Raw genomic sequence first — 142,924 nt, 5'->3', positions numbered from 1 at the left:
CTTTTGAATATTTGTAACAATTTAGAACCTTATCTAAAATGGCTAGCTGGAATATATTATTTGGATTTTTTGATCCTGTATAAGTATCCAAAATCTATCCACGAATAATCAATATGAGACTAAATATACGCCCACATAGATCCTCACAATATTATAGTCCAAAAGTCAAGTGCGAAACTCAAGTTTACCAAGATCACACTTATATATAGATCATCCGAAGGTATGGGCATATCAAGCTCGAGAAACCAAATCCTTGAATTGAGTAAATTCATACCGGAACTCTTCAAACTTGGAAGGTCTCATTTAAAATCATCAACAAACATCATGGTTTGAAGTGGTTCAACTAAGACAGGCAAATTCGCTAGCTAGGGAACTATTTCAATAAACATAATTTGCAAAATGTCTCATCCAACCAAACCTATAACTCAATTATATTATTTTTTGTTATCTTATACTAACGTGTTATTATAATGGCAACTGTGCTATTCCAGGCTTTGGATATGGAAGGTTCACCATGCACACATTTTTGAATATTTACTACTATTTTCAGAGTCACATACATTGCGCGTGCATAATATTGGTTAAGTGTCAGGATCGCAACTTTCTCGTATTTATGAGATGACATGGATAGAGTTAGACTAGAGGATTGGATGGATCGAATTAGGTATAGCGACAAAAAAAATTTCATACAATTTTTTTTTTTTTTTGTTTTTTAAGGAGATTTGTGAACCGGAGCGAGTTTTACTATCATTTATATCTAGCACCCAAGATTATTAGGATAAAATCGGTTAGACTATTTTGGTTTTATTAGGACCGCAGGACTGATAAAATCGGTTTTATTAGGAACAGATTTGGTTAGACTAAATTGCCACCCAAGCTTAAATGTACAGGGAACTCTAAAAATTCAACAACGTCATATAAATCACAGCAAAGGCACAAGTAAACGTTGCGGCATTACCGAGGGTGATAGCGGCTAGAGCCCTTATGCAAGCGGCTGAGATCACTAGTATTATAGAGGTATCACCTGAGTTGGCTAGAGACATCTGAGGCCCCTATTCTGCTCATACATCATACAAGATATTACTTGTCTTCTGGGTGCTTTCATTCTCTAATTTTCTCAAGATGAACTTTGACGGCAGTGTGGATGATGAGGGAAGATGCAGTGGCGTGGGGTTTGCTATCCGAGATCACGACACCAGATTAGTTGCGGCAGGAGGCCGTGGACTTTTGACTTGTTAGTGGTGTATGCCGAACTTAGAGCAGCTTGAGAGGGCATCTTCTATGCGAGGCGGATACTGGGTGCGGACCGTATTATTTTTGAGGGCGACTCGACCACAATGGTTGAGTGGATCCGGGGATGCACTGTTGAGGAACAACCGCTGATTCTTGAGATTCGCAGGTTGATGGAGGAGTGCGACTCTCATTAGGTTTCACACATGTTCAGGGGGGCCAATGGGGCGGCCGACTAGGTGGCTTTCTATACGGTCCACCACTTCGGTGGTTTTGTTTGGGTTGGAAGTAGATTTTTTTCAGATTTTGCTGGCCCCATTTACCCCTAGAGCGCCCCCGTTGCCCGAAAAAAAAAGAAGAAAACTTTACGTGGTGCGGTTCCCTGTCTCTTGGGAGATCCGATAAAACCTGGGCTCATTCTTGGCTCGCGCTTCCGTCCGTGGCCATAGCAAAATGCCTCCCAAGAACAAGAAGCGGCAGCAGCAGAAGGCGAAAGCCAAATCGGACGCGAAATCGGCTCCGAAGCTCCAGATATCGGCGGATAACGAGCGCCGCCTCCGCCGCCTCCTCTTGAATACCGAGAGGCCGGCACCGCCGCCGGCGGCGGCGGCCGCCGCCAGTACGGACACCGCTTCGAGAGCTCAAAAAGCGAAGAGGCTCCGGACCATCTACGACAAGCTCTCGCTCGAAGGTTTCTCTGCCGATCAAATCGAACAGGCTCTCTCTGCTCTCAAGGTTATTTATTTTTTTCTTATGTACATTTTTTTCTCCTTGTATCACAAACATCCCTTTCTCAACTTGGGGTTCAAGAAACACAAATTGGTCGATTTTTCTGGATTATTTCTAGTTTCTAATGTTCAAACCAGACCTAGACTTGATCCATAACACAAATTAGATAAAACGTAAAGAGTACTAGAACTTACTTTTGATTCTTGTCCATCCGGCTTCAAGAAACATGGACTGGTTTTTTTCTTTCGGATTTCTTTTAAATGTTAACGCGATTAAATTTGTGTTAAAGATGAAAGACTTAGCTAGGGACGTTCTTTTGGTTCTTGCGAACTTTGGGTTTTAGAAACTCAACATGATCGAAGTTTCTTGGCATGTTTTGTTTTGACCCACTATATTTTGAAATTCTAATGCGATTGCTGTGCATGCTACGATTCTGTTTCACATGATCACAACCTTCTGGTTCATGAATTAGGGATTTTATCTGAATTTTATGTCCAAGAAAGATTCGGACTTAATTTATTCCATTTTTGTGACTCCTTTTGCTGGTTGATCCGTAGTATTTTTTGTGCAATTTCCCTGGTTGTTTGGATGATGAGAGGTTTCTTGATTAAGGATTTCAACCTGGACTTAATTTTTCAGAAAAACTTGGTGGTTGAGATTTCTTGAAATTCTTTAAAGTGATCGATTTTCTTTAAAGAGTAACAAATCGGGCAATGTACTTGGAATTTGTTATATATGTAAAACAATTGTTTCTGTAAATCATAGGAGGGTGCAACGTTTGAGACTGCTCTGGACTGGTTATGCTTTAATACTCCTGGAAATGAGCTTCCTCTGAAGTTTTCAAGCGGGGCTTCTTCATCTACTCATGAAGGTATTTATTCTTTATTCTATTCTGTGACTAGTCTATTTGTTTCCTTTTATTATTTTTTCTGGCTGATGTGAGTGAGTGCTATCTTTAGTTCTTATTTTATTCTTTTCGTGTTTTTGTTTTGGAACTACTGCACTAAGAAGAAATCAGCATGGACTGCATCTGTTTCCATTTAACTTAGTTTTTTCTGCAACACTTTGATGTGCATCTAGTGATTTCTTATACAGGGTCAGAACGATCAGTTAAAATCATATCTACGGCTCGGGATGATTGGGTTCCTCAGCAACATCTACCAGATGAAAGGAAAAAAGACATGCCTGGAGTTTCTATTGTAATTAAAGCACAACGTAGTGAGGAGTTTCTAGATCTGGGGAAATCATCACATAAGGACTGGATACGACAATATATGGAACAACAGGAAGACGAGGAACAACAGGAAGATGAGGAACAACAGAAACAGGTTTATGGATGACTTCAATATATTGTTGTATTGGGGTTTCTGAATAATATGCATATCCTTTATGAGTGACAACAGTATCGGCTTTGCATGATGCATAGTACGCCATATGTACCAAACTGGGCGGTACGAGGCGTATTGTACATTATTATTTCGGTTCCCGTACACGGTACGGAGGCCATACCGAGTGTCGGTATCCCGAACTGGCCCTTGTACTGGGTGTACCGACATAGTGATAGGGTGGCAATGGTACCGGATTCGGTACCGAGATGGCGTACCTTTCATGATGTTTATAAGATAGCATTATTTCATGCTGTATTATGAGTTCTGGGATTACCATAGTAGTAGTCTCACTTAGCTCAAGCTTTAGCAGATATATTATAAAGCCCACCAAGCAATTCATAAGGTTTTGGGTTAGTAATGTTCGATAAATGATAGTAGTATATTTATTTAAAATTAAATCAGAACAAAGAAAAATCTAGAGTGCTGGAAACCTTTTCTTCTTCAATCTATATCTACAGCAATTCACAAACCTTGTCACTCCATGTCTTGCAATCTTTTCTGCAGATCCAAATTTTGCTCCCTTTGCTTACAGCAATACATACCATATATGCTGAACTTGCTTTATTTCTTCCACTTTGCACATCTATTTTGCAAGGCTTACATGCTTAAGCTCTTCTCTTTTATAGAGTATGGAGTATCAGACTAGAAAAAAAGAAAATAAAGCAACTATGGAGGATCAGAATCCCCCATGTAGGTGATTGTGGCTTGTATTGGTGTCACTTAATACAGCAACAAATCATGCACAAATTCTTTGCAATTTTTCCTTTGTGCTTCATTTCTTAATCTTTTCCGAAACCCATTAGCTTCGTGTTCATTATCATTGTTTGATCATATCAAGTTAAACATGGTGCTTCACTTGTTTTTCATTGTTTGATCGTATCAATGTTTTTCGAAAAGCTTGTTTAATCTTTTCGAAAAGCCCTATTCCTCTATGTTTGATATCTAGACTCCTTTTGAGACTGAGAATGTCCCAGACAAATTTATGCTAACATTTGTTCTTGGACTTGTCAGATATTTAAGTTCTAATCCAGATTGGCCTGTACTCATTTAGTTTTTCTTCATTTCAATTTCAACTTGTGTCATTTGCAGCATTGTTGGCAGTATTTTTCCTTATCAGCATATTATGTATGTAAATTGATTTCATTTGGCAGCATTTTTCTTTATTAGCATATTATATATATATATATATTTGGAATATCAATTTTTTTTTTTTTTGCTGCTATATGACTTCACACTGCAGATGATGTTTCTGATGTCTGCACAATATTTTTTTTCTTAATGCAATATTTTTTTTTAAATGATTTCATTTGGCAGTATTTTTCCTTATTAGCATATTGTATTTTTTTTCCTTTTTTTTTTTGAAAAATCAATTTCATAGAAGTGAGAAGAGGAAAATAATTTGCAAGATCTGTCACTACACAAAAAATTGTAAATTGAAAATTTTCCTGCCATATCTGCTTATATCCTTCAAGACTTTCTGATAGTTTTAGTTTTGTGCTGCTCTATGACTTTACACTACAAATGATGTTTCTGATGTCTGCGCAATATCTTTTCTTATATTTTTCAATTTATTCTCTCAATTAGTATTTATAGATTTTATCAAAACTAGATGTACTTTAGTTTATCATTTTTTTGTATCATTTGTCCAAAGCAACTAATATGGGTGGTGATATACATCTTTTTTTCTTGGGTGCTTCATGGTCCTTGGTTTGCTATATTCTTTTCTTATATTTTTCAATTTATTCTCCCAATTAATATTTATAGATTTTATCAAAACTAGGTGTACTTTAGTTTATCATTTTTTTGTATCATTTATCCAAAGCAACTAATATGGGTGGTGATATAAATCTTTTTTTCTTGGGTTCTTCATGGTCCTTGGTTTGCTTGATCTATTATAGGATCAATCAAATTATCTAAATAAACACTGAAAACTTGGTCAAGATGAAGATAAGTTACAATCTTTACAGTTGTCAAGAATTCAGATGGTTAATTGTTGATACTGAAGCAGGCTCAGATTTCTACCCACAGAATGCATGTGCACAGTTTCATACATAACCTTACATTTGATGACAATATTTCTAGCTTTTCATTTGTTGACACCATTGCATATAACAGATTCATTTATTATCAGTTCAAAGATCAGATAATTATTTAATAGTTTTCACAGTTATTTTGTTCTAAGTTTGCTGTTCATCTTGTTTTGTAACAATGCCTGTACAGTATTTTTCATGCCAGATGTGTTAAAGGTAAAGCATCTTTTACCAACTTTCATGTTTACCTGCTGAAACTTTTATGTTATAGAAAAGAGATGTGACATGGCTTCCACCTTGAGTACTAAGATAGGCGACATCTCCATGAATTCATCATTTAGTATTTGGCTTCCACAACTTAGTGCATGTATGTTGTGTATGCCTGGTGCAAATTTGAATGGAATCTCTGAAACGACTATTGCATAGGTTTCTTGGAGGTTCATACAATTTGATTTTTGTTTCTATTTTTTAACTTTTTGTTGATACTGATACATATTACTAGGAGGATGATCCGGACTCTCGTGCTGCTTCTATTGCTAAGGAATACCATCATGCAGTGTTGGGAGCTGTAGAAGCTAAACAGAAAGGAGACAAGAAAAGTCAGGACCAGTTTGGAAAGATTATCAGCAAACTCAAGCGCGAATTATCTATGCTAGGTTTTACTTTGTAGTCTCTTATCTTAAGCTTATTGGATCCCAGTTCTGAAAGCTCCTCAACAAATTTTTTTTGTGCAGGACTGTCCAATGACATTTTGAAGTCAGGATTGCAGGATGAGTTTCTTTATAGATCTTCGGAGAACATATCGTGTGATTCCACAACCTGGGTATCCAACGATTCAAAAACACAAGATAGTGCAGGCGGTCGAGTAGACTTTGCCGTAGATGAAAGCAAACAAATAGTTAATACAAACATAAGTGAAAGCTTTAGTTTGAAGGAGATCGAGCATACCATTGGTCGTCAGGATAAAGCTGTTAGTGAGGATGGTGAAAATAATGAGGAACAGGAGTTAGAACTCGATAGTCTATTTTCCGAGGATTTGTCTTCTGGTGTAGCATTACCCACCGAATTCTTGACACAACAAAAGAAGGATAAATTGCTACAATTTGCATATGAGCATACTTTAGGGAGCATTGATGAAATATGGAAGAAGGTAGCTGTTTTTAATGTTTTCTGGTTTTAACATGTCTAAGTAGTCAGGGACAAATAATTATGAGTAATTTATCACATCTGTAAACTGGTCTCTGTGCGGTCAGTTAGTCCTTTAAAGAAAGGATGCTAGGCCTTTGTTGTATTTTTATAGTTATACAATATAAACGATTGCATTTAACTCTATGGGGTATTCCCTTGGCATGCATGTGCATCTTTCTCTCTCCTCCCCCTCTCTCCCTCCCTCCATCCCTCTCTCTCTCTCTCACTGGGAAAGGCTATTTCCCACACCTTACTCTATACCCACCCCATCCCTACCTAGGCTGGACCGGGCCCTCGGTCAGATCTGGCCACTGCTTGCAGAACTGGGATTTATATGTATGTGGGGATAGAAGCAAGGGCCAATGCCCTTCTGAATCGAACCCATGTCCCTTGCTTGGCAAGGTTTGTACCATCTGAACCAAGGGGTTGGTGTATGCATGTGCTAATGTAATGCAATATTTTCTTCAGGGAGACCCAGGAAGAATCCCTAAGGCTGTTCTGCAAAAGTTCTGCCAGAAACTAGGTTGGGAACCACCCAAATACAGTAAATTATCTGAAAAAGATGACAAGTTCCTATATTCTGTTAGCGTATTGCGTACAGCAACTGGCCGAGGTAAAAGCCGGAAGGCTGGAGGTTTGATTACCATCCAACTTCCCAATCTGGAGGAAGCCTTTGGTTTTGTTGAGGTATGGACGCTCATTCAAATGATAATTTCCAAATTCCATCAGTGCTTAATTTGTAAGCTACATCTGAAGAATGGTTATCTTGCAATACTGCTTCTTGCACATACATTAATGGAGACAATTTTTTATCTATCGTGCTTTCTAAGGGCAACATATTCCAAAAGAATCTTATCCTATATTTTTCTTAAAACAAAATGGTTATATGCTGATGATGCTCTATACCTGACCAAGGATGCAATTTAGTTCCCATTTGTCTACTTATCATGTTCACAATTGCTGCATCAACCATATGCTTTAACTACTATGAAGTATACAGAAAGAATTTTCTCTCCATTTTTAAGTAACTTTTTATAAACAGCCATACTTATTTCCAGGATGCTCAGAATAAAGTAGCAGCTTTTGCCCTTTGCCAACTTTTTCCGGATCTTCCACTTTCCCAAATGCTTAGAGAACCATACTCTTCATTTGTTTCGAAATGGCAGAAAGGTGAGAAACTGAGAATTATTTATTGGATTTCATATTTTTTTCCTCCAGATCTGTCGTGGCTTTTATTTCGGCACTCTTAATTTTCTATTTTAAATATATGAATGGTCAGATGAATGCTCAGCCAAACTGGAAGATAGCGAGGATATTCGTAGAGTAGGCTTCATCGATTCATTATTGAACATTGATACATCGCAGCCAATGATTTCCATGGATTCCAATATTCTTTTTGATGGTGAAAATATAGTAAAACCCAAAAATCTGGAAGGAGCTTGTGATGATCCCTCTGAAAAAGGTAAAATCATGTCATCAGTTTATACAGGTAACTATTATTGGTGGAGAAGTCATTTTTTATTTCATGGAGTTATTCTTAGAAATCAAGATAAAGAAACTTATGGTATTAGTTATGGAATGTTTTACGAGATGTAGGGTCTTTGGTATTTTTGTTGGTCTATTGTACCAGGAGTCTTTGGTTTCTTTCTAGATAATTCATTTATTTATTTTTTGTTTTTCCTCACTTCTTTAGAACTTTCATGGAACTTTTTTTTTGTTTTATGTTTGCTATTAAACCTCTTGAGGTTCCTTGCACTTATTCTTAGCAGAGGATATTTATATGCATTTTATAGGGTTGGCTTTGATCTATCAGAGTTGTATTTGGATGTCTTCCTAGTTCATAGCATATTTATTAGTCTGCATGATGATGATGTTCACCTCATCTCACTGACAAAAAGCATCAAAAAAGTGGAATTATAGAAATATATTTCAGTTATCTAGATGTCATCAACGAACATCACAAATTGATGCTCCTTCAATATGGTCTGTGTTGCTAGCTTGTAAGAATGCACAACTTCTTTGACTGACATTATTAAAATTAATGTCATTGTAGTAATTTAATTTTATTAATAAATATGTTATGCAGTAATTTTAATAATATCATATACTGTGTTAATATTATTCTAGTAATTCTCTTTTTATACTATATGAAACTGAAAGTATATATTTATTTTAGGTAAAAGACCTAGAATAATTTTGGCCCTTTCACTCAGATTAATATTATATCCTTGGTGGCTGGAATATTCTACCTAGGGTGACAATCTGCTTCAGAATCTTCTCGGAATTTCGACAGTTTGGCAGGTGCTTCCTTACTAAAAGTGTTTCCATACTATCCACTTCCTTGCACCCACATGGGTACCCGTTCCTGCACCCGCTTCACCACCCTGATTCTGATTTTGATACCTTTACTGCTATACTTCTCTCCCTCAAATCAAAAATTCCAGGTTTAACTGGGTTACAGTGGTGCTGATCAGAATAATTTAACCAGAATAATGGGGACTCATAGATGGCTGTTTGGCCAGATAATGGGCTGTACCATTGAGTGATGATTCCATCCTTATTTCTGAAATAAATATCAGATCTATTTCTATTTTAATGGATGATGTGAAGTTGTGAACTCTATCCCTGGTTCAGATCACATCAGTTTGGTATTGTGCTATTTAAACATGTGTCACGGAAAGTTTTTCGAACAAAAAGAAATATGGAGAGGTCACCATAGTTAATATAAAAGTGCACTTATGTGATTACTGCTTCAACAGTTTAGTTCTTTTTTTGGTTTTAAGAAACTCATAGTCAAGTTGCTCAAAGACGAAACTCACTGGAAAGTTTACAATATGCGTGCTATTTAAAATAGCACTAGTTGTTTACTACTTCCTTTGGAGTATGGCTTTTACAATGTATGTCCAATTTAAAATAGCACTAATTTTTTACTGCATCCTTTGTAGGTGTGGCTATCTCTTTAAACCTTTTTTTTTTTGTGTTGAGAGTAAGAGTGGGAGATCCACCTGAACAATAATTACCTAGGTCACAGTACTTGGGGATGCACCATCCAAGATTCGAACTAGGACCTCTGTATGACGACTGGGGTAAGACCTAGGTCATCAACTCTTATAGATCATTGTTGTTTTTTGACAAACAATTATTATAGATTTTTGAATACGTAGTTGTTTCCTTTCTAAAAATAAAATTGTGCTAGCTTTTCATGCACTTGACGCTAAAAGTATGAGGTTCCTTTCTCTCGAAAAAGAAGGGGTCCGAAATCTCTTTCATGAAAAAATTTCACACATGCAAACTCTGCCAGATTGGATCTGGATTTTCTTCACTTATGAGTTGCTCTATCTATCTTTTGCAATGGAATGATTCACAAATTCTCAAAGAGGTGGATTTTACACTTTTTCTTCTTTAGGAATTCGTTTTGTTTACATGAGTCCAAATATTTCTTTTATTGCTAAAACATTTATTCTTATTTAATTCCATTGTAGATTTACCTACTCAAGTTAGTAAACATGATTCAAAGTTTTCAAATTTTGAAAATATAGTATCTAAGACACTCATAATTGGTTATATATTTTGATGAATTAATAAGTTATGATTGGGTAGTATTAACATCTAATATATCAGAAATTAGGGATTTAGGACATGTTAATCAATTCTAAGCACTCTAATGCCTACTCCAATTGTTATTGCCTCGTTTAAGGCTTTTCATCACACCATCCCTTTCCAGGTGTATGTGGCAACTAGCCATAACCATCAAGCATTGTCCCAGCTATTTGCTATTGGTTTTATGGTTCTCATTTGGTAGGCATTCCTCATAACTCCCCCAGGTGCATGCAGTAAGCATGGGACATGGTGTACCCTACAAGTGTTGCTGGTTCCACGAATTATGGTACATGTGCCCCACAAGTTCATTTACAATTCCTCGTTACAGTTGTGGGTTATATTTACTGTAATAGGTGATGATCATAATGTCATCGAGCTTCCCCTTGACTATGGTTATAGCTGTACCCTCCAAGGGATCCATAAGTGACTGAAGCATACCTTGATGTGCACTCATTATGAGGGAAAAAAGACTTCCAGCCATATTATTGTTCATATTGAAAGTCCTATAAGAGTTTTTGGTTGATATTCACTGTCCCAGTTGTTGGTCATGGTATCAGCGTTCCACCTTTGACATACAATGAGGACCATGAGGTGTTAGACATGGAGGTGGAAATGTGGGTGATATCAGGACTTCAAAAAGGCCTTCTCTTGTATTTCATGATCTTGCTTTTATATATTCTTACATTCACATGAATATTCAGTACCTTTTATCTTGATATCTGTTGCTTGTTCCCTGTGGCAGCCAGTATGTGTTCCTTGTGTTGCTTTTGCTTATAGTTTATTAAGGTTATATGTGATTGTGATGTTTCTGCTTTAATTTGAGGACCATGAGGTGTTAGACATATGGAGGTGGAAATGTGGGTGATATCAGGATTCATGATCTTGCTTTTATATATTCTTATATTCACATGAATATTCAGTACCTTTTATCTTGATATCTGTTGCTTGTTCCCTGTGGCAGCCAGTATGTGTTCCTTGTGTTGCTTTTGCTTATAGTTTATTAAGGTTATATGTGATTGTGATGTTTCTGCTTTAATTTGAGGAGCATGTATGCATGTATTTATCTATATATGTATGCATGCATGCATGCATGTATGTGTATAATATGTACAGACCATTTCGTCTCATTGTACTTATCTTGTTAAATTGATAAGCTATAATAAGGTCAGTTTGTGAGCGATATGTGTATGTCTTTAGATTAATTGAACATAGTCATGCTGCAGCAATGTTGATAAGTTGGTGGGCATGTTCTTCAGAGGGTAAAGTTGTAAAATTTGTTTGTGGATGTCAGTACGGTATAGAGGCTGTTTACACTTCCATACCAACACATCATACAGATACTGTGCTGACTCCAAAAGTGTATCATGTGCCAGTATGGTGATGTACTGTACCATACTGTACTAGTAAAGGACCTGATAGAGAGACTTAAAAAAATGTTCTCAGCTCTGAACTTCTTGCCTTCTTTGTCTTCATAAGTTGATCAAATTATCATCAGCAGTTTCTCTCTTCATTTCATTGGTCTCAAATGTACTTGAATTTCCCTATCTTTCTTAGTTGTAATGAAGTTCCGTTATTGATTACTTTTTCTATTGCTGTCTTGTTTGTTTATCCTATTTATTTATTTTTTTTATTGGGTGCATGTAGGAATGAGTTCTACGGAAGCAGCAGCAAGCATTTATTTGAAAAAAGAACTAGAGAATAAAATGAAGCTGCCAAAATACATGGTATCTGCTTGACCTGACAAATATTTTGTCACTGTGCTATGAACAGTCAATTGCATTCAATGAGCAAAGTGCTTTTTAGTTCTTTCTTAGGGTGCATATTTTTGACATCCTATGCAACCTATAGTCCCTAATGTTGATCTACATCTTTTCTACCAATTATACACCAGTATATCGATATGTAATTGCACATCTGCAATGAGATTTGCTATATGTGGCCCATGATGCTTACTTTGATAAATGACTTAGATGCCTCTTAAAATTTCAAGTCACAAGTTTAATCCTGACCATTTGAAAGCTCTATTTCATTCACAATTCATCTTTTTATTGCAGAAAATGCTGGAAGCTAGGGCTGCTCTACCCATAGCTAGGCTGAAGGATAGTTTCCTACATTTACTGAAGGACAATGATGTGATTGTTGTTTGTGGAGAAACAGGTTGCGGTAAAACGACACAGGTATGTTATAATTATTTTTCATTTTGATGCTTAAGATGATAGTCATGATATTTTTTTAAAATTTCTCTGTATATTTTTTCTAAAAACATACAGAGAAATTTCTTGTCTACTTCAGAGAAATATGCAATTGAAATACAACAAGGAAAATTGTGAAGAACTTCCCTCTGGATAGTTGAAATCATTCCCCAGACAGGGAACATTCCATGAATAAATGAAAAACCTTAATCCTTGGGAACCAATGAGATAGCGAACTTTTCTTGCTATCATAATAGGAAATGTAAATATGCTAGCATCCACTGAAGTCTCTGAAGGATAAAAGGTCTCCCATTTTTCTGAAACATTATTGTCTTGTTGGCGGCATCAAGTAAAATTGAAGGGATTGCTGAAAGTCATCTACACTACAAAGTAGATGGCAGTGCTGAAAGGGATATCTATAATTGTTACCCTTTGTGTCTTATATGTATCTTTGATGATGTTTGGTTTATAGGAAAAACACATCCAAGAAATCAAGAGATTTCATAAGGTATGATGCTAGATAAGAAAGCGACATGTGGTTTTAATGTTAGGACTTAGGAGCATATTTTTACAATTATAAAAGAACCATATAAAGTGGTTTATCAGAATGATATGGGTCTTGGTAACATGCCTTCTCAGTATCTGCCAACAAGTTTGGGTATGTTTTTTTTTGCTGATGGATGCTGAGTGTGTTCATGGTATAGATAGTGCAGACTATTGATTCCTAAGAGCAAAATAGATGACAAATGAAACATTTGTTGGAAATTTAGTATGGTTCTAGTCGACAATTTAGTGTCAAGAATCCTTGTCTAACATGGAAATCACAGCTGATGTATTATCTCCTAGTGCAACTGGCTCCACAAAAGCTGTCAGGCTGAGGAACAATAAAAAAATTTGCAAGATTTCTGTGTTGCTTGGGTATTTCTCTTCCTTGTTTCAACTGCTAGTCTATACCTATTGTTGGTCTCCATTCAGTAGCTTGGATTAGGATCCTTGTGTAATATCACCTTGCCAAATTTTGATCCAGCAACGAAGAAGAGCCAATATTTAACCCAAGGTTTGCTATGCGAGTCGTATTGCCATGTACTGTGCATATCGTACCGTATTGGTACTGAACCGATACTCTGTATGGGGGTGTGTAGAGTGTCAATATGCCAAACTAATACCAGCATTACACCAACATTATACTTGTGCATGTTTCAAAACCGGTATTGCGAACCTTGATTTCACCCTACCAGGTGAAATGACAATGTTGTAATTGTATTGTTCAGAGAAATTCTTGTAGTTGTTTGGCCTATAATATCTAATTATGCTCCAAGAGTCCCTCCTCTAGTTAAATGGCATACCCTACAACCTACTAAATTTCCACTACTGCTTAAGCAAAGTATATGTGGAATTTTCTGAATAAGATGAGCTTCTTCACAACTATAAAATAATTATATTTTCCTTGCTTTATGATGCCCCTCTAGGGGAAAAAATCCTTTCACTCAAGGATTCATACCATGATTAATATCACCATCACAACTTTAAAAGTAGCATTATAAAGATTATGTTACCCCCTTCCCCTAGAACTAAAGCCTTCTGCCTGCTGTACTTAGTCTTTTCATTTATTGGTATATATATTTGTTTACTTCTTTTGCATAAGATTATAGTGATCATTTTCTAAATACTTAACACTTGCAGGTTCCACAATTTATTTTGGACGACATGATTAACTCAGGGCAAGGTGGATGTTGTAACATAGTGTGCACACAACCCAGGAGAATAGCAGTATGGTTAATCCCCATTATATTTCTTGTTTGACTCAAATGTATTTTTAGCATGTATATGTTGGATATTGGTTGATATGCTTTGGTGTGGTTTTTTTTTTTATCATGCAGTGTGGTTGAAGCGAACTTTGATTTATTGCCTTAAAATGATTTACTCTTGGAGATGTTAGTCTTGATGTTCACACACAGAACGATGCCATGTGCTCAGACAGGATCTTCATGATTATTCTTATTTCATTTATTTTCTATGTTATAAGCAAAGCCAGCCATCTGCTTCTTCTGGCAATAACAATTTGCAATACATTACTACATGGTATACTACCTTGTGTCTATTGGCATAATGACAATATTGTCCTAATTATTGGAAAATTCTTAAATTATTCCCCATTTCTTTTCTTTGGCTGAAATGAATCTCTGAATCATTCTGTGGTAATTGAATTAATCAAGAATCATACAGTTATTCACAATTTTAACAATTCAATGAACTATTGATGGCTGGTTTAAGAAACATTAGTGAATTACAGATGAGTAGCATTATAAATTGCTGGTGATGCTGGTTTTTTTGCTGTCTGTTCTCATTTTAAGATGAATAAAAATATAAATATGTCGAATATCTTACAAATACGCTGAGTATCTTACTTTATTTTTGTTAATGTCTCTATGTTTTAGCAATCGAAATTCTTGTGAACTTTTAGTGGATTCTTCATATTTTTTCAAACACTAGATCTTTACCTCTAGTCGAATTGTACTGGAGAGCTGAACTTGCAACCATCTTTATTAACATGCTTGTAATTGCTTTCAGGAATGGACCAGCAGTTAGAAAATGGATCATTAGCAAACTTCTATATTTATGATTTTCTTTAATTTCCCTCATGGAATACTCACATTCTTATTGTTGCTTAGTTCTGTTCCTATGTGCAAATTATCTATATGGTTATTTACAGACTAACAGATACTTAATGAAGCATCAACATTTTGAGGACACATGTAGATATGTTAATCACTTGCATGTCTGTTTTATGTTTTTTCTTTTTTCTGGTTATGTAAATAATGTTTTAGCATTTTATGGTTAATGCTAAATTTTGTGGGCTAGTTTTTGCACTCCAATAGTAATATAATTCTATTAGCTGCATTTAGAATATAGTTTTACACTTTTACTTCTATCAATAAAGGATTCTCCTAATGAATTCAAAATCTTCTTCGTGATATTATTATGCTTTTAGGATTGTGGCTTTCTTCTTCTTTTTTCCCCTGACAATTTGTTCTATGCATTCGATAATATATATATATATATATATATATATATATATATATATATATATTTCATTCTTTTTGGGACTTTAGGTGCTAAATGTTGGAGTCATAATGTGATGGAAGAGAGCATAATATATGCTTTTAATAGATTACGTAGTATGATACTGCAAACACTATACTTGAGAATATTATGTGTGTAAGAAGATTTTTTTTTTTTTTTGGAGCTATATGGTTGTAATGTGCCACCACCAGGGTTTGTCCCTTGACCTCCCTAAAAGACAAGCCATTCGGAGTGGGATGCCAACGAGCTAAGACTAACAGCTGTTGGCATGTAAGAAGAATAATCATATACAACATTATAACAGATGTCTAAAGCTATTTTTGCTCTCCAACTTGAGAAATAAAATAGTGACACGGGATAAAACCACAATTCACCTCATCTATATTAATATGTGAAGACAAATAACTCTTTCCAAAGGATTCTAAAGTTGATAGTATGCTAGATTTTGGAAAATCTAATAGTATCTAGGGTAACGGTGAAAATGTCTTGTGATGAAGTCCACTGATCAATCCATTAGTAGGTGGATGCTAACCTAGAGACCTACGAATACTATGCTCCTCTTTTTTTTTTTTCTTTTTTTTTGCTACGACAGGTAAATCATACAACACGTGCACGGATACATTCAATAAAGTCAGAAAACAAAATATTTCGGAGCTCCCAAGGCAGCTTCCCATCCCCTGTTCACACGGTACTGCCGACGTGGTTGGCACATAGGTGGCCATTTAGTCTGCAACCAACCCCATTGGCTTCTCTAAACACATGCTTAGCTTGGAGAAATTCTCCATCCCTCATCATCATCCAGATATCACGAAGCAATGGATGGTCACCGGTAGTGACCCTCGGACCTCCTGGATCCAATTGATGACCGTGGCCGAGTCACCCTCCAAAATGACTGAACTAGCTGATAGCACACACTGAGCATGTCGAAGACCTGCCCAAGTCGCCCTCAGCTCTGCACCGAGAATTGTGCAATCGAATAGCGGACAGCCTTCCGCTGCCTCAACCCTGGAGTTTGGGTCCCTGATGACGAAACCCGCTCCACCTATTGTGCCTCCATACAGTACCAACTCATCGAAATTGACCTTGAGGAAGCTAGGGGATGGGGGCTCCCAGGTGAAGAATACCGTACGGGATGCTGCCGAGGCAGAATGGGAACTCCAGATGTCTCGAGCTATCAAAGGCCGGTCTAAGAAGGAAGCATGACTAATCTTTGCCGCATCCACCCGGGCGCTCTCCGCTACGATCCTTGGCGACATGCTATGCTCACCAAATGTTCGAGTATTCCTTGCCAGCCATATCTGGTATGCTGTGTAAGTCGCTCTAACCGCTTCCGGGCGTGTCAGAGGGTGGTATCCTCTTAAGAGGACAACATGTGGTATCCTCTTTAGTATTGGAACTTCAAAAGAGTATTCCATGTGATGCATTGGAAAGCACTTATTGTCTTAAATGTTGAAACTCATAAGGTTAATATTGCCAAGACATTAGTATCCTTTATTGCTCTTATTTATGCAATTATGTTTTTGGTCATATTAATATTTTATCTGTTAATTGCAATGCAATTTCTCTATATGTGAGAACTGGATACCAGGTTTCTGCTACATGTTTTTGTAGGCCATCTCTGTTGCAGAAAGAGTGTCAGATGAACGATGCGAGTCCTCACCTGGTAGTAATGATTCATTGGTTGGTTATCAAGTTCGCCTTGATAGTGCCAGGTACTGCAATATGTAATTTTTGCAAATCAGCATCTATGCTATGCACACAGACACCTATGTAACATGTAGCCTCAATTACCTGTACTCCACAACTAAACCTAGAGATTGGCATGACACATGGACATGGTTCCATCAGAAGAAATTGTTAGATATTGAAAGGTTTGATGCCTAGAGGCACAGTGATACCTGACACAAGAACCTGTGTCCGTGTAATGCAGACAGATAAACAGACCTTTTATTTTGTGTTGTTAGTGTATATACCATATACACAAATTGTTGGAAGAAATTACATATCTCTGAAAATGTTTTTTTTATATTTACTATTCTAGGAATGAGAAGACAAAGCTTCTCTTTTGTACCACAGGCATCCTTCTTAGGAAGTTGGCAGTAAGTTTTGCTTGTTGCATTTATGATCTGTCTAACTGTTTACATCTATTACATGTAAATTTTTTACATTAGTCATGTATTCTGCCTGGCCTTCAGTATATTCCTTTACAGTACAGTTTCCAGTATTTGTACAAATAATTGCATTTGTTTTCTTGATGGATTTAATGTAGATCTGAACTGTCTTATTAGTCTGTCATCATCATCTTAGCATCTTTGAGAGAGACCTGGGTGCAAAACCATAATGTTCCCAGGTTTCTTTCTTGTGTGTGCATCTGTGTGTGTGCTTGCATGCGCGTCTGGGGTGTGCATGTGCAGGTGCCTTTGGGGTGGGTTGGGGGTGGGGAGTTGCTTGAGTGTGCATGTGTAGGGTGTCTGTATGTGTGTGCATGTGTAGGGTGTGTGTATGTTTGTGCATGTGCACATGTATATGCATGCTTGCATGTTTATGTGCATATGTTTGTGTGCCTGCATGTCTACATTTTTTTTTGGGGGGATAGGGGAGAGGGATAAATGCACCTTTTGAAACACTATTGATATAAGAAATATATGTGTTCATTTATTACGATGTAAGCTAAACATATTATTGTAAAATGCACTATGAAAATAAGCAAAATCTCATGTGGTCCTCTTATCACAAACATAAAGGCGAGTCTTTAGTTTGTGTCTACCGGAAACTTACCGCTACAACCTTTAACAAGGTTTACCATGCATTTTTTTAAATCATTACTATCGGTAGCTTTATTCTTTATGCAAATAATTTTAAATCTTAGATTGAAAATTAAGTCTAGCTTGATTTCTGTCAGATTTTCTTCTCATTCTTTCACATATTCTAGATATGGAAATTTGCATTTTGGAACCTGAAGAAACATTGTGTATTGCAAGTGGTCCCGATTGTACTATATGCTGGGTCTTTTAACAATGCCATGCACATCTGCCCTCCAGAAAATAGTTAGACCATGGTTTGCCGTACCGGTCCGTACCGGCCGGTACGTACCGGTCCGTACCGGGACCGGTACCGGATCAGCGTGAAATCCGGTACCGGTAATTTATTGTTGAAGAACCGGTACGGAACCGGTACGCCACCGGTACGGATCGGTACGGGACCGGTTCGGACCGGTACGCCACCGGTAGGGATCGGTACGGGACCGGTTCCGTACCGGTCCGGGACGCCACCGGTACGCCGACCGGTACCGGTACGGCGGACCTTGAGTTAGACCATAATGGTCATGGTTATGAAGGCCAAAGACATTGCTAGTTTGCTACTATTGTAATATGACAAAACTTATCATATCATTAAAGTGAAGAAAAAAGGTCTGATTTGGACAACTTATATAAGTTGCTGGACATCAACAAGGGTTGGTGCACATGTTTGATGAAAGGGAAAGTGGATAGCATTTTGGACTTGCAATAAAACTAGGAAATATGTTCTAAGAGTTTAAGTGATCACAAATCTGCTCTTTTAAATGTTTAAAGTTTAAACCCATTTAAGAGGGAAGACTTGTGATCCCATGATTCCAGAAGTCAAATATATGACATTACATTATTTGCAAGTGTTAGAATAACAGAGCTCTCTCTTTTTCTTTTTGGGTGCTTGCACAATTCTCATCCTGTACTGGAAAAAAAAGAAGAGAAAATATAGAAGGAACATTACTAATCTGGACAAGGGGCTGAAAGAGTAAAAGGGGTAGGCACACATATATAAAGAAAAAGGAAATTGGCTAAATTTGCAATGAGAGAGGAATACGTAATACTGGTTATAGCTGGCTGAGAGAACTTGAGGTGCCAAAATCCCATTGATGCTATAGGTACAAAGAGAAATTGATAAAGAAGCCAGTCATGGGGGAGGAGATTCAGGAAGGGAGGGAGCAGATCTTGCTTTTCTCCCATTTGGTGTCAAGGCTTATTTCTTGCATTCTCATTAAAGGGCCTTGATGAGGGTGCAAACATGTTGGATTTGGCTTTCAAGAGGAAAAGAAAAGGATCTGAGTAGGTGCTTGGTTTTGCATTTCTTTTGTTTCATTCGTTTCAATGGTATAGGAACTTTTTTAAGTACAGAAAGATCTGGAAGGTGGAATGGAAGCTGCTGCAGGTTTTTTTTGTCCATGTGATTGGATGGTTTGTTGGGGGCAGGAATGGTAAACAAGGATATTGAAATTCAGTAGGGGTTTCTTTCCCTGCCCATTGACCCAAGCGTGCCGATATGGATGAAAAATCACTTGTATACTTGTTTCACATCCTGAACTTTGTGCACCAACATATCCTTATTATTTTGGACATCACGATCCACTAATATTTTTTGTTGGCAGCCTCATGCTACTCTTTCCTGTACATATTATGATCAGTAAAGATGATTTAGCATTGTGGTTGCCTTCTTTTTAGCAACTGGTACTTATAACACTATTGAGGTGCTTCTTCACTTTGTCCATTATGCTCTAGCTTTATCTTTGCTGTTTTATAAATTGCTCTATTAATTTGGATGAATTAGGCATCAAAAACTGTCACTCGTCAAGATGAGTGTTTACATCTCATTATACATTTCTTTTATGTTATATTTGGGAACATGTACAACTTTTTATGTATGTGAAATTTAGATAATATAACATTTGCTATCATTCATGCAAGTTCTCGCAGGGAAACAAGGACTTGGCTGGCGTCTCACATGTCATAGTTGATGAAGTGCATGAACGGTCTCTTTTGGTAAAACTCTCTCAATCTCTTATGGTTTTACTGTGATCGTGGTGCTTTTTACATGTCTTTCTAATTGCATGTTTAAATATTTTATTTTGTACTCTTTTGGCTTACTTTGCTTATTATTACTAAACGAAACAAAGTAAGAAAGAACAATAGGATATTCAGTGTGGACAGGAGAACATCTGGAAATAGTTATGTGCAAATCTAGAAAGGAGTCCATAATGAGAATGTTAAAAGGAGCAAATCTAGATTTGGTTATGTGCAAAACTAGGGGGGGAATCCAAAATGAGTTCATTGTAGGGGCTTAGCATAGATAGAGTGTAAAATATTTGAGGCAGGCATGCGTTTGGATGGTAGGTATGCATTACAGGCAATGTTACTGGGACATGTGACAAGGGTGTTAAGTGTCCATGTGCCAAGAGGAATCTGACTTGACAACTTTTTTGAAAATTGGATGGGGACATGTGTATTTACGTGTGCATATATTGAATAATGAACAACACCTATATACCTTAAGTTAATTAAATTTGATAAATGGTTGCTACTTGTTACATCAAACTTGACAACCTTCATATAGAAGTGCCAAAGTTAGACATGTAATAACGATGACATCATGATGCAATGGTATGAAATCGTGTCAAGAGATGCCCCTAGTGTCGAGGTGCTCAGCACATCAAAAAACCCACAAAAATGGAGTGTCCAGGCAATAATGATGGCAGAGGCAATAAAAGTTTGGAAAAACTTTGTTTGAGTGGGAATTTGAATCGGTAAAAATGCAATGGCATGTTGCTGAGGAACTGGGCCCTAGAAGAGTGAGAAGGCATGCTGGCATTGTTTGTTCTTTTCTAGAGTGCCAACCTTATCTTCTGCAATAGGACAATGATATAATATGTGACAACCAAGTCTACATCTGACAGAAGGCTTCATTAATTTCCAAGCATGTCCAAAAACTGATAGATTTCAGTTGGTAGGAATTTTTCTCTTCATATTCCTTGAAGAAATAACTTTAGATATCTAAATTGGTTATTATAATAAGTTAATAACTTAGTTTATGGAAAGCTTTGTCCTTGCAAAGATGTACCTTTCAAGCTAACAAAATTTGGAATAGATTTTTTTAATAAAATTTTATCAGTATACCTTGTAGTATATGCTTAACTATTATCATGAATTCATAATTAAGGTTTGCGATCTCGGTACCGGTACCATCCTATTGCAGTGTTGATATACTTGGCATGGGGGCTGGTTTGGCGTATGGAGTGTCGGTATGCCTCCCATACCACATACTAGTTCGGTATTGATATGGTTGGGTATGCACCGGTACCGACCGGTATGACAAACCTTGATCATAATGGTTTCTTCAATTCTCAAAAGTCTATCACAGTTATACACCCATTTCTATTCAGGCACTACACCCATTTCTGAGTTGACTTGTGGGTTTCTTGTTATGCTTTCCAGTTTCCATAATATATACATTGATTTTGTTAATTTTGCATACATGGTGAATGATTGTACATCTTCATTTTTCTTGAAGCTTTCTGCTGTCTTCATGAATCGCTGCTCAGAAAATTGCATTCTAATGCCGAAAAGCTATCATTTATTTAAATTTGATGCTATATACAACATTGCTTGGTGCATCAAGAAGTTTAGAAAGCTTTTGTACAATGATATATTTGAGTGGATACCATCTTATTGGTCAAAACAATAGTAGCAGTTTAACATTCAAGCAGCTAGTTCCTTTTTTTCCCATTTGACAGGGGGACTTTTTGCTCATTGTTCTGAAAGACCTGATCGAGAGGCAATTTTCTCATAGAAGGCAAAAATTGAAAGTGGTTCTCATGTACTTACTTACAATTAAGCTTTTTCTTTCTTTATCTTCCTTTGTCTCCTTTTTCAACAAAATATATGTTGCACATCCCAATTTTCTGACAGATACGGGACAACCGTGCATAGATTCTAATGATTGTATTTATATGTTCACTGTATATCTAGGTCTGCAACAGTTGATTCGAGTTTGTTCTCGAGGTATTTTGGAAATTGCCCTGTAATCACCGCGGAAGGGAGGACACATCCAGTTTCAACTTACTTTCTCGAGGATGTTTATGAAAACCTTGAGTATAATCTTCCTTCAGATTCTCCTGCATCAGGAACATTTTTGATACCGAAGAAAGGAAAAGTTAGTTTCTTCCTTGCACTAGGAATGCGGATGTAGCTGCAACTTATTAGATCTTCAAATGCATATACTGCTCTGATCTTGAACTGTTTTTCTGCTAAGAATATGCTTATTATTTATTACTTTGCCTAAGAAATTCTTGATGGAACCAAATACGAAATTCTCCGGTTTAATTTTGATATATAAATCCATTCATGGTTTTGAGAGGTTAATTGCTGGCTGTGACATATTTTCAAAACTTTATCTCGTAGTAATTTATATCCCAGTGTTGAAGTTAACATTGTTCACCTGCCTTGTATTGCATGACATTGTGCTGATATTCAAATCTTTGCTCCAGATGCATTTTTAAAAAAAAAATCTAAATATAGCTTTATGGCTACTAATTTTTTTTATAACCATTTTTTTTTCTGATTTTGTTTTTGGGTGATTCTTTATTTTCTTAATATTTTTAGCTTGATCAGTCTCTCTGGTAGTATTAGGTACCATGTATCTCAGCAGTGACGGGTACATTTGCCTGATCCATGTATACACCAGTCATTTGCTGATGCCTTTGTTCTATTTTAGTGCTTTACCATGCTAGCTAACGTTTGGATTAATATTGTTAATCCCAGGCTGTTATCTGAACCAGAAAGGTGATGTTTTATGGATCACCGGTTCAACAGTCAGGTCAATCAGAAATGGACCATAATTTATCATGCCTTAAAAAATACCTGAGGTATTCTGATAAATTTCAGCAATAAGAACTCTTTGTTATACTAAAAATGGGCCCTCTTTTCATCAAATGGCATCACAGCGGCGCATGCCATTACATATAATTTTATATCAAAAGTGAAATGAGTGAGGAATGTGTAACACAATCCTTAGGATAAACCAAGGAATGCCGAACTAGGCCGAACCGCCCGTACCGAGCTGACCCGGTGGGAAACTAGGTCGGTTTGGCCTTTGGATTCGGTTTTGGCCTTGAATCGGCCAGAAAAAGTATGAACCGGACCTTACTGCTGCGAACCAGCATGGAATTGGCCAAAACCGTTCGGAACCGGCCGGTTCAGTTCGAACTCGATGCGAACCGGTCGGTGCGCTGGATCTGTCCCGCTGCTCGCATAATCGGAGCCCGACTCATAGTATGAGGGCTCAAATCAGGCTCTGTGTTTGGCCACCTCATCCTGTTACCCCGGATCATCGAAGCTCACTTGTATGGCAGCCTGGATCCATGCCTCGTCATCTGAAGCAGACGCCTCTTCCGACTTCTTAGAGTGATATGGAGGTGGCTTTGCCGCTCGATGCTTCACCACCTTTTTGTTGGAAACTCTTCTTCGCTGTTCTGAAATCAGCGAAGTACTTCTTCATCAGCTACCGAACCTTCTATGGACATTTCCGGCACGTAGATATGTTAGGGTAAACTACTAGTTAAGTGCCGCTTCAATTTAGTTACCCCTCATTTTTTGAACTCTAGGTTGCACCAGTTGCACTTCCAATGGTGCCGATCCAAGAGTATTTGCCCATGATCCCAACTAATGTCACACTTTGGCTTCTTTTTTCTTGATGGCTCCATTTCTGTAGGTTTATCAACTGCGACAGTTTACCGATTATTTAAAAATAGTAAAATTAACTTATGATGAAGATAAATTTTTTTCGTCAGAAAATACATTTGATATATCTAACACGTAATACTAATTTTTCATATTTATTTATTTATTTAAATATTTCTAATAATTTTTAAATTTCAAAATATATTTAAATATCATAATTTCAGAAAATATGTTTTTTTACTTCAAAAAGTACTTCTGAATTATATAATACGTATTACTATTTTTTTATAATTTTTGTTGTTATTTATATATTTTTAATTATATTTTGAATTAAAAAATAATTTTTAAATATTATTATTTTAAAAAATTAATTTCAATTCAAATCTATGTAGAATCCAATAATGGATGCTACATATATTTTTTTAGGCTGTTGGGCATGCATCAAAGGTTACTTATTTCTCAATTTTTTTTAAATTTAGGCCTAAACTACTACGCGTATGTTTGCACAAAACTTGAATGAATGGACACCAAATTTTGTTAAAAAGTAGCTAGCATGCTCCTAAATATGCTTCAAATTTTACAGTTTTTTTAAAATTTTTATTTTTTAAAAAATATTTTTTAATCCAAAAATATATTTTTAATTTTTACAAATTATAAAATTTAAAAATTAAATTTTTTTGTGTCATCGTGTAGATCGTCTATAGATCAACAACATATAATAAAATCAAACCCAAATCAAAAATTTTGGTATGATCTTTTCTTATTTTGTAATTTTCGAGTTATTTTTTTTAGCCCAAAAAAATGAGGGCATGAGATAGGAGAGAGAAAGCACACCTTATTTAGGCTTAAATCTTTCTTCTAAAGTGCTAAATCGGTGTGATTTTTGACCCGGTGGGAAGGAGGAAGGGAGAATGGCAGAATGGTGACCGCTGCTTACTAATGTTATTGGAAAAGTCTTCTCAGGCCTTTCCAACAATGGCCTTTCCAACAATATTATAACACCACACAAAGAAAAAGGGAGGGGCCCGGTTCAGAACCGGGTTGACTCGGTGCGAACCGGCTAGTTTGCACCTAGTTTGAACGGAACCGGCCGGTTCGCACCAGTAAGGTCCGATCATTTCGGGACTGGTTCCGGCCGATTCGGAGCCGGAACCAAATCCAAAGGCTGAATCGACCCAATTTTTCACTGGGGCCGGAACCGAATCCAAAGGCCAAATCGACCTAGTTTTTCACTGGGTCGGCTCGTTACAGGCCAAACTAGGCGGTTCGCGCTGGTTCGACATTCCTTGGTTATAAAAGTCAAAAGGAAGACATTAATGAAGGTATTATGAGCACACATCTGAATATCAACTCCATGTGTACCTTTTCTTACTGGAAGAAGTATGGGGCCATGCCTTATTGGCTAAGTGGCAATAACCCCTACATGTTTGGCCGATTACTTGTTACTTCTTGTTTTGAATATTAACACCAACTATGGTCCTAGGTTCGGACCAAACGTATCAAAACTTGTGTAATAATGATCTACTTGCACCACGTAACTCGACTTCCTCCCCCTAACTTGATGATTAACTTCAAAAAAGTGTAATTTGGAGCTAGGACGACCTAAGAGTCATATCTAGTCTTATGATCAAGGTTTTAAATACTATGGAATGGGGCTGTCCTCTTTTTTCATGGAACGGGACATCTCTTGTATCGATACTTGGGAGGTGGATGTCGTATCCCGTCCTAACATTTGGGATGGTGCCTTATCCCGTATCCCACCATCTCACTGGTATTTAAAACCAATGTTCTAAATTCTATGGGATGGACTATCCTAGTTTGCCCATCGAATGAGACACATTGCGATTCCACCCCACCCTGATGCTGGGGACTGGAGATGTCCCAAGATATGTCGTTCAAGAAGTTAAGACAATGGCGAGACGGTTTTGTTTTGACACTTAGGAAGGTACCTTGTCTTGGTGTCCCATCGGGATCTAAGACCATGTTTAAAACCTTCCTTAGGATTAAGGTTCGCGATTTTGGTATTGAGTACTTTGCCAATTTGGTATTGGTTTGGTATGGTATTGTATTATGATTGGTATGGAGAACCGTATCAGTACGATACCGATTCATTATTTTTGTTTTTATGTCTTTTCAATTTTTTTGGTTGTTATGGTTATTGTAAGATTTAAGGATCTTGGAATTGTGATTTTAATGCTATTTTGTTTCATATTGGTCTTGGGACACTATATGATTGCTTGATGGATGTCATTGTAATAAATAAAAATACGCAATGTATAGTTTTTTGCTTGAAAATACATATATCATATAGATTTGAATTATAAAATATATATCGACGTCTAGTTCCTTGTGGAGTGTCTATGTTGCTTATGGATGTCAGAACCTCAATCATGATCGGAGCCTTGGACTTTACTACAACCTAGATACTTTGCCCACCCCTATATTCGATAATACGGGAATTTTGGATAGTCACTTTGATACCAATCTTTTGTCTGATACTTTACTGACCATCTCACCCGAGGAAGGTCACGGCAGCAAAAATCCGATCCTACTCTGGCCGAGGCTATGACGGGTAGTAGTACTCAAATACAATACCTTAAATAAAGGATATGCATATGGGCTGTACACTAGCTGTGCTGAATATTTTCCGGTGTTCAATGAGGATCTAGAAACATCCAGGGACTCTTCTCCATGTGCTTCATCAGCATATGCAATAGTGCCGGATCCTGAACTACCACAAAGCGCCTACCTCCTACATGCTATCATATTCTCGTGAGCTTTACATCATGCATCGTGGTCCACATCTTGCATGGCATGAGTGAAATAAGAATCATTGCTGAATGGAATCAGACCATGTGGCTATGAGTCGCATTCACCCTCACGTCCACTGCTACTTCCCTGGGCACCAAGTGCATCATCACTCGGATTGCCATCAGCATCACCACTTGTATCACGAGATGATCTGGGGGCTTATGGTCTTGGAATATGAGTGAACGGGTATCTCATCATCACTCAGGTCCACACTTTACCATTGCTGTTCAACTAGTGAAACTTGCAGATGTCACCAACTTTCCTCTAGTATTCTGATCCAGGGCATCTGGATCTAATTTTCCATGTTTTATTTGGACAACATAAAATAATTAAATTGGCTGACTTCTTGGTTCATTGCTGTTTCCTAATGCAGTTCCTTGAGTCATTATAGAGTAAGAAATAAATGAAGTAGAATTTTTAACATAAGCAAGCATTGTATGCCAAGGAAAGAATTTTTATCTTGGTGAAATTTGTAAGCACTGTTTCCAGTTTGAGCCTGAAGGAAGGTTTTGTTTTGCTGGACAATAATCTAGCTAGCCTTTTCTCCTCTATTAGAAAGATTTTGAAGGGCAGATCTGATTCAGTCGACACTTGCCATGAGATTTATTTCAATTAATATTAAATTAGATTCTTTTTCTATATTGGTTTATTGAGGTTCAACTTTTTCATTCAAGATTTTATGTCGCTGGAATGAATCTTAGAGCACTGCTCTCATAATTCCGATATGATTTATCATTTTATTGGTGAACATTAATGAAAATTATGATTAGATATTTGACCTTTTAATTAAACTAAGCTGTGATCCTTTGCGTTTATGATAGCCTGGTAGCAGGTCTGTGGATAATCACAGGGGAAAGAAGAATCTTGTTTTATCTTCCTGGGGTGATGAATCTCTACTTTCTGAAGACTATGTTAATCCTTGTTATATTCCAGATTTTTTTGAGTCCTACAGTGAGCGAACACGTCAAAATCTAGTGAGTGCCAAGTATATGACCTTACATCTTGGTAATCTTTTGAATGTTATAGTTTGCCCAATATAACCTCCTTTTTTGTGTTTGATGCAGAAGCACTTAAACGAAGATGTGATTGATTTCGATCTTCTTGAAGATTTGATATCCTATATTGATGAAAATTACCCACTGGGTGCCATTCTTGTCTTTCTTCCTGTAAGCTATCAGGAATCTATACTTATCTGCTTAATCAATTTCTTTTGCAATATCAATTTATTCTCCGTACCTTTTTTCTCCCTTGGTTACTGACTTGTGATGTTTTCCTCAGGGTGTTGCAGAAATTGACTTGCTGGTTGATAAATTAACAGCTTCATTCCGGTTTGGTGGAGTGTCATCTGATTGGGTTCTTCCCTTGCATTCATCTCTTGCATCAACAGACCAAAGAAAGGTGTTTCTGTCCCCACCTCAAAATATACGCAAGGTACCTGTTACCGAGCTAAGTTGTTAAGATGAAATTGGTCGCTCTCCTCTAGTTTCTATTGTAATTTATTGTTTAGTTGCCAGTAATCATTATTCTATTAATTTCTTTACATGTGTTAACTTGACCACTTGGTGTCTGAGAGACAAATGGACATCTGCTATGACCACAATAAGTTGTATCGCTCTCCAAGTGCTGCTGTGCACCAATTTTATGTGTCATGTTCATTTTCAATCATTAGAAGTTCAGAAATAACCTACTAGCTTGCGAACATTGTTCACATTCATGTTATTTCTTTTATTAAATTTTAGAACAATTGCATAAGACATTAGTTAAAGTTTGTACTGTTACTTTTTATACCTTATCAGCCAAGTTGTGACCTAGATTGCAATTTTGTATTGTCCCAAGCTCTGGCATGGATTGTCAAAGTTCCACAAATGGACACAAAGATAGCCTTGATATACTACATTCATTGCTATAATTTATCTTTAAACAAATACTACAATAATTATACCAGTCGTACCTAACATATCTTTCGACATTATTGATTCAAGGATGATGAACTATATCAACAACTTGAAATCTCAAAATAACATCAAATGATTTGACACTGTTGTAGAAGAAATTTTTTTGTTGAAGCTTGCACTATCCTGAACCAGGGTTTGAAATCTTGTCCATATCAGCCTGCACTGGCTGGAGAGTGGGAGATGGCAACCCTTTGGAGGTTCCAGAGGTGAACTGGTCTGAGTGCATCCGTATTGCGCTGAATATGCCTGAAATGCCCCATATCGTTTGGTATCAAGCTTAAAATGTTTATACAGCCCCACTTTTTTTTTTTCTTGGAGGGTTGGGGGGGTGGGGGGAGGAGGGGGTGTACTCTGTGATTCCTAGTGTTAATACAAAATATACTGCAATACATATCATGCTGGCAAGTGATATGGAACCATAGTGCATTTTTTTTTCAAAACCTTGGTAACAATGCCATAATTTCTACATGTCATATTGGTATGATTTGATTCGGAGTAATAACTTCCTATACCAGGCGGTTAAAAAATAGATATTCAAGCCCCAAATAATAATGGGGTTCCATACTTTATCAGCAAACATGTATCATGGTATGTTCCCCATCCCACGATGCCTGCACCATGAAATAATAAGAGCGAACGGCATTTATTTCTGCCGAGTGCTGATGGTGTTCATGAGATATATTTTTTTCCTCAAATTGTCTCATGAACATAGTTCTTTTAATATAATAATTTTATAGGGTTGCAGGATGAAAATATCCTCATACTGCATCAGATTATGGTGGCCAAGTACAAAAACAAAAAATAATTCAACAAAGTAAACTCAACTGTACAGAACCTTTTTTTCTCTCTTGTTCTTCTCCTGTCCTATTCTATTCTTCTGTTTCTTTCGTGTTTTTTTCATCATTGCTTCTCAAATTAATTAGTCTTCTTTTATTTTCTTAGTCATATTCTAACATGGTACTGAAGTTAATTAGAAACTGTTTGTTGATGATCTAAAGTCACAATCTGATATACTCTCAAGTTTTACTTTCTGATCAGCCTATATGCCCATATATGGGTTTCCAAAGTCCGAACTCTTATTATTCTGTTTTCTTCAAGCTTATTTTGTCTTCATAGAGGAAGAGTAGCTGATATATTCTCTCAATTTATTAGCATGACATGAGATTTGCTTGTTTATGTTCATTCTTTTTTCTTGCACAATATGTTTACAAGCTAAAGAGTTACCATTTCTGCAAATAATCCACTCTCTTATCAGACAGCTCTTTATCCATGATGCTGCCTTAAAAGTGCTATATCTATTTGGCAGTGTCATAGGCATTTGTTGGTATCCTAAAAGCAGCCTGTGTGTTACAGAATTGTTGCATAATTTTACCTTAAGTGAGTAAACAATTGGTTCAGTACTTCAGTGTAAGTGTTTTCATTCTTAGAAAGATGTCTACATCTCGAACATTTGATGTCCAATGCAGTACAGTGTGGTGTGCTGTGTATGGTGTATCTTAGAAATAGTGATTATATGATTTAAGAAGAAAAATAATGCTTTTCCTGTAAAATAAACTTTCGATGGGTCAATCTAGCATTTGCACGGGATGTCTTGTGCCATGCTCTGCCAGCCAAGCTATTCAAGACCACGACACAAGCTCGTCATGGTTGAGGGTCAGTACTGCACATACCACAACACAGTTTTGTATGTACTTACAGTTCGGTTAGCATGGGATGACACCCTTAGGGATAGGTATGGGTTCAATATAGGCTGATATGTATATTCCATACTGGTCCTATACCATGTTTTTAAAATCCTAGATGCTGGGGCTTAACATGCACTCTCACGGAAAATGCCAAATATTTGCACGTAGCTAGTACCATGCAATTGCCCTCTGCTGGTAAGGATTTGGCACAAATAGGTAAGGTGACATGCCATGCCATGTCGACAGACATCTAATTCATGGGCAACACTTAATTAAAGCATATAATCAAGTCCAAATAGTCGATTGGATTGACTTTGGTTCCAAATGCTAAACCATATGCTCATATAAGATCTAATCTTAGCAGTCTAAAGTACATTTGGGCACAGTTGTACCTATATTTTCACCCATGTGATTCGTAAAGTACTTCCATAAACTGTGTAAACAAATTAAATAGAAATGTTTTTTTTTGTGCATGTTATTGGTAATGGTTTTCGGTGACAGTGCTTTCCCTAATAATTGTAATATCTTGAAAAAGGAACTTCCACTATCTAACTTTTATAGGTTTAAATTAAGGTATATTGTTGCTAGACTACTTAATTGATGTCGTTTTTGAGGTCATTTGATGGATACTAATACCTTATGTTTTTAGTTTTTTGGTGAACCTCCTTTCCTTATAGCTTTAGTTTTCTGATAAGTTAACTTTAATCTACACATCATATATCATCTTAAATTTAATAAGATGACCCTGCTATATAAATTGAACTTTGGAATTATATGGCAGCACGCATCTGTTCTATAATTCGTGTCTGTAATCATGGAATTGAAGATCTATGATAATACAAGTTATATACTTGGAGGCTACTGGCTTAATATATCCCATGTTGTTTTCCTTTCCTTTTCTTTTTTTCTTTTTGATGAAGGGAAGGGCTGCTGCAAATTATTGTCTAATATAGCGGTAGCCTATTACATCAACAGTGGAAAGATCCCCAACTTTCGAGGGAAATTAGAGGTCCACAACATCTTTTGGATGGGACATGCAATACCAGCTATGACATTGGCCACTTACCTGGCTTCATGATACACTTGAGAGGCCATAAAAGTAGATTGTGAGGTGCTACCTGTTTGCAATATTGTTAGTGAGAAAGGATGCCTACAAGTAGATTTGTGATTGATCCAAGAGATCAATCAAGGTGTCTCCCTCTTACCAAATGCCTGATGGTTGAGACATTCAGTGACACAAGACTTGCCTTCACAATTCACATGCTCTTGTTTGATCTGATCATAGAGAGAAGGGATCGTGATTCCTTCAATTTGCTAAACTTGGACCTTGCAAAGTAAATAATGATAAAATATAGAGTGGTGAAAGTAGGGCTCTAGAGTCTAGACCCTTTTTGCATTGAAGATAAAGACAAATGTTATATAGGTCCTTATTTATACTAGTGAGGTCCGCCATTTTGAATCCAGTTTGGCTTCCTCTTATAGCTAAAAATAAAAAGAGATTAGATTTTTCCTAAAATAATGACTAGCAGAAAAATGATATCAAAACTTTCATTGTTCTGGAGTTAGATGTCAACTCCTGCATCATTTTTATCTTCTGTTGCATGGCCTAATTCCTCCTAGATTTGAAGATACACTCAAAGTCTTACTTGAGAAAGGAAGCTTTTACTTTGACTGACCTGTTTCAAGACTGAAATGTTGTTGAAACCCCATGTCATCGGGATGTGATGAACCCAACAGGGTGGTTGCACACTTGTAGTACTTGTCGAGAGCTTCTTTTTGGTGTTTGGCATGCTTAAATAGGCACCATATGAGAAAATTGTGACTTCTGGAAATTGTGGTTTGCATCAAGTCTAGATGTTCCATATCGTACTTCAAAACTCGACTTACTCGATGTGGCCATAGTGGTCAGCAGCTGGTTCATGATCCTCCTTGATTATTGTTTAACTCAACCATAAGAATTGACTTGGCTTTTAGAGGAATTGCCCCAGCGGCCAACATCCTTTGGTATCTTTGACCACAAGCCTCTCTCCAGCACTACCATTCTGAGCTGTCCTGTTGGAGTTAACCTTCACCTAATCATGGTGTCGGGTTGCGCAATAAACTGGCTGAATCCAAGCCCTCATGATCCCATTATTGTAGGAAGGAGGAAGCACTGGATCAAAACCCAAAACCCAACATTATTGGAGGAGGTAGCGGGAGTGAAGGTGCCAGGGTTGAGGATGCCGACATAGATGTCAATAGAGGGTTTAGGGGCGAAGATGCTGACAGAGGGTTTTGGAATCTTAGGGGGTTGAGGATGGGTAAGAGAGTGGTGGTGGTTGATGACAGCAGTTGTGGGATATTGATGAGAGAGTGAGCGTGCAAGAGAGAGGCCACGAGAAATGAGAGAAATAGGGAAATTAGGCATTAGGAGTGAGGGGCTTAAATATGTAGGTCTTTTGCTATCTCATTTTGAAAGGCTGAGCCATCTTGGTTTTGGGCAGGTTCGGTTTAGCACGCCCCAAACTGCCTAGTTCAGAACGGTTCTGCAGACCTTGGGAATTGATTTTACATATAAACATTTTTTGTCCAGCTTTCATGTCTAAATCCTCGGCTCTTTTGCACTGCAGATTATACTATTGGTTTCTGCGACTAATAAACTTAATGTTGCTGTTGTGTGTTTTACCTTTTATGCATCATTTTAATTCTTCTTGGTAATAGCCAATGCATTGGTTTATAACTTAGCTTTCTAATTATTTTTTATTTAATAAAATACACCATATCTTAAAACTAGGTATAATATGTCATGCTCTATTTTCTGTATTCCATGCGATTGTGACAGAAGGCATTGCAGAATGCAGCTTGACACCAAAACTAACTTGTTTTTTAATTATGTATTTTACTGATTCTCCTTTTCCCCCCTGTTGCAGGTAATTGTTGCCACAGATATTGCAGAGACCAGCATAACAATAGATGATGTAGTTTATGTCGTTGACACTGGGAGGCACAAAGAGAACCGTTACAATCCTCATAAGGTTTATATTTTGCTCAATAATCTTTCATTTTGATACAAAAATTGATCTCATGATGTCAGGAATACTTAGGTGTGGTCCATTTGATGATTTACTTTGATCCATTTTTTTCTTGTTAGGATTGTTGATATTTTCTACTCTTTGTGCTTGGTTTCAGTTTTTAACTTCTTGATTTTGATGAATCAGTTCCAGGCATTGATGCAAGATAGATTCCTATATTTTAGTAAATATATTGCCACAATTTTTTTTTTGTTCTGTTAACATGTGGATTAAAGATTTTGGATATGTTTTATTGTGTGATGTTATGAAACAATGCACCAATCAACAATTTCTAATGATACTTTGCAAAATAGGAAGGATGTGAGTGAAAATCAATTTAGTATTGGTAGGTTGGCAATGGTCAGGTCAGTTCACCGTACGGATACTCGGTTGGTCGAACCGGTATGCAATCTTGTACCGTACGGATACTCGGTTGGCCTTGCGGTCTCGTATCGTACCGTGTACCGATACACTAATAGGATGGTACCGGTACAGGGTCTGGTAGCGAGATAGTAAACCTTGAGAGGAACAAAAGACGTAATTTAGTTTTATTATGGTATCAAGGGAGTATCATGATAAGAAAGAGAGAAAAGGAGAGAATAAAAGAGGAGAGAAAGGAGATGGAGATATGTGAGAAGGATGCTGTATGGTCTTCATGGTGCTGTTCATTATCTATTGTTATTATTAGAAGGGGCCCGGTCACAAATCAAGGCATGAAAGGATAAAAATTTCGCTGATAAGTAGCAGGTCATGTGGAACATAAGTTTGGGCTTGTACAACCTCCAATAAAGTCCCAAGAACAAGTAAACAAGACATAAAATAGCCAATAAACATAAAGACAGCAGATTAAATTCTATTTGAGCAGCAAGGATGATCATAATTCTTACAATAAATGGCATTCCTTTTATAAAAATTATAAAATAAGAAAAGAAAAGATGAATTAAAACCCTAGTTTTGTTTCATTTGCAAAGAGAGGGTTGAAGTTGTCATGATGTTGTCATCAATGGATAGATAGATAGTCTTTGGAAAGGCCACTCCTTAGTATTACATGCTAATTATTTAGGTTGCCATATTGCCTTGTCTTGCGAATCTTGAGAGTAGAAGATAGGCACATTATTAGAGATTATATTGAGAAAAAAATATCAAGATGGGTGCTCTGTCTCTGAAAATATTAATAACACTTGTGAGGTTGATCTTGATCGAATAATAGGGGCCCCAACACTGATGATCCAAGCCACAGAATGTGATCTACTATCTCTAAATTATTTACTAAAAATCATATGATTTGATGATTCCTAGCTTACGCATCTAGTGGTCAAATATGGATAATTTTAAAAAACACAACAATATATGTTTTTTGATCACTTAATGGATAGTCTAGGGATATCTAAATCATATAATTTTTTGACAATAAATAGCTTGTAGATAGTAGATCACATCCAATGCTCGGATCATTAGTGTTGGACCCCTTGTCATCCAATCAAGACCGACCTCACGAGTGCTGTTGTGTGGGCGCCCGCATAATAGCTTTACTTTATATGTGTGTGTGCATGTGTACCATATATGCGTATATAAAATATAAATTTATGTACTTATACATAAATTATATTGTATAAGTGTTGATCAAGGCAGTGGTTGCCTAGGCATCTTGAGGTCCATCATAGGCATATATATACACATACAAATAGGCGTACTATATTACGTATGTCATGTTTGTGTTGGGAAGGGTGGGGGTGGGGGGAGGGAGATTAGGACATGATTTATCGACTCAGCAACTTTCTATTTTCATAGGTCTGATCAAGGTTCGTTGAACTGGTATTAGGACCCGTATCAGTCGGCGGACGGGTCGTACGGTACCGGTTCGATATCGGAACTGGCACGCCTAATTTTTTTTGGAGTTTTTCAAGTTGATTTAATTGGTAATCAATATCTTTTTGAACTTTTTCAATGATTTTAAATCTAATTTGATTTTTTTTGATGTTTTTTGATATTTCTATGATTTCGGTTTAACCTAAATGATGCATCTTATTATTTTAAAATGATACAAAATATAAAATGATTAGTGAGATGTTGCATGCTATAAGAAGCAACATGAAAGATCCCCAAATCAAGTAGTGAGACGAAATAATATAAAATAATAGAATTAATTATATATTTAAAATGCAACATATATACCGAATCTAAAATCTCGTCGAGTGGAGATGCCTCTCGTAGATATCTGGATTAGAAGCATAGTCAGGAGGCACATCAGCCCACCTCTCTAACCAAGCGATGTTGTAGTCTTGTATGTTCATTCCATAAGAAACGTGCTCTAGGTTATAAACACTCTTGGATCTCTCGTGGAAGCTCTGGTCCTGAGAGATGTCCTCTGACTGATAAACTGGTTGATAAAACGGTTGTGAAGGGGCCCATTCAAATAAGCCGGTAACAAAATCTGACCCATAAGATGCTCCGGGCTGCGTAGGGTAGTAACCATCGAAAGATTTCTCAGGCGCACCTATTCATATCCGTATCCATATGGATCATATACTGCCTGTGGCTGCGGATAATAGGATCTAGTATATGACTTGTAATCTGATACGTGTATGGATTTTACTCTACGTGCGAGGTCATCTGCAGCTGCATCATGTCCTTCTGAATGACCTCGAGGAATCCGTCTTCTATATGCAATCGGATTGTTGCGGACTCCATTAGATCGTGCACCATGGTTCCTATCCTGCGTAGCATGTGTCAACTGGAACTCACCGGTGAATCGAAGACCATCCTGTGGTTGTCTCATAAAAGGTGGTCTCATATTCTCCACTCTCTTTCTGGCTAGCAGATCCATGTCCACTAGAACTACTACTTCTAGTCTCTGTATCTGAGTGAATTGCCTCCTCTGCATTCTTCATTGGGGCGACGTTTGGAGCAGTGATATCTAAGCCGGAATTCCTTTGGAATGAGCCACGTCATATGACCCTTTCTATATGACACTTCATTTCTTCTAGCCGGCGGGGCGGAGGTGGGATTTCCGGCATGGCAGCAGCTATGGGCCCTCACAGATGCGCAGGCTGGTAGATGCGCCCGATGCAAGTCACGTCATTGATCGATCGGCTGCAGCATGGCTCGCTGCTTCATCGACGACTGGATCAAGATCGGGATCGATAGCATAGCTGATGCCGCATTAAGGTCTAAGATGGCTTTTGAGAACGAAAAGCTGCTCGGCACCTTATTGTTGGATGTTCGGGCTGTAGGTGTCTTTTGTTATTTTGGTGCCGGGCAGCTGCCTTCTTGCCCTTCGTGCTACTTTTTGTCTGGCTATATTAGGAGGATGTATGTCGTCCTTCCGATCGAGTCAACCAGATAGTGTAGTGGCCTCGTCTAAGCATCTCTCGATCATATCTCTGAGAGGATGTCTCAGACAAGGAGTTATGTGGTGTCCGGCTTTTCTATGGTTGTCGTTGTGGCTGATCAGCTGGAAGAATGTGTGGAATATTACTCTCTTCTCATTGCCCTGCATCGACCCTAGTCTTGTTGGCTACGAAGCTGGCCGATCGTGGAGGCGATCCTCACTCATCAAGCTTCGGCTCCTACTGTTGGTCCACAAGCCATCCGATCATAGAATTATCCTCATCATCAATGAAAGAACTATTGATCCGATCTGTGTACTTTAGTTTTACTTCCTTCAAAATGCACTTCAACCTCAATCTTAGATTGTAGTGAATATTACAAGGTCGTTAAGGCGCTTCTGTGTCAAACGGTTTCTCTGCTTGCTGTGGATGAGAGCGAAGGTGGACCAATTGTGCTCACAGCCACTCAAGGAGACCGTTTGAGAGAGGATTCGGATAGCTAGCCACTTAAGATTTTTCGTGGACAATCCAAAATGAATCCATTCAGCTGCAAAAATATTGAAAAAAATTACGTAAGATAGTACCATATTAGTAACTATCTAACGCTATATAAATATTCTCCTGATGTATAACATACCTGGATTCATACTTTTCTTGCTTACAACAGCTGTCAAGACTTTCAAGGTGTCGGTGCCCTTTCTAAATATTTTGGTTTGTGAAAAAAACCGTGTTGTAATATGTTAATAATTGAAGATACCAGTTAACTTACACATGTTATTTAAGTTAGCTTACCTTTTCTAGACATAGGGCCGCGATTTCTGGATCAAATTCTATCTTGTAAATCACATTAGACAGAACGACTAGAAGTTTGCCATCTATATCGATTCTAGCTACGGTGTACTGAAACCAAGAGTTCAGATAGTATGCTGCAGATAGAGTTCGTTTTTGTCTTAGTAAAATTGTACAAGAACTGAAGCAGAGAGAGAGAGAGGGTCTTGTTTTGAACCGGGTCAACTCAGTGCAAACCGGAAGGTTCTGTCCAGTTTGGTCTGGTTTGGGCCTTTTTCGGCTGGCTTCGGTTGGTTCGGAACTTGTTTAGGCTGGTTCAGGGCTGAAACCGATTCCAATAGGCAAACTGACCTAGTTTTTCAGCAGGTCGGCCCGGTATGGGCCGAATTAGGCGGTTCGGTCCTGTTTGGCCTTCCTTGGTCTGATTTGTGTTTGCTTTGATTTTATTAGTCAGGCAAACTTGTGAACCATCGTATAATCAAGTCTGTTTGGGTTATGCAGGATAATCTACAATTTGCAAAGATGCACATTTAGGTAAAGGTTTAGGCTTCATTCCAATCCATCAATTTATTCTAGTTCGTTTGACTCAAATCTTGGTTTATTGGAACCATTTACACCCTTGGAGGAAATGAATAGTGGCTCCTCAGTAAGAATAAACTTATCATTTTTGACATATAAAGTTGATTTCAAATAGGCATATGCAATAATTTGTGTAAAGAATTGTATTGGTTAGTAGAGAGCATCAAGGTTTTAAATCCCGTGGGATGGGCATGTCCCCGTTTCTCCATGAAACGGGATGCCCCGCTATCCCGCCCTATACCGGTAGTAGTCCTAGTCATACATCCCGGTATATATCCTCTATCTTTCTCTCCTTCTTCTTTCCTTTCTTTTTATTCTACCTTCCTTTCTTTCCTTTCCTTTTTCTTTCTTTTCCTTATCCATTCCTTTATTTTTTTCCTTTTTCTTCTTGTTTCTCTTTCTTTTCTTCTTCATTCTTTCCTTTCTTTACTTTTCTTCTCCTTTGCTTTCTTTCTTTCCTTTTTTTCCTTTTTCTTTCCTTTCACTTTTCCTTTTTCTTTATCTTTCCTTCCTTTTCTTTCTTTCCTCTTTCTTCTTCTCTCCCTGCATGGATGTGTTTCAGAGTCCCGACACTGTCTTAGTCCCATTTTCTCACAGGAACAGGATGGGATGGCCGCGATGCCCCTGTCCTGCTGGGACTTACCCCATCCTGTTGGGACTTAAAAACCTTGGAGAGCATATCATACTGTCCTGAAAGGGTACAGATACCTATGTGGGAGCTTAGTATGCTCTTGTACCCACATGTGGTACTATTTGCTGTGCCAATCCAACAGTCTCACATGTGTCTGTATGGGGATGTACCCTACCATATTGTACTGTTTTTGTTAAGGTGCCTACATGGTACCCAGAGATTTTAATGTTGAGCACAATGCAAGCTAGATTTTTTAGCTTCTTCTATATGCCACATTGCAAACTTCTTTATATCTTCTACGACTTACCTTGTAATTCTTTAATGGAGGGACTTCTTTTATGGAATACCAAGAATATCTTGAATGCCATATTTTCATTCTACTTTCGTGCCCTTTGCTTTGATAACCGATTATAGTTCTGATATATGTGCATATCATGGGAAAACAAAAAAGTTCTGGGGTGTTCGCGGTATCATAGTCATTAGATTTAGCTTTGTTTGAGCTGTTTTCTACTCTGTCACCCTTGAGCATTGGTTTGTCATGAACTCTTTGGAGTTGACGTGTAACAAAAATTTTACATTTAGCAGATAGGTGTAAATTTCAGTAACTTCCCAATAGTATATATGTGTTTTATATCCATCAAGATATTCAATTTTGCAGAAAATGTCAAGCATCGTGGAGGACTGGATATCTCGGGCAAATGCAAAGCAACGCCGAGGAAGAGCTGGACGTGTGAAACCTGGAATTTGCTTTTGCTTGTATACTTGCTATAGATTCGAAAAACTCATGCGCCCCTTTCAGGTTATTCACATGCCCTTTTTTTTTAAATTACATTTTGAGTTGCTACCTTGGTTTGTGGAATGAGAGCTGTAGTGGAATGGGGTTCGTAGATTTGACCCATCCCGACATTTGGTTTGCACGAGTAATGAAATCACACTGCTTTGGAATGACCATTCTCATAAATAAAGGAATTTTGATTCCACTATTAAATTGAAGGAATGGTCATTCCTAGGGGAATGGAAATGAATTTGATGTAGAACAGGGATTCTTGAGCAACCATCTTTTCAGAAATTGCTGGACTTTGTGTCTATTTAGTTGTCTATTTTGCGTTCTTAATTTCAGTTGTCTCCTTATTCAAATAAGGATATCTTTTAAATATTTGCTAGGAAAGCAGTTTACATGTCAAACTAGCTAATTCCTTGTAAGAGGGGTAGGAACAAGTCTCTATAGTTAGGATTTGTACCGCACTGATTGATATAGAGATTTGATAATATTTACTCTGAAATTTTCTCTGATTTCTGGTGGATTCTAGAAATTCTCTCTTGCAAGAAATTTTGTTAATCTTGAATGATATCAGGCCTTTTGTGTTTTTGTTCTGCGTTAGAATTATATTTTTGTTATGAGCTAATTAGCACCATTTTGGCATAAAGTGGGAATGAATGATATATTTGCTTTATATCCCATCAAAAAAAATGAAATGAGTGATTTCATTGACATTTGAATCTAAAAAGTATTATTATGTTAGCAGGAATTATCCACATGTAAAATAACAGTCATGAGAACATTATAACAGTTGTTATTTACTTATTTCATGCCTATTATGTGTGTTTCTATTATTTTTGTGTTTGTATGTATGTATGTATATATAGTAAGGTTCACCAAACTAGTATCATGACCAGTACCGATCTGATTTCGGGTCCTTGATCTAGAGTTTTGCCATACATCTAAAGAAAGGAGGGAGGGAGGAATGAGGGTCTGGCATCCTATTAATGGCTGCCGGAAATGACTGCTGTGGTGGATGTGGTGGAGCTCATGCCCACTGTTGGTGTCAGATCTGAGTGGATACGAGCCACTAGATGGCGTCGAGGGTGTTGAGGTAAATCACCGGCAGGGTGGGAGTTGGATCTAATGGAGGCCGTGGAGAAAGTCTCGGAGGTGGAATAATTGTTGGCAAGATGTCTTGCATGACAGAGAGGTGAGGAGACAGCTGGGTTGAGATCGAGATCAATAGGGGATGGGTCAAGGTTTTTAAAGTAGTGATTGGTTTCACCTAGACAAATTGGGTTAATACTGCTGTATAACCAAATAGAACCAGGTAATTGCGCTTGTTTGGACTGGTGCTGACGAGTTTTGCTCCTATCCTGAACCGAACTTAGGAACTGCCTTAGTTCTAGTTCTATTTGGTTTGGTATGCCTTAAACTAGGTTGTTCGAGATGGTTCGGCGAACCTTACTAATATGATGAGAATCCTGCGAAACGATTAAATGCCGTTCTAAAATTTGGTTCTTTACTTAAGGGTGTATTCAAAAAAGTAATATAAATTGATTCTATTTAAAAATAATTAGCTAAGTTAAATAAAATCGAATTGCCATTGCTTTCTGTGCATACTTGATTTCGTGTCTGAGAAAAACGAGTAGAAATGGGCAGTTCTGATCCCCAATCTACCATTCCCTTTCAGTTCTCATATGATCCTGATTAATTTTCATTCCTATGAAAAAACATCGTGTTAAGGTTATTATAGGGCGGAAAACGGATCGGATACGGATTGGATATTGATATATCCTTATTTGTATCCATATTTTTCGACGAATATGGATACAAATATGGATATTAAATGGATATCAAAATTAATATCTATTATTTGTTCTAAACGTATACGGATACGAATCGGATATTAAACATATCTATATTTATTACAAATGGATACAGATATGAGTTGGATATTAAACATATCCATATTGTCTTATCCGAATACGGATATAAATCAGATACTTTTTCGGATATTAATCAAATTTGAGCAAAATTCAATGATCAAAACCGGCAATAAAGACATGATGATAAAGAAAATATTCAATTAACAAAATATAATTTTAACAAGCATTTATCAATAATAAAAACCAACAATTTCATAAAAGATATACCGCTCAAAGTTGCTTATCACCCAAGTGATGGAATTTATGGCGCCTCCAAGGCATCTTACGGCTGTAGTTGGTTGCAATCGCCGGGTGAAAACTAGAAAATCGACAGGATCTTTGAAATCCTAGTTACTTGAAGATAACGAAGAGGAAAGAATGACGAAATGGACGAACGAGAGGTTTGAGCCTTTCAGGCATGTTGGGTGATTTGAAGGATTTTATTTAAGTTGGATATTCCGTATTAAGTGACAGTTATCCGATATCTAGATTTTTTTAGTTTAGGCTTGGTTAATCACTTAATTGGTTCTCCGATTTAACTTAATTTAAACTTCTTTTCACTTACTCTTGTTATACGGATATCTGGATCCGGATCCGAATCCGAAAAAATTATATCCATATTTGGAAGATTTTTGAACTGACTATCTGAATCCGTATTCAGATCAGATCAGACCAAAAAAAATATCCGAATCCGATCCAAATCGGATACGGAAACAGATATGGTTGGATATAATCCGACCTACTTTCAGCCCTATGTTGTTATCACTACTATATGCAGGTGTTTTTGTGCACATAAAATTTCCACAATAAGTACACCCACTGGTGCATTAGAGCATGCATTTGTAGCAAGGTTTCAAATTTTGATTATACTCTTATGTATCAACCCTGTATCACTTGCTGTATTGATCCATATTGACTTATGGGTATTGTCCAGTTCAATGAACAGTTACTTTTTACCAAGAAAAAAAAAAGAAAAGAACTGTGAGTAGATATGCAGGGCAAACCATGTCTTGTACCATATTGGTAAATGATACAAGGGCATACAAGATCTGAGGCCTTCACGTGTATGAAGTTGTTGAATCATAGGGGACACAATCTACCTCTTTTTGTACGTTTTAACATATTAGATTATGATAAAATAACAATATGGCTACTTCACATCCACTATCCTGTGACTCTGCGACCCATCACCGGTTTCTGATCACATTCTTGGTGCTTTGAAAATCAAGCCCCTGCTTCTACACCATTATTTACATCTATTGATGATTGTGAGATACATTAATCATTATTTGTCATGTATTATGGCATGAATTTACTTTTTAATCATCGTTCCCCTGATGTATTTTTGTACTGTAGCATAAATCAGGCTCTCATATTATCTAATGTCTAAATAAAGGTACCTGAGATGTTGCGGATGCCATTGACCGAGTTGTGTCTCCAAATAAAATCACTTTCTTTAGGAGATATAAAATCCTTTTTACTAAAGGTATGTGTGTGCTCTACATTTATGTTATGCACATGAATGCAATTGCACTATTTGCCTTTAACTTGCTTAAAATGTCCGGTTCTATTGGTTATATTCAATTTTCTGAAACTTTATACTCTTTATGTTATTTCTAGTTCCAAGGTCAACCATTTTATTAGGAGTTATTTTGAAGTTAACTGCATAAACTCTGATTTTACCAGGCTATAGAAACCCCACGTGAAGATGTTATTTCCTCTGCAATTGACTTATTATATAAGGTAATACTTTTAATACTTTCTGCATATTTGTAAAATCTTAACAATTAGCATTTATTTTGATGGCTTTATAACTTGAAGTAGCTCACTCATTTTTTGATTATCTTTATTATCAGTAGTAGGTCTAACTGAAAATTTGTACTGAATATGATCTTTTTGATGATCATATTAACTAGTTCTTTGGTTGGTTCAGGTTGGAGCCTTTGAAGGAGATGAGGTATTGTCACCTCTTGGATATCATTTGGCAAAACTACCCGTGGATGTTTTGATTGGGAAGGTATCTTTACATGTACTTTTATTGTCTGTTGATTTTCCTTGGGATTGAATGTGCTTTCTTTTGGTACAGCAATTTTACTTACATTTGATTGATAGTGGTATTATATTCCTGTACATACACAAAATGTATGTAAATTTTCTGAATATATGTGCTGATGAGGCTCAATCTTTAGGCAAAGCTGAAGGGACCATGTACAGAGGTGCTTTTAGATTGCTGTCTGATCATAAGATACTATAGAATTGATATCAGAGATGGCTCCAAATTGGAATGTTTGGAGAATAAGGAGTCATAAAGCTGACCCCAGATAGCTGGGACAAGGCTTGATGGTTGTAGTTATGATTATATATGTGTGACCAAGCAAGTTGTACGAACCAGACTGTTTGACAGTAAAGAGAGTTTGTGCATGGAAGATGAACCTATGAAGAAAGTTATGCCATTTCAACTTGTGTTATCCTTTTTGATCCCTCCTTGCTATCATTGTCATTTAATAAGAAGCACGTATAACACTGTGCCGCACGTTGGAATTACTTCCTGCACCACTAAATTATCTCTCAGCACCGACTTTATCCCGAATTTAAGATTGAAGGTTGTCACAACCACTAAACTTCTAATGCTGGTTTTGGTATTAACACTGTATTCATCTAGTGGCCCTTATCTTTGCTTGCTGACGTATCAATTGGCCAATCAGAAGTTTAGATGATAAATTTAAATAATTAAAAATGATATAAATGTATGCAAAACTCAGCACTTACTAAAGTTATTTCTTTATACAGATGATGTTGTATGGTGCAGTATTTGGTTGCCTATCACCAATTCTTTCGATTGCAGCATTTTTGAGTTACAAGTTTCCGTTTGTCTATCCCAAAGATGAGGTATAATTAATAATTTGTATATAGTATACATTATTTTCTTGCTTCCGCAACCTTGTCAGAATCTGTTTAATTTTGGCACGTTTATTCTGCAGAAGCAAAATGTGGAGAGAGCAAAATCAGCATTGTTGAGTGAAAGCCTGGACAATATACTTGCTTCCAATGAGGGCAACAAAGAATCAGACCACCTGTTAATGGTTGTTGCCTACAATAAATGGGCCAGGATTCTACACGAGGTTATGAGTTTCCTTTTTGTAGTGGAATAGCCTTTCCATTTCGTTTGCCGACTTTTATTCTCCACCATTTGTGCTTTGGATATCATTAAAAGGAGCCATACTAAGTATTAGTCTCAACTACATGCATAGCATGTGCTGCTTAAAGTTGCTCTTATGTATTGTCTGACATTAATCACTTAAACTTACTAATGCAAGTGATTATATTCTTGCAGAATGGGGCAAAAGCTGCTCAACGTTTTTGCCGTTCATACTTCTTAAACAGCTCTGTTATGTATATGATAAGGTTAGTAACCTGTATGTTATTCATAGATGCTTTATCTTTTCTCCTATAACATTACTATCTCATGGCCACTTTGCATCTTTCTTTTAAGATGTAAGCATGTGAATTTAATTGCATCTAAAGCCTCTTTAGATGCTGTAATCATCCGGCCTTATCCCAACCATTGGGATTAGCTTCAAAGACTCTTCTGATCAATCCTCATAAACATCTCGTTAGGGTATATGGACTTGTATTGAAATACTTGAATGGAAAATTATAAATCTTGGATGCATTTTACCCCTCTATTTTCTTTTCTTCTTTTCTTTCTTTTTTGATGCTAATTACTTCGGGGAAGAGGACTAAAAATTTTCTTCAACCTACTACATCAACATGGCAGGGACATGCGTATACAATTTGGAAATTTATTAGCAGACATTGGACTCATCAATCTCCCGAAACTTACTATGGTAAAGTTTTTTTATTTTAGTTTGAATATAATGAAGCTAGCTATCTAGTCGTGAATGGTATGTATGCTGGTTCTTGGATTTTCTTTCATTCACTGTACCGTCTAATCGGTTTCTACTCTTTTGTATGTCAACTGTGCGGAAGGACGTGACATCCTAATGCTATTGTTAATGACATTTCATCTGTTGGGAGGTCTTTAAAAAAGCTGTAGAATGTATTTTTGAGAACAAAGGACCTCTGGAATAATACTGCTGGGCCATTAAGTCCTAAGGGTGTGAAAGCATTGACAGCTACCCATGCAGTGCTTATTTGATGCTTTGCCAGCATAATATGTAATTAATGAATAGCTTAATTCTTATATATATATATATGTATTGAAAAAATCCTATGAAAGCCAGAGGAATGTAAGAAAAAATTATCATGTTTATTAAAGCAAAGTATTTTTGGTCAATCGTTGGGAGCAAAATTGGAAGTGAGGTGGTTGGGAGTGGGTGAATCTTTAGCATTGCCCTGTAGGGTTGCGTATGGAAAGACTTGTGAAATTGGGTCAGATTTGTGTGAATGTTATGAATTGTTCGTGTAAATAGTGTTTGATGCAAGGTTCGCCAAACCAGTTTTGGGACCTATACCCGTCTGTGATCAATTTGTAACCGGTACCGTACTAACACACGGTACATAATGGTGTGCCGGTTCCGAACCAACACGCCATTTTTTTTTTCAATGTTTTTTATGTTTGAATTAATAGTAATCATTTTTTAAAATATTTTCAATGATTTTAAGTATAATTTGAAGTTTCTTAATGTTTTCTGATGTTTCTATCCTACATCTTTATCTCCCCCTCCTTCTCATCTTCCTCCTCCTCCTCTTCTTCTTCTTCTTCTTCTTCTTCTTCCTCTTCTTCGTTTTCCTCTTCTTATTCTTCTTCTTCTTCTCCTCCTCTTTCTCCTCCTTCTTCTCCTTCTCCTTCTTCTTCTCCTTCTCCTTCTTCTTCTTCTTCTCATTCTTCTACTTCTTCTCCTTCTTCTTCCCCTTCTTCTCCTTCTTCTTCTCCTACTTCTCCTTCCTCTGCTTCTTCTTCTCCTACTTCTCCTTCCTCTGCTTCTTCTCCTCCTTCTCCTTCTCCTTCTTCTGCTTCTTCTTCTTCTTCTCCGCCTTCTCTTTCTTCCCCCTCTTTGCAATTAGACTGATGTAAGTGAAGAAGATAATAGACATTTTATTATATTATGGTTCTTAAAAGAAGAATGATTGTTGACTCCTTTTATTGTATCTAATTAAGCGCCATATGCCGCATGAACAGTCCTCATGGTAGCATTTTCATTGGATTTATACCACCCAAAATGTGGTTCTTTCCACTAGCAATTTTAATGATTTTAAGGGTCCAGTGTCATTCTTATGTTTGCTACTTCAGATGGCAACAGAATGCTTGCAGCTTATTCCAGTTAGTCTGGTGTCTGGGCTGTCATGAACTGTAATTTTATCTATTTGACTGTGATTATATGACCTTTTCTTTGTTCTTTCAGTATTATTAGACATATGCTTTGTCTCTTTAAAATTTTATGTCTGGTTATTTTAGTTGCTTTCAAATTTTGCACTCACAGTATATGTTTAGAAATATGGATTTCTTGATGAGTTAGAAAAGAGGTGAATTTTTTGCTTATGTTTCTTTTGTTTATTGTGTAGATATTCTATAAAATGCTTTAACTTTTTCATTTAAATATGACTAAAGGCCTTTTTTTTGTGGGCGGGGGGGAGTGGGGAGCAGAGTGATGGTAAAAGGAGAGACAAGCTTGACAGTTGGTTTGCCGATCTGTCTCAGCCATTCAATATGTATGCATGTCATTCTTCAATTATTAAGGTAACATACTGTTGGTTTTGGCCCAAATGCACATGAACATCGTTGCATTATGTTTTTATGTGTATTTATGTTATGTGCTATTTATTGTTTTTGGTCTTTCTGCAAGGTTTTTATACTTTTTTTCAACTCAATCCTTCAATCATTGATTTCTTTTTTCTCCTTTTATTTTTATAAGGTTATCAAAATGTACTATGACTCATATCTTGAAAGAAACATGCCATGTATGCTGTTAAGTATTATAAAGTTTACTTGCCAGCATTCTTCCCTTACACGGGAGTTTGTTCCTTTCTTATGTTTACTGTAGAAACAGGAAGACTGTGGACATCTATTGAAACAAAATCTATAGAAATATTGTTACTCGAAATATTATATAAGTTTATGATGCCAATATAGTTTCTTTCCTCCATATGGTCAACCAAGGTACACCGTCTCGGTACTGGGCCCTTTATCGATGCCATGCTGTCACTGTCTCAGTACTCTAGTATGGAGACTGGTTTGGTATACTGCATGTTAGTACGCCCTTCGTATTGTGTATTGGTACCGAACCGTGCGGTACAGTACTGTACCCTCCGTACTGTCCTGTTTGGTTCGGTATGGCATACCTTGTGGCCAACACCTTTTGTTCTTTGAGGTAGAAGAGTTTCTCATTGTATCTATGCAGTCAATCATATGTGCAGGTCTCTATCCCAATGTGGCTGCAACTAGAGAGGGTATTGCTGGAGCATCTTTAGGTGACAGCAAAGCACTATACAGTAGCCCTGCTGTGAAGGATCGTCCTATATGGTATGATGGAAGGCGAGAAGTGCACATACATCCTTCCTCTGTAAATTATAATGCGAAAGGTTTTCAGTATCCATTTCTTGCATTCCTTGAAAAGGTACGGCTGCGGCTTCTTGAATCAGTTTCATTGATCCTTTGATTAATTGTTTTTTATCATTTATCATAGTATTACATAAAACACCCAAGTTATCCATATGTGCCAGTAGGTGAGTGTACTTAATAATCTAACCTGCTGGTACCTTACATCTGGCCTGTTGATTTGCAACAGGTTGCAACAGGTGATCTATGTAATTTGCTAGTTGAAAGTCTTCTGTCTTTCTTCAGTTTAATGTTCCAGTATGTTAAGCTTGGTGATTACATGTTGAGTTTTGTAGAGCATGTAAATAAGAAGCAAGGAAAAAGCATGTTGCTAGAGAATTCAGACCTTGTCAATCCTTGGTTGTCGAACTGCATAGAGAGCATACTATACCTCCCTCCTTAATGAGTTAAACAAGAGCAGCAATGCATGATTATCTAATGAATCCAATACAAATCGATTTAGTACTCTTCTTTCATAATTTGTATTTAAAATTGATACCTCACATGTTTCAGATTCCCTGAGTTGGTTAATATGAGCTATATGTGAACTTTGTTGAAATGGTCCTCAGATTAAGTTACAAAAAAATCCTGTTATTAGAATATATTATCACAAATCGACGATCTGGTTTCATTTATGTTTCCTTTCCTAGAGGCCAAGATAAGAAAAAGCATTTGAATGGCTGCCTGATTTTTTTTCCTCTGTTCGTATATTAGCATCTAAGCTTGGAGACATTTTCAGTTATGCAAATTCTCAGTTTTGTTATAGTAAATTTTTGTTGGCATATAATTTTCCAACCATGTGATACCATGTATTGTCCTTCGCTTCTTGCTTGGTCTATAGTGCATCCAATAAAATGTTCCAGAATAGTAAGCTCCATTGCAAGTCAGGAACTTGTAGATCATGGTATTAGCAAGGCAAATTTCAGTTGTACTTGCTGCAAAGTCCACTTTTGGTCCCTGTAATGAAATTTAGTCTTAGCTGTACCTCTATCTGCCATCAGATCCTAGTTGTATCTCTTTATCGAGGTGAAGTTGTTGGCTTTACTCTTTAATCAATCCTATGCCATGAAATTTGAAAGGATTTTTCATCTTTTTCTTGAAAATGTTATTTCCCTTAAATTTTTAGATTGTACTTAAAAGGATTCCTGGAATATGTAAAATTTGGAGAGAAAAAAAATAGATTTTGTGTCTGTTGCTTTGTGTTTATTGAGTTCTTAGCTTCCTTTCCAATCTCAGCTCATTTTCATTTCTTTATGGTTTAATTCTTTGCTTTTTGATTTTACTTGATAGTATAATAATGGAAATTGAAAAAATAAGTTTGTTATGGTGATGCAAATTGCTTCTTGTTTGGAGTTCAAAGTTGTGTTGGGTTCAATAACCAGGTAAAACTGGGTTGTGTGGAATCACTTTGGGGCAGAAGTGGAGGGATCATGTAGGATAAATATATTTCATATAAGGATTTAGGTCTTGGTTGTTACTGGCTTGTACTGGATGTTCTGGATCAGACTGGTGACCATTCAGTTCCTCGGACGGATTTTGGACCCAAAACCTTAGGACCAGGTGGTATTGATGCTATCTAGCTTGGTACCATCCTATACCAAGTGGGACAGAAACTACGACCAATTGGTTTGCCCCGGCACCAACGAGGATGCAGACAAATGACCTCTGGCTGGCCTTTTCCCCATTTGTGTCACATCCGAGGACGGAGAGGGAAATAGGAAGTGCAAGACATCTCAAATCTGGCTGGTCAATTTGAGATTTTCTTTTGCATTTTTTAACCATGATATGATTGCCTTGTTACTTTGCATGGATTTTTTAGTTTCGTGCATTTAGTATTGCAAGTTAACTTATGAATATTTTTCATGGAGTAGCTTAGCTAAACTTAAAGCACCATTAAAGAACCAATATAAAAGAAAGCATTGCTGAATTGGTGCAGACCTGTACTGGCACCAGAAACTCAATTGCAGGCTCAAAAGTCTCAGCATGTGCAAATACATGGTAGGCCTAGTCGGCTGGTACCAAGGTCTGACGAACCAGCCCATTCCGGCCGGTTCGGACCGGTTCGGCCTGTAACCGGTATGCCGGAGCAGTGGAAACCGGTACGGGCCGGTTTTGTGCTGGAGACGAAGAAGACGAAGAGAAGAGAAAGCACGAGGAAGAGAGGGAGGGAGAAAACTTGTGGTTGCCATCAAAGAGTCGCGGAGGGGCGGCGGAGGCTGGGGGGGCGGGGGAACCCGCCGGGGCGCAGCGGAGGCCGAGGCCGCGGCCGCGTCCCTTATTTCCGCCACCCCTCCTCGGCCTCTGCCGCTCCTCCGAGGTTCTCCGATGGCGGCCACAGGTCTCTTCCCGCCCTCTCTTTCCCGCGCTCTCTCTCGTTCTCTTCTTCTTTTTTGGTTCCGGCGGAAAAGAGCTGGTCGGTTCATACCGGCCGGACGAACTGGAACCGTACCGGTCCAGTAGGTGACCGGTACGCCTATTGGACCCGGTACGGCGAACCTTGGCTGTTTTTGTATGTAACTTGTGCCCAACTAGTACGGGCATTGGGACCGAGATTTGAATCCTTGAATTCACCTTTTTAGCATGGTAGTCTTATCCATATTTGTCCATGCTAATGGTTTAAGTGGATAAAAATTAGGATGTTGATTATATCGATTTTTTTGAAATGCCCCTTTTGCTTCTTTAAACTTCTTTGACTTGAGCATATGAATGGTTGTTTTGTTGAATAAACTGTTTTAGTTTCTACGCAATTCTTTGAGTTTGAGTTGTATTATATTATTGGATTTTTAGGAAGGTTTTAGGTTGAATAGGCTTCAAAAAAGTCAATCTTTAGGGTTTCATTGGCCTGCTAAAATAAGGTCTTTCTAGTTCTATTTTTGGATCTCTATGTGACAACCTATATATATGAAGTCTATAAGTTCTATGATAATGTACTCTGAATTTTAGTAGTTATTTCTCATAATATTGAGAAGACTCTTTGAATTTCTAATCATGGGCAAGATTTAGGGGGAATTGATTTGCCAAGTCTTAAAAATAATTTGGACAATTGAATCATGAATTGTAAACCGCTACTATGACCCATATCAATCAAGTACTGGGTTGGTACGGTATCATGCCATACTAGCACACAATATGCATGTTGGTGCCGATCGTAGGCCAATTTACCCAATTTGGGATTTCTTCCTAGATCTAGAGAGGGGGAGGGAGAGAGGAGGGAGGAAAGGTGGTTTGATGTCCTACCGGTGGCTATTAGAGATGATGATATTGGTGGATGTGGTGGAGCCTATGGCCCCCACGAGCCCAATTAAGCTGCTGGATGGGGATCACTAGGTGGATCACTAGAAGAGCAGGAGCCGGCTGCAATGGAGAAAGTTTTAGAGGTGGAGGTTGGTTGGTATGGTCCAGTCGGCAAGAAATCCGGCAGTGAGAGTGAGCAAGCTAGGGAGGGAGAAGAGGGAGAAAAAGGAATTTATGGGGGATGGGAGGGTTTTATAAACTTGAGGACCTATTTGGATATTCCAGTGCCATCTAGCTAGGACTCATAGGACCATTGGCTGGGCTAAGCCTATATTCACAAAATTTACAAGAACATATTTGGAGTGGGTTGGCCCACAACCCATAGGGAGAAAAAAAGACCTCCCCAAGTCTTTATTTCATTCAGTGGGATTGGGCTAGGAATGGTTTGGTTGAGATAGGCTGAGCCAGACATCATGTTTTGTAATCCTAGAAATCTTGTTTCTAATCATGAGGATCCAACTGGCTTATCCAACAGGCCCGATTGGTTTGGCCTAGCTGAACTAGGTCAATACTGCTTGAATTGGGCAATTCCCTTCTTGACTTGGATTGGATTTGACCAGTTCCTATATTGCTCGAACTAATATGCAAAATTGACCCGGTTTTCCATTGGTTCAGCATAAGACGCCAGGCAGCTCAGATCAGTTTCATATACCTTGATTTGTAATATAAGTACAAAGAGTGAGGAGCAAAAATCATAGATGCTGCAATTTTCATACAGGATGATCCGACAAAAACAAGGTCCAGCAGATATGGAATAATTACATGTGAGAATCTTTTTATAGTATCCATGCTTTTGTCTCTATATAAAGGGCTTGTAGGAAAAAAATATTCGGATCCAAGGTTGCCTTCTCCATGTCAGATTCTGTACCGTTACTATGTTGGCATAGTGTCAATATGCCTAGTATAGAGGTCAGTTCAGCGTATCGAGACTTGATACGCCCTCCATACCGAATCTTATTTTGGTACCAATATGATATGGTACAGTACACCTAGTATAGGGCGATACAGACCAATATGGCTAACCTTGTTTGGACCTAATATTTTTAAGAAAAACTGCTCTTTGGGCTTCTTTTTTTAGACAATAGCGATTTTAGACCGGCAATTAACTTAGACAACTTCCACAAAATTCTTTGTAATTGAATAATATGTTTTAGATTTACTTGCTAGTCATACTTGCAATCTAGAATTAGCGTTGCTATTTGGAATTCAGTTTCTGTGGAATTTTTGGTAGACAAATACCCCAAGTTGCATTGAGAACATTAGGTCCTATCTATTTAAGGATTTCCAAGCAATAGGATTTGCTAAAACCAAGGTCTACCGTACCGGTACCGGCAGGCGTACCGGTTGCCTACCGGACCGGTACGGTTCCGTTCGTATCGGAACTGGTCCGATACGAGCCGATAAGCATTTTTTTTCTGGTTTTCACGTCCACGCGCGGGCGTCCGCACGTGGGCGCCCGCGCGCGGACGTGCGGGATAAATGCCACAGAGTGGCATTTAATACCTCTCTTTGGCATTAATATCGGGATGAACCGGCCGGTCCGGTCCGGTTCGGCAGACCATGGTTGAAACATTAGCAATTAGATGCAATTGCTCGACCTTAAATTCTCTTCTGATGTTGGTATCTTCCTGCTGCTGTTATATGAACTAAGGTTTTTAGTTAGTTACATGCATATCTCATGTCAAGTTCCTATATGATTGCAAAGTCACATGACTTTCACTATTTAAAAGAGTAGTCATTATTTTCACCATTTCATTTTTGTGTGGATCTTCTGCAGTATAACTTTTCTTAAAAAAAGAAAAGGAAAAGTGCAATCATTGAGATGCAAATTTAAAAATGCTTTCATATATTTCTGATCGACAGGATTAATTTTTTCATGTCTGTTTTATATCTTTGCGGAGGCCTATAACTTTTGCATTTCTTAATATTCCACATTGTGGTCCTAAATCTAAGAAACTACGATTAGGCTGGGTTTTGAACAATTATAATTTCAAATATATTTATTTTTCTTTCATAGGTTGAGACCAGCAAGGTGTTCCTTCGAGATACTACCATCATCTCTCCTTACTCTATTCTTCTGTTTGGTGGCTCCATGGTTATCCAACATCAGGTGACATCTTAATAACTATCTCTAACTTTGGACATGTTGCTTGCTTCATATTATATGCAGAGTGGTTCATGTTGCCTATCTATACTAACTTTAGGCTTGTACTTTGCATGTGCAGTTGTTGATTTTGTTTATGCCTGTAGACTATTAGAGCTTGACTAATTAACAAGACTGATTTTACACAAGTAGTTTGATTTCTATCGGTTTACATAAAAATAAGGGCAGTATTTTGTGGAAGAATCTTTTGATAACCAAAACAAAATCTCAACAAGTTAGGCTATTTTCTACTTTCAAATGCAACAAGTTTTCCTCTATTGGTAGAAGGCTTTATGAACAAACAAGCTCAATATTCAAGTAATATAAGAACTAAAAAGGTAGGTAGATGATTTGGAAATTTGGCATCTTAAATCAGGAGTAGCTTTCAGATTCAGAGTCATAAATGAATAGAAAAGTGTCCTATCTATATCTAGGATCTAGATAAAAAATCATCTTGTAGAGAGTTGAAATGTGGCAATACTAAAGCCAGCAAATGGAAATGCATTGGCTGTATCTATTGAAAAATTTCGTCAAATGGAAAACATCTGACCTTTGATAAGACATTTTCTTAACATGCGTTGATGTATGATGAAGCTAATATAATTCATTATCATCAAGGCATGCTATTGTCTCTATTTCTGAAAATGAATAATTAGGGGTGCAACTCATGTAGTTAGGTTCGATCAAGGGCAAGATGCAAAAGCCTGGGCCAAACCACAAATGGACCTCTAACTTGATGCTTCTATCTCGAGCTTGATCGGAGCTAGAAATTCAGAATTTCGGTTCTAGATTTGGTTAGTTTGGATTGATCAAGAACAAGGCAACAAAAGTTGGTGAGGGATTGTGCATTGGAGAGAGGTCGTCAAAACACAAGGGGGCTTAGCCATTACCCTTGCCCCCATGCATGGTGGGTTTCACCATGTACCTTGAAATTGAATTGTAGATCTAAGGTTTCTAGTTGAATGGATGGTTAGTTTCAAATACCACTAGAATAGGATGGTACAAATGGTATTGTACTATTCCGGTAGGTTTTTGGCATTGATACCACCGTATGTCATTATAGTTCTGGAAGAAAACCGGTACGAAATCCAATATCTCTAAAACATCAAGGATTTTAAAATGTTCACGGTAACCTAGAGATAGGAGCATTAATGGAGGAAAGGAGGGGATGGGAGTGAGAAAGAAAGAGAAGAAAATAGGGAAAGGGGGGGGGGGACCTATTAGAAGTGAAGCTTGAGATGGGGAGTGCAACAAAACTAGTAGGTTGTTGGTCTGTACGTTCACGGCAAGCTTGGTCAAGCATAAATGGTTGGAGATTGCTAATGAGAAATGGATATCAAGCCAAATTCTAGTGGATACAAGGAGAGTTATGAAGGCCAAAGGTGAGTGGAGGCGAAGGTGTGGGGCATAGGTTGGAATGGAGATACTGGAGAGGAAAGGAGTTACGTGTTAAGAGAGATGGAGGGGAAGATTAAAAGATGAAGGTTATCATGTTGTTTGAAACAGAGGAATCGGCCGCGACCTCGCCTGTCGCGGCCTCTGCCACTCTCCGCCAGCCTCCCTCCCTGTCTCTCCCTTTTCTTTTTCTCTCTCTTCCTCTCTTCCACGGTACTGTGACCTCGTCGGTACAGGCCCGACACGGCCCATACCGACTCGTGCCACTGGAGAATCGGTATGGTGCTCGGTACCTATTTCTCCGACCTTAGTTTGTATTGTATGGATCAAAATATTGTTGGACAGTGAATAGGCAAAAATGAATAAAGAAAAGATGAAGACATGTTATGAGATTAAGAATATATTTAGATATGACTACTATGAGGAATGGGCAAGCTAGTACCAATAGAGGACAATGTAATGAAAATGAGAACTATGGATTGGCTGTGTTGTATAGACCACTCCTATGAGGATAGGGTGGTCTCATTTATGTATAGAGTAAGAGTTTAGTTATCAGAAGTGGGTGTGGGTCCAGGTGCAGATTAGCAGGTATCTTGAAAAAGGAAAATATGGAAATGTTTATGTTGCGGGTGCAGGGACGAGTTTCCAAAGAGATTCCAAAGTGGATGGTCCCTTTGTTACTAGAAATGAGTGCAAGGGTTGGGCGGGAATGTGGGTACATGGCATGGGAGCAGTAGTGAGAAAAAAATAATGAGAAGCACTTAGAAAGTGGGTGCAACTAAGAGTTTCTAAGGAGACTGCAACGTAGATGTTTCTTGTGGCCAAGGGTTCAAAAAGTACATACCTACTTGTAATTATCTTTGATGAAGTACTTAAGAGTCGATTCAAAGATTTTTTTTTTTGAATGGCCTTTGGTTGCTATATGGAGTTCATCTCATATAAATGGAATGAGGCTCATTCTCAAGTTCTTTACTATCATATAGAAATACTGTGCTATTTTGCATTTGTAGAAGATTGTTCTGGTTTGAACTGAAAATTAGTGCTAGCATAGAATATTTGACTGCCCAGTTGAACTCTAAATTTATGGCTAAAATATTATCATTAGGAGAAATCTGGTCTTGGGCTTAGCCTTTATGCTTGCAATTTGGGCTTGGACCTAGAATTTGTGGCTTGACTAGTTTTTGGGCCTGCCTCGAGCCTAGATTGCCAATGAGGTTTAGGCATGGGTATTTCTGAGGTTTTGTATGCAATCAATATAATATGCATTTGACACATATAGGCAGCTCAAGCTGGGAGTGGATTAAAATGGACATGGTAAAAGCATCATCCTATTTTGACCTACAAAAACCCTAATGAAAGGAATCCTAATCCACCCTTATATTTCTCTGCTCCCATTCCTCCTCACTTTCTGCCCCCATGATCCATCAGTCCATTCTCAGAAAAGGTCTCTTGGTGGTGCGCAACCCTCATTTCTTCTTGGTAGTGCTGAGGACTTGGGACTGACGTTCTTATGTAGATCTAATTGGCAAACCAGCCTTGTGATAGTAGCAAAGTCGACCTTGAGTGGCATCACTTGGGAGGACAAAGAAGATGGTGACTTCTTTGGTGATGACGAATGGATGACAAAAATGATGATCCGGTGACAATGAACATGGTCAAGATGCAGTTGGTGGTTCGCTCTAGGTGTGATTTGTGTCATAGACAGGGGTGGAGGGTGGTGGTGACCATTAGGTTCTAGCGGTGACTCTAGTGATCCTAGAGGGTGGTGGTACAAAAGAGAGCATTGGATTGCTAGCTTTTTAACTACAAATCTCAGTGGTAGCTGTCCTTCCCTCCATGCTAAGAAGCTGGGAAAAGTCTCGATGTGGTATTGTGGTTAAAAGGTCAGCCAAGGTTAGGCCCAACTTTCTGATATAGGTCAAAATTGGGCTACATTTTAAAGTTTACATATTGGACCAGGCTTGTGCCTAAGAAATCCAGGCTATGCTTGGGCCAAGCCAAGCTGGGGCCTAAGATTTTAGTCCTGACCAAATTCAGTCTGTCCTGGTCCTTTGACACCCATACTTAGATCTTGTCACGATCTTAATATGGCCATCAAGTCAAATATCCAGCAAGCAGCAAGCTGCCTTTCTATTAGGAGTCCAACTTGACCCAGCTGCATTGATGGACTGCCTTGTGTGCATTGTTAAGTTCTCTCTATATGCAAAGATTAACTAATGCAGTTTATACTCAATGTACCTAGTTTATATTTATAATGTCACCAAGATTCGGTATATATGCTAGCAAGAATATCATTCTAAAAGTTTTAAAAGCATTTATATGGGTTTTGGGTATTGTTTTTTTTTTAATAATTTGAGGAAATTTTGGTTAGTATATTGGCTTGGCAAAAAGATTAGTTCAAGTAAGAAGCAAAAACATCATTGGAAATGTTCTTGTCTTTAATCAAGATCTGTTTCTTGGGACTGCTAATTTGTTGATTTTAGACTAGCCATAACAGGTTTGAATTGCTATTGCAGATAGGACTGGTCATTATAGATGGCTGGTTAAAACTGACTGCCCCAGCACAGATTGCTGTTCTGTTTAAGGAACTCCGCATGACACTCCATGCTGTTCTAAAGGAACTTATTAGCAAGCCAGAGGTATGCGGCCACTTTCTTTTTTCTTTTCTTTTTTTTATAATTTCATGTGGTTGAAAATAGTTCTGTCAAGATAAGAAAGGATCCTGCGAAACATGGTTTGCAGTACGGACTGTCCCAGTCCATACTGGGTCACTGACTCATAGTGGTTTTTTTCAGTATCTTTGCATCCAACTGGTAGAACCTCTACCTGGTAGAAGTTGATGTATTGATATGACATTTATACAGTTCATGACTTCATGTATTTGCTGATCAGATGTCTGTATCCTTATTTCACATTTAAACCTACCGAGTCTCACTTCCTTTAGAATATATTTTTTTTAAAATCAGGAATACTGCAAGTAATGTTTTTCCTTTTAAGTTGGAATATTGAATGGTTTCCCTTTGGACCGATACTTTCCTTACTAATCGGTTGTTTCTATGGTTGGTTTCTGATTATTGGATATAAACTTTGTCCAGAACATTTGGCATGTTTAATATTAACAGTTTTTGACTGAATTTCTGTCAATCAAACAGCTGCGAAAATTATGTTTTTGAGGCCATGTTGGAGGGTTCACCAAAAGTGAATGCCTAGTTGGTTAAGTCCCAAGATTAGTACATATGCATATTCACCGTTAAGCTTGACATTTGATTCATAGAAGTCCTAGAATCTTAACAAATATGGGGAGGAAAGAAATTAAAGAATTTCATGATCAACCTGTAAAGGGCTAGGGACTTGTCTTCCAAGCTAAAACTCTAGGTCTTAAAACATCTTGTAACTATCAATTTCACAAATTAAAAATAATATCCCTGGTGAGAAAGAATTGAAAACCCAAAAAGAAGCTGGTATGAAACACTTCGTTTATTGATAGAGGAAAAATGAGAAAAGAAGAAGAACCTAAGCTAATAAAGGCTTATATAGATGAGCACATACTGCAAGAGATATGGACGAACAAGGGTTAACTAAAATGGATCTAGCATCAAAAGTGATCCTGAGCTGAAAAATTCGATAAAGAAACAGAAAATCATGGAGATCTTGATTACAAAAAAATGTGTTGCTTTAATTTTGTTTCAATCAAAGCTTAAATAGTAAATCCAGACTCCTGATTAAATAAATGTTACTTTCTCGAACCAAGATTAACTTAAAACAACTTGGACTGTAAGGGGGACTAGGAAGTGAACTAAAAGAGTATCTGTTCTTCTGGTAGCCTACATGAGTAAAATGAGTTGTACTAACAGAATCTATTTGCTAATTGAAAGAAAATCTGGTTAAATCTGACTGTAGGTAGGCTGCTTTGCTAATCAAAATTTGCGGACAAGTACCCCCTAATGTTCAATCTGCTTAAATCTGACAGTCAAAGTGAGCCATCTGTAACTGAATCATCTCATTTGATAATGTAAAAACTGCTATAACTTGTCAATAATGAATCATCAGATTTTGACAGGTTCCCAAAGTGGGTAATTAAGTTTTGAGTGCTGGAAGTAACATATTATAATTAATCCCAGGTGTGGAACTCAATGATGTGTGGTTGCATCTCACAATAGCTCTAGAATGCAAACAATTGCAAACATACAGTTACAAACACAGACAAACAGAGACAATAACAAATGTAAAATAGCCTTGAGTAATTATAACATGCTCTCTAACACCACACAATTGATGGGCAAGTGGTGGTGTGAATGCTTATCAGGACAGACAGAGACAATTACAAAGGACTCATCACTCATGTCTTATAAATAGAACTCCATGGAAAGGCTGCACACACATTCTGCATGGACTCCTTAAGCAACCACCTACTGATTCATAAACATTAAAGGAATGTTTATAAATAGCGCACAAGCAATGCATATCTTGTATGTACAAGCCTAAAGGGCATAGGCTCATTAAACATTTTGAATTTGGCATTTCGCCCTTCTATGACTAACCTTTTCAGTCCCTTCACTATCTGCAAATAGCATAGGGAAAATATCTCTTTGATAAATGGACAAGGTTGTTGGTAACTGCAGCTAAAAGCTCACTCTTATCTTAGAATATTTTCACTTGCTCTCTCACATGTATTTAAAGTTCTCCATTTCTCCATGCTTAATTTCCTCCTCTGGTAATGCATTCTATGTTTCTTATGATCCGTAAAAGCCATCATTAAGTTCCATTCTTTACTCCATGACTACTTTGGGAAGTTTGTCTTACGTGTTACCTTGTGATAAGACTTCCTGTTTAAGTACCCATGTCATAGGTTTTTTGCTTTAGGTTGGTTCAGTTGTTATGTCACCCTTCATCATAGATATTGAAAGAATGGTAAGCCAAACCATCAGATTTCTCATATTAATATCAAATACTTCAACACATTCTGTCTTTTGGATTCCGTAACTCCATACCTCTGATACTTGTTTTATGGAAAATATTTGGATGTGATTGTGGTTGTGGTTTGTGAAGCAAAGGTAACTAACATTATTTATGAACTCAAGCATAATTTTTTGCAAGTCAAGTGTAATGTCTGTTACACTGCTTAGTTTGAAATATCATGATAATCATAGTGTTTGCAGTATAGGCAGTTGCCATTGTTCTCATGATGCACTCTGGACTTCAAATTTGATATGGTTTAATTTCCCTTTGCTTACCCTTATTTCAGAGGGCTACCTTTGTCAACAATGAAGTGGTGAAATCTATTGTTCATTTGTTGCTAGAGGAAGACAAAGCTCAACAATCTCTACATTGAGGTATGGCCATATTCTCAAGCCTCTTGATGAGGAAATATTTTATCTTTCACATGGAGGGATGGAGAGAGGGTAGCCAGATTGGACAAACAACTGAAAAATCACTAGCAGTAATGTTCCAGGTATAGAGAAAGGGTGAAAGAGTTGATAAAAAACAGAAAATTTGCGACTCTAGCTTATCTGTTCCTCAAATACTCTGACTTCCCAATGTAAATTACTTTACATCAGGCAGCATTATTGCCTCCCAACCCCTCTTTTCCTTTTCGCATTCTGTTTGATGCACGCATGTGTGTGTGTGTGTGGAAGGGAGAGGGGTGTGGGAGATAGATTCAGCCAACAATCATTTCAGTTGTGGAAATTAGCACCAGGCAAATTGGAAGGCCCTCCAATTTTTCCTTTTATTGTCGAGCAGGACCTTTAGTTAATTCACTCAATTTTTGTAGATTGATGACAGTTGAAACAGGCCTTGCTAATTGAATGTCTTTTTGTTGCCGGTGTTTTCTTACACCTTTTCTCAGCAACTCTAAGCAACCTTTGCAGGCTCTGGATGGGCAACTTAGAGCTGGAAAAGTCAGCACGCTTGTGCTGCGGCCGTGATGTAAAAAAGCAGAGGAACATTATGCTTGGGTAAGAGAACTGCAATGACACTCGTGACCACAAGCAAAAATAGGTGAACATGTTTTAAGAGATACTAAGCAGGATTGTCTCGCCAAATCAGAGAGGACATTCCGTTCCTGGCCAAGCAGAAAGATGTAAGCTTACTGAAATTTCTAATCTAGCCATTAGAGGAGTTCGGTGATATACATGCTGAACAAGTTCCTTGACGAGCTGGCTCATTCTGCTGTAAATCAAAGAGAAGTATTGAAGAAAAAGGTGCTGGTACTGGAAATTCTGTTATTTAAATTGATGTATGCATTTCATGGAAGGATGTAGAACTTCAACTGCTGTAGAATCTCAATGAAGAAAAGGCCTCTCACTAAACATTTAATTATAAAAGCATTTGTTATTAAATGATTTTGGATCCAACTAGATGGTTTCCTCTTTGGTCCTCTGCTTTCATCGATTAGCATAAAGCATGGATCATCGTCTGCTTTGTGAATATGGCTTATTAGTAATAGATAGGAGTTAAATGATGTGTTACAAGTCCAAGAGCAATTTTTTTTGCCAGTCGGAAGCTGCTATCCTGGGATTATTGTACCAAACAGCAATGTCAAAGCATTGGAGTCGCCACCCAATGTCAAAGCATTGGGTGTGAGTGGGGGGCCTACCTTAGGTAACAGTCTTTTCTCTCTATGTTTGCGTTGCCATCAAGCAGGATTTACCTTGGTAGTATTCATGGATTAGATTTTTCTGACAAAAGCGACACTCTGTCAGTTATATTTTTCTCTGGTCTCATCTCTTGTTTCAGTTTATGTCGTATCTGTTGAGGCATTGCAGGTGTATCTAGAGGTTCAAAGTAAAAGCACAACTGATCTCTATTAAAAAAAGAAAAAATGTACAGCTGATACGGTCAGATTTGACCCTCCAAATCCTTCATGGTATGCCCCACTTAAAAACTTGACAGTTGGCGTTTCCAAGCGTACGTTAATTTAATTTTTTAAACAATAAGGAAAAATAAGGCAATAAACCAATGTCAGAAGAGTTTTGTTTTGGCTAGGTTAGTGGACTGTTATTGGTGGAAAAGTCATTGGTCTTTATTTTTAAAAAGAAAAAAGAAAGAAAGAAAGAAAGAGGATTTCACTGGGAGAGTTTTGAAGTAATGGAACTTTGTGTAATAACGCAAGCCACTCTTTCAAACTCCATGATGGGCCACATTTGGGAAAAACTAAGCCATCGTTTTAAGATTATATCATCCTAATTTGAAATTTTCATTTTTTTCAACTTTTATTATTGAATTTGATGTTAGGCGTGCAAAATTTCCGTAATTTTGGATCGGCCTTTCATTTCCGGCCCCCCTCTCCTATCCATCTTGTGCATGTTATTGGAGGGACCGGCTGGTAAAAAAAACCTGGGCAGGTAGACCGGGTGTCAAAAAATTAGTCAATGGAGGGTTTTGTTAGAGTCTGCTCGATTGTAGGGACCCATGGAAGATTTTGCGGAATAACTGTTCCTATTTATTAATAGATACCAACTATTGATGTATTGTAGGGTGAAGACAGGGACTTGGGCCACGCTGCAGAATATGCCTTCCCGCAGTAACCTCCCACTGCTATCATCTCACTCTTGTAGGAAGAGGAAAAGCTGGCTGTCGAGGAGGTTGGAACAAAAGGAGCTTTTATAATAATAATACGGGATAAGAGAATCGTTTTGAGGGGGGTAGGGATTGCTTCTAGAAAGCGGGACAAGGCGACAAGTCGTGTGGAGACAACTGATGATTCCCAGCTCTTTCCTTTCCCACCACCTTCTTTGTTCCTTGTCGACTACCTCATGGCATCTTTTGAACCATTCTAATTCCAACCACTTCTCTCAATCCCCAACAAAACCCACTATTGTAAAGCAAAACCACAGACCAAAATTTAAAGAGAAAAAAACGTAGAATAAAACACGGAGAAGAAAACACCACCCACCGTCTTAACCTTGGAATCCATGATGTAACATGAATCCAAAGCCAAGAATAAGAAATACCGAGGCAAGAAGATGCCGTTCGCTCGAAAGACACTTTATATATATATATGCCCAGAGGAGGCAAAACCATGTCCTCCCTCTCTTCCTCTTCCAATATTGTTCTCTTTCTCATTCGGTGACACGATAATTTTTCATGAAGCTTCTCTCTCCGCCTCCCTTAAAATTCTGACTCCTACCCTCGCGCGTCTACTCTACTGTCCCCGGCCCGTTGCCAACTCTTGCACCCTCTTTCCTTTTGTGCATATGCATCTGTAACTCAGAGAGAGAGAAAGAGAGCATGCAAGAAGATATTGGCCTAGAGGAGATGCTAAGTCTAAACTTGGGTATCAGCAGCACTGCGAAGAAGAGGAAGAGAACAGAAGAATCTAATGTTATTCCTTGCGGTAACTTAATGCCGGACGTCTTAGATAAGAAGTTCTTCGGGTTGCTTCAAAGCAGGGAGAGAATGTTAGGATTAGATCCCAGAAGGAAGGGGTTGGAGGATGGAGAGGGTCTGCAATTGATCCATCTGCTTCTCGCGTCTGCCGCCGCGGTTGACGCAAACAATACGATCTCTGCCATCGACGCCCTGCATGAACTGTACCAGCTTGTCTCAACGAATGGTGATCCGATCCAACGGGTTGCAGCTTACTTTGCAGATGGCTTGGCTGCGAGGCTTCTAACGAAGACGTCTCCTTTCTACGAAACTATCATGGCGCAACCCGCATCCGAAGAGGAATTATTGGCCTTTACCGAACTCTACCAGGCTTCTCCTTTCCACCAATTTGCTCATTTCACCGCTAACCAAGCGATCATGGAGGCCTTCGAGGAGGGCCAGCAGCGGCAGCACAACGGAAGAAGCCTGCATGTGATAGATTTCGATGTGTCGTACGGATTCCAGTGGCCTTCCTTAATCCAATCACTCTCTGATAAAGCCACACGGAGCAAGCCTATCTCCCTTCGGATTACTGGAATCGGTAGGAGCATTGAAAAACTCAGGGAAACTGAAACAAGGCTTGTCAACTTCACAAAAGGCTGCGACAACTTGTTCATGAAATTTGAAGGGCTGCTGAGAGGTTCAGTACGTAGCGATTTTAAGATCGAAAAGAATGCAACGCTCGTCGTGAACTTAGTTTTTTACCTGCAAACCTTGAGGAGCTGTTCGGAGGTATCTGATGCATTGATGGCTGTCTGCTCGTTGAATCCATCTCTGGTGGTTGTCGTCGAGAAAGAAGGTGGACGGAGACCATGTACCTTCTTATCAAGATTTATGGAGTCTTTGCATTATTATGCAGCCATGTTCGATTCGCTGAATGACTGCCTCCCTGCCGAGAGCACCGAGAGGCTGAAAATTGAGAAGAACCATCTGGGTAGAGAGATCAAGATTGCCATGACTGAAGAGGAGAAGGAAGAGGGAAAACATTTGGAGTTTGAGAGGACGGATACGTGGAAGGGAAAGATGGAGAGCATCGGGTTCGGAGAAATAAAGCTAAGTTCGAGGTCTGTGAGCCAAGCAAAGCTTCTGTTGAAGATCAAGAGTCACCTATCAACCATAGAGCATGATGGTGGCTGTGGGTTTAGAATTCTTGAGAGAGACGAAGGGCGGGCAATATCTTTAGCATGGCAAGACAGGCATCTAGCAACAGTCTCTGCATGGCACTGCGTACGGTCGCCCAATCACTCACTTGGATGCAGTTCGTAGATGGTTAAATGTTTCCACCCTCCATCTACATTAATTATTATATAATTTCACAATCTTTCACTGGTATTCAAATCAACTTAGTTTTTTGGTTACTTTTATCCCGGATGATGTAGATATTTCAAATAAAGATTATGCCTGTCCTACACACTATTACTGCTCTCATCTGTCGAAAGCATCGATGAATCAGCGGGACATATTTCTGATTTCTTCATCGTTTTTCTTATTTTTTCAGTTGCTCATTATGTCATTTGTGAGAAGGCTCGCCTTTATTGTAGATGAGGGGAATGAGTTTCTCTGCTATGAACTCTAGAAGCCAATTTTATGAAAATTCTCATATTTTTGCAGAAAGGTCTATTTTTTTGCTAATCTTGCTCCAAATATTAACTGAGGAATGATCAGGGAATGTCTCATATTTCGATACTTATGGAACGGTAGATCCTATCTGTTTGCAGATCCAAAATTCTTTCAGGGGCACTTCTGTTCCTTGTATACCTAATAAAAATGCCAGCATTTGAATCAAACTTTTTGCTCCCGTCGTCCCCAAGGACAAAATTGTTAGTGATGCGTGATTTGCACCTCGTCACCAGCACAGCCCACACACCAGCCGAGCAGGAAAAGCGACCGCGTCCTCACCGAGGTATTGTCCGCTTTAGGGATCGGGGATCGTGACCGCTCCCGAGGGTCCGCGCTTTGACGGCGCCCTGGGTGGAACCACCCATTCCACCCCTCACGGGTTTGCCCTTCAAAAGGCGTCTCGGTGAGAAGAGGTTATTGAGCCCTCCATTTAAGGCACAGACCTTTCCGCTGATTAGCCGATGTGGGACTAAATTCGGGAAACCCCCCGTAACAGTTAGATATCTCATGTCCAGCTCATATGTTTCCATTAAACCAAATACTTGTATGCTTGAAGCTTACATGCATGCAGAGATTTTTTTTTTTTTTTCTGATGAAAAGGGAGGAGGAAAAAACGGCCATCCAGCCTTTATTAGAATTCAGAAAAATTTGCTGCATGCATGCAGAGATGGTCATGATATAAGAACCGCTCGTGCATCAAAATTTAGATAACAGAAAATTGTTTTGGATACAACAGCTGCAGCTGCACATTCGTGATAACAATCTATAAGCACTCGTATATCTATTAAATTTAAATTTATTTATAGCAAATTTTTTGTTTCTGAAAGAAAAAACTCTTAGAAGCAGCTTGTTGACATGTTTCTGTCTATCTTCTTAATCGGCAATTTCCTCTAAAAAAATAAAAATAAAATCTTAATTTGCACAAAAGCATGATCTATACCACATCTTAGATTGATTGGGCCAATTTTTTGTACTGATGTCGGAGATAAGGTCGCTCCTACAACATCTGAATTGCAACAATATTATTTAACAGTTAACTCTGAACATACCCGACCAAGAGTATTTTTTTGAAATGTGCCTCAATCTAAACATGGCATCAAGAAAATGATTCTAATCTTTTGATTATGAAACTTATCATAGAATATGATCATGACTTTGTCAAACCTTCCGGCCGAGGCTAGGTGCTAATGGGGCTGACAAAGAGATAACTTGTTATGGATCACTAATATATATAAGATTCCACCTAATCAAGATTTGCAAGGATATCAGTCGTAGGAATTCATCTGGTCATGATCTACCTGGGTTCCACCGCCAGAGTATGGCCGGAGAATCTTTTGCCAGATATATTGGTTTTGTCGTGTCATAGAACATTTCCATGCCGGAGAATAAACTTTTAGCAAAGTTCTAATTAAGTTGGGTCTTCCATGTAAGGATAGTTTTGTTTATTGTCGTCTAAAGATGGTTGAACTGCAAAATCCTATTGTTTCATGTTCGACAAAGTTTAAATGACAGATCCAATGCTCTGAAACCATTAGTCAACATGTATGGCTAACCTCGTGATAATAAAAAAACTGCATACAATTGAAAAGAAGATTTATTCTCCTGCACTAGGTGTTTTAAGTTTGTTCACACTCCTCTCAAAGCAAATGACAGGGATCAAAAGAAACTCTCGATCATTTATTAAAATAAAACAAAATAATTCAAGGTATAAATTAAGCAGCAAAGAACGAAAATAAAATAAAAAACAAATAAGCCAGAACCAAAATCATACCATGTTGAATAACCACTTAAGCTGGTATATAAAGGGTCAACAATGTATATTAAGTTTAAGAACCCCTCGTTCACGTATAGCCTGGCCTATGCATGTAGATAATTATCATCGAGCAATTTGAAATCCTGATCTCCACCAAACCTAAGCTCCGATATTATGTTGAGTAACCAATTATTCCTAAAAATTTAAATTGATTGAAAAAAATGTCAACAATGTATATCAAACTTGAAAGAAAGAAAAAGAGAGAGAGAGAGAGAGAGAGAGAGAGGACAACCCGACGAACAACAAAAAGAAGAAGTGACAGGAAGACACTAGTAAAATTGCATAAGCTTACTATCTTTGGGCATTTCACTGATTTTATCAATACTCTTGCATCCTTTAGAACTATAGAGCAGAGACTATTCTCTAAAATAGTTCATAGCTAACATTTTGTTGACTCGTATAAGTACCTTGATTGGGTTAATTTTCTTATAGCATTTATTTATATGGATTTCGACTATCCAAAAAGATTATCCGAAAAGTATTATTTGGATCTCTTAATTTTACTGCAACTAACTATATAGCCGCATGGGTCCTATACATACTCCCTTCATTTAAACTCTAGTATCTTTACCGAGGCCTAAATCTATTCAAATTTAATTACAAGTACCACAATTGGTCCGTAGCCAACTTTAATGAATCCACTACAATATCTCCTAATCTATATAGCCTATGATCTAAAATATCATCTAAAAAAATTAATTAGAAGATATTATTTAATTTTTTTTGACTCTATACACATATCTAAGATCTACTTTGCAGGGATCCTCACATAAACGATGAATTCCATGCCTAGCGAGTTCTTTAAACAAATAGAGTAAAGTTGCGTACGAGGAAACTTTTCTTCGTCTCCTCGTGGCCTACATCGACGGAATGGGTGGAGTCTTGTGCTGGGAAACCGTGCGGATTACCATTGACACGGCCTACGTCACATTCCATTAACAGGAGTTGAACAATCGAAAGATTCCATTTTGGAGGTCAGAATAAGTTATTAGCGCATTCAAATGGGTCCCAGGGTCAGTTAGCGGCCGGCGAATCTCTCGTCAGACGTGGACGTGGGATTTCATTTTCGAAGGACATATCTACCATTTCCTGGTACAGGTGTAAACAAATGAACACAAGTCTTTGACCTGTGTACAGTATGCAACCATTTGGAATTTTCTTTCGTCCCCTACCGCAAGGTTTGAAACTTTGAAATCAAAGAATCAAATGGTCCCACGTTAGGCATCGTCCAAACAAGGGAGAGACAGCTTCAACAGAATTAGCCATAATAGATTTTCTTGGCAATATGGAATATTTTAAGCACAACGTAATCGAAGATATATGTATACGTTGCGGAAGTTCCATGCATGTGTTTAGAGAACCATGTTAATCATGGTCCAAAGGAGTAGAATATGTGATAGGGTTGCGAGCTTTTTCGCATATAGATCTTTGCAAATATAGTTTATTGGGTAATTTTCAAAAAAAAATAAAGTATTACATATTTACCTTTCTAAAATTACTATATATATATATATATATATATATATATAGAGAGAGAGAGAGAGAGAGAGAGAGAGAGAGAGATAGTTTTTACAATAACATCGTTCCCATTAGATTTTGGTGTGAAAGTGTTTCTGAGTAATGCGTAGGAAAGGATACATTAACCTTTTTGCAAGAATACCGTTCAAAAATATTTAACATTTAGTATATAGTATAAAGAGTTATGTTTTTGCATAAATATTTTGAAGGTATTCATATAAAATGATAATAAAGTCATCTAATATTTTATAAAATTATTTAGTAATATTATCAGCCAAAAACCTAACTGAAGGGGGCTTGGGTGTAAAAGGGGTGAGGTGGCTCGTGTGTGTGTGTGTGTGTGTGTATGAAAGAGAGAGAGAGAGAGAGAGAGAGAGAGAGGATGGATGGATCAAACAAAGGCTTTAGAAGGATTTAGGCCCTGTTTGGGGTAGCTTTTGGAGGGCCAAAAAGCACTTTCTGGCCCTCCAAAAGTACTTTTAGGTAAAAAAGAGTGTTTGGTAAAATTTTGGAAAAGCTGTTTCAGCTTTTGCGGGAAGCTGAAAACAGCTTTTTGGCAGAAGCTCCATTTTGGAGCTTTCCGAAAACGCTGTTTTCAGCTTTGTCGGGAAGCTGTATTTTTGACCAAAATACCCCCATTTAAAAGTTCATTTTTCCTCCCAAAAATCTCCATCCCACCGCCTCTTCCTCTCTCACCATCCCCCCCCTCTCTCTCTCTCCTTCTCTATCTCCTTCTTCTCCTCAATGTCGCCGGCCCTCCTTTTTTTTTTTTTGTTTTGGGAGGCAGCCCGTGGCTGCCCAGCCACCCGTGGCCGTGCTCCCCAGCCATCGCTGCGACCCACCAGAACAAAAAAAGAGGAAGGAGCGGCCATGGCCGCCGCCTCCCCGGCAGGCGCCGCAGCCCGCCGTCCCGGCCCCCTCCCGAGGCCCCCCTCCCCCCGCGGCCCGCCGTCCCGGCCCCCTCCCGAGCCCCCCTCCCCTCGCAGTCGCCACAGCCGGCCGTCCCGGCCTCCTCCCGAGCCCCCCTCCCCCCGCGACCCGCCGTCCCGGCCCCCTCCCGAGCCCCCCTCCCCCCGCGGTCGCCACAGCCCGCCGTCCCGGCCTCCTCCTGAGCCCCCCTCCCCCCGCGGTCGCCGGGGCCCACCGTCCCACTCCCCTCCCGAGCCTCCTCCCGCGGCCGCCGCGACCCGGCCCTCTTCCGGCGCCACCGGCCTCGCGGGAGAAGAAAGGAGAAGAAGGAAAAGGAGGAAGGAATGAGAAGAAGAGAAGAAAAAAGAAAGGGAAAGAAAAAGAAGAAAAAGGAAAGAAAAAAAAGAAAAAAAAAGAAAAAAAAGAAAATAAATAAATAAATAAATATGTATATAAATGAAAGAATAAATAAATAAATAAATAAATAAAAATATTAGTAATTATTTAACTAATTTTTTCATCTAGCTAGAAAATTTGTTAGAGAAATAAATGGTCATCAAAAGAGTGAAAAATTAATTTATACTAATAATCATAATATTTTATATATTTATTATTGCATTATACTATAAATAAAATAAAATATAATATTATGTTATGTTAAATAATTTAATATTATATCAAATTATTATCCTATAGTATACAATGTTATAGTACTATGTTATAATAATATAATATTATATTACATTAATATTAGACTATATCATATATTTATGTATTAATATATATTATATTTTATTATGCACTATTGTATAATACTACTAATGTCCTTTATGGTCATTTTGTCATACAAAAGTACTTTCTCAGTTTGTTTACCAAACAAATGTTAAAGCGCCACAGCACTTTAGAAATGTAGTTACCAAACAGCAAACAGCTTTTTATAAAAGCTCTACTTCCAACAGCTCTACTTCGAACAGCTCTACTTCCAACAGCTCTATTGCCAACAGCTCCCCCAAACAGGGCCTTAGTACATGCGAAGTTGGCATCTTGGATTTGTATCGCACGGCACAGAGGATCTTCAACAATGGTGGCTTGATCACGAGAAAGTCCAAGATGGCTGTAGAGGTAAGTAAGAACATGTCTTTGATTTTTTTCGGTAGAAGAAGGCTGAAAGCTACATTACAAGTAGTCAGTATGACAAGGTATATATATTACATCACAGCCGAGGAAGAAAAAAGAAGAAGACATGTATCCTGAAAAACTAAGCAATATTACAACAAACAAAGAAAAAGGTAACACCATACGAAGTTGTGTCCAGATCCACCCAGCAAGTAGGCTTGAGAACAATCAGAAACTGTGATTCCAAAGCCACATATAGATGTGAAAGAGAGGCAAAATCCTATAGAATAGTGATTTAAGAAAATTGAGCGTGTGCATCTTCTAGCAGGTGCATGCGTATGCATGTGTTTGTGATATTTGTGCATGTGTATGTATGCGTGTGCATGCATATGCATGCTTGTATACCTGTGTGTGCCGAGATCAGACTCCACAACCCCGTCAACACCGTTACCAGTTAGTAAATTACCACTGCACTTGTCTCTCTTGATCCATGGTGCGTTGTTAGTGCATTGTTTTCTAGGTCAAGAGGATCAATGGAGTGATTTGAAGCAAATGATGTGAATGTCATTAGCTTGAACATCAAATGCCATCTCTCTGGAAGCCAAGTTGCCCACAATCGGCCTAGGCATCTAAGATGCTTGTAGGAAGGCTCATATTTTTTTCATATTTTTCTGTGTGTTTGATTCTCTTCTAAGAAATGATATGTTCAAGTTCTTCAATGGTTGAGAATGGAGGTGGAATCAATTGGTGGTCTATGAATCTACTTCGACCTCCATCACCGGTGAGAGCCTTCTTCAGAGGTTGCTAACCCCAACTGAGGCAGTGTGGCAGGCTGGCAGCCGGCAGCAATCCCCTTCCTGAGACTAACATTATCCAAAGCAGGAGGTGCTATAGAGAGGAGAAAGAGAGCAATGAGGAAATAGCTCTCCTGCAAGAGAAATTCAGAGGCTGTGATTTTCTCAGACAAGGAAATTGAGAGGGCACACAGCCAATGGAAACATTCCCTGTTAGGGAAGTTTTCGGCTCGGCGATCCATGCTCGACTGCATTGCCAAGGAACTTAAGCTTCCATGAGGCCTTCCTTTGAGAGTTCCAAACCATTGTACTGTCCCAAGATTCAACTGCATTAGATATAACATCTGACAAGAAGGTTAAGTATAACATGAGAAGATGAGTTAGGTAATACTGCTCCATATAAAGTTGAATGGATTGGAAACCGCTAAAACATGATGCCCATCTGAAGGTGCAGATTGGAGTCCATACTCATGTCAAGGAACAGCTAAGATGAATCATCATGGGACCTTGCATCAAACTCATCTGCTCTATGGAATATTATTCCTAGTCGTGCTGTAGCAGAAAAAATTCAATTTTGGACAACGAGAAGATAAGCAAAGATCTACAAGGCTCTCACATAGCATGCGAAATTTCTTTGTACAGAAGTCAGCAAAAGATGAATACCCCCATGTTGCAAAATCGAATGCAGCTGGAGAAGTTTTTCAGTGACTCGATATTAGAAGACACAAGCCATTCAAACGCTACAAATAAGCAGATAAGCCTCATTAAGGTGTCTACCTCTAAAAAGAGGAGTGTGAAGTGCTGAGAAATTTGCAATTCGGATATCATTAATGCAAGCTTTCAGTATAGGGGAAAAAGTCCCTAAAAGTCTGAAGTTTCTATATATAGGACCTAAGATGATAATATATATATATATATAAAGGAGTAAAGATTAAAAAAAGTAATAAATTGCATTCCTAGTGAAAAATGACATCCAAATCAAAAACACATCTGCCGACACCTTCATAACTCAGTAGACATATCGAGTATAAGATTGCACAAGTGCAGAAACTTCGGCATCCAGGCGAGGGGAAGTTAGCAGTCTTCAATGTTTTCCATCGCCCTTCCATTGGTATACAGATTCTAAACATTCTTTGGCCCGGTGAACCTTTGACTGCAGGTAAAAGCTTCCATGTTTGGCATTCCTCTCAAACAAGATATCATACTTCTGCACAGTTTGCAAAACATATGACTCGGATTCACATACCAAAATATGATATCATCTAGAAATATGATGGGGATGAGGTGATAACTTATTTCAGAATCAGCAATCGCAACTTCTTAATATTCTAAAATCATTGCACTGTTGAAGGGGGTAAATTATAAGTGTCAGCTGGGTATGCATTATTCAGAAGTAGAGAGTTAATTAACTTCGTTTGTTCTGAGTATTAAGCATGAGTAGACTTGGATCAGGAAGATTCATCAAGCGTACAGTCAAACTCACTTTATGCTTCCCAATAAATTCAACATGGGAAAATGATTAAATGCACGAAGGGAAAACAATCATATTTATATTGCATGAATAAATGCAGGAGTTTTTGGAGAATAATAAATGCAAACACTCAGCCATGAACTGCAACAATCATGTACCGCACACATGAATAGGAAAACCAACCTGCAGAATCTCTTCCCAGGTTGACTGCTCGCTGATTCCTAATATCTGCCTAGCTTCCTGTTCAGTCATGGCTTTACCAGCTCTGCGAATATTTTGTACAGTTTCATGTGCAACACCAGTTTTATTTGCATCTGCAAAGAAAAAATGAAAAAAAAAATCAAGCATAGCATAAATGAAGGCATGCATCTCATACGTTATAAAGATAGAGAGGAATTTATACATCTCAGCCCATCATGCAAATTTTATATGTGATAACCTAATATATAGCAACAACAAAAAAGGGAAGTGAATGTTGATCAGAATGAAACTACAAAGGAGACAGTCTGCCCAAACTGGAATAACCAATGCAGATCGAACCAACAAATTGCATGTTTAAAATGATGTTTGGATGCTGGAAGATCTTATCGGCCTGATAAGATCTTCTGGCCTCTGGGGGATTTTAGTTAAAAAAATGAGTTGGAAGCCAGGTGGAAGAAAGAAACCAGGCAACTGGAAGGGGCACTAATCTCTGCTTTTTAGTGATAACATAAATCATCGTGGAAAAGGAATTGATCATTCCTAAGGGGATTAGTTACTCCTAGCACACGATCTATTTCTCCTACAAGTTTCCAACATATGTTTTAAAATATGCTAAAAGTAAGAGGCACACGAATATGCTTAACTTAAAATATATCTTTACTTCTATGGATAGCATGACTTACGCTTGCATAAAGCGTTGATTTACTTTAGAAAATGTTAAATTCTATTCATTGCCGATGAATGCAAGCCCTTTTTCACAAACTCCTAGATAAAATTGACAACATTGTTTATCCAGATAATACTTTTCAAAAATTCTCCTCTATTTAATTTGTGTCTTAACAGAATGGTTCAGAATGGTACAGAAGAAGTTTCCTCAATAAAAAATGTGAACTCTGAAAATATTACATGATAACTAAAATTATGATATATCAAATTTTTTGTTCATATTTTTCTCACTTCTCAAAAATATGTTTGTCACACTAAGATTAGCCTTCCAATATAAATATATGCTTTACCGGATGATTTCTTCTCATCTCCATCGAGTTTGGAACTTGAAAATTTTAACATGGTAACATAACAACCTACTTATGGTTAGACTATTTTTAAGCCTCGGAAGTTTAAGGACTACAAGGTCATCCTATAGATAGGTTTATCCATTTCTTTTGCACTGAAAGTGAAAAGTCGGTCCTATTCCATAAGTGAACACATGCACATTAACCAAGTCTCCACTAATAGGAGAGCTCTATCCATTTATCCCCCTGCAAGTGAAAAGTTTGTCCTATGAGCGAACACATGCACATAGACTGATTTTACACTACAGCATCTAATCCCGGACCTCCTTAATAAAATAATGTTGGCTGTATCACTAGGCCAACCAGAGTTCAATCCATTTCTAAGTCAATTTTAATTGGAAGGCAAACATGGAAATCAAAGCGGGAGTGAGAAAAGGGGTTCATTATCACAAACTGTCATTGCTTGTAAATGGAACTTGTGCGCAATAACAGGAGACTTTAGGTATTTTAGGGTTACATGGCCTTGGAGAACATTGAAGAAGATTTAAGATAAGTTAGTAACCTGTCCTTGGAGAAGAGACACTATAAGAGTTAAAAGTCCTATATTGGATATGAGATTCAATGTTTGGTTCCAACCACAATTATTTTCAGGCCAGTTACTTTAAGGCAGCAAAGAGAAAAACTGTTTGTTAGTACATAACATAGTAATGATAATACATACCAATTTTGGTCTTTAACCAATGATATGATATAAACATACATATCTATGGATATCATGTACAGACATCTACCAACCAAACCAAGTATGATCAAATAATGCATCATTCCACAAAGTACTGATAGACAAACACTTTCGTATGCAAAGACATATAAATACACATTATGGAGTACATGCTTGATATTGATACTTATATAATGCATTTTCCTTGTAAGGTTTGATTTCCTTGATAAATTAACGTTAAATCTTTACTTGATGATTTGGAATCGTATAAATTTGTCTAAAGAAATAACAAAAAATAAACATGCACAGATTTCAGCACGAGGTTATTGACCATCATGTTAACACGATACAACTATTATGTACTTATCATAGTTTAACTTGAACTCCATGTTGCCCCCAGATCTCCTATTCAAAAACACATCCTTGCAGCAAAATCTTCAAGACCAATTCATTAGTCTCTAATTTCTTTTACAGGCTAAAGGGAATAGACATATTTTCTAACCAAACTGTAATAAATGCTTCCAACAATAAATTATCTTAAGAAATTTCAACACTAGTTCAAATGGTTGGTGCTGCATATACCCCATAATTGAGGTCTCAAAAGGCATCCATTGTCATCATCTTTGGGCCCAATATTAGAGTACTTATATAAAAGCGATATGAAAATGAGAAAATACATATACAACTCTTAGTTCAAGTGTACAAGCCATACAGGACTTGTAATAAAAAAGATAATACAGATAATCTAATTAAAGATGAACACACAACAAAAAAAGTGATAATATATGGCACCAAACTTACTTTCTAGTGCCTTGCGATATGCTTGTAAAACAGCTCTTCCCACTATCCCAGAACCCATAATGATCAAGTTGGCGAGAAGCTTTGTAGCCTGTGTAAAGAAAGAAAAGGTCTTAGATAGAACATCAAGAAACATTCAAGAGAATGTATGCAGCCAAGACTGTAAGTATGCCATGAGAAAGTGGAATACATTAAAATGTTAAAATACATTTTCGGTCCTCAATAAGTTAAAATTATGTTTGCATCTAAGAATGAAATTGCCACTGCTATCTTATGCTGAATAAGTAAATAAATATAGACAAGCCATCAAATTGATCTACCCTGTCATCTCAGCCTTTTGTTGAATAGTTAAGCACAAGAATTTATGACAGGAGGTAATGGTAGATACAAATGTGGGTCGTAAATGTATAGAGAAGAAATTTAATCATCAGCAATTGTTTCTCAGATTGTAGCTTGCAAAATGGGAAATGTAAATAAATTTTTACATGATTAGTTAGTAATGTTGAGATTTTAGGGAGGTTCCTCTGGCTTAGTTTAGAAATTCTTATAGCTACAATAATTGAGTTAAAATTGCTTTCTTACGAATGGACGAGAGGAAAACCTAGCATTATTTTTTGTGCAATCTCCACCAAGGTCTGAACCTACGGCCATCCTCCCTCCAACCAAAATACTTGCAGGATCATACTTCTATCGAAAACTATAACCGATTCCAGTCCATAACTCTGCACGAATTGGTGGGAATTTCACACTAATTGGCATTTAAGCAACAAGAAGAATGGAAAAGAAATCAAAGATGAAATCTTTTTGTGATTGAACCATCAAAGATTACCCAAAAATCATGCCCACAAGCGGGATCCGCATGAGGTCTCCAAAATCCCTATAAGCCTGAGCTTGAAGTTGACGTGAGGAAACGAAACCAAATCCCGAAAGGGAGAAGAGATAGGAAAAACACACCATGGCGGCGTTGGAATGCGGATAGATTAGCTCCGGCGGGACGGCGTCGGATCGGTTAATCGACTCGAAGACCTAGAAGCCTCGCTCGATCGAGGAGGTGGAGGGATTGGGGGAGACGCGAGGAACCCGAAGTCCCAACTGGAAGAACGTGGGAAGAAGGCGATGGATTCTCGGGCGATTCGTCGCAGCTCCGGAACCGAAAGGGCTGAGGGATTTTCGACGCTGAATTGCGCGCACAAGCGTCGAAATTCGATGAATGCTTTGGTTTCCAAGGGGCCTCGAGACCATTCATGGGCTCCATAGGGGACCATGGGCTAGCCTTGATTAATCCCCACCTGCTAACCTATGCTTACCCCAACCCACCCAGCCCATCCGAGCCCGTTGCCTTGTGAGTGGGCTCGACGAGAGATTTAGGCTTGGAAAATAGGCTTATTTAATAAATAGGTCGGGCTCGGGCTTGAGGCTGACAATCTAGTCCATATCCAACGGGCCTTGTTGCTATTTGCTGATATATGAACTTGGTGGAATAATAGACACCATATAGATTGTTGACAATATCTAATTATTTATATTTAGTATTTTATAAAATACTTTGATTATTTTTAGTATTTTTTTAAAAAAAATAAAATGATCATGAAGTTCAAAGCGTGACCTGAAGTTGGAAGCCTGAGTAAGAGCTAGGCTCGGGCCTAGAAGATAGGACCGAAGGCTAAGTGGAGCTCTACAAGCCCAATCTAAACTCTGCCCTGCCTCGCCCCTACATAGGTCTAATCATGCCACCAACTTGGGACCTCCATAGGTTGGAGATGCGACAACCACCTCATGCTCATAGGATATTGCCCTACAAGCATGTAAAGCATTTAGCATGTCACGCCTTCAATAAAAATAATATAGCTAAAATTCAGTTCAAACCATAAACTAGGATATGGTTGGGCATCACTTTCATTTTTCCTAATTTTCAAAAATAGAAATATAAATTTTGCTTATATTATATTTCTAAAAATTATAGCAATATAAACATATTTCATTTTAGAAATATAAACATGATCATGGTAGCCAAAGTGGTGATATTAGCCGTGAAGACTATGGAAGCTATAGGGATGGTGGTGGCAATGATGGCACTAATGGTTGGGATACCAATGGTGTAATGTTGAAAGCAATGAAGGTGATGGTATAGTAGAGGTCGTGGTAGCTACAATAATGTAGGGAAGGTAGTAGTGATGGTGGCGGTAGTATTTATTAGAATATGGAGTGTGATTTCTATGTTTCTAATTCCTTATTACCATTTATATTATCCGCTTCCAATTAGTTCTCTTGGTCCTTGTAATAGCAAATTAGGTCCATACCCTTTCCATGTTAGAACTCAAGAACGAGGGGTGCACTGGAGCTAAGCTAGATCAAGGATGGGTTTGATCAAGCTTAATTTGAAATTAATATCAAGCTTAGAAATCAAGATTAAGCTTGATTTGTATGCCAGTATGTCAAGCTTGATTTGAGCTTAATTTTGAACTGAGCTAAACGCTAGCCAAAATAATTACTTTTAAATTTTATAAAAAAATAGGATGAAAATTCTTAATCAAGCTAAAAATCGACTAGCTTGAACCAAGCTCGATTCAAGTTTGAATTAAAGTTTGATTCCAAGCTTAATTCAAATTTAAATTATAATTAATAGATAGAAAAAAAATAAATAAATATTCATAAATGATTTTAATGCGTGGAATTTTAGATCTTATGCTGCCACAACCATCTAAACTTATATGATATATAATATATATTTTTGATTTTAATTGAGTCAAACTTGGTTGAGCTGATGGCTTGATTTGAAATTCATTTACCGTCGGCTAGCTCATTTAGCTTTGAACAAACTTTTCCGCCCCAAGCTCGAGGTGTTTGCTCTCTCTTCTTTTCTCTCCCAATTGATCTAGAAGAATCATCAGACTCAATATAGGCCACTACGAATAGGGTTGAATAGGAACTAGAAACAAGTTTCGCTATATTGAAAAGTCGAATCGCAAGCTAAACTTCCGGAGACCATAACTTAGTTATACGACGTCTGATTGAGCGGGTTATTTTTTGAGAGATTTAGATTAAGTGGGTTGAAGAAATTTTTCTTTCTCCGATCGGATGACCAACTCTTCTCTCTTCAAGATTTATCGTAGTTTTTTAGAGACAAGATCTTCAAAGATGATTTATATTAATTTCTCGGTCAAAAACATCGTAAGCATCCGGTGGAAAGCAATTCCCGGAGCATTCCTGCTACAAACTTTATGGCTACCTGAATTCAAATTTTCTCTGCAGACTGGAGTTCAGCATGGATCCAGTATGGACAAATTTGCTACAGTATGACAGACCTTTTAGTAATTGTTCATACAACAATTGTCAAATGGCCTTTGCTTTAGATTCCTTTCATCCATACCCGTCTTACCAGAGCCACCAAATCTGGGGGGCCCATTCATTAGAAATTGGGATCATCGTTCAATTAATATAGAATATACTCTAGCTGCATGACTACCTTCATGTCACTACATATAAAAAGAGAGGAGAAAGAAGAGAACAAGTATTGCACGTCACAGAGCATGGCTATTTGTTATGCCAAGAGGCATATTGACTTGAAGCTTCTAGGTCTTAGTAGCAGCAAACTAATTCCATCATAATTTTGTTCTTCTGTTCATAGTACCAACAGTCTCCAAATTAGTGAATGATTGTTCAACTATTCTTTTTTTTTCCAGTTTACAAAATGATTTCTGAATTGTTCTCAGGTTACCAACTTAAATAAATTATTCAACTATTCTCAAATTTGGTGATTTATTTCTATTTCACAACCTGTTCACCCATCATATTAGAAAAGCTGATAGATTACATAATAATAATGGTAACTATGGTTGTTGGAAGTGGTTTGTGGTTGCTGCCTCTTCCATGATTTTTATTTCTAATGTGAATAAAAATGTACACCTGTTATTTGCATTCTATGTTCATTTTCTATTCCCAGTTGTGTAAATTCTTTCCAAACTTTTGATGACTTTTTTGCACTGTTTCCAAATTCTCAATCTTTAAGCCTGGTTGCGATCCCCATATAACAACGATGTAATTATCCTTGATATATGTGCAAATAAGTAGATACATTTGGATCAAAACTAAAATCATGTATGATCTCTCAATAGTCTATACTCTGAACTGTTAAACTGCAGCCATGCATGCGAATTAAAAGCATGCCATTAACATCATGAATGAATTATTAGCAATAAACATAAAATAAATCATGTACAACGAAGCACTAATTAAACATTACATGGCTGAGTTACAAAAGTTCCCCTACCACCAAATGCAAATCACCAGAGAGAGCTAGGGAGAGCATGTACAGAACTGAAGACATGCTGCTGAGCTATCAGATGCTTTCTAGCCATCGCCATTAGCCTAGGTGATTCAAATTCGAGTTATCTCCATTCATTTGGACACCGTTGCAAGACCCCGAAGGAAAATAGGAAAACAAACTTTCTGAGGCATCAAATGATTGTTGTGGAATATCATCTAGTCCACCAAAGTTAAATGAACCAAAGTTTAATGGGGAGAAAGAGCCGGGATCATCATCAGCATCCTCGAGGTCTAGATCATCGACATCATCCATGGCGTTTCCTAGGAAGTCAGATCCCAAACTTCCCATTTCAGTCATTGTTTCATTGCTCCTTCCTTGATCTGCCACTCCTGAAGCTTTGACATCGCCCATGGATATTGCAGGGCTGTGGCCTGGGAAGAGATTGAAATGCCCCAACAGCTTGTCCTTCCTAGAAAATGTTGTTCCACAAGAGCAGAGCCACCTATGACGTCCACAGTGCTTCTCATGAGTCTTCAAGTCTGCAAGAACAGAGAACTTCTTAGTGTTGCATCGGCTGCATGTATAACTCTTGTCGCAGTGGCTCCTCTTGTAATGGTTCTTCACACATAAAATTGTCTTCAGAGGTTGGAATTTCTCATGCTCTTTGTTCCTCTTGCAACCAATAAAGGGGCATGAATACCTCTTTAGGGCCATAGATTCTGAGCTTGCTTCATTGCTTGGCTTGGCAAGGGCAGCCGGGCTCTTGTACTCATCTCCATGGCCTCTCATATGCATCCTTAGATTCGCAGACCTTTTAAATCCCTTCCTACAGATTGAACAGAAGTGGGTGTGCGGAGCTAAAATTTCCTCTTTTTTTGGTTCCAAGACTTCATATGAGCTTGGGGGAAGATCTTCTCCATTCTCACTATCTTTGTGGTCCTTCGCATCATGGTGATTGATAGGAACTGGCTTGATTCCTTCATCCCCGGTATGAGTCAAACTCTTGATCAAGTCTCTGTGTTGCATAGCCTTGCTTGTTTTCCAGGGGAAGTCCTTGTTTTGTTGTAAAATACCATTCAGAGCTAAGCTAGAGGTGGAACCAATAGTACCAGTCATCTGGGCAACTGGAGGAATATTTGACATAAGTGTGTTATTGATCGACGGAAGAAGGTAACCAGTTGTTGAGATCAACTGAGATATGATGTAAGCCAAATCTGTGGTCACGAGCTGCTGCTTCACTGTGAGGTCATTTGGTCGGATAGAGAATTGACCTTCAACATCAATAGTCGAACGGATTATATCCTGAACTTGGTGAATCTTTTGGTCAATGAAGATGAGTTTGCTAAGCATTGACCTTGGATCCCAATCCACTGCTGGATTTGCTTGGTTGTTAGCAAATGGAGCAGCTTGATCTGGTGGTTTAACTACTTTCCCAGTATGAGAAGACCAAATGGATGAGGAATCCAAATTCTGGGGGTACTCAGGGAAAGACTGTTCACTTCCCGCGCCATAGCTTAGAATTTTCGAATCAAATTGGGTGAACAGCGGGTTGGAATTAATATCTTCAGTCGAAGAGGAGGCTTCAAAACTTGGCATTCGCTCGTGGTCCATTTCTAGTCTTTTCTCTCCTCTGTATCAGATGCAAAACTATTCAAAATTTTGAGCTTTTCCAAGATGCTTCCATTTTTAATCGAAAAAGCAATCAAAATCCCACCATCTCAACTCGAAAGTCAATAAAAATACTTTATGCCACAAGCAAAGTCTATGTCAGTGGCCACAAATTATAACATGATATAAAACAACGCAAAAAAAAAAAAAAAACAAAACAACAAAACTAAATATCGGGAAGGATATGAAAGAATCCAGTTTCCACGAACCAGACAGACCCAAAAGCGCTAACCTTTCATAGAAATAGCATAAAACCAATCCAAAAACCCTAGAGATTGAAATAAGCCATCCACTCCAAATCAATCGATCCAAAGCCCTAATTATGCATAATACAAAAACCCATCAAGAACAATCCCCCAAAACGCAACGCATCATGAACCCCACAAGCAGATAAAAAAAAAAAAAAGCTACAATCTTTGCACATAAACCTCCCCCAAAAAGATCTTTTTCCCACATCTCAAGCACGAATATTCGAAAATAAAGGGGGAAAAAATAACATCAAAGAGGGAGAAGGACGACTCACAGAAGGAAGGATCAAATGCGCTGAGAGAATCGAATACACCGGACCTCAAACCACCTCCTCCGGTCGAAACCCCACCCGCGGACTGAAAACCTCCCTCCGAGAAGATCTAGATCCCCTCTCCCCCACGCCGCCTCCGACGCCCCCACCAACGAGCTCTAAAGCTTTGACCTTTGGCTTGCTTACATCGTTCCACAGATGAAGGATTAGGACGTCAGGGAGGATGGCGTTCCAGTACGCCTTCGAAACTCTCCATCTTAACTGCATCGCACGAATCGAGTCAACCAATGGATAAGTAATTTGTGTCTGTAGGGACGGAACCTTTTAATTTAAATCATACACGGAAGTCATCAGAACGGGGAGAGGCGAGGAAGGCGTGAGGAAAGCGGGAAGTCTATGGAGAGCAACGACACGCAGCATGAAAGGGGCAGACTCCGAGGCGGGAGAAATTATACAATCATACTCTGCATTGCAACATGACCGCAAATAATCATAGCCACTTATAGATATACATGGAGATAACCAATTCATGGATATTAACATGCATATATGAATAACCGTGTGCACCGATATGATGCATGCAGTGTAGGATATAATTTTCAACCCACACTCTATACGAGAAGAAATTATATTATACACCATATCCGCCATATCAAGCATCATATTTTTTTTTCTGTAGATCCATCATCGAGACGAGTGCATGATAAATAGAGCCTACGGAAAAAGGTTGGTATGGTGCATATAATGTAGAACATAATTTTTCTCTTATGTGAGAGTGGAACGGCGTAGGAGATGGAGAATTTTGTGGTTTGGCTCTGGAATTGAATTCTATTTAACATTTGGCACTGTATGGAGCAAAATTGTGGGCAAAGATAGGCATGGTTGTCCACAAAGAGGCTTGATAGAGAGTGCTAATGGAAAAAAAGAAATGATTTTGAAAGTTTATAGTTAGGAAAAGGACCAGGTTGCCTAACTTATTTGTATTTGTTGGGTTGAGTTGCAATTGGATTGGGGTAAATGCTAAAGGAGATAAATATCAGCAAGTTGAAGACGGTTCAAGATGCTATTGGACCAGGAAGACTCCATTCAAGCTTGGCTCAGCTGCTTACTACTATAGGGCAACTTTGGCTCTTTTTGATGGTTGGTTGGGTTATTTAAGGAACGAAAGAGTCTGAAAATGCTTTAATTTAAAGCTCTCGCCAGAGCCTCTACTTCATTATCATATTAAACTGCTTTAAAAGCTTTTAGGTTCAAATCATGATTTTGCTCTTTTCTATAAATTTAAATCCCTTATTTTCAATATTTAGAATTTTAAATTATTAATATATTTTCTTCAAAAGTGTTTGGTCAAAGGATCATGACAATGAGAGAAAAGTACAACCTCAAGAAATTACACAAAAGTTAGAAAATAATAGTAATGAGATTTTGGTTGCCGTATAGCTAAACATTTGTACTTGCAATTTTAAAGAATATATGAATAATGAAATATCAATATTGTCATGCATCTAAACGCACCTAACTTTGAGATATGTGCAATCTGATCTGCAACCGCGATCAACAGAGATTAGCGCAGGATCTTATGGAGAGAGAGCTCTTAATATATGTATTAGAGAAGGAGTCTAACAGGCTATTTATAGCTCTTTCTAGGAACCAAACGCCGTGGGTGGTTACCTCCATCAAGAGTCATCCTCATCAAGATAACCTTTCACTGCTGCAAAATTACCTTAATGCCCTTAAGATCATTAGAATTTACGAAATTCAAAGGACACTTGTCAAATATGGGTTATAATTAAATGGGATTAGGGTTTAATTAAACAGGATCCAATATTCTTCCACTTGGACTATATTGACGCCATTTGACAATGTGGGCCACAATTTAACGAGATTCCAACATTACAATCTCACTTCCTTATGCTTTAATTTGCAGTGGAATAAAGACATCTCCATGGGAGGTAGGTTTGGTTGCCAAAACACATGGAAGCAAAGAGGAAGCAACTCCACCATATTAATGCCAAAAATAATTACGCGATTTCAAGCCCCTCAGATGCATGGGAAGGACGCAGATCAGAAGCTACCAAGCTTCTGCGTGAATTCAGCATTGCAAAGCTCCACCCCGGCCCGTTATAAATGGCACCAATGATCTGTTTGGAAAACTGAATGCCACCGGAGCCACCAAAAGGAAGAGAGAGGAGAGGACGGGTTCGACCACCAGAGTGCATAAAGAAGCGTACAGGTCGCTGCATACCCACCAAAAAGCTTCAGAATGGAAGATGACTGTGAGGGATGGCACAATTAGAGCTTCAATTTGGAAAGGAGGTTGATAGAAGTAGAACATACAGTTGGTGCAACAATTGTTAATCATAAACAATTAACAATGTGCCAATGAGCAAGTAAGGTAGTGGCTTTCCTTCTCCAGAAACATAAACGATTCAACTCTTGCATGTTTGATTCTATAACATAATATGGTCTTGCTTATGTTCTACATGGAATAGAATTTTCATTTGATGGGTTGTAAATAACAAGATTTTATAGCACATGGGTCCCATATATATATATATATATATATATATATATATATATATATATATATATATATATATATATATATATATATATATATATATATATACTTCTTCTGTGTATGCTCTGAAATCCTTACTAAGCTAAGAATCCAAATTTATTCAAACTCAATTATAATAATCAACTTCTGGGCCCATGCTGCAGTATCTTCTAGTTCATATAGATTAGAAACAGAGTCCGCTTCGATATCATTTGTAGCAACTCAAAATCTTACCTAAAAAGAGTAGTCGAAAAATATTATTTTAAGCTCTTTAGTTCTGTATAAATGCTCAAAATCTATTTAGTGTATAGCCAATGTGGGACTAAATACATACCTGCACAGGTTCTTGTATAGAGGATTTGTAAAAGAGAAATCAGCATTGGTGTAAAAAATGAAGAATCACATATTTTTGAGATGCGGTAATAGCAACTCTCATTTTGGTCACTTCATAAGAACATCCTAAAAATGAAGGCTGGTGTCTTTCTTTGGTTGGTGCAACAGATGCCTCATGGGCTCTAAACGGTAGTGTTGGCCTTTAGCTTGAGGCCTCACGTAGGGCCAACTTGTAGGCAATTTTCTTCTCATGTTTACTAGTACACAACTTCCTCTAATTAGATGCTCTTATTTTGTTTATATAGGTCATTCCACTCGTAAAATTAGACTTTTAAACCATCCATATAAGAAGTCTAGATAAATTATGTAACTATAAATAATCTTTCTTTAGCATGCTCTTGTGAAGTCCATCCTCTGCAAATCCAATTCCCTCTTTCCCATGTCCCTCTTCAGACACTAATTCCCACTGCAATTAACTTGGGAGTTCAGGATGAACAGCATCATCAGCACTGATTAGAATGATCAGATAATCTGCAACATCTGATACTATATATATGAACTTAATCCTGCTAAACTTAGAGGCGGGTGCATTGGTTGTTGATAGCACCCAAGCTCGAGTTGTATACTCTTGGGCTCTCTGTCCCCTAACAACTACCACGATTCTTGAACTGTAGATTTGAGTGTGAAACTTTTAATACGTTGTGCTTACAAAGGAGGAAAGAATGATATCATTGAGAAGCTTCTTATCCACTTCTCTTACTCACGGTGTGAAGTATTTCTTTGATCCAGGAAAATGAATTCAGAAGCTGCTTCAAGCTCCTCCATTGTTTCCTTGTTAGCCATTCCATGAAATTATGGTGAAGACACCGTTTTCCGGTGAGAACCAGAATTTGATCTAGGATATATATGTGATGAGAAGCTAAGAAGCTTCTCTTCCATCTCTCTTTCAAACGCAGCAGAAAGTCTAATTCTTATCGCAGGGTGTAGAACAATTAATGGCGTTGGTTCTTCCCCTATTGATTTCATGTTCCCTCCTTGGAGAAGTAAGACATAATGGTTCATGAGTAACTATAACTAACTACAAATTACCTTCATTTTACCCATGGAATGGGACCACTTTATGCCGACAAATGATGGTGATGCTTGCTTTTTCATGGACAACGACAATAGTATCAACATTGAGCTCAATTAAATTACACTTTTACCTTGATTTTTTGGTCTAGTTTAAAATCGCACTAACATAATTTATCATATAATGAAAACTGCAGCATGGATAGTGCGTATATTCATCACATGATACTGTTTTTAAAGCATAATCCAACTATTTGCACCTACACCTGACTACGACCCTGAAGCTAAGAACTGAGGCTAAACCAGGGTGCACATACCTTGTTCCCGCAGAACAATTAAACACAGTACTTAGTCAAGCTCAAGGAATCAAAGGAAACTTATTTTCTTAGAAGAGCTCAATTAGGTGCAAAGGAATAAAAAATCAGATGTTTCTTGCACTTGCCAAAAGGTGCCAAAGGATTGGTTAAGACGTAGAGATGTTTGTGGGAGGAGGTAGGTCATTTTCAAGCTAGTTTAAGGGTCTAGAAGCTTGTTTCACACCCTTCTTTAGTTGTCACAGGAAAAGCTTAGATATGGTTATAGTTGGAGATGGTGATATTGTAGAATAGGGTGGCAAAAGGAGTCCTCTCCGCCCCACAAGCCGACCCAAACCCCACCAACAAACTTAGAGGTGCAGTATTTTTTATGTGGAGTACTGCTTTGCCTACCACTCAGTGTGCCCCGAATGAGCATCAAACCGGGTTTTTGTGCTCCATACACAAGGGGGTAGGTGATTCATGAAAGGCTTCATTGCCCATCTTGTTCCTGGCAGCTCACAAAAAATCACTCTCCTTTTTACATGCAAGTTGCGAAGGCAAGCCAACCCCAGTAAAATATGTCAGATAATGCAAAGCAGTTTGCATGTCGATGTCCCCAAGAATATAGCTTTGTACATTCTAGAACAAGTTTTGAGGGGAGTGAGAGGTCCTAACAAGAAGAAGATCCTTTTTGTTGCACCTTAGCTAGCTTATTGAAAAATTTACAGTCTAAACTAACTTCTAAACCAGGCTTAATTAGCTGGAATCCTAGTTCTCCATGACTCATGATAACTTGTAGGTGCTCTATTCTATCTGTTATAGAGCTTTCTTGGTAAATCATCGATCGACTCGGTCTTTTCATGAACTATCGCTGGTGGAGATTTTATTCATTGGAAATTATATGGTCCTACTGCATCAACTTCTTGGTAGGTGGAGATAGAGAGGGAGAGAGGTACTAGATGATCATCATAGTTACTAGATCATATTGCAGGGTCGATGGCTCTCTTGCTCTTCCACTACAGTGTGCGGACATTTGTTTCTGTCTAAATACATACACTTAAAGAATTAATCTTTGCTATGGTTAAAGCATTTGACCTCTGGAGGATTATTGCATCACCAATTCTGAATTCAACTTGTAGGGATGCATCGCATGTTTCATAAATAGTTGAACACCAAATACTAGCTCATCTCATATGACTAATTAATTTACACAAAATCATGCAAAATTGCAATTTCTTAATGATTTTCAGTACAATAAAACAAATATTTTGCTGCTCCACTTTGTAGTGATGTTGCTGTCTGAGCTCTGAAGAGTTAAAAGACTTCACTGACTAGGCTCTTAGCCTGTCACTTGGACGCTAATTAAAAACACTATATATATTGTGATTATTAAAATGTGACATGCATAGTTTCCGGACCTATAGTAGGCATATATGTAGCCTTCAGGTCGGTAATCCAGTATGTTTCATCCTCCTCTGAGGGAAAATGTTCCAGCTAAAATAAACTGGCATGCAGGAGAAACGTCACTGTTGGAAGGGAAGCCTTGTGGCCTACCTCAACAAACCTGCACTGCCCACCATAAAACAAAGAAAAAACTAAAAAGCCAAACGAGAGAGAGATTTATGTGGCGGCTAATCTAGCACCATCCACATCTTATTTTATATGAAAGTCGAGCAGTTTATTTAGTTAAAAGAGATTAATGAGAAACAAACAAAGGCCGTTATAGCATGACACTCGGTTTAAATCTTTAGCGACACACTGCACTATAAAACTCTAGTCGTTGTGGATAGGAGCTTCTACTCGTGTCCAAAATAGTTGCCATTGGCTTGTCCACCTAGACTTGCACTGCCTACCTAGGGCTTTCATATTTTAATGAATGGGTGGTGGGTGGCCTGGCTAGCAGAACAAATTTGCCTACAAGAGCAAAAGAGGAAGGCCTTTTTTAGGTCCTTGTGGTGCAACCATATAGGTGTCTTAGTTTCTAAGACAGTTCCTGTCAACTTTCCAAAGCCTGAGAAGAGCGAGAGGCAGGATGGAAAAGAGTTAGCTTAGATCCTACTACTCGCCAAATTAGAAAACTTAATTCTTTTGAGAGAGAGAGAGAGAGAGAGAGAGAGAAGAGAGAGTTGGCAAATAATGACCCTATTTCCAAAGGCATGAGTCGAAGTGTTAAGAGTAATTCTTTTTAGAGTATCCTAAACTCAAGTGATTGCTCTAAAGGAATTAATATTTGACGGCAGAAAAAAATATGTGGCTTCTTCCATGCAGATTCTGTAATTTTACAGGTAACATATTTTTTCTGGAAGCCACCACTCTCTATTTCCTCAAGATTAATTTCAACAACAGTGTATAATAAGAGAGAAGTGCCTTTGATGGATTAGGTTTTGTTAGTAGAAGTGCCAGTGGCACTTTATAACTATTGGTAGTGTCAAGGTTTATGATACTATGATTTCAATAGCAAAACTGCATGCTATATGGAAAGGGCTAATATATGCTTCAGATATTTTAAGAGTCTCACATATTTGCTCAGAGGGTGATTCTTTAACAACTATCAGGTAGCTTTTAAGCTCACCATCCACAGAAGATAGACACCATCTTATTGTCCAGGATTATTGGCGTGAGGTAATATATATATACTGGAAAGCTACTAGTGTAGCTAATTGGATGACATTTTATATGGCTAATCATACACAGACTATATATTTCAGAGAGAGAAAGAGATAATAAGAAATAGAAGAACAAAAATGATTGGTGGTATAATACAAGATTCCTTCTGGGTGGCAGCACAGTGGTATGGACACTTGGCATGGTCGGCAGTACAGTAGCTAGCCTGGAGCCGCTTTCTATTTGGGGAGATCGAGAGAGAATGAGGTGGTGGAGAGAGGGGTTCTTTTCATAGTCCCGCCGTCCAAATCACTCTCCGTCCTCTCTTATTCTCTTTCTCTGCCACCCCACGCGCAATCGATGGCTATGTACCCTCTGTCCCTTTCTTCTCATTCCCATGTATTTCTATATATTTCGTTCGACATCTCCTTCCTCCCACATTATAAACCTTTGGATTTCTCCACGCACATACTGTACTCTTATAAACCAGTACGATACAGCACACACTCCTCTAAACAAACACCTCCCTCTCCCTCCTCGCCTCCCGTGAGAGTGCAATTACGTTGGGGCAGCGAGACCACCTTTTTGGGTGAGTAATGCCATCTTTAGTGCATGCTAAGATATGTAGCTTCGTGCATGAAGATGTGTTACCATCTTCCTTGTGTTTCAAAGTTAAAGACAGGAAGGGGAACTGGGAAGAGAAGTAGGGCACTTGGAATGCATGGTAATGGATCCTTGGGTTCCATGTGGATTTGTTTTAACATGTTTTTCCTTCTTTCTTGTTCTATATTTGGTTAGTTGTATCCTTCAATGAGTGCGTGCTTGTTGGTTTTTGTGGAGAATGAAGATGAATCGGAGAACAAGTCTGAGTGTGTTTCTTCTTTTTCCCTGGCATCTAAACAGTGGATGAGGTCTTTATCTCTTTCTTTATTATTATTTTTCTCAAAAAAAAAAGGAGTGTGGAGGGAGTTGCTGTGTGAAAGCATTGATCCCAACCATGGAGCGCACTCAAAGGAACATGGACATGACTGCAGCTCAAAAGTCAATTTTCCTGTCTACCTTTTACCAGGGCTTCTATAGCGTGTGCTTGAGGATGTCTGATAGGTACCTAAAATAACATAAAACTTATTAAAGAATCATGTATCTTCCACCACCCATGCAGTTGATGATCCAATGTACAGTACAGTTGAGAGTCAGCAGATCTAACAATCTATGAAAGGTTTATTTTTGGGCTTAGCTCAAGAGTATGGAGCATTAAGGCTGTCTCGTTCCAATAATTTTATATACCACATGGATCTTAAGAATCTAGTATTCTCAGCATTAGGTGTGAAGTCATGTTGGGTCCGCATCACCATCTACATCTAACTACAGTTCTTGTGCTTTCAGGTCACTTGACCATGGAAGTGGAGTCTTGTATCCCACCAGGGTTCAGATTCCATCCCACAGAAGAAGAACTTGTGGGATACTACCTCGCAAGAAAAGTTTCCTCCCAAAAGATTGATCTGGAGGTCATTACAGATATAGACCTCTACAGAATAGAACCCTGGGATCTGCAAGGTTGGTAACTTTAACATCGAAAGATCATATGCATGCCTAATTGAACACCTACGTAATTGCCATCTTCTAGTCTAGCAGACAGGTGCAAACTTGGCTATGAGGAGCAGAACGAGTGGTACTTCTTTAGCCATAAAGATAAGAAGTATCCAAGTGGAACACGCACTAATAGGGCCACCACTGCTGGATTTTGGAAGGCTACAGGACGGGACAAGGCTGTGATTTCAAAATATGGAATTATAGGAATGAGGAAAACTCTTGTGTTTTATGAAGGCCGTGCACCTAATGGCAGGAAAACAGATTGGATCATGCATGAATACCGCCTTCAGTCAAGCGAAAATGGTCCCCCTCAGGCAAGTTAACCAATCCATATTGATACTTGATGATGTTAATATAAGCTTGATAAAGAATTAAATCTCAAGTTCCTTGCTTATTGTTAAAATATTTGTAGAAGAAGAGAAAAACAAAAAAAAAAGAAATATTATATCTCTATTCTATCACTTCATATAAGAATAATAATATAAGCTGATATAAGATCATACTAACAAAGAAAAATATTACTCTCTGATACAAATTATTATGTGATTTCTAAAATCATTCTAATAAGATCATGCTAACAAAAAAAAAATAATATTGATTGATACAGAATTATCCTAAAATTATACTAACACTTATGTTGAACTTATGTGCACAAGAATACAACTGCTCTTAGTTATATTAATCTTTGAAGTTCTTTTAATACTCAATTCAACTTCATGTACATTCTTTGGATTACAGGAGGAAGGATGGGTTGTATGCCGAGCATTTAAAAAACAAAATACCAATCAGAGGCCATGCTTAGACACTTACAATCCTCGATACTACATTGGAGATCATAACTGCTCTGGAGTAGAAGCGCTTTCCGATGCTTGTATGACTGCTCATCTGGTGAACTCGATTGCAGCACAAACTTTTCATGAGCAGTCATTTGGATGTGAGATGGAGCTTGGATGTGGACAGACCCACCTTAATCATGCCCTTGAGATTCCACCACTTGGTAGTCCAAGTCTACCAACAAATTTAGCTGTGAAGGAATGCTTTGAACCTAGTATTGTGGCTAATGAGGACCATGGTGACGAAAGACATGATTGCAGGGGAGAGTTCATTGATTGGAAAGTATTAGATAGGTTGCTCGCATCACAGCTGAATGAATCAGTTGCATCTTCTAACTCAAATGTGCCACTAAATCCTCTGGATTATGACATAGATGCTCGAAACCAAGATCATTTCCTGTCCTTTTAAATCTAGTATCGGGGACTTTAGTTTGACACAATGTTTTAAGCTGGTTCATGGTGATCTGTAGCAGTTGCATAGCATCTCCAGAACTGAACAAGAAATAGAGGGAAAACTATTTATGAAGTCGAGTGAGAATTAGGTGGACAAGCTTTTGACTTTGTAGTTTGATTTAGTCTTCTGCTTTCGAGTTCTCGGGGAAAAAGGAACTCCTTTCTTCTTAGTAACTTTACCATATTATGGAATTGTGAAGCTTTGAGTGATTTTTTTCCTTCTTTTTGATCTAGTATTATGAATTTTCCAGCAATAGTAAAGTATTTTCAGGGTGATTTTCTTTCTTTTTTTTTTTTAAAGTTCTCACTGTAAGGTACTGGTTTCTAAAACTCCTTTTTACCGTATGTTCAGTTAGCACTAATTGTGCTATACTTGTCTCTGGAGCTGCAAGGGATCAAAGTATTTGTGCATGTGTGTGTATGTATACCCATCTTGGATAATAAAATGAGATTGCTTGGTGAACAGTAAGGTGCTTAATATCGATGATCAAATCGACACCATTTAGTAGGGTAATTTTCTGAATCATTCATCACCTTTCAGTCCATTCTTTTCTTTATTGTAATAAATTTTAAATACAGGGAAATTAAACTTTCTTAACTTTCCACCTTCACGTTCCTGATGCATTAATGCAAACACAAGTCCAACTTAGGATTGTCGTATGCTCTGCTCTTCATTCCAAATCATGGTACTACATAAATATATTTCCTCAGTATCACTTCTATCATAATCTTTGGCTCTCACTAGACACCTTATATTTGCCAACATCATCTCATATGGTCTTAACCTTGTGCACACGTTCTTATTCACGAGCATTGGTTTTATTCTAATGCAAATCTCCATTTCATTGGCAATACAAATCTTAGAGGCAGTTCATCATTTCTTAGCTAAGGAGCAGATTTGAGAGAGTGAGTGAGTGAGAGAGAGAGAGAGAGAGAGACTCAATTATTAAACAATCACCTGTGCAGCTTTTGTTTTAGAATAGTTACTGGAGAAAACAAGAGTTGCAGGAAAAAAAATTATATGACTGATACTCTGTCTCTCTGCTCCAAACAGAATTCATCAGTTCTTTTTGAGGGGTGAGAAAACAGTAAGCATCATTGAGCTTGCAAATAGGCAGGTTGCAGTGGAAGCTAAAAGCAGGACCACCTATAAGCAATCACAAAGCCCTATCATTGTACAATCCTGTAAACCACCCATACATGATTCAAAAGCATTCAAATTCTGGGACCAGTCTACCAAGAACATGAATGACTTCTATGCGAACATGATTCCTGAATCCTAGCATGATTGAATAAGCTTCACCACAGCTGCTTAATTTGATCACCTCTGCTTGTTAATTGTTAAGTGGTTGAAGGAACTACAACACTCTCGCTGAGATACCGCTGGGAGTGACAGGTACAGTGATGGCAGCTCAATGAAATGCCAAGGTAGATGGCGAGTCATAGAATTCTCACTGACAGACAATTGAGTGTAACGAGCTACTAATCTAAGAGATCACAGCAGAGGTTGATGTTTGCTGCTGCTGCCAGATCATTATTTCTTTTTTAGATCATTATTGGTTGATGCCATGACCATGGCTCGGTTCCTGTTTATTAAGATTGAAGATTTTGAGGCCAATGCTTTCTTCCTAACAGTAACATTAGAGCTGCATGTGGGAATAAGTGATCGGCAATTCGAATTATGCAAATTATATGCAACCAAAAGATAGTCTACCAGAAAAAATAAAGAAACAAATACAGTCAGTAACTTGTAAACGTCAACTTTATCATTGTGGTAATTCCTAATATGTATTTGTTCTGAGATTCTGGTTAAGAAAATGGCAGGTTTCTTGATCTGTTTTGGAGGGAATAATAGATCAATCGTAACAAATTACCTTTCGATGACAAATCCCATGCCATGCAACATTGGGTGTTCATTTTTTTTCTATTAAAATGAGGCTAAAGAATGATCCGAACCATTTAAATTGTAACACTTGTGTAATTGCTAACCATTTATTATATCTGGTAGAGTCTACAAAAAAAAAAAAGGGTCTCGTTGGTCAAATCATTAAGCACGAGTGTTTTAGTAGAATACTACTCTTCATTATCCCAAATTCTACTTTCTCCCGTGTTTGTGCTCCTCTCTTTCTTAGAGTTCTAACTTGAGGAGTTAGGGCGATCAGCTGATTTAAAGACTATTGCAGGCAAGCATAGCTTTTTAATGCCGCATGGGTGCTTGGGAAAATATCGAACCTGTAATAAGTGGTATTAGAGCTATGCACAGTAAATTTGACTACCCTTAGTAATCGTATAGGCTCCCACTAAAGAATATAAAAGTGAGATGGATCTAGTAAGGTTAAGTAGGACCTAAGCTATAAGTAGGCCTCTCCTCTTAAGTAAGAGACAACTATGATAAGATTGAGTGGGATAAATTATTATAGTCCTACATCGATTAACAAAAAGGATGCTATATGAGTTTATTTGTCCGAACTAATTGTTTTTTTCATAGTTTAAGCTTTTAGATTATGAGCCTGTGACACACAACACCATTTAGAGATTTTCACTAAAACTTGTAAGTAGTTGGAAAACAAGAGCTATTAAACAAACCCAAGGATATTTGAAAAAACAAATGTAATTATGTAGTTCATTTAGAGGCTAAACATAAAATAAGAGTTAAATTAAGAATCCAGTGGTACAGACCTTTCCACGCTTTTGCGCCGCAAGGTCTTGGTTCACACGTGTCTCCCATACATGTACCATTTCTTGTTGCACGGTCTACAAAGCACATCTCAGCCTCACCAAATCTTCTCCTGAGAACGGTAGACAGCGCATACTGCCTATCATCTCTCTGTTTCGCTTCTGCTGCTGCTGTCAATGTCTCTCCGCCTTTCCATCCAACCCTTGATCCCCAACCACAAACGCCAAGCCAAATTGCTCGCTCTCCGCCCTCCAAGATCCAATTTTTATCGCCCTCCAAAGCTCCTCACCGTCAAATCCCTCGCCGGAACCCCGGACCCGGCCTCGCCGGTTAAACCCGTATGGGAGAAGATGCTATCGACCGCGGCTAGTCTGTACCCGCTTTACGTGACCTTCGGAGGCGCCGTTGCCTGCGTAAAGCCCTCGGCTTTCTCGTGGTTCGTGGAGCGGGGGCCCGCCTCATATAGCTTCTCTCTGGGTTTTATAATGCTGGCTATGGGCCTTACCCTGGAGCTGAGGGAATTCTTTTCCCTCCTACGCCAAAGGCCTTTCTCTGTGAGTCATAAGAAACTTTAGCCTCTTGATTATCTTTTCTTCTTCTTCTTTTTGACTTTTCGGATTATGACGCATGATGTTGCTTTGGAATTAAAAAAGATGAAGTATGCCCATTCTGGAAATATTTGATATTTCTTGGACGTTTGCATGCATGGATTTGATGCCTATTTCGGAAAGATTTGATCTTTCTTGAACATTGGAGAATTTCTTAAAGTTTATGGTTAGAAAATTGAATGTGAGCTCTGTGTTGGTTTCCTGATATTATTATACAATTAAAGATGGTCTCGGTTGGAATTTTGCATTCTTGGTTTCTAATGCAGTTGTGCTTATTTAAGAACGACGTGGCCTTCCTTGACATTTCTAGAATAGCTTTTTAAGTTATTCAAGAAAACTGAGTGCACATATATGTGTTAGATATCTGATGTTGTTTTGCAATTAAAGATGAAGTTTTTAGTGGAGTTTTGGGTTCTTGGTTTTTGGTGCAATATGCCCATTTTTAGAGAGGCTTTATCTTTCTTGAAAATATGATCTCATAGGCATCAATGCAGTATGCCTTTTCTTAGAAAGGTATGGTGGTTAATGAAAATTGTGCAATATCTTGAAGTTAATCCACAGAAATTAAATTATGCATGGCTATGGTTGATTTATATATTCTAACTTATATCAGGATTAAAGGGAGCCGAGCTCATTTGTGCCCATGCAAATTGACATTCTATTTAACATGTAGGCTGAGTGTCAATGTAATTCAGATGTTAGCTGGTTTATGAGAAACTTAAAGGTTGATTAATGGTACCTGAGTTCCTCTCAAGCTTAAGAACTTTCACTTAGCTTGGAAAAAGAAGGGGAAAAGTGCTGTATTTACATTCCGTAGGCATTTTCTTTAGGTTGCAAGCTTGCAATTTATGAAACAGTTTTATGCTAGGTCTTTGGTTGCAAGTAAAGGGAAAATTGGAGAGGCTGGAAGGAGGATTTCTAGTGCATGTTGATCTTTTGTACAGTATAAGCAGCCATGTACTGTGTTATTTGCTAATACATATTTATATAGAAATTGTGTAAGACTGGGATAAGCTGCGAAATTTGTTTGTTTTGGGGACACCAAGAGATCCCTTCTCCTCTATGATTTTTTTTCCTTTTTTCCCAAAATGGAAACTATTCCCAATTCCCTGTCAAGCTTTACATCTGAGTGGCTGCTAACTTTTATTGGAAGGTCACTAAAGAATCATATGCTTCTTACTGTGGTACCATTTGTCAGATTAGTCATGTGGCAAAACCAAACTTCATTATGTATAAGGATTCCTTATATGATCTTATGGCTGCTATTTGATCAAAATCTTCTTCTGACTGTTATATTGTCAATGTTCAATACACCTGATTGCTCCTACTGTGTTTTCTTCAATTCTTTTATTTTTCCTTTTGTATTATTGTCAGATACTGTTTGGTTGTGTTGCTCAATACACAATAATGCCAGCTTTTGGAGCTATAGTTAGCAGAGCACTTGCACTTCCACCATCCCTTTCAGTTGGTCTCATTCTGCTGGCATGTTGTCCTGGAGGAACGGCATCCAATGTGGTAATATTTTCATTTTCATTGTTCATGGCATCCAATGTGGTAACATTTTCATTTTCATTGTTCATCTGGCCTTTGCTTTTCTTCATAGAATAACTCTGATTCTTTGCTTGTTTCATTGACCTATGACATAGTTTTTGCTGTCACCATCCCACAGTCCCATCAAAAACAAATCATGTAGCCATTTGAGCATGTACTATTCGATTTCTTGAAGCTGATAGAGTGATTATAATTGCTGTTTTGTGTCTTAATTTATATAGATTGCTTTTCTGGCAACATATTGAGTTCTTATGCATATTTGTGTGTGGTGACATGTTTCTCTGCATCAAAACTCTGTTTTATATACTGAATCAATTTGGGGCTGGCCAAATGTTCTTCCTTGTGAAGTGAGGAAGAAGATATTAGGATTTACCTAGATTCAAAATACTATTGCAGATAAATACAAACTGATTATGATGTAGCCAGTCTTTCTATTATTTATGCATCATTCTTAACATTATACTAAAACAACTATTTCAGTATGGCATTCCTTAGAAGACTATGTTCTTCTTAACTGAAGAATCTTTTAAGGACATCAACTACATAAAAAGAAGCTGCAAGAAAGCTTCAAAACTCCATCCTTTCTTGCTGAACTTCTCAAATCCTGTATGTAATAACATGTGCAGTTTTTGGCTATAAATTGACAGTACTCAACTTCAAATTATTGTTAACAAAAAATTGGGCAAAATATTTCCTCCAAATAGATGGTTGTGGGATTTTCTCAAAGACGTTTAGTTCAAACCAATCTTAGATCATCCAACTGGGGCTTATCTGCTGGTTTTCTGAACAATCCACTTTTTTTTCTGATGAATTGCTCTACCATCAAGTGTTGTATTTGTAATCTTGAAAGATTGTATGAATGTAAGGTACGAATAGATGTTAAGAGTGGATCTAACCATCCACCATCTTTATACAGTAGGTTAATGATTTTGCTGATTGCATGTGTTGCCAACTTCCATTCAGCTTCTTAAGCAGTTAGTCATCTGAGATTACTTCATCTTGCCTTTGGTTGCCCATTTCATTCCTGCAATAAAATGAGCTTGTGGCTCTGCCACCGTGTTACTGCAGCTTCTTAATCGGTAAAGTTTGCCCCCCCCTCAAGGATTGGAAGATAATAAAGAACTTAGTGTTGTATAGATTGGCATGTTGTCCAGTGGAGACGATCTGGGCACATGAGATGGGTATCCCAGATGTTTGAGAATTGGAAGGAGGATGCATGGCGAGGTACTTGAAAAAAAGTATAAGACTGGAAGCTAACAAGTTGCACCGATGACAAATAAAGTGGTGAGAAGTAGTTTGAATTGTTATCTTGATGTACTCTTCAAAAAAGAAAAAAAAGAATTGTTATCTTGATGTGCAACATAGGCTGAAGGAGATTTTTGTTCCGATAATAGTTCAAAGTTCAGTGGAAGACTAGGAAAGAAAAAGGGGGTTATACCTGTATAGGGTTGTTTTGTACGATCTAGTCAACATTGCTTTGGCTTTTGGTTTAGCAGTTGATAAGTCATAATGTTGATGAGGAATTTGTGAGGCTGGCAACAGATTGATTGGATATGCCTAGTTGGTTAAAATCATTTATCTTTGCTCTCCAAATGGACAATGCCGAATGCAACTGGTAATGATTAGTGAAATAAATTTATCAAAGAACTAGGAACTTCCTCGACAATCAAATTTGTTTAAAATTTTGTTGAACGATTAAATGTCTTTATGGTTTCTTAGATTGTCAAGTCCATACGTTGGGCTTTTAAGATAATCTTGTCGATAAAACTGTGAGGACCCGTGCGGGCGTGTGTTTAGTCCCACATCGGTTATTCGCTGGGTAGATCTTGAGTACTTATACAGGATCAAGAAACCCAAATAATACCTTCCGGCTAGCCATTTTGGGTGAAGTCCTGGGTTGTTATAAATGATATCAGAGCGGACCTGGCCCATAACCTATGTGGACTAGGGGACACTGCAGCACGGATCCATTGGGGTTGACTACGAGCCGATCGTGGTGTTTGTGATTAGATTTGAATGGATATGAACCCTTAGCCTGACGAGGACGTCAGGGCTTGAACGAGGGGAGTATGTGAGGACCCGTGCGGGCATGTGTTTAGTCCCACATCGGTTATTCGCTGGATAGATCTTGGGTATTTATACAGGATCAAGAAACCCAAATAATATCTTCCAGCTAGCCATTTTGGGTGAAGTCCTGGGTTGTTATAAAAACATAGAGTAAAATAGTACTGATTTAGCTGATCCAAATAGATGAAGTGGTGTTTATTGGTTAGATAAAGTATAGTTCTCCAGATGGAAGATGCAAGATATGAAAGATGGTGAGTGAATGTGGATTCCTAAAATTTCTGCAATTTCTCCTTTTTTTGGTACATCGGCGGCTTACACTCGACGGGTGTGGATACAACCAACAAAATCAGAAAACAAAATACTACGTAAAGGCATTGACACAGCTCCGTGGTCTGTCCAGATGAAACCTCCAGAGTGATGAGCCGCGAAAAAAGCAACCCAATCTGCATCACCGTTTGCCTTCCAATATACGTGCAAAATTTCTGCAATTTCTCTAATCACCTTTTTATTCAAAACTTTTTCCATCACCATGTTTCCTTAAAAAGTTCAGTGGTAGAGAAGAACAATTTTGGATTTTTTGACACTCATTTGGACTGCTAGATTTACTAGAGTAGCATGGTATTCGGTGGATAAGACCGCCAAAAGAAAAGGTTGTGATGAGAAGAAATGGAGAAAATACTGACAGCTAACTTATTGTCCCTTCTTCTGTACTGTTAACTACCCTAATAAACCTGAATTCTGTAGGCTTTCAGCCTTCTAAATCATCATTGAGGCAATGCATTTCAATGTTGGCATTGCTTGCAACCTAATCCTCCTAAAACCTCTGAGGTTTAACACTACATATTGCTACATCAAAGCAATTTGAAACTAATGTCTTGCATACATATGCATTAGGGATTTTAATTTTAAGGAGCATGCTGCACCACCTGCTTACAATTACAATACTTTGTAAGATTTTTCCATTTATTTATCTTTATCTTTGGAGTAGCGTCACAGGTGACATTAATCGCCCAAGGAGACGTGCCATTATCCATTGTGATGACTGTGTGCACCACTCTAGCTGCAGTGCTTCTCACTCCTACCTTGACCAAAATGCTGGCTGGAACCTATGTCCCTGTGGATGCCGTGACACTTTCTATCAGTACTTTGCAGGTAAAAGCTATCCATTCTTATGATCTTCACCTTGTCCTGTCTGATTTAAAATTGATTGGTTATAGGTGGTCGTTGCTCCCATTTTGTTGGGTTCTTACATGCAAAGCAAATTTCCTGCCATTGTAAAAGTTATTACGCCCTTTGCTCCTCTTCTTGCGGTGTCATCTTCTTCACTTCTAGCAAGCAGGTCTGTTTTGAGCAAATATTCTTTCTTTTGTTTACTAATTTTTGCTTCTCTTTAATCTACACATAATATAACACATGATTTTTTTTTCAAAATTGCAGTGTATTCTCAGAAAATGTTGTGCGTCTAAAATCATCAATCACCGATGCATCAAATTTTGGGATCCAGGGCATATTTTCTGGAGATTTCGGGGTTGCAGTACTGTCAGTTCTGTTATTACATTTTGCAGGCTTTTTCGTTGGGTATGGATTGTCCTTGGCCATCTAGCTGGTTTGAATTTCCCATCCATACATAAATTTTTGGTCAAGGAAGTTATGTTTATACAGTATTAGCTGGGAAAAATTTCTCCTCTGAGAATTGTTATTTATAACTTACAAAGATGTTTTCCTTTGGTAGCTCAAAGAGGTTTTGTAAACATTTTCCTAGAACACCAGTATCTCTTTTCTTATACTCATTACTAAGGATGCTTCATCTACAGATATCTGTCTGCAACCATTTGTGGTTTCAGAGAAAGGCAGCGTCGAGCAATTTCAATTGAGGTATTGCTATTTGATTGTGTATCAGAGCAGTAACTCAATTTAGTGAGAGCTGTTAGCATATGTACTTAGGTGTGATAATAAGGAATTGATATCTGTCATTTTGCAGTAGCATTTTGTTACATAAAACATGTACAAATGTTGTTGCCTTATGATGCAGACTGAAGAAGCATTTCACTGATTCAACCTGAAAGACCTTTATGAAAATTCAATACCATTTTAATCTTTATGTCAACAAATTCTTGTCACATTATATCCTCTGCTCCTTAATGTATATATTCTGAACATGTAATGGTATTGTTAAGAATTATTACAACTGTATTTATTTCATGCAAAGATGCATGACATGATGGATTAGTGGCTATAAGGATGCTGAAAGCTTTTCATGTTTGAACACAGGTTGGTATGCAAAACTCTTCCTTGGGCGTTGTTTTAGCGACTGCCCACTTTTCATCCCCGCTCGTCGCCTTACCGCCTGCATTGTCAGCTGTGCTTATGAATATCATGGGTAGCACTTTGGGTTTTATATGGAGATATCTTGATCCATCTGATATGAAGAATGGACATAAAACTAAGAGTGATTAGTATCAAGTTATGTAAATTTCAACCCTTTTTTCAACTTATTGTACTGAAGACTTGCACAGCTTACATTTCTTCAATTCTCAGTCAAGTATCTTCATTTAAATAATCATTGTTTTAATATTTAGATGTGATAATTATTTTAAGCAACTAATAATGACGGAAACCAACTATTGTTCTTCATAAATCAATGATTTGTTACGCCCCTATTAGCGGTACGCATATGACTGCTCTGATATAATTATTCATTGGATTTGTAATCATACTTACATAATCAAACTATTGTTCTTAGCGGAGATTTTTCTGTTTTATATGTGTTGCTGGAAATTGAACCCGGGGGCGGCCGCGGACCGAGGAGGAGGAGCTCCGGCGAGAATGGCGGTACATCGGCGGGCGGCGTCCTCCGGAGGACCTGCAAAATGCCGGTGGCCGAGGTTTCCGGTGCCGGCCCTCCGATGCTTAAGTTAGAGGGGGGCTTAATTTTGGAGAAGGAGAGGGACTGTATGTAGAAGTCCGAAGCCCTCCCTTGGGAGGAAGAAGCCCCTTTTTAGAGGGAGAAGCTCCCCTTTTATAGGAGTGCCAGGGTTACCTGTGACGTGACTGGGCGAATTAATGGGTTACCGTCACGATTCGACGTGGGCGTGGAAGTAATGAGTTGCCGTGAATGGCCCGTTCCCATCATAGGAGGAGATGGCATGCAGCCAGAGCTTGCTTGTGGCGCGCAGTGCAGTCCATTCTTGGGAATGGTGAGGCGTTGACAGTCGTAGTAGGGTATGGTCCCTGGTTGATATGTCGTGGCGTGGCCGGCAAGTAAATCATGGTGCGGTGAGGCTGCTGCAGGGCATGGCCATAGCATGTGGACGACGAGGTCGGCCTTCTGAGGTCAGCTCGGCCTTCTGAGCTCGGCAGCCTTCTGTGCTCGGCCTTCTGAGCTAGGCGGCCTTCTGTTCTCGGCCTTCTGGTCTCGGCCTTTTGGTCTCGGCCTTCTGTGCTCAGCCTTCTGAGCTCGGCAGCCTGCATGAGCTCGGCAGCTTTCTGAGCTCGGCAGCCTGCATGAGCTCGGCCTGAATGAGCTCGGCAGCCTTCTGTGCTCGGCCTTTTGGTCTCGGCCTTCTGTGCTCGGCCTTCTGAGCTCGACAGCCTGCATGTGCGGTGAGGCTGCTGCAGGGCATGGCCGCAGCATGTGGACGACGAGGTCGGCCTTCTGAGGTCACCTCGGCCTTCTGAGCTCGGCAGTCTTCTGTGCTCGGCCTTTTGGTCTCGGTCTTCCGTGCTCGGCTTTCTGAGCTCGGCAGCCTGCATGAGCTCGGCCTGAATGAGCTCGGCAGCCTTCTGTGCTCGGCTTTCTGAGCTAGGCAGCCTTCTGTGCTCGGCCTTCTGGTCTCGGCCTTTGATCTCGGCCTTCTGTGCTCGGCAGCCTGCATGAGCTCGGCAGCTTTCTGAGCTCGGCAGCCTGCATGAGCTCGGCCTGAATGAGCTCGGCAGCCTTCGGAGCTCGGCAGCCTTCTGGTCTCGGCCTTCTGAGCTTGGCTCGGCCTGCATGAGCTCAGCTTGGATGAGACTGCTGCAGGTCGTGGCTGCAGCATGTGGATGACGAGTTCGGCCTTCTGAGCTCGGCTCGGCCTTCTGAGCTCGGCTCGACCTGGATGAGCTTGGCCTGGATGAGCTCGGCCTTGCTGTCGGATTTGGGTGCTTTAATTGTATTTGTGGGGTGGTCCATTTTTCCCCCCAACAATATGCATTAAGATTTGAGCTTCTATCTCCTTGAGCTTTAAATACTCGAGCATTACCCCTGTGCGCTCATGGTTAATTCTATACATTGTTCTACATATCAGCTCTAAGAGCACTTTCTGTTGTTTTCGGTTACAGCTAATCAAGTTGCACCACTATGTGCATTTGTATGTTACTTTGTGGGTTGCTTTATGTCTGATGTATTTGGAAACATAAATATTTTATGCAATTTTCGCGGAGTGTTTTCCATGAAGATCATAAAATGGAAGGTGCTTTAAACAATTAGATGACAGTAGATCAAGAAACACGTGATTCTATCAAGTTCTTTCCAACCTTAGTTGCAAGGTGCTATAGCTATCCCGATCTAGTGTGGGACTTGACATGGTTTTGCCACTGCCTTGCTGAAGTCAAATACCCTGGAAGGCCTGATACCTTGAAAACTTTACTCAGTTTTTCCTATACTTTCTTTGGTTTCTCCTTCAGGTATATCTAGCAAATGATGCACAAGACCTATAAACTATTAGAGATAGTTTTATCTTACAATTTAGTTGGCCATTGCTTCTAAACTTTTTCTGATGCGCCTACGATAAAGGCCACTGTTGACACAATTTTTCTTCTTTCCAAACATGTCATTAGACTTTTTACCATGCATCATTTTTCTTTTCTTCTTCCCCTCACCTTAATTGTTTTTGTATTAAAACATTGCTTAAGTATTTATACCACCACATCTTTCTGCAAAATGCAAGACCTGCATGCATGACAACCATTTTTGGCTGATTCAACAGTGCAGGAGCCCAAACTTAATATTATTCTTTGTTCATTTACTATAAGAAAGTACTTTAGGTTAAAACCAGTGACTCACGTATCATCCAAGATTTGGTGCTGGCATACTTGAATTAGCTTGGAGATTAAATTTAGCTTGCTCGGTAATTGCCCAATTTGGATTTCTTGTTCAAGACAACCTACGCAGGGATTACAGATTTAGGGTAAGTTCCAAATTCCACAAGATCCAGCTGATGACAACACTATAATTTTTTGTATCCATTGATTGAAAATTTCTCTGATTAACATTTGAGGATTGTGGGTAGTTCCGCTCAGCATTCAAGAAAACCAGTGGCAGATACAATATAATGTACACATATTACTGCAATTTTCTCTGTATGCGAATTCACGAAATCATGGGCTCGAGTGGGTCTTCAAATGGTCGAAAATTCTGTATCCGAGCCTGCACTAAGTTTGTGAAGATTTGAGAATCATTTTTTTTTAAAAGTATCCCATGCCCGGGCGGTATGCTTGCCTACCTAAGAACAATCATAATTGAAGTTAATTTGTTGGAATATATTAAACTTTGATGCATAAGATGGTTTCAAAGCAGGCAAGTTTGTTTGACATGGTCGATTGATTTCAAGAAACTCAACAGGTTCCAAAAGAATCCAGGATCCCATGCCAGATACAGCATGTACTGTTGAGGAGGATTATGAAAAATACATGGTGCTAATTCGGGTTCACTTTGGGTCACTTTGTAATCCATATCTGATCCATAATCTTCATTTCCAAAACCAGTCCAAATAAGTCAGTTGCAATGGAAGCTAATGAATCCAATTTATTTGCTTCTGCAGGAAGTGTAGCGCCACTTCCTTTGTGCCTTCTTCCTGGAAAATTAGACTGAGCAAGCGCAAGCAGGGTCTCTGACTTTGTACATGAACGTTGTGTCTTCTCCAAGCCTGATCGGTTCCGGTCTCAAAAGACTTTGGACTACACATTGCAGGACTAGATATCATAGAGAAGAAACATTGCAAGGACACATAATATTACTATCAGCAGACTTTGGAGGTAGTGGCTTTCATCCTACAGGGAATGAAATTTATATAGTTCATCATCATATTTTTGTTATTCATGGTTTAATTTTCATAGAAGTATTGGACATTTTATTGATAAACTTACCATGGCATGGATTGTTTGGCTTGATTAATTCTTCAAGATATAATATAACATGCATTCAGACCTAATCTCCGCTGGATCGAACCAAGTATATATTTTTATTACCTGATCCGAGCCTAACATGACCATTTAATGGACTGGATATCGAACAAAAGTTAGATGCAAAATCTTGAGGGTAGGGTTCTAAGTTCAGCAATACTCAGATCCGACCCGACCTGATAGCACCTCTGGTGCAGAGACTACAAATTGATTCCCTTGTGCAGCATGTGGGTCTCATTGTGACTGTTCATGGTGGTCCTCAGAGTTTCCTTCAATTCAACATCAATTCTTCGCACGAATGCGATGATTGTTTCCTCTGATGAATCATACGTAATGAATGTTCTGACTTCGCAGGGGTTCATTGTGTCATCTCTTTAAAAACATTGGAGCTAATCTACATATACAGAGGGGTTTGAGTGTTAGTTTTGCTTAAAACACTCAACAGTAATGCCAATGCCAAGCTAAATAGAGAAATACAGATCTACTTCCACTGGCATAAAGAATTAAAAGTATGCTTCTCACTGTCTTGCAAATTTTTGGGAAAAGCCTGTCTTGTCAGATTGTAAATTCAAAAGTTTCTCTGTTTGTTACTTGAGTGCTCTATGCAACTCTACTTGATCACTGGCGGTCTGGCCGGTGCTCCTTAGCTTCTCGCTTTGGCTCATTGCGAGGCAGCGTCGTGCTCCTTCCGGTTGGATTCTGTCCAACTTTGAACACCGACACGCTATCCCACTTTGGACTCGTTCATCAGATGAGGTGTACGTGAGCTGTAAATCTTGTTAAAATATGGGTGATATTCTTTCCACAAGACTTCTGTTGCTCTCAGTTTTGTTTGTGATGTAAAGAGTTCCCTTCGTGTCCTTTTTTTTTTTTTTGGCTTTTTTAAAGCAAGGATTGCATGCAGTGGGATAACTTATCCCTTCATCTAGCCACGTGGATTGGACCGTGGGGGGCGTGAGATGTTGGAATCCACGTCCTTTGGAGCAAATCCCATGGCTATCCACATGCCGTGTTCTGTGGGCTGGAGCGTGCAGCCAAGTCTCTCTCTGTTTATATTTTTGTCTGTTAATTTATTTGTTAAACTTATAAGTCAGGCATAAAAATAAAATAAAATTAAATATATATCTAACCGGTCTAAATCTAGCCCGACCCAATTGTTAGATTATTTTCTTTTTCTTTTTGTCTCATTTCTTCCACCCAATCCACTCCATGCTTGATGCTTGATTCGGACCGAATAAGTATCGATGGAGATTTTTAACATATCCGTATCTAGCCCATATGCTAAGATTTTATGAAGACTGAAAGATATTATTCTTAGATTCAGATATTTAATTCTAAATTTAGTTTTAAAGTAGTAAATATCATCATCTCAAAAAAGAAATCCTAACTTGATCTGATTTTTTCATTGTTGTTGGATTTGGATCGACATTTACATCAAACCCTAGATATGAGTCTGGGGTGCTTGGAATAAATCTGGTTCATATGTCATCACTTGTCATAATCGTTTAATTGAATAAAAGGGCTCTTATCCATCATCTTTGAAGGCAAAATCAAATCTAACCCCATTTCATCACATTCATGCAGTTAAGTTTTATTTTGTCCATACATATGTATATATACGTATACATATGTATGCTGTTTAGAGATACGATGGATAGAATACAAAGCAATCTGATACACTAAACAAGGTGACTCCATCAGGATCCTGCACTTCATCTACTCAGCAAGGAAATGTGGAAAATGGAAAGCGAAGCACTAAAATTCCTTCATAATTTTTTTGTTAAAATAGATCTCCACCGAAGGGAACCCCTTTTGTCAATTTTTTAATTACCACCATCCCAAGTCTTAATACTAATTGATACAAAGATGACCGTAATTAACAGTCACCACCCACCTCCAGTCAACGCTCTTTACTTTCCGATGCCCTGCCGGAACAAGTCAACGACCCAAACCATCTCCAGCATACTCACAGAATCCAAATCCCTAATTTGCCCAATTACAAGGATTAATGCAAACCTGCGAGACAACTTACGTACCGACTCCTCTTAGGTTTATCTGAGGATCTAAAAATCCGAGTCTAATCATGATAATTACCAGAGGAGAAAAACCATTTCTTTTTACAAAATGAGAAGAAACAAACTTCCATCTTCTTCTTGCCACAAATGGGGATGGGAGTGACCTTTTCTCCTTCTCCTCTGTTCTTCTTCTTCCTCCCTTGACCCCCAAATTACCCTCTTCTCCTCCTCTTTTCCCTACTGCAATAGCTCCCACCTTACCCCTCCCCAAACCCTAAACTCTGGTCCAAATTAGTCCCTCTTTTCTCCCAAGTTTCCATCTTTCCTCAGCAACCAAATCCCTCGACCCCAAACCTCACCTTAAAACCCTCCAATGCGTCAACTTTATCATACGCTTCTCTGAGAGAAAAATACCTAAAAAGAAGAAAAACCTAACCCTTCCTTCTCCCACAAAACCCAGAACCCATTTCCCCCAGAAGTAGCCTGCAATCCCCCAAATCCTCTATAAAGATTCGATCTTTTTCAAGAAGCCAAACCAAAACCCCGTTTTTACTTCTCTTGGGGGCATTCAAGAACCCCTCCTTTGATTTTCAGCTGAAATTTCACTTTGTAGTTGGAATTAATTTTGTTTCCAAATGAAGCAATCTTCCTCTTCCCAGCCTCCCCCGTCCTCCTCGAAGCCGGCGTCGGTCCTCCCCTACAAGACGCCGAACCTCCGGGACCATTATCGCATCGGCAAGAAGCTCGGGCAGGGGCAGTTTGGCACGACGTACCTCTGCGTCGACAAGGCCGACGGCGCCGAGTACGCCTGCAAGTCGATCCCGAAGCGCAAGCTCCTCTGCCGGGAGGACTACGAGGACGTGTGGCGCGAGATCCAGATCATGCACCACCTCTCCGAGCACGCCAACGTGGTGCGCATCAAGGGCACCTACGAGGACGCCCTCTTCGTCCATCTCGTCATGGAGCTGTGCGCCGGCGGCGAGCTGTTCGACAGGATCATCCAGAAGGGGCACTTTACCGAGCGGAAGGCGGCGCAGCTGATCAAGACCATTGTGGGAGTGGTCGAGGCGTGCCACTCGCTAGGTGTCATGCATCGGGATCTCAAGCCGGAGAATTTCCTCTTCGCCAGCGCCGACGAGGATGCGATGCTGAAGGCCACGGATTTCGGGCTCTCGGTGTTCTACAAGCCAGGTTGGGTTTAATTTATGCTTCTTGTTTGAGACCAATTTTTTTTTTTTTAAAAAAAAATATTATATCGTTGATCCTAACACCCAGATTTCATTGTTCATGTGGCTTTGATTAGTTGAGAGATTCAATTCTGTCCGTTGATTTTTTTTTTCTTGGCGAGGGGGGGTTGGCTCCTTATTCTGCCTGTCTTTTAAATGCTAGAGAATGAATTCTGATGCCTCTTGTAATTATTAAAATGGGCTGAGGAATGTGGTTGTTTGAAACTATCTGCCCCTTTGTTGTGTTTATTGGTTCTATAAAATTGTTCAGTTGCCCTTTATTATAGTCTTTGTTCTATTTGTTTGCTGGACGATCTAAATGGTCGAGTCCTGTTCACTTATTATTATTGAAGGTTTATGCATGGTGTGTTCGGAACAAAACTTCTATTGGTGAATTCCATCTCAAGGAGCTGAGGATTCATGTTGCCTGACTGGAAACCTTGAAAATCTGTTTTTGCTTTAAAAATGCCTCTTCATGTTCAATGCTCTGACATTGATTAGTTTCCATCAACAATTTTTTTCTGCTTACCTTCCTGCAAGGTATAATCCAATGATCACGGGCAAGAATAAGGTATATCTGGTTCCTTGTTTTTCCCGGCATTCAATTTTGCAGTGACATCTCTAGCTTCTCATTTTGGAGAGATTTTTTTAAATCAGTATTTATGCAGAAAAGGATCTTTCTTTTACTGTTAATTCTAGACGACTTGGCCAGCCATACTCGCACATATATATACATATATGTATATGGTGCCTTGTTTATTCCAGATCATGTGTATCATTTCTTGCCCGTGAATTAAAAACATATTGCTTAAATCTAAGGTATGGAACTGTGATAGTTCAGCAGTTTTTAGAATGCCAATGAAAGAAACATTTGGAAAGATGATATGTTGGCTAGAGGGAACAGGAAGTAGAAGAGTCCGGATGACTTCTAGACTGAATAAGAGGGTTAAGGGTAAGGGGGGTTCACAAACAGTAAAAAGCTAGTATTTTTTTCCCAAACATTAGGCATTTGGGGTTGATAATGAGGGATCAACAGGAGAGAATTCTGCATAAGTATAGGAGCTGCACCTACAACGAACTAGATGGAAAGGTGCTTATGTTACTTTCATGGATTTTTTTTTTCTCTCTTTCAAATGGTAGTTCCGTGAAATTCATTTTGTTTATTGTGGGTTGTGTGTCTAGGGATTCAATTGAGAACTCAGGCCATTTGTGTTTCTTGAAAGATCATAATCTGGAAGCTAAAATATGTCAGTTGAAACTGAAAAGGCTGAGGGACCCATGAGTATGTCGAGTTATCGAGTATCACTCACAAAGGGTGGTTTGGATGGCAAGGTTTCAGTGGGCTGTTTCTAGACTTCACATCTCTCATGTTTGGACTAATTGTGATGGTATGGTTAACTAAATGTTGGATATTTGGATATTCTTGTTAGTTTCTCTTTCAAGTTATAACCGTTAGAAGCAATTACATTATAAAGTACAACTGACGGGTGCCACTCCATCTTACAATTTGCCACATGTCTTAGAGAAAATGAAGTATTACTGAGCAATAAACCTGTTCTTGCTAAAAATATCTGCATATCGGAAGATACTTTCTTGATCTATATGGAAGGGTGATTAATCATACCTTCTTAAATATGAAGTTTGGGTGGTATGGTAATTTTGCCACTCTAGGTAAGGAAGCTTGGGATATAATTTATATGTAGAAGCTTCTTGGGAACTATGGAAGGAAAGTTATTGCTTTCCAAAAAAAAATACTGCTTGATGGAAATAGTTGCTAAAAATGCCAAAAGCTATATTGTTCTTTGGTTGTTTTTCTCTTCCACTTGAAAGCTGTCTGCTAATTTTTCATCTAGTTGATCCACATCTACACTACGGCAGGTGATACCACCCAACTGGTGAGTGAAGTTCCATAGGTGCTTTCTTATATTTTCAACCTCCTTTGATATTGAAAAGATGTTGAGTGACATCAACATGAAATGCATCTAACAAAAAGGAAGTTATGCATCTTTTATAGAATTTGCCATTATCATCAATCATGTTAAGGATAACAACATCTGGGGATTAGCCATTAGAACTTGGGTGTGAGGGCCCGTTGAAAGTTGTTCCCCTCAATATAGATAATGCAGATGTAATGGACAATCCATTCGAACTTGGATGTGAGGGCCCATTGGAAGATGTTTCTCTCAATAGCTAATGTTCGAGACATTGCTTCTAAAGTGAACGGTGTCACGTGCTCTTATATTCGACAGAGCTCCCATGATATGCCAGATTCTCTTGCAAAGCTCTGGGTTTCAATTAGGGGAAGCATCTTTAGATATTGCAATGCACTCTTGTTCCATTCTTGTAAAGGTGAAATTTGCTTCCCCATTGTTCCAACACTAATCTTGTATTGCTATAAAATTAGATAAATAAATATGTAAAGCACAGGTGTCCAAATTAAATCCAGCAACTGACCTAGCGAATCTTAGTCTAACATTCTTAGGGTATTCTCAGAAACACCACTTTTTTCACGGGATCAAATGTTCTATCAGTCTGCATGAAATTAATGTAGATCAATGAGCATATCAAAGTTTATTGATTGAAGAAGTACACAAGACTGATTTTCTCATAGCATGTCCTTTACATAGACGTACAAACATGGGTGTCTGAGAAGGAATATCTGTCAATTGATACCTAACACAATCCTTTATGAATACTCATAAGTTAATTATGATTGAATTCTCTTGCAAATATAACCAACATATTTCTTTATGTCCATTAACTAATGCACAGATGTCCTCGATCATCTATGCAAGGTTATATCATCCTGAAACTTGGCATCCCTAGCTCATTTATATGCAAAGAAAATAAATTTAGAAAAATTTACAGCGACTAAATTGTGTCTTAGTTCATGCCTTGTTATACCAGAGCTAATGATGTTAATATTTTTTTAGGTGAGACATTTTCTGATGTTGTGGGAAGTCCCTATTATGTTGCACCCGAGGTATTGCGTAAACATTATGGTCCAGAAGCAGATGTCTGGAGTGCTGGAATCATTTTATATATTCTGTTAAGCGGTGTTCCACCTTTTTGGGCAGGTACCATAAATCTTTGTCTTGCATATTGGTTGATCCGTGAAATTAAAGGATCATTAATTCTAATATCTCTTATACTGGCATTGTATTTGCATCTTCTTTTACCCACAGAAACTGAAGCAGGGATCTTCAGACAGATTTTACAAGGGCGTTTGGATTTTGAATCTGAACCTTGGCCTGGCATTTCTGACAGTGCTAAGGAGCTGATACGTAATATGCTAAATCGGGATCCAAAGAAAAGATTTACAGCTCATGAAGTTCTTTGTAAGTACCCATATGTCACTTCTATAGATGTTGATTTGATTAAAGAAGCCACTCGTAAGGTTTGTAGCAAAATAAGTATGGCCTTCTCTGACAGTGAGGTTGTTCATGCAGGTCACCCATGGATTGTAGATGACAAAGTGGCACCTGATAGGCCTCTGGATTCTGCTGTCTTATCACGCCTGAAGCAGTTCTCAGCAATGAACAAACTAAAAAAGATGGCTTTGCGGGTGTGATCTTTCTTCACATGTTATTTTAATGTCTATGTAAAGCTAGTAATAAAATTTTTCATTCTGATGCTAATGCGGCAAAGTTATTGACATGATATTCATGAACAGTGATCATTTAAAAGTTTAAGTCGGTTTTACATCTTTCTTCATACATTCAACAATACATATATCCCCGTCCGTTGGTTATCATGCCTCACGTGAAAATATAGCTACTTTTGGACTTGTTGAAGGTTATCTGCTTTATTCATATAGTTTCTGTCTCATATTATGATTAATCGATTTTGTTCTAAAGGACTGAGAAATGCTGCAGATCTATTCCAACTTAGAAATGTTTCAGAAGTTCCAAGTCCATTATTATTGTGATATCACACTTTCAGAAATTTAAGGACTGGCTTCTTTTTCTCTTAAATTTGATTTGTAATCTAGAACAAGAAATCTTGGTACAAGGCTATCTCTGCATTTTGCAGAGCGAATTTGCTGCCATCAAGCCATTCCTCCTGCTTATGTATGGAAGGACACCCCCATTGTGCAAACTTACATCACATTGGCTTCCAACAAATCACAAATACAACCATACCAAAATTATGGGATATGGCTCCATGAGTAGAGAACTGATAACAGTGGTTTTGTTATTTTGCCTTTCTATATGATGAGCTGTCTATAATCTTGTTAGTCCTGAAAACTAGAATTGTCATTATCTACATGATTATTGTCCAAAGCTGTGGTAGAATTTCTTATGTTCCCTTATTTTATCATAACCATCTTTGTTCTTTTCGGAAAGATACATATCATATTATCTATCTAGTTGTGGCCAGCTTATGCTGTAACTGTTTGAAGCAAAATAAAATGCCAATAAATTTTTTCCTGATACTGCGGGTGGAACAAGCCCAGGAATTTTTTTTCCTGTTATTGCCTTAATAATATCCTTTATGTATTTGTGCTCTGCTTTAACATAATTTTTTTGATACTGCTTCTTCCTGAAGTTGGACTAAAACTGGCTGTTTATGTTTGTGTTAGAAGGAATAAGATACTTAAGATTCTGCTAGTGCACAAGCATGTTAAGTTTCATATATGTTACATGAATTCTGTGGCATGATTTTTGTATCTTTTCTTTTAGCACCAAATGGTGCATGCAGACACATGGTCGGGGGAGAGAGAGAGTGGGAAGGGATTCTGTAAACTTGACAATGGAAAATTGAGAATCCTATAAATTAGCTTTTCTTGCAAATAAAATTAAATCATGTAGCATTCTTTGTCCCATTAGATAGTGTTTCTGAACTTAACAAATACATTTAAGATATTGGATCCATTGGTAACCAGATTTACAAGCTGTGTATATCTGATGCAATGATAATATATCACACATGCATTGGCTATATGGGAAATACCTTACCGTACTTGTCAGCTTAAATTCAAGGGCGGTGTTACTCTTTTGTGGCTTTGATAGTGGTCCACACCGCATCACCAGATGCTGACCGCAATAAGGCAGATCTTGCTTTATATAAACCTTTACATTGAATGAGTATTTGTTAGGACTGATTGTAACCGATGCTTAGGGATTTATGGTCTCCATCTTCAAAGACATTCGAGTTCTTGTGCATACACAGGGTTTTAAGTATTGTTTTTTGAATGAAACAATGCCACTAGCGTCAAGCTGATTATGGAAACTGCACTTCTGCTATATCTTGTATCGTAACCTTATCTTTGAAAAAGCTCAGCTTTTTCATTTACAGGGAAATTGTCTATCTTGCAGGTTATTGCAGAAAATCTTTCAGAGGAAGAAATTGGTGGCCTAAAAGAGCTGTTCAAGATGATTGATACTGACAATAGTGGGACAATAACATTTGATGAACTAAAAGATGGCTTAAGACGAGTAGGGTCTGATCTGATGGAGTCTGAAATTCAGGCACTTATGGATGCGGTATGTACATAAACAAGATACCTTATCATGGTATATTTGTTAAATCTTATTGCTTGAATTCTCCGTGCTACTCCATTTGATAGTTGGGGTCTTCAGATTATATTTGTACTGTTTAGGCTCTAATTCAGATTTGTGTGGACTGGTGACAGGCTGATATCGACAACAGTGGCACAATAGATTATGGTGAATTTCTTGCTGCAACTGTGCACATGAATAAGTTGGAGAGAGAAGAAAACTTAATATCAGCATTCTCCTTTTTTGACAAAGATGGAAGTGGTTACATAACCATTGATGAACTCTCACAGGCATGTCAAGAATTTGGTCTTGATGATGTACATCTTGATGAGATGATTAGAGAAGTTGATCAAGACAATGTGAGTTCCCATCTCTATGATTTAATATTTGGAGTTAGTTCTTTTCTTTTTCCAGCCCATTTCCGATAGGGAGACATCCACCATCCAATTCATTTCAAAGAGAGTATAAAATGTATACTGGAAGAAGATAGGCCAGAGGATCCCCCAGAATGGAGCCTTTTCTCCAGATCTGAATATTATTAGCTGTTTTAGCTTAGTTGCAGTGTGATTTTTCCTTCAGGAAAGTAGTTGTGAACTTCCACTTTTTTTTTTTTTGCCAGAATCCTTGGTGCTTCCTTTGTTACTCATGTCCATTTCACTGAATTTAGTTCCATCTCTCAATTTCAGGATGGACAAATAGACTACAGTGAGTTTTCAGCAATGATGAGAAAGGGCACTGGAGGAATTGGCAGGAGGACCATGAGAAACAGTTTGAATATTAGGTTGGGTGATGTCTTGAAGACAGCGGAACACTAGGACTGCACAACGCCGATGCATCTTAGAGAGAGTTTTCGAAGAAGCCATAGCTTTTTGAAATTATTGTATGACTAGGTATAATTTTTGGGAGTGGGATGGATGTTTTGGCTCTCTGTTGCTATCATGGATGAAATATTTTACGGGGCAGCTTGCATTGAGTAGAGAGCCATGTGATAGCCATCCTTGTATCCAGGTTCAGTGACTGGAGTTATTGTTTACATGAACTATATATGTTAATGCATCTCTAGGTGCTATTGGAGGATATTGTCTTAAATCTTAATAGTGCTGTTAGTTTGTTTCTGCCGGCGATACATCGAAATTTCGAAATTTGTGCTCACGGTATCCACCTTCTCAAACAGGTTTGTGGACTGTTTTCCATAGTTTATTTCAATTTAGGCATTGAGGCTGAATAACTGAATGCATGCCTATCTGACATGAAAAAATATGGGATTATGTGGCATGTTGCAGATTTCAGATTCCAATTTAAGAATTTTATGAATGCCTTCACACATAAGGCTACATGATGCTCTGCAGAGTTAGCAGGCTTGTCAAAAATAAGTGTACTAGTTCCTCTGAAGTTTGCAGATAAATAATTTCAGTATGCCCTTATAGGTGATAATTCAGTCCTGAAACGGTATTGTTGTTTTCATTTTTCCTTGGAAGAAACTGCTACATATGCATGACTAGTTCATTTTATATGACAAACTTCTTGATTAACAAAGTCTATCTAAACTAATAGGAATTGGCAGATGCATGAATAAACTAACTCAACAATTTGGCCTTTAGAATGCAATGAACAGTTTGGAGGTTCACCCGACGTCTGGCAAACTGAATATAGATAGTAATTGCTGCTCTTTCTTTTTTGAAGTAAATAACCACTGCTCTTTCACGGACCATTTTTTATTGAAAGATAAATAATTTCATTGGTTATAAACTATGATTATAAAATCTGAATCATGAAAAATCAGATTACAGTCATTGAAGGAAGAACTTTTCTGCTTCCATCTGTCTGCTAATCTATGATTATTCTTCATCCTGTATCCTCAAATATCTTTCTTTCTTTTCTCTCTTTTTTTTCTTTTTTTCTTTCTGCAGAACAAGATTGCAAATGATCTGTTCCAACACCCTATGCCACAGATGCAAAATAGACAACCTACTGTTTTATGGGTTAAGCTTAGTTTCTGCAACCATTCCACCAAGCAATCGAAACACTGAAGTGTTGGAAAACATGCAATACTTACAATACTGCAATGAACTCCTTGAGCAGCGTCAAGCAATTGTCTTCAAACTTCAAAGAACACCATCTACAAGGTCCGGCAACTTGAGGATGAAATAAATGAGGTTTTCTTTAGTCATAAACTCCACTGATTCATGAAGAACGGTAATATACAACCTCTTAGTTTTCCCAGCAGCAACAAAAGAAATAATATCCAATTTTCATGATCAAAGAGCATTGCAGATACTCCAGCAGTCCCTTTTTTTTTTTTTTTTTTTGGTACATTAGAAGGGGGGGGGGAACCTCACCCACGTAGCAGCCCCCACTAGGCCCCCCTTCCATCAGGGAATGTTCGATGCGGGCAGAAATTTTACTCATACCCTTTCCGACCTGTGGGACACCCCATGTATAAGTACGTCACTCCAGCACCATCTTAGTGCCAGCTGGACCAGATATCATTTCCACCGAGCGTGTCCAGCAGTCCTTTTTTATTTGACACTAACATCGATGACACAAAAGTAGTTGCTGCCATGACGTAAGGATCAGGAGAAGAGAACAATCCAAAGCATACTCAACGTACAGACTAAAACGGTAGATAGGTTCATTTTTTCTTCTTTTTTGGTGCAACCTTCACTGTCTTCGCACTTTTCAAGCTTTTTGGCCTGGTTTGCAGATATTCCTTCAGTTGGTTATCCTTCATGGCTTCTATCACATTAATCTGCCGTTCAAAAAAATTGATGGATATAAAAGACAACTTTCAAAAATACAACAATATATTAAACTGTATGACCAAGAGAGATCATGTATATCGGTTTTAAGAGATTCATTCGGTATGACAAAAACTTGGATCATAATAGTAGAGCAACAAATATGTGGAGGATGACTCATTAATCAGAAGTTATAACGTTTATGGAGTTGTTCTTCATGAACGAGAGCTTGTAAAATGAAATAATTTCTTAAGCATTTCTTGGTTTCTTAAGAGCCTATTTTATTATCAATTAATCAAGAACTTCATAGCAGTTCCAAAAACAAAGCCCTTGCTTGATTTTTTTCTTATTAACTCCTTTCATAGCAAGGTTATGCTTTAAGACACTCTGTTCCCCAAATTATTTGCCATAGGGCACGAAGGAAAGGTTGCATGCTTGATTGCTCTTGTTGACATCATTCTTTTCTTTCTTCCTTACTAAGTATGTATCATCTGACTGTGTATTATATACTAGTGAACATTATACTCTATGAGCTATATATTGATTTATCTACATGTGTGTATTGGCTTGCTAATAACTAATTTGATTGGTGTGTATTACATGATCATGTAGTATATACTATGTTTTTCTTTTTTTTTTAGTATTCTTAGTCACAGGACCAACGACTCCGTTAGTTGAAGGTGTCTATGACTTTTGGGTTTCGTTTTTAAGATGAGCACTAGAAAAAATATAGCAAAATAGGAAGCTCGTCCTATATTTTTTTCTTTAATGCCTGCCGCATATGATTTTTGTTCAAATGACATTGTAATATGGTAGTATAATTACGAGATTCACTATCAAGATGGCGAACCTTGATATATATTATTTAAAAAGATATATTATCAAAAAATATACAATATATTTCTTCAATATCCGATATATCTGTTTAAAATAAAGATGGGTATAAAATTTTTTGCATCCAATTAATATCTATATTTATATTCATGTTCGTCAAATATAATTAGAAATGAATATGGGTATATGATAATATTCAATTCGTATTTGATCCTTTTTTGAGCCCCAACATCTCCAAACCAAACTCATCTATAATAATAAGTTTTGACAAGGGTGTTTGTGTGCTCGCTCTTATTTTGACGGAGGGTTGTGCTGTTTATAACTCAAATCCGGTAGTCAACAAGATGCAGAGTTTGAAACCCCCTAATTGTTTGGTGGAGAGCCACGCGCAAAGGTCTACAAAATAAGACTAATATGTGATAATGAGTTTCAAGAAGGGTCTTTGTGTAAACATGGCCGAGATAGGGTGTTTGTTCTTTGTGGGAGCATGAGTCTCCTGTTTCTTATACTTCTTTCTCTTTTTTTTCTTTTTTTTTTGCGCGCGTGTTGCATCCGGCTAGTTTACAGAATCCTTAAATAAAATTGTATCTATCATCAACATATCATGATGATAAATCGGTAAACCTGATGAAGTATTCCATATTTCAGATCTATCATGCTCAATCATACAGAAAGTCATCCAATTAGTCGCCCTGTTAGTTTCTCTAAAAATATACCGAATTACATATGAGGTGATAGTCAGTATAAATTTCTAAATATCCAACCATGAATAGGTCCTTGATGCCGAGAAAGTAGTCGTATCTCTCGAGTTGTATCCTCCTACCATCTTTTCCTTTTAAACAATGAAGCAACCTATTTGTGCACCCTTTTTCTTTGTTGTTTTGAAGCAACCCCTACCCACTTCAACTTCTCATGATGCAGCTCAGTACCTGCGTGCACGCCTAACTTCGAGTCACACCACCAAGTCACTTACATGGGCTTCAAGCGTGCACGCAATCAAGTATGAGACATTTTTTTTTTTATGGCTCAAACTTCATGCATGCAGGGGCCATAAAATGTTCTCCCCATGAACTAGCATGCATCTATGATAACAGATATTTTCTTTTTTCCTTTCTATGGTATTTGTTTTTATTCATTACAAATAATTAGCAGATACATTTCTTTAATTAATAAAACAATAGCATAGTATATTACTTACCTTTATATGAAGTTATTCTCAATAATCCCCGCTTTGTTTTCTTTGATCCATAAAATTTATTTGCATCATTTCTCTTAAAAGTGAAAAGAAAAAATAGCTATGTTTGCTTCAAGGTTGAAATGTATCCCTGGACCGTGTTCACTAGATTTGTGAAAGAAACTTCCATCTCATAATTGATGCTTAAACGTTTGTCTTAACAAGATATCAAATGTTCCTTACTCCTTTTGAGGAAAGATACGGAATGTCCTCTCGATCCAACGTTTATCGGATTTATGCTAATATTATAACTAATCTAATATAGATCCATAAAAGGTGCTGTAGATCTAAGAATATAGAGGATATTAGACATGATGGCATAATAGATAAGAACATGATGATAGAAAGAAAAATGTAGAAAACTTAGTTGATGACATTAATAATTATTTTAGGTACATGAAAGTAAATTCTAATCATTTAATAACTACTTAATTGTTGCTTTCATAGTATGTAATGATATGTTGGAAATAATATAAGAAGGGAGAGCAATAACAAAATTAGGAGCAATAGTCCTCACGTCTAAGCCTTCAGAATTGCCATCTCCAACTAGAGCAATCCCTATTTAAAGAGCTGTCACCTTAACAAGAGCCAAAAATCACAAACACTACTTATAGCTTCAACAAAATGCTGCAAACCTTGGCACTGCTCCCTCTACTCACCCTACTCCCATGCTATATTCTCCATCCTTCCCTTGCCATCTCCAATGCCCAAACCGGACCCGATATCCGATGGTGGTGCAACCGAACCCCCTATCCAAACTCATGCACACACTCCATGGGTCACTTAGCCCACGCCAGCCATGTGGAAGAGAGCCACATCCACCATATGTCAATCCAAGTAGCCCTGGACCATGCGGTGCAAGCTCGAGCCAGAGCGATCGGATTAGGGCTCATGAACCTTGACAAGCATGAGCAATCTGCATGGTCCGATTGCATCGAGCTTTATGAGGCCACGGTGCAACAGCTCGATCTCACGCTCAGACTCAACCCCTTGAACCCAAGTTCGCATTCAGATGAACGTTCATGGTTGAGCGCGGCGCTCACGAATCTCGACACGTGCCGCACCAGCTTCTCTGAGGTCAATGTCTCAGTCTCTACCATTGAGCCATTGCTGACCAATGTCTCTGAGCTCATAAGCAACTCCCTAGCAATCATAAGGTTAGTAAGGTGGCATGCACATGGGCCAGGCTTTGGCCCAACACATTCAATAAGATCGGGCCATCGCCAAGAAGGCCCATGGGCTGACCCATATGCCTTTCCACCAGCAAGACACCAAGAAGGCAGCCATAACCGAGGGTTTCCGGATTGGTTGTTGGCCGAGGACAGAAAGCTCTTGGAGGTGTCTGAAAGAGAAGAAATGGAGGCAGACTTGGTGGTGGCTAAGGATGGGACAGGAGATTTCACGAGCGTCGGCAAAGCGGTCGATGAGGCTTCGAAGGGAGGTGGGAATAAGAGGATTGTGATCTACGTAAAGAAGGGTGTTTATGAGGAGAACGTGAATGTTGAGATGAGGAATTTGATGTTGGTGGGGGATGGCATTGGAAAGTCTGTGATCACTGGTAGCAAGAGCGCTGGAGGAGGATCTACCACCTATAATTCAGCTACTTTTGGTAAGTGCAATGAGCTAGTTAAACCATCGAGATAGTTAACTTTTTCTCCAAATTTTTTTATTTTTTTATGCAGAAGTTTCGTAACAAATGAAATCAATATATCCATTCCATCCTATTCTATTCTTCTTTTTTTTTTGTTATCCTTAATATTGCTAAGCATGCTGAAATAATTGTTCCCTATACTGATCAACATAATGGAATGCATGATAGAACTGCTTTCTCGTGTGGCAAATATTGAGCCACCTTGGTTTTCTTTCTTCTTCTTTTTTTCCTTCTGTCTTTTGAAAAAAGCAAATAAAGAAACTGTAAGCTACTGCTCGATCGGGTCGTATTTATTTGAGAAAAAATATACTTTAACACTTGATAGACATATCTTCACTTGAATGGAGTTGAGGACAATTAGAAGATGTCAGTGGAAATTAAAACTGAAAAGATGTAATCCTTGGCATTCTTCTGTGGGTTTCAGCTGTAACGGGTGAGAAGTTCATGGCTCGTGGAATTACATTCCGAAACACAGCTGGTCCAGCAAAGCATCAGGCAGTGGCATTGCGCTCCAACTCCGATCTCTCCGTCTTCCATCAATGTAGCTTTGAAGGATACCAAGATACACTCTATGTCCACTCACTTCGACAATTCTACCGAGAGTGTGAAGTTTATGGCACTGTTGACTTCATCTTTGGCAATGCTGCCGTGGTCTTTCAGAGTTGCAACATCTATGTGAGGAGGCCTATGAGCCAACAAAAGAACACAATTACAGCTCAAGGTCGAACTGATCCAAACCAAAACACTGGAATCTCCATCCAGTATTGTAGAGTTAGAGCTGCAAAAGATTTAAGGCCTGCGCAAAGCTCGTTCGAGACGTTCCTCGGAAGGCCATGGAAGGAGAACTCACGGACGGTGTACATGGAAACTTATATGGATGACTTGATCTCTCCGGCAGGATGGCTGGAATGGAGTGGTGGTTTCGCTCTAGAGACATTGTTCTATGGGGAGTTCAGGAACACAGGGCCTGGTTCCAATACCTCGAAGCGAGTCAAGTGGGGAGGCTACCATGTTATAACTGATCCATCAGCAGCTTCGGAGTTCACTGCAAGAAACTTGATAGCAGGAGAAATGTGGTTGCCATCCACTGGTGTACCCTTCACTTTGGACTTGTGATCTGGTTCAGGGCAAGCTGTTTGTTCGAAAACCAATCAATCAACATGCATATATCTTGTGGAGAAGGTCTAATATCTGTAAATTTATAAAAAGGATTCACTTTCCATGATGCAAATTATGTTATGTTGTTTCATTTTGCAGTGTTTAATTATGAGAATGTGTTTGTCTGACCGGATGGGTGTTTTATGAGATGAAAAGCTAATTCCATTCTTATAATGAAAATGCTTTAGTAACTCGGATATGTAGCTCAAGAAGTCACTCAGCCGATGTATTTTGTACTGTCATTCTTCCCTTTAGTTAGCATTGTGAATTCTTCCTACTCATTCTGCCTATTTTCCTATTCTCAATGACACCCTATCTATCATAAAATTTCCTCATTAAATATTGTAGAATGATATTGATCGATCTACTCTACCAGCTAATATAAGCTAATGTTGACCTCTTCTATCCTTTTGTGTAATCTTTAGCATGCGATCTTGGCCGACCCTTGCAAACAAAATCCATGGCATCAATTCGTTCCGCATTCAGTCCTACTGAGTCTGACCATAGAATTGAATCCGATCCTTTTCAGCATTCTAGACTATAGAAGCCAATTTATTGACACATTAAAGAATCTATTGCTTACTGTTATATTATTTTTCAGGTCTTGTATGATGTGATCCAGGGCTCATTATTTACCTGGCAGCAATGGATACTAGTTTTATGTGAGAAAGAACCTTGACAGCGAATGGATATTTGAAGGTAACCACTGTAAATGTAGATTGGAAGAAGGGTAACCTATGCGCGCAGGTGTGCGTTATATCATTTTACCTTTTATCTGGACATGCGAAATGAATGAAAATTTCAAAGGGCTATCCCGATGGTTACATTCTTCTGTTTAGCAACTTGAGATTCTAAGTTTTAAGTTATAGACGATACACTCCAGTTATTAGGACCTGGATAATTATAATGCAGGTAAGCGTCATCCGATCCTCTATAAAATGAAAACCGCAACATAACTTGTTTGCAAACGTCATGTTTGAGAAGATCCATGCCAAGAAATTTATACATAAGATTTTTCTAAGTAGGAGCTATCCTGTAAAACATGCATGTTAAGTTTACCTTTAGGTTGGGACACTCGTTGCCGATAGATTTTTGCCTAAAACTCTCTGAAGTAGGTTAATATTGCTAAGTGCCCACAAATGTACCTATTGACAAATGACAATAACGCTGCAAATGGGTTGGGTCGAGTCCTGAGTAACTTCGATCCGATTCGGTTTTTTGTCAATGAGTAAAATTAGGACTCGAACCCAACGTGTTGGGTCGATCCATGCCTACAAATTTTGACCCGACGGGTCATTCGGGTTGGATCCGGATCGGGTCCGAATCCGGATCTGGATCTATGTATTTTTATATTCAAAATTCTACTATGTAATAGTAAATAACATCAAGCAAAAAAAAAATGGTCGAGTCGGGTCTGAGTTCAGGTCGAGATTGGGTGGACCCGATCCGACCCGAAAAATAGAACGGATCTAAATTTAGAACCCGACCCGGCCCCAATCTCGACCCAAAAAATAGAACGAATATAAATTTAGGACCCGACCCGGCCCCTTGGGTTTTAAAATTGGGGTCGGATTAGATCTTATGTGGGTCGGGTCGGACCGGACCCGACCCATTTGCGGCCCTATTTAACAAAGATCAACAAATATGCGAGGGGAAGCGAGGGTAGAAAAATACCATGAGCAAGTCCGAAACCTATAAAACCCCTAATGGCCCTCCGCCTCAACTCTGCCCGGCTATTAGCTTTCCCAGGCTTAATCAAATTCCTGCCTCTCCGTCTCCTATCTCCCCAAACCCTCCGCTGCCGCCCGGCGAGAAATCTAGGGTTCCGCCTCCAGGGCTTCTATTGCGGCTGTGGAGGCGGTGGTGGAAGCATGGAGGCTCCTATTGTGGTGAAGGAGCGGATCGATCTCACAGAGAAGGAGGAGAAGATCTTCCGGCGGCTGCTCGATGTGGTTCGCGACTTCAAGTTGGAGACCCAGCTCCGAGTCGCCGGAGGTTGGGTTCGCGACAAGGTTGGGTTTGCATTGATTCTTTTCGTGGTTCCGTTAATTTCTTGTCGTTTTTGCTGCAGCTCTTGATAGGATCAAGAAAAGAGAACTTCTTTAGTTTTCTTGAAGGGAAAGGGTGGAATCAGAAGTTAAAACTTACAAATCTTCTTGTTGTCTAATTTAATTGATAACTGTTATTCGGATTCAATCAAAGTTGGAAGTTTTTTTTTCCTCTTAAACCTATGGGATAGAGAATTTGAATGAGTCTTCTGTACTTTCTTTTTTATGCCCTTATTGAGGATCGTTATCGGTTATTCTTCTTGTCTTCTTGTTCTTCTTGCCCTCATTGTATTAGTGCAGTGAGATAACCTCAACTTCTGTAGGTTCTCGACCCTGTCGATTATCTGGAAATTGGGTTCTTGGCTTCCCTTTTTTCCATTTCTTCTTTCTTTTTTGCCCTTCTTTACTTAGAACTTTGCTATATATGAACCAGTGGTTTTTGAATTTATTGTTCCGTACTCAGCAGAAAAGAGTAAAAAAAAAAGGTTGGAAAACAGCTTAAAGTGTTGATTTGGTACTGAGTGGCACAGGGTTGATTTGGTACTGGTTCCTATCCTGTAGGCCTGGTATTTTAATCCTTATTAAAACATATGTTATTTATGGAATTTTTACTCTTTCTCAACTTAAAAGGGATAGAGTTATTTAGGAATTTATTGTAATGGTTTATTGTGCAAACTCTATTACATGATTTTATATTTAGTTATTTTTTGCTGCTGTTTTTTTTTCTCCTTTTGTAGTGACACTCTTGAAATTTTACTTTACTGAAAGCCATATATTTCCATATCTTACAGCTTTTAGGTAAGGATTGCTATGATATTGATATTGCATTGGACAACATGCTGGGTCGGGAGTTCTGTGAGAAGGTCAATGAGTACCTGCACTCCATAGGTGAAGAGCAACAAGGAATAGGTGTTATTCAGTGGTACGTATTCTATTATCTGTTATGTCAAAGATTAGGCTAGTTGTCATCTTCCGATATAATTCCATAGCAGTCTGTCTTTATGGATTTCAGTTGTCTGAGTCTTTCTCTATTAGATTGTTTTCTGGAAGGGTAATCATTCAACTAGGGATTAACTAATTCTTTCCTTGAGTTGCTTGAGAACAATGAATGCCAATGAAACTTTGAAGTTGGTTTTAACTCTAGAGGTTGTTGTTATAGACTTTTAAAAAAGATCTTTCCCATGGCATCTTTTGTTGAATCAAGTAAAAAAGGGCGGCCCAATGTACAAGGCTCCTACTATTGTAAGGTAGGGGCAGTGTCAGATGTATGCAGTCTTATTCCTGCGTTTGAAGAAGTTGTTTCTATGCTTTGAACTTGTGACACCTGGTTCACAATAGAGCAACCTTTTGTTGCACCAAGGCTCACCCTCCTTCTTTTGAATCAAATGCTTGGCACAAAATCAAAGTTATAGTTTGTCGGTCTTTTTCTCTTTGTTTAGCAATGGTTTGGTTATCAGACTATTTGTGTATAATTTTGGTTATTTAACTCAAACTATTAGAGGTTTATTAAATTAAATTCTTGTATTAAGCTCCTGTTTTTTTATGGTCAGGTTGGTTACAAGATATCTATTGCAGCATCTGTTTTTTTTATGTACTGTCATCTTACGTTGCCTTTTCACATTGAAATTACTGCCTGTGATATATGTCTTGTTTTCCTTTTGTTTTGTTATATTACTAACACTAGTGGAAAACTTAATTAGGAGGATGAGAATCATTAGTTCAAGTACTTACATTTAATTGTTTAATTTCTATGTATTTTTCTAAAAAAATACCTGACTATATTTGATGCCATTCTTATTTTTTGCAGCAATCCGGATCAATCTAAACACTTGGAAACTGCAAGAATGCGTATATATGATATTTGGATTGATTTTGTTAATTTAAGATCTGAAACCTATGTTGAGAACAGCCGTATCCCTACAATGGTATCCACAAGCTTCTTTTTTACTAAGTTATTAACAGATATTAGTTTGTTATATCAATGTTTGTATCATGGAATGATGTTTGTATTCACCGGGTTTATATATTCAAGCATTGTACTCATGACATGTTGCATGAAAGTTGATCCTTTTTTCCCTTTTAGTGCTAGCCTGCACTTGATAAGTGGATATATGATTATGATGCGCTACATTGCTGATCCATTTTAGTATATTGCTGTCATCATTCATATTGGATTATGTTTAATTTTATCCTTCCTTGTAATGCCATAACTTAAGATTCATAGTAGCAACAAATGGGCTAATGGTTCCCTGCAGCATTTGTTTGCTCCAATGATGTGCAGATACAGTTGAAAGAGAGTAAGAAACATTGGCTCCAACGGACAGAGTCCGTTTAAGAAATCTGTTAAGAGGAGCTGATTTTCCACTTGATATGTAGGGCTAAGATAGGAAAATAGAGTTATGGTTGTGTGTTTAGAAGGGAAAAAAAATCAGGTATAGAAAGTCAACAAATGGTTCTATATTGTACGTCAACCACTATGCCATATGATCTATCAAGGGTTTAAGGCGATCTATTACTCAAATCTTAACATTGGTATAGGATGCATGTGCCTGTGTTTTTTCATGTTGGCTTCATGTCTAGGGTACTCTACTTTGGCACATGTTGGATGGATTGTAAGAATGGTACCTTCAATATATGCTAAGGTTCCTTATAATATATCACTTGCAGCAGGGTATTATCATTGACAGGATCATGTTAAAGGTTGTCAAATGTATGTTAATGTTTTCTAATGTGGCAGTTTTCACCTCTACTAGTGGTTAAGTTGATTTTTGACAGATGAGATATGCCTTGTTGTTTAGCTTTGTTTATTGTGCGTATAAGCTAAAGGTCTGCATTCTGCTTCCTCATCAATCACTCCTTGAAAGATCTGTTTGTGTGGGTAAATTTTGAAACAATTTCTCAGAAGCCTTTCATACATGACAAAGAAAAGAATGGCATTTATGCACAACTTATGGTTTTATTTTTTTCCTTATCAAAACAATGTACGGAAAAGTCAAAGTAGCCACCATGCAGAACAGAAAAAAGACCTTCAAATACATGCAATGGACAATATTTATCCACTTGTTTCACAATTGATTTATTAGGCTTACTTTTAGTTCATTTTCTGGTCGGGAAATGTAATTTTCCTTGTTGATTTAGTTGCTATAAGGTATCAATTTAAAGTAAACATCAGGAGCCATCTCACAAAATAAAGGCCTTGACCAACTTATTTAGGTGGTCCTCTTGATCATAGTTTACAAACGGTTCTTGTCCAAGGCAAATGCAAGATGTTTTCAAGTCCAAGCTTTAACTAGCTTATTTGGGTACTTTGTTTGTCCTTCTTGTGATTCTTTGCCAAAGCAAATAAAACCAATAGTTCTGTTGAAAGTATAGGCATAAAAATTAGGGTAATTGTGCAATGTTGATGAAGAGCTTGCTGATGGATTTTAATATATCCAACTTTTTGATCACACTAGTAAAACGCTCGTGCCATGCATGTGGCAGACCCTCTACTCAGGTTTTTTAGAACATCTAGTACTGCTTGCATTTATCACTTTGCTCCAATTTTCCACCAGTCGAGAGAGTTTTCACTCTCATGTTTCTAGAAAAAAGTTTGGACAACAAAAATTGATTATGTCAAGTACATAATTGGTATTTCAGGACCTAATTTGTTCTTCACAATAGAACTCATTAAGTAAATGCTCAAGAGTTTCTTTTGAATTTTCTTTTTCTTAGAGGAATATAATGCCAAATCATCACATGGATGATAAGGAAACATTTCCTGCCATGCTTGTTTACTTGTTTCTTTGCACTATTGCTATCTTTCCACTATTATTGCCTCAGATAAGGCATTAAAAATTAATCCCTATTCACAAAATTTCTCTACCTTATACGCCATAATTCAATTGAGTAATGTATAGAAAAGGTAACAATAGTCGGTGCAAGACTATCTAACACAATTAAAAATAAAAAGGGAAAAAAACTGTGTAGTGCAACAAAAAAAGACATGAAAGTTAACAAATTCAAGCTCTTCTTTGGATCGCAACCATGATAAAAATACTCCCTGAGTTGTTGAAAATTTTCAATTTATTCATGATTTTTTCTTGGACTAATGATTTTACAAATTGTTCTTGGTTAATTGAACAAATTATTTTTTTTTTTGAAAATTCACTAATTATTCAGCTTATGCTTGTATAATATTCATGAATAATTCAAGTTGTAATCAGTGTTAGGAAGAAAAGATGATGCTCTTTTTTGTTCTTCTTCTTGTTGGTGGTGGTGCAATTATTTGTTGTTGTCAATTTTCTTACATGTTTGCCTTAACGATGATGCTTTTGTTAATATATCAACCTTTTCTTCTTCTTTTCCAACTTTGAGTTGTCCAAATTCATTTTTTTGTTATATTTTCCATGTTTCCTCGATTCAAATATTTAAGCCTAGTCAAATAGCTTAAAACACATAAATTGTGACTCTGATAACAACCTTTCACCACCCCTCATCATCCAATCATCATCACCCAAACCTTTTCCTCAAATACGGCAATGGGAAATGGGGGCTTGCGAACCTTTTCCTTGAATAAGGACTAGCATTAGATTCATCTATATTATATAGCCAATAATACCTGTAATTGTTCTTCTTTATTATGCAGTGAGAAAGGTTGAATGCTTTCATTGAATTTTATAGGACCATTTTAGACAAGTCATGGAGGACAACCAAAGCCTAGCACTATTTGTTTTTAGGAGTACTGTAGATTCCTTGTTTTGCAGGACTGTCAAATATAGTTATACCATTTCCAGTGCATGGTTAGAATTATATATTTCTTTTTTATAATTATATTTCCATGATGATTGTCTTGTTTCATGTAATTATTAATGTTATATTGTGTGAGTAGAAATTTGGAACCGCCAAAGAAGATGCATATCGGAGAGATCTGACCATCAACAGGTAAGCAAATTACAATCCAAGAGAGTCATGTTTTCTATGTCATGTAGATATGAATCCTATCAACAAACAATTAAAAAAACAAACTTCGTGTAGAAAATGGTGTCAGAAATTAATGAATGAGAATTGGAAGGTAATAGCCTTGAGATCATGTCATCTGAATCGGAAGGTATTTATTATTCTCTTTATATATATGGCTATGCCATATCATCTTGCAAGTATACATATCAAAAAATTTGCTAATAATGAATTGTTGGTGGTAACAACTTTTCAGAATAAATCTTCCTTGGTGGATACCATGAATATTTGATGCTTTGACTGCTTTCTAATCTTCCATTTTTCTTGGGTCTATGTTGTTCTTGTGGTGTTGCCCAGTGAGAATGTTGACATATCATGATTCTCTCTCCAGATAACTTAAAATTTTTGGCTTATATTTGTAGTTAGCAATTTTATGATTAGAAATGTCTTCCAATCTTTGTATCTTTTGAATTTGTTCTATCCTTGAGGATATCTTCCATATCTTCTTCGATAGCTTTGTCTCTCCCTTGTGAATATCCCAATGTTCCTCCTGGAAAACACAGGCACCAGAATTTAGTAATATTCATGCATACGATAACAAACTTAAGATATTATACTATTATATCTTAAAATTCTAGAACTATTTTTCTGCTCTCTTTAGATTCTTTCCAATTGTTATGATAAAGTGTTTTACTTTGGCAGCTTATTTTATAATATCAACACTGATTCAGTTGAAGATTTTACTGGACGAGGTTGGCTTCCTTTTGCCCCAGGTGATCGATCTTATTTGGTTGCTGCTTCTATTTGCAATTGAAATTTTATTTTCTATTCAGGTGTTCGAGATCTGAAGACTGGGTATATTGTTACTCCTTTACCTCCAAAGGATACCTTTTTGGATGATCCCCTTCGAGTTCTTCGTGCTATCCGCTTTGGTACTTATAAAATTTCTTAGAATCTTAATTGCTTGACTTCAAACAGATGATTTAAACTAGGCATGCTTTCTTAGAAATACTGTCATGTGACTTCTTGATCGTAACTATCATATTTATGTCTTTGCCTGCGAGGTAAACATGAATCAGTTGCTGAAATTGAGTTTTCCCTATTTTTTTTGCCATCTTTTTATTTCTTCAAAGAGAAGAAAAATTCAACTATTGATACAAGGTCATGAAGGGCTAACGAGTGTATTTTATTGGTATTTAGTGGCATAAGCTGACAGTAAATGATTGAATTGATTAGATCAATAAAAAAGCTATTTCAAGCTTTAGAAGATTAGATCTGATGTCTGTTGAGTATATGCATATTAAATTATTTGTTTTCAAGGAATTTGCTTATTCAAATTTTCTCATCATTTGAAAAGCATTAAAATCAAAATCATGGCTGCAATGTTTTTACTTTCATTGGTGGCTGTTATTGAGTAATGCTCTGATATAAAAAAATCTGTTCTGATTTATTATTGCCTCAGGTGCTAGGTTTGGTTTTGTATTGGATGAAGATCTAAAAAAAGCAGCTTCAGATGAGGAAGTGAGAGCTGCAATTGCAGATAAAATCAGCAGAGAGCGTATTGGCCATGAAGTATGCCTTTTTCTTGATCTGCTATTCAGGAAACAGTCCAGTGGAGTTGCATCATATCTCTGCTGTGCTTTAGGGTCCCCTTTTTGTTATTTCGTTATTCGATGCAAATTATATATGTGAAATAAGATATTCAATAACTTTTTTCTTGCCACTTTTGCACAGGTTGATCTCATGTTTTCTGGCAATCAGCCCATCAAAGCAATGACCTATATTTGTGATTTACAATTGTTTTATGTTGTCTTCACATTTCCTGAGAATCCTCAGCCATCAGTAGTCGAAGGATGTGATAGGTTGGTGTTTCTAAGAAGATTTACTTCTGCTTGCTTATGACACTTACAGTTATAGACAACTTATATTTGGAAGGATATGTTCTCTGTCCCACCAGCTTGTTCATACTTTGATTATTAGAATATCTTTTAATTTTTTTATGATGCTTTTTTGTTCATTTTTAGTACTTAAATATAAATCAGGCATAGATAGCTTTTTGCATGTTCCATTTTGAACTAATACTTTCAAATTGTTTGCATTATACACATGCAAGGTAGCTTATAATAAATATGATTGAACCTTTGATTGCTATATTATGATTTGTTATCTCAAATGTATTGTTGAAAAACTCCTTTTTCCCCCTAATTGGTGCAATATGTTTATTGTGAAATTCATTGTACATTCTCACACTCATTTTAGATCATTTCTAAGTTATGTGCCCGTTGTTCCTTCATCTTGTTGCTTCCTTGGGAACTCAATTTTTGTTTGTTAATAAAATGTTGCTGTTCTCTTTGTTAATATGCTCGCTGTTTATGAGCAGGCATTGTGTTTCATATATGGATGCTGCATGGAATCTTCTGCAATCAACTGGTTACTCCATACTCAGTGTATGTCAATCATAGATGCCCTCCTAGCAGCAAGAAGCACAACTAAGATCACATCATGCTTCATGTTCTATCATTAGTCTTTTCTGTCTAATGCAAGTTTGGTATCATAGATAAGTCATGCATATATCACTTGTTTTTGCTGATATATTCACATTTCAATTACATATGATCTTATTTAATTTGACTTCATTCGTTCTTTATATCATGCTGCTATAGACACTTGTGTGCATATTAATTGGGACAGATCATTGTCTTCTGATTAAGAACATGAAATTGAAATGTTTATGAAAACAGAGATATGCAACGAAAAGTAATCTGCCTTACCCTTTTTGTCACAGGAATTTGACATCCAGTCCTTTGACTGCTATTTTATGTTTAGTCCGTATGAAGCATTTTACCCTTTGTTCCTGTTCACAGTTGGGCAGACACACAGTTAGTCCTGTGTCTGTACATTATATATATTTTGTACACATTTATGAACAGTGCCAGGGATTAAACATGGTAAATGGTCTTTGAAATTAAGAAGCGGGTATAAAATTATCAGGAAACAGGAATTAAACATAAAAGGTCAGTCAATCCGGTAGGCAGACCTGAACTATCTCTGTTGTCAACCTATTTCAAAGTTTACCAGGGATAATTGTACTTGGTAGGTCATTCCTTGATCTAATTAACTTGGAGAGAAAAAACAACGTATGCCATATTATGAGCATCTATGCGAAAAATTTCAAATCTCCATAAACGTGTTGCAGTCAAGAAGTAATGAAATGTATAACTTATAATTTCTGTGGTGAGTGTCATTAGGACTTGGTGGGGCATATGGTTTCTTATTCTTTTTGTTCTTTTATTTGTCAATGGAAAACAATTTTATCATGAAGATACAATTAAGGAAAAGTAGTTTTAATCAGCAGTAATGTCAAAAATCAGGTGAGGGAGAAACTTGAAAAATTACAAATGATGAACCAAGGTATGTGCCTGTACTGGTTTAGACACATTTATAAGGATACAAGCTTCCCTGAATTTATATTGGAGCAGGTGGCCTTTAAAATTAATGAATTCAATCATTTTTCATTCTTCTCTATTTTAAGCAATAGTAAAAACGTCTCTAGTAGCTTTACACCTGAGTGATTTTTTCTGTACGTTTATTTTAATTATTGTTTCTGGAATCTGAGCCGGCTATACATAAACAATCTTTTCTCTAATTCATTGATGAGTAAATCTTTCCCCTTTTTATACCCTTGTGAGAAGAAATTATGTCCTTACAGTTTCACCCAAAAATAACTGCGGTGCCATCCTTCATACAAAATCAAATTTCTGCAATAAGATATAATTTATTAGACTTCTCAATGTCATGTAAATGACTGTTACACATTTGTTTGCCTGTTATTTATGTCTCTTTGGTTTTAACACTTAGCTGACATTCAACTTTCAGGATGAACAGCGAAGGCTCTATCTGTATGGGGCATTGTTTCTTCCAGTAAGAAATACCATATATGAAGATAGAAAATCCAAAAAGGTGAATTATTTTTCTATTTGATATAATGATAAAGACCATGTTTGTTATAATTAATATTCATCTAATTTCTATATACTATGAGGTTTATTAAACAAGAAAGAATTCTCTCGGATGTTCAATTTTTGTCGTCAGGATGAAGTTCTATTAACTGTTAAAAGACAAATATTTGAATAAAACTCGTGTCCTTTACCTTGATCATAAGCAACATGCCTCATCCTGTATGAAAGACATTGACTAAATGGATCAAGGCATGATTCGTCAAAGTTCTACCTTAATTATATCTAAACAGTCTTATCCAGCATAATGGCATTATCTTAAGTGAACTAAGTGAGTTAACCTGAACCTGTGGGTTGGATGACTGGAATCACTTGCCTGTGTGGATTTAGCTAATCATTAGGTGTTGAAAGCAACACAAGTTTGTGGTTTACAAGTTCTTTTTGGGCTGCTTTGCATGTTTATTATTTTGTTTGTACTCTCTTTTTTTCAGGGATTAATTTGAGAATTGTTTTCCTATGTCCATTTATTTTGTTGCTGAGCTGCCATGCTCAAATGGAGTTGTTGTTTCTTTTTAGGGTTGGGTTGAGTTAATGCAGGGAATTTTATTTGTTTCCTATCCTTCTTACTTTTTGGACCAGAATAATGGAGACATCATTGTGCCACCATTATCGATTTCTTTAATCACTTTAATCATGGTGATTTTGTAGCAATCTTAGCCTGGAATTGTTTCATTCTTTTTTTATTATTCTTCCAGGAACAAGAATTTGTATCCTGTGTAAATCTATCAATTAATATGGGTAACTTGATTTACAGATTCCTGTTGCCAGCTATATCATTCGAAATTCACTCAAGCTGAAAAATAGTGATGCTGAAACTGTATGTCATATTCTTATCTCCTAATCAAGCTTCATTTTCAAATAGTCATCATCTTTTTTTTTCCTTTTTTAACCATAAATATGCTTGTGCTTAACCCATCTGCAGATACCATCCTCACTTTAATTTGTTGTGGCATATGACTTGTTTTGTAGGTTATGAGTTTACATGGTGCCTTGGAGAGATTCTTTTCCATAATTTCTTTACTGGAGTCAGATGGAGATTCCAAAATTGTCGAAGTAAAGCTGGAGGATGAATTCCTTGACATACCATTCGATTCTAGAATACGAGTTTTGGCAGGTTATCGTGTGTTTAACTATTTACCCTCATGCAGCAACTTATCTTTATCAATGGTTCTTTTTGAAAGTGTCATGTTCCTTTTGCACTAGTAACTGATTTCTTTTTTTCTTTTTTTTTCTTTTTTTGTCCGCTCTTTCAGTTAGCATTTCAGTTAACAATCTAGGGACAGATGATAATTATCTTTCTGTTTAATTCATTGATACCAATTCACGAGACTATGAGTGCAATTACAATATGGTCCTTGACAACGAAAATCATTATTATTATTCTGTCTTTATCAATAAATGTTAATTCCTGCTGGTCAAACATTTGAGTTGAAATCAACAGATGCCATGAATTCAAATGTATGGCTAAATTAGTGATTTTGATATTTGAGTTACCAATTTTTGGCACATTTTTTTTTAATATTGTTGTGTTGTTTATGCTTTAGCTTGTCGCAGCATTGTCTAATTTTGCATACTTTGGCTTGTGCTTGAAGAGCTGTGTTTTTCATTAGATGTTATTATTTTGACAGTTTACATGGTTAACTTAGATTTGATATTGATTAGAATTTAAAAGGTGAATAGCTGTGTCGCGAACAGCAAATTAGAAATTTGTAATTGATTATGAATAAGATGTGCCATGATATAATTGATTGAGATTGTCACTCGAAAATTTTTAGCAGGCATTTTGGGTCCATGAAGTTTATTCTTCTTTTTCAATAAACATGGTAGCAAATTTTGAGCTTGAATTTTGGAATATGTTGTCAACCTGTTTAACATTCAATAACTGTTTTATTTTCTTGAAGCTGATTTGGTATTTGGCATTTAACGTGCACAGGATTGCTTCTGCGGAAAATAAAAACTTTTTGGCGTGTTGCCTTGTTGTTGTCCGCTTTATTATACCCCAAAGTTGACCATGCGGGTGGTCCTTTGACCAACGACTTTGAAACAGAAAGAAGCAGAGAGATTTTTGTTAGCATTGATAGAGCTATATCTAAATCAGGTGACATTGCATTTCTATTTTATCTGTTACTTATGCCTTATGCTGGTTTTCAATGCATATGTAGGTCCAAAAGAGTCAAAATCTGTCATTTATTTCATGCATAATATGTTGATATTTGTGCCAGTAACTTTTTTTGTGATGGTGGTCCCAAAGTTGTCTTACTGATGTAGAAGAGTAATTATTGACTTTAGTGCCAATTAGCATAGCATGATATGTTGCCCTATCAGCACCTCTCGCTAACATGGTACTAGCTTTGTTCTGGTACTTATTATGCAGCAGTATCAATGCATGCTAAGCTTAATGCAGCACAATATTTGCCATGGGCTATGCGAAGTTGTTATGCCATTGGCATGTGATAGTTCAATCCTTGGTGCTACTTGGTCTAAGGTGTTGGGAGAAAATGTGGTGTAAAGGGTTCCATTAAACCTTATCTTGTCTCCATCCATCTTCATTGTAACTTAGTTCCTCAGTTCTTAATTGTATCATCACCTGATAGGAACAAATTAAAGTATGGTGATCCTTTGTTTTTGGTGAATTGAATCTGAATAGCTTTATAGAGCATTTGCCAGTATTGGAGTCAGGAAGCATTCGAACATGATGGGCCTTTTTTCCATTTAAGTCTACTATCATTAGTTGTGTCTCTTGTTCTGCCATGCTTCACTATAAATCCTGGCAAATTATGATGCTGTGCAAGTATCTTACAATAACTCCTTCCCAGATTGTTGATATTTCATCTCTAGTTCACCCTTTTTTGGTAATTTTACAAAAGAAAAGCAAAGCAAAGTTGAAATAGAAAAGCAGAAGTGATCTATGTCCCAACCCCGAACACCCTGGTCTGTCTCTTCTCCCCTCCAGTTCTCACCTCTCCCCCCTCTTCCTAGGGCTTGTTCCTAGAGCTTGCTCCTCCTCCGAGCTATCTCTACACCCAATAGCATCCTCTGCCCCCTCTCTGGCCCCGGATTGTCCTCATCCTCTCTCATGTGAGATTTCCCTTAAAGAAGCCAAATGTTTAGGAAAAAAAATGATGCCTTCTAATGGATGTAGGAGCTTGGAGGCTTCAGCAGTCTCAACTACCATAGGCAGTAGGAATTTAGTGCAGTCCAACAGATGTACTTTGTGCTAAAGGGAGTTTAGGGTACCAAGAGATGAGTTTAAGTTGGCCTTGGAAGCGAAGTAGTGCAAAAGTCATTGGTGACTTATCTCTTAAATAAGAAATGATGGACGCCAAGCAAGTGAAAACTGAGACTGTCAAAAACTTATTATAGAGCATGGAGGAGTTTTACAGTGGCAGCAAATGGTAACACATTGAATTGGAGAAATCAATTGCTTTTTGGCATGGGAAAAAAGGATGGATTTGCGAATTATATTGAAGATATTTGAAAAGGAGATCAATAAAGTAAAGCAAAAGAATGGTGGATATGTTGAATTGAAGAGAGCGGCAAGGGAAGAAAATTCCAAGTAAAGGTGTATATTGGAATAACCACCTTGCAGAGTGATGAACAAGAATATGAATGTCTTAAAGTCAGTGAAGTTGCATTGCTCAGTGGTGTGAAAGATCTAAAGAGCTTGCTTGCTGCAAAATTAACTGTTGAGTCGAGTAAAACTTTCACCTCATTTGAAGCTGAAATATTCAGGCAACCAAAAGGCATTGGTGACTATTTGCAGCGGCAATTAGGAATGACATGATTGTGCGATGGAATGGTGAGGCCCACAATGTGTAGGTGTTTGATTGGAAGCTGCAAACAGAAATATTGATTTTTGCATAATCGGTAATTCCTCTGATTTGAGGTCAGCTTCCTTGGTTATCATGGATGATACAGTCCACTATGTTTGTATTGATGAAACTCTATTAGATGGCAAGGGGGCATCTTCTTACGAGGTCGTAGAAGAAAAGGGCAATTTTTTGGAGTAAGAGACATGCTGAGGAAAAACAGCTTCCACAGAGAGAATTTGTATCCTTAGGATTTTCTTAATACAAAGCGTGGCAGAATTTGTTCATGTCCTCAAGAAGCTTGTAGGTGTAATTCACTATTTGAGAACATGGACAGATGAAATGCCGATGTGGTACTATTGGGGTCTTCCTTTCTAAACAAACACTCAAGGCTAGTTTGTTATATAAATGTATTAATAATATTTATCAGAAAATCTCTTTTTTCATTTTCTTCGCCCCACATATTCACTAGACATATTTGTTATTTGCTGATGATTTTCTTCTTTTTTTTCGGAGGGTAGCTATTTGCTGATGATGTCAGATGTGTCTTTCAGGTCTTGATAATGTGTGGGAAATGAAGCCATTGCTTGATGGGAAAGCAATAATGAGTGTTTTGCAGCTTAAATCAGGAGGTCCACTTATCAGGGAATGGGTAAGATAAATTATTCTGCATCAAATTTAGCTTTCATACTTTAATTGCTTACAGGTCGTTTCCCCCTTGACAGCAAGAACGGCTGATCAAATGGCAACTTGCTCATCCAGAAGGAACTACAGACGAGTGTCTTGATTGGATGAAGCAGTCACAAGCAAAACGAGTGAAGCTGGATTGTTGTGCTTGAATATAACACAATCTAGTAGCCTGGTTCTTGTCTGCTTATCCTGTAGGGATTGTGGCAAACGGCATTTTTATTCCAGTTGTCACGAGTATGCTGATTTAACAATTCACACTTTGGTGTTTGGAGATCTTTGGTTCAGAAGGCATTGATGCTTGCTAGTGCATTGTCTGCACAACTGGTCTCCAAATTCAGATTTCTCAACCCTAATTTAGACGCATCAAGTGCTTTGGCCAACTACTTCTGTATGATTTTAAATTAATTGCTTATTTTTGTTTAGAAGGTAAGACGAGCATAGGTTAAGATAAAGAATGTATAATTCCTACTTTGTAAATTGCTGAGAAGGCAAGTGGGAATGCAATTTTACAATGGATTCAAAACTATGACAAATTATGTTTCAGGTCCAATCTCATTAAGATAATGATCTTTCAAAGTCTTGGTTTCAGATGTGTATGTGTGTGTCTGTTGTGTGGTGCCAGAAGAAAAGGCCTAAACATTAGTTAGTTTAATTCAATCATCCCTTTTCCAAACTCTGCCTGTGGCATGTCTTTAAGAAGTCTGACGGCCAATATTACAGTCGCAGGTCCCCTCAATCTGCTCCCTCAAGATTTTTGTACTATTTTCCTCTTTAAGATCCTCAGCTGCTGGATGATCACCAAAATTTATTGTTTTCTACAAGTTTGATCCTATCATGCTTACGAGTTATATTGCAGTCTAGGCAACTTTTCAGCAAAGCATTTATCCTTTCACATTTTTGAGTCGATCATATTTGATCGATAGCCTAGCCATCTTCAGCGGGCTTGGCAGGAAGACTTTGAAGTGCACGGGTAATGTGGTGTGACATGTCTTTGAAAACAAACTACTGCCTGTATTTGTTCTTTGACCCCAGTTAGTTTACCTTATGGTTGAAACACCAAAATCATCAAGGATTCTAAGCCCAGCTGTCTCCCCTGAGGACTCCAAGAGGATGCATCATCGCCTTGCCATTTCAGCAAGAAATGTGTGGAAGAAGATCGTTCGTGCTGCAAACAATTGATGGTCACATTCAATCATGGAGTCTTCTGTCAAAACTAGTTCCATATTCTTTATAAATTGTTAGGATGGGTTTCATCTGCTCACCTGCCGAAACTGGTTGCACTAGTCAAAAATATTGATACGCTGAAATCCAGCTATTCCTATAGTTCATATTCCGAATGGTGAGTTCCTACTGGTACCGGCAGCACGTTGCCGAGACTAGTTCAGAAGGAAGCATATGGTCACACTGGTATCGTTTTTGAGGTTTTCAGGTGCGAAGGAATATGATTGATGAGAAACTGGAGATGTTCCACTGGACACCATCAAACCCCCTCTGCCGACCATCGCATTCGAATCGCCCACCCCACAACCGCTACCAGCCAAAAGCCATGGATGTTGTTCTCCATCCCTCCTGTCCATCGCCCCCGTTCCCTCAGCTTATTTCCATAATCAAAACCTCAAGGTTAGTAAGATTGAAGGCGTGGGAATGACGAGGACAGCAGCACCAGCGGATGCCTCAGTAAACACGGGGTTATGAACTCCCTGAAGCCATACAAGACCATGGCCATCACCGACCCCATCATCCGAGAAGGTTATCCGAGGTTAGCGTGTTTTCATTCTCTCTTCTAGAGATCAAAGATGGGGTGATGATGGTCGGACGAGTTCACAGCGAGCGAGCTGATTTTGTGATGGCTCAGTGTCAAGCTTGTTTAGGATGCATATTTTGCTTATAATTGCTCTGCTCATTCCATTCTGGGTTGTTCTTGCTCATCGATCTGGATTCCCTGGAATATTCACTCATTTTTCTCTACAGGTTAGTACTTCTATCCAAAATGGCTAGGTTGGCTGATGCAGTGATAATTCCCACCAGCATATCAGATAATTTTCTTTCCAAAAAAAAAACCAAGTCCCTTGCTTCAAACTCAATGAAAAGTTGTGACTGCTGATTATTAGTTCATCATCCAATCCTACTGGATCTGTTTATCCCAAGGAACTAACTGAGGAAATTGCTATTATAAATTGCTATTATAGTAATTTTTCTAAAAAAAACACAAACTTCAGGATCGAAGGGTTGCAAACATGCCAGATCAACTAGTTACATCATCAAAATGCAGCACATCATCCACTGGTCTGGTCATACATATCGCACCTAGCTATTCATTTTAGCCATGTCCACCATATTCATGATTGCCGCTGCTGCCATGACCATAACAAAGTTTGTGCTGGCCTAATAATATAGGAGGGATCTTAGGAAAGAGGGAGTAAAAAAAAACAAAGATAGATAGAGAGAGAGAGAAGACAGTTTGCTCTAACAGAGTGCACAGCTTTGCATTGCAATGCTTTTGGTAATGGGATTAATAAATAAAGCTAAATCCAGCAGCTTGCATTAGCGTATATTTCATTTCGACTAGCAAAGCCCCCATGCCAAATGTACATGTACACCTAATAACAACAAAACATATTTGTGAATGTTTATAAATGTGTTATGAACCTATATGCAAATATATATTATTTCCATAGCGGCTAGAAGTTTTGATATGTATGTCGACGCTCACCATTTTTTTCCTCTTTTTGAGAAAATCCATGACAAACAAATCATCTAAGCTATAGCACATTGCAATACAAAAACCAAGAAATATCATCTAGTTGCTTACATTGATATCTAAACTATGGCGTATATTTCATTTCTGTTTTGTAAAGCAGAATAATAATGACAAGGAGGCATCACCAGTGGCACTAATGTATGATACTCTGAAACAACTGTTCTGGAAAGCAGAGTGGCTAAAGAATCTCTCAAAACAAGGGGAAAAAAATTAACACAATTCATTGTTTTTTCCTTCACTTTTCTGTTGAGTGTGAAGGTGTGTTTGCAGCTACGCCAATGTCACTTGGCCCCACAAAACAGCCATCATCTTCTTTGTTGCCGAGCAATCATTCTGTACCATTAGGGTGTATAGCATAACTGATTATAATCATGATATATGCATGGATCCTTTCACATTGGAAGGGGAAAAAGAAAGAATCAATTTGTTGGTTTATTTGATCAATGCAAGAATTACTGTATCTGAACGTAATACATTGCATCTTTATCTTGAATATCAATGGACTAAGCTAGTGTACAATTACCTATGCTTCCTTTTAAAACAGCACGAGTGAGTGATAAGCTGTTCAGACACTTCTAGTTGTCAGAAGGAATTGACAATTTGTCCCCAATTGTTATTTATGTTTTAGTGATAACAGGAGCCGTAGTACTACCAAATAGGCGCATTTGGTTGTCGCATACAAAATTGATCCATCGGTGCTGCCATTAAAAACCTCTAGAAATTGGTGTCCAAATCCTACACAAGGCAACATTAGACCAGATAGTAGCTTGCCAATGTAGAGAATTCTATCCCTTACTTTGTATGGTTTACCTTAAGTCATTATTTGGGATCTCTCATTGTCAACGATAATTTTGAAAATGTGTTCAGAGGAAACCTAATTATAAAGTGGGTGTTAAAAAGAGCATTCTTTAGCTCCTTTTCAGAAAGCTTATTTTCGAAACATTGATGGTGTACAAAACCTCAAATGAGTTTTGTGGAAGAATCCCATAGTTTGATAATAATGTCATGAATGTTCATTAGGTTTCTTCCTTTTCCTCCTTAGGGTTCATGTCTTGGCATATATTTCTTGAAGAGAATATTGATGCCTCAATCCAGACTATGCTGTAAGACAACACCATATATTATTATTATTGCAGTTGAATGATGAGTTACAATTTATCGATTTTCATAATTTTTCTACATGCAGTTCCTGATTAATGGATAAAGTTTTTTTCTATCTTTTTCATCTTCTGAGTAGTATTTTTTGAGTCATGACTTATTTTGACTAAACGAATAGCACTGCTCGAAAACCCCAAAACTTTGCAATCTTCCCTATTGAACTTATCTAAATTACAACAAGACTGGAGCTAAAACAAATGTGCTTTGATACAAATATGTGAATCTAATTCAAATGCTTACTCGTTGACAGAGAGAAACTATTTATACACCTCCCAAGTGCCTTAATAATTTGCAACCTGATTTCACCTTATACCACAAATGCAAGTAGGTCATCGTACCAGCCACCCCATAATAACATGATACTTAGCCATAGTAATTTCTGAAGTTTCAAACCAGATTTTTATTTTTTTTGATGATGATGAAACAGATATCTCTTACTATTTTCTAATGCACTCCTACCTCTAAGCCTATGATTAGGTTTCTTCAAAGGGCATATAATTGTAAGCTCCAGCACAATCAAATCTAAAAGAAGTATTCTTAAGCAGGATTCGAGCAAAAAATCTGGCATCACTTCATAGCTTATTAGACAATAATATAAGAAACTCGCAACTGAATCAAAGAAAAGAATCAAACATCCAAATTCAAGGAATGTACTAGGGACAAGACAATACCTTTTAATCAGATTCGAGTGCAAGATGGATCAAAATCATCAGGTGCGACTCGAGCGATCCAATTGCTGAGACTCTTTTTGATCTCCCCATTGTTGACATAAGCAAGCTCATACATACTACAGAGATTCACAATCACGGTCTCATTCACAGCAGCCGTGGGCACCCTCTCCAGCGCCCCCTCCAACAGCTTGATCGCATCCGAAAGATCCCTCGAATACATGAGACACAACGCCTTGTTGTTCACCGCCACCACATCCCCCGGATCTCTCTCGATACACTCATCGTACTCCCTCGCCGCCGACGCAAAGTCCTTCGCCACCAAAAACCCCAGCGCCCGGTTCCTCCCCACCAAATTCTCGAACTCCACCCCCATTTCCTCACTCCTCAACCCCTCCACCTTCGCAAACGTAGCGTTGGCTCCATCGAGGTCCCCAATTTGGAGCTGGATGTAGGCCAGTCTCAAGAGGAGCACCGGATCGGAGGGCGATCGGACCAGCAAATCGCAGATCAGCACCAGGGCGACGTCGAACTCGCGGTGGCAGAAGTGGTTGCAGATGAGGGAGCTCATCACCAGCACCTCCCTCCTCCGCCACCGATCGGCGGCGAAGGAGGAGTCTTTCTCCTCCGACGGCCGTTGGTGGCCGCGGTTCTTGGAGCGGACGAAATCGAGGAGGGAGTAGAGACGATCTAGGGTTTCGGGGCGATCACCGAGGGACTGGGGGAGGCTGGCGTAGAGGAGGCGGAGGGAGAATGGGAGCATGGAGCCCTGGCGGCCGGGGTAGAGATGGGGGTAGGACTCGAAGAGGAAGCGGGGGGAGCCGAAGGGGTCGGGGGAGGTGGGGAGGGGTTGGAGGGAGTCGAGCTCGGCGAGGGCGTCGGCAGGGCGGCGAAGCTTGAGGAGGGCAAGGGCGGAGAAGGTGAGGTAGACGAGGTGATCATGGGGGCGAGAGAGGAGTGAGAGGGAGCGGGCGCGGGCGACCTTGTCGAGGACGGAGCGCCACTGGCCGCGGGCGGCGAGGTCGTGGAGGGAGTCCACCTCGTAGCAGAGGTCGTCCGATGGGGAAGGAGCGGAGGCGGCGGGGGAGAGGAGAGGGTCCGAGACGGCTGGAGTTGGTTGGGTCGCCGGAGGAGCCTCACCTCCGCCGCTGGCGTCGGGTTCTTGATCCATGACCGCGACGGATTCTGGAGAAAGGGATCGAGAGAAACCGGAGAGCAACTGAGAGGAAGAAGGATTTGTAGTGGGCTGGGACCAATTATGGGCTGTTACCGCACAAAACGTTAGGCCTATCAGCCCAATCCACTTGGTTTGATGTAACGGGCTAATTATGGAATGTGGCTTGGATGGGCCTTGTCACCAATACGCACATATTGCTAACCATTACTACGTGGATCTATATCTTATCTTGATATGTTATACTAATGCATAATGAGAACCCACACCACATCCATCGAACATTCCACCATATGGCAAAAAAGGTTATACCCCTTGTTGTGGTTCAAATCTGGCCCGAGGGTGACCACGCCGGAGGAGTCAAGGGAGCTGCCAATGAGTGGAAGAAGAGGACAAGTGCCACCTCCCGCGTGGCGGCGGACCTGCACAAAGCCTCACTGGTGGGGTTCCGGTGAGAGCCCTCCGATGCTCAAGTTAGAGAAGGATATATTTGGTCCAGCCAATAAGTCCTCTAGGTGTTACCTGACGGGGCTATTTATAGTTCCTATAGGGGCGTCCAGGTGGCGGAGGTATGGCCTGTCCCATCATAAGTGGGGATGGCGCGCAGCCAAAGCTTGCTTGTGTGACACGGTGCCGCCCGTCCTTGTAAGTAGTAAGGCGTTGACAGTCGTAGCAGGATATGGCTCCTGGTTGATATGTCGTGGCGTGGCCAGCAAGCAAAGCATGGTGCGGTGAGGCTGCTGCAGGAAATGGCCGCAGCATGTGGACGACGATGTCGGCTCGGCCTTCTGAGGTCGACTCGGCCTGAGCTCGGCCTTCTGGAGTTCGGCCTTCTGAGGTTGGCCTCCTGAGCTCGG

The 142,924-nt window shown here is 38.3% G+C and overlaps 9 protein-coding genes and 1 pseudogene across 28 annotated transcripts; 7 read left to right on the top strand and 3 right to left on the bottom strand.

Annotated features, from left to right (window-relative positions):
* The first annotated feature begins 1,532 nt into the window (after window positions 1-1,532).
* Window positions 1,533-61,182, top strand: LOC103701281 (RNA helicase family protein). 10 transcript variants are annotated; one of them, XM_088720492.2, is made up of 34 exons: window positions 1,533-1,965; window positions 2,725-2,830; window positions 3,055-3,287; window positions 5,880-6,033; window positions 6,112-6,527; window positions 7,034-7,252; window positions 7,624-7,735; window positions 7,845-8,027; window positions 11,810-11,889; window positions 12,220-12,342; window positions 14,041-14,127; window positions 17,053-17,153; window positions 17,483-17,540; window positions 20,172-20,237; window positions 21,986-22,068; window positions 22,221-22,404; window positions 27,563-27,715; window positions 27,806-27,907; window positions 28,020-28,172; window positions 33,291-33,395; window positions 39,418-39,558; window positions 42,847-42,936; window positions 43,137-43,193; window positions 43,384-43,467; window positions 44,241-44,339; window positions 44,432-44,572; window positions 44,785-44,855; window positions 45,229-45,298; window positions 47,059-47,151; window positions 47,813-48,028; window positions 53,321-53,413; window positions 57,358-57,480; window positions 60,087-60,174; window positions 60,712-61,182. In XM_088720492.2, exons 1-33 carry the CDS (start codon window positions 1,684-1,686, stop codon window positions 60,171-60,173), a joined length of 4,365 nt encoding a protein of 1,454 aa, XP_088576618.2. In that variant the 5' UTR covers window positions 1,533-1,683; the 3' UTR covers window position 60,174; window positions 60,712-61,182. The 10 variants fall into 10 exon arrangements, 5 of the variants coding, with proteins under 5 accessions (XP_088576618.2, XP_088576617.2, XP_088576616.2 ...); XR_015977387.2 differs by having other exon boundaries at window positions 1,568-1,965; window positions 47,829-48,028; XR_015977386.2 differs by having other exon boundaries at window positions 1,568-1,965; window positions 47,829-48,028; window positions 60,690-61,182.
* Window positions 61,183-62,933: 1,751 nt separating this feature from the next.
* Window positions 62,934-64,615, top strand: LOC103701394 (GRAS family protein RAM1-like). Its single transcript, XM_008783432.6, has one exon. It carries the CDS (start codon window positions 63,074-63,076, stop codon window positions 64,475-64,477), a length of 1,404 nt encoding a protein of 467 aa, XP_008781654.4. The 5' UTR covers window positions 62,934-63,073; the 3' UTR covers window positions 64,478-64,615.
* Window positions 64,616-70,729: 6,114 nt separating this feature from the next.
* Window positions 70,730-76,403, bottom strand: LOC103701282 (mitochondrial import inner membrane translocase subunit PAM16 like 2-like). 5 transcript variants are annotated; one of them, XR_015977382.2, is made up of 7 exons: window positions 76,015-76,153; window positions 75,768-75,907; window positions 75,189-75,276; window positions 72,636-72,766; window positions 71,645-72,188; window positions 71,450-71,533; window positions 70,730-71,325 (listed from the first exon to the last, which is right to left on the bottom strand). XR_015977382.2 is itself a non-coding variant. In XM_089930278.1 (5 exons), exons 2-5 carry the CDS (start codon window positions 75,834-75,836, stop codon window positions 72,066-72,068), a joined length of 411 nt encoding a protein of 136 aa, XP_089786404.1. In that variant the 5' UTR covers window positions 75,837-75,907; window positions 76,015-76,153; the 3' UTR covers window positions 70,730-72,065. The 5 variants fall into 5 exon arrangements, 2 of the variants coding, with proteins under 2 accessions (XP_089786404.1, XP_008781513.2); XR_015977381.2 differs by having other exon boundaries at window positions 71,450-72,188; XR_003384540.4 differs by having other exon boundaries at window positions 70,730-71,533.
* A 2,937-nt stretch (window positions 76,404-79,340) lies between these two features.
* Window positions 79,341-81,834, bottom strand: LOC103701284 (zinc finger protein STOP1 homolog). Of its 2 annotated transcripts, none has more exons than XM_008783292.5 (2): window positions 81,644-81,834; window positions 79,341-81,082 (listed from the first exon to the last, which is right to left on the bottom strand). In XM_008783292.5, the coding sequence occupies exon 2, from the start codon at window positions 81,061-81,063 to the stop codon at window positions 79,549-79,551; it is 1,515 nt and encodes a 504-aa protein (XP_008781514.4). In that variant the 5' UTR covers window positions 81,064-81,082; window positions 81,644-81,834; the 3' UTR covers window positions 79,341-79,548. The 2 variants fall into 2 exon arrangements, with proteins under 2 accessions (XP_008781514.4, XP_017696850.4); XM_017841361.5 differs by having other exon boundaries at window positions 79,341-81,099; window positions 81,644-81,826.
* An 8,067-nt stretch (window positions 81,835-89,901) lies between these two features.
* LOC103701395 (NAC domain-containing protein 37 pseudogene) lies at window positions 89,902-91,339 on the top strand (annotated as a pseudogene).
* A 2,806-nt stretch (window positions 91,340-94,145) lies between these two features.
* LOC103701285 (putative sodium/metabolite cotransporter BASS1, chloroplastic) lies at window positions 94,146-100,860 on the top strand. The gene is made up of 7 exons (XM_008783293.6): window positions 94,146-94,614; window positions 96,043-96,183; window positions 99,283-99,438; window positions 99,504-99,625; window positions 99,724-99,864; window positions 100,101-100,161; window positions 100,558-100,860. Exons 1-7 carry the CDS (start codon window positions 94,237-94,239, stop codon window positions 100,741-100,743), a joined length of 1,185 nt encoding a protein of 394 aa, XP_008781515.2. The 5' UTR covers window positions 94,146-94,236; the 3' UTR covers window positions 100,744-100,860.
* A 5,600-nt stretch (window positions 100,861-106,460) lies between these two features.
* LOC103701286 (calcium-dependent protein kinase 28-like) lies at window positions 106,461-114,279 on the top strand. 2 transcript variants are annotated; one of them, XM_008783296.6, is made up of 7 exons: window positions 106,461-107,654; window positions 110,623-110,766; window positions 110,875-111,027; window positions 111,139-111,254; window positions 113,008-113,175; window positions 113,325-113,549; window positions 113,877-114,279. In XM_008783296.6, the coding sequence occupies exons 1-7, from the start codon at window positions 107,099-107,101 to the stop codon at window positions 114,003-114,005; spliced, it is 1,491 nt and encodes a 496-aa protein (XP_008781518.3). In that variant the 5' UTR covers window positions 106,461-107,098; the 3' UTR covers window positions 114,006-114,279. The 2 variants fall into 2 exon arrangements, with proteins under 2 accessions (XP_008781518.3, XP_088576610.2); XM_088720484.2 differs by having other exon boundaries at window positions 106,522-107,654; window positions 110,623-111,027.
* A 4,220-nt stretch (window positions 114,280-118,499) lies between these two features.
* Window positions 118,500-120,934, top strand: LOC103701397 (pectinesterase-like). Its single transcript, XM_017841379.5, has 2 exons — window positions 118,500-119,605; window positions 120,072-120,934. Exons 1-2 carry the CDS (start codon window positions 118,621-118,623, stop codon window positions 120,761-120,763), a joined length of 1,677 nt encoding a protein of 558 aa, XP_017696868.4. The 5' UTR covers window positions 118,500-118,620; the 3' UTR covers window positions 120,764-120,934.
* A 1,526-nt stretch (window positions 120,935-122,460) lies between these two features.
* LOC103701287 (Polynucleotide adenylyltransferase family protein) lies at window positions 122,461-136,882 on the top strand. The gene is made up of 15 exons (XM_008783297.6): window positions 122,461-122,817; window positions 123,645-123,775; window positions 124,661-124,778; window positions 127,724-127,776; window positions 128,494-128,543; window positions 128,625-128,723; window positions 129,254-129,363; window positions 129,526-129,653; window positions 130,172-130,238; window positions 131,668-131,751; window positions 132,562-132,624; window positions 132,777-132,921; window positions 133,741-133,905; window positions 136,171-136,268; window positions 136,342-136,882. Exons 1-15 carry the CDS (start codon window positions 122,512-122,514, stop codon window positions 136,453-136,455), a joined length of 1,731 nt encoding a protein of 576 aa, XP_008781519.3. The 5' UTR covers window positions 122,461-122,511; the 3' UTR covers window positions 136,456-136,882.
* LOC103701288 (Tetratricopeptide repeat (TPR)-like superfamily protein) lies at window positions 128,256-142,120 on the bottom strand. Of its 5 annotated transcripts, XR_005514630.3 has the most exons (3): window positions 140,897-142,120; window positions 130,563-130,645; window positions 128,256-128,341 (listed from the first exon to the last, which is right to left on the bottom strand). XR_005514630.3 is itself a non-coding variant. In XM_039133207.3 (2 exons), exon 1 carries the CDS (start codon window positions 142,062-142,064, stop codon window positions 140,904-140,906), a length of 1,161 nt encoding a protein of 386 aa, XP_038989135.2. In that variant the 5' UTR covers window positions 142,065-142,120; the 3' UTR covers window positions 138,459-138,906; window positions 140,897-140,903. The 5 variants fall into 5 exon arrangements, 4 of the variants coding, with proteins under 4 accessions (XP_038989135.2, XP_038989137.2, XP_038989134.2 ...); XM_039133207.3 differs by lacking the exons at window positions 128,256-128,341; window positions 130,563-130,645 and adding an exon at window positions 138,459-138,906; XM_039133209.3 differs by lacking the exons at window positions 128,256-128,341; window positions 130,563-130,645 and adding an exon at window positions 138,459-138,691.
* Window positions 142,121-142,924: the final 804 nt, after the last annotated feature.

Source organism: Phoenix dactylifera, chromosome 4 (assembly GCF_051530095.1).
Source record: "Phoenix dactylifera cultivar Ajwa chromosome 4, Ajwa_hap1_PhDact_Kaust_v1.1, whole genome shotgun sequence".
Lineage (NCBI taxonomy): Eukaryota > Viridiplantae > Streptophyta > Magnoliopsida > Arecales > Arecaceae > Phoenix > Phoenix dactylifera.
This window is presented reverse-complemented; position numbering and strand designations above follow the sequence as displayed.

What these genes read in the sequence shown, in the direction of transcription:
- LOC103701282 (XM_089930278.1), bottom strand. Translation starts at nt 75,836, where the DNA reads ATGGCCGTAGGTTCAGACCTTGGTGGAGATTGCACAAAAAATAATGCT. An exon ending in GGTTTTCCTCTCGTCCATTC is followed by an intron (nt 75,277 to 75,767) that starts GTAAGAAAGCAA and finishes TTCTTTACACAG; the next exon opens with GCTACAAAGCTTCTCGCCAA. An exon ending in ATATCGCAAGGCACTAGAAA is followed by an intron (nt 72,767 to 75,188) that starts GTAAGTTTGGTG and finishes TTTTCTTTGCAG; the next exon opens with ATGCAAATAAAACTGGTGTT.
- LOC103701288 (XM_039133207.3), bottom strand. Translation starts at nt 142,064, where the DNA reads ATGGATCAAGAACCCGACGCCAGCGGCGGAGGTGAGGCTCCTCCGGCG.
- LOC103701281 (XM_088720490.2), top strand. Translation starts at nt 1,684, where the DNA reads ATGCCTCCCAAGAACAAGAAGCGGCAGCAGCAGAAGGCGAAAGCCAAA. An exon ending in GCGCGAATTATCTATGCTAG is followed by an intron (nt 6,034 to 6,111) that starts GTTTTACTTTGT and finishes TTTTTTGTGCAG; the next exon opens with GACTGTCCAATGACATTTTG. An exon ending in TCCTTCTTAGGAAGTTGGCA is followed by an intron (nt 17,541 to 20,162) that starts GTAAGTTTTGCT and finishes CATTCATGCAAG; the next exon opens with TTCTCGCAGGGAAACAAGGA.
- LOC103701397 (XM_017841379.5), top strand. Translation starts at nt 118,621, where the DNA reads ATGCTGCAAACCTTGGCACTGCTCCCTCTACTCACCCTACTCCCATGC. An exon ending in CTATAATTCAGCTACTTTTG is followed by an intron (nt 119,606 to 120,071) that starts GTAAGTGCAATG and finishes TGTGGGTTTCAG; the next exon opens with CTGTAACGGGTGAGAAGTTC.
- LOC103701284 (XM_008783292.5), bottom strand. Translation starts at nt 81,063, where the DNA reads ATGGACCACGAGCGAATGCCAAGTTTTGAAGCCTCCTCTTCGACTGAA.
- LOC103701285 (XM_008783293.6), top strand. Translation starts at nt 94,237, where the DNA reads ATGTCTCTCCGCCTTTCCATCCAACCCTTGATCCCCAACCACAAACGC. An exon ending in GAGGAACGGCATCCAATGTG is followed by an intron (nt 96,184 to 99,282) that starts GTAATATTTTCA and finishes GTAGCGTCACAG; the next exon opens with GTGACATTAATCGCCCAAGG. An exon ending in TCTTCACTTCTAGCAAGCAG is followed by an intron (nt 99,626 to 99,723) that starts GTCTGTTTTGAG and finishes TCAAAATTGCAG; the next exon opens with TGTATTCTCAGAAAATGTTG.
- LOC103701287 (XM_008783297.6), top strand. Translation starts at nt 122,512, where the DNA reads ATGGCCCTCCGCCTCAACTCTGCCCGGCTATTAGCTTTCCCAGGCTTA. An exon ending in GTAGTCGAAGGATGTGATAG is followed by an intron (nt 129,654 to 130,171) that starts GTTGGTGTTTCT and finishes GTTTATGAGCAG; the next exon opens with GCATTGTGTTTCATATATGG. An exon ending in GTCCACTTATCAGGGAATGG is followed by an intron (nt 136,269 to 136,341) that starts GTAAGATAAATT and finishes CCCCCTTGACAG; the next exon opens with CAAGAACGGCTGATCAAATG.
- LOC103701394 (XM_008783432.6), top strand. Translation starts at nt 63,074, where the DNA reads ATGCAAGAAGATATTGGCCTAGAGGAGATGCTAAGTCTAAACTTGGGT.
- LOC103701286 (XM_088720484.2), top strand. Translation starts at nt 107,099, where the DNA reads ATGAAGCAATCTTCCTCTTCCCAGCCTCCCCCGTCCTCCTCGAAGCCG. An exon ending in CTCGGTGTTCTACAAGCCAG is followed by an intron (nt 107,655 to 110,622) that starts GTTGGGTTTAAT and finishes ATATTTTTTTAG; the next exon opens with GTGAGACATTTTCTGATGTT. An exon ending in TAAAAAAGATGGCTTTGCGG is followed by an intron (nt 111,255 to 113,007) that starts GTGTGATCTTTC and finishes TCTATCTTGCAG; the next exon opens with GTTATTGCAGAAAATCTTTC.